Source organism: Talpa occidentalis, unplaced genomic scaffold, assembly GCF_014898055.3.
Source record: "Talpa occidentalis isolate TD23 unplaced genomic scaffold, MPIMG_talOcc4v2.1 talOcc4.17, whole genome shotgun sequence".
Taxonomy (NCBI): domain Eukaryota; kingdom Metazoa; phylum Chordata; class Mammalia; order Eulipotyphla; family Talpidae; genus Talpa; species Talpa occidentalis.
In genome coordinates, this window is record NW_023601754.1 from 37,653,611 (window position 1) to 37,795,101 (window position 141,491).

General features: G+C 52.9%; 2 protein-coding genes across 4 annotated transcripts in view; both read left to right on the forward strand.

Annotated features, from left to right (window-relative positions):
* Nucleotides 1-7,863: 7,863 nt before the first annotated feature.
* Nucleotides 7,864-115,391, forward strand: CHST8 (carbohydrate sulfotransferase 8). 2 transcript variants are annotated; one of them, XM_037518144.2, is made up of 4 exons: nt 7,864-7,879; nt 60,063-60,278; nt 113,323-113,360; nt 113,886-115,391. In XM_037518144.2, the coding sequence occupies exons 2-4, from the start codon at nt 60,149-60,151 to the stop codon at nt 114,987-114,989; spliced, it is 1,272 nt and encodes a 423-aa protein (XP_037374041.1). In that variant the 5' UTR covers nt 7,864-7,879; nt 60,063-60,148; the 3' UTR covers nt 114,990-115,391. The 2 variants fall into 2 exon arrangements, with proteins under 2 accessions (XP_037374041.1, XP_054553577.1); XM_054697602.1 differs by lacking the exon at nt 7,864-7,879 and adding an exon at nt 56,359-56,392.
* A 21,814-nt stretch (nt 115,392-137,205) lies between these two features.
* KCTD15 (potassium channel tetramerization domain containing 15) overlaps nt 137,206-141,491 on the forward strand; it is a 15,698-nt gene continuing 11,412 nt past the window's right edge. The window contains exons 1-4 of one of the 2 annotated variants that reach the window (XM_037516495.2): nt 137,206-137,264; nt 139,007-139,091; nt 140,639-140,731; nt 141,346-141,491. The exon at nt 141,346-141,491 is cut by the window's right edge and continues 30 nt beyond it. In XM_037516495.2, the coding sequence (XP_037372392.1) occupies nt 140,666-140,731; nt 141,346-141,491 (212 nt within the window). In that variant the 5' untranslated portion in view covers nt 137,206-137,264; nt 139,007-139,091; nt 140,639-140,665. Of the gene's footprint in view, nt 137,265-138,529; nt 138,711-139,006; nt 139,092-140,638; nt 140,732-141,345 lie in introns of those variants that run through there. The other variant, XM_037516496.2, reaches the window with a different exon arrangement.

Here is a 141,491-nt window from a genome sequence, read left to right on the forward strand (position 1 = left end):
ATACTCTCCTTACTCACTCAGAAGGCCCTGGTTGATTAACTGCCTTCCCAAGACTTTTCCTTTTTAAATGTGTTTTCCAGAATGTAGTAATCCTACTTTCTAATTGTAGAGTCTATTCTTTTTCTGGGCAAGGAAGTGAGGGTCCTTTGTCTGTAGCTGCCAGGGCATCCTTTGTGCTTAACAAAATATATGTTGAATTATTATCCCGTGGTTCTTTGTGGCTGTGAGTCTTATGAATGAGGACAGACCAGGTGAGATTAGCTCAGGTCAAGTGCCACTTCCTCCATTAAGCCTTCCTTATCCCCCCAGAAGATGGCTTAGTCACTGTCCTCATGACTCCATCATAACCGACCTTATATTCTAATCTATCTATTCTTCTGTCTTCCCCCATCCTGTCCCTCAACAAAGACTTGGCTGGATAGTCCATGTCCAGATACTTGCAAAAGGAGCTTGCCCTCACTTTTGAGTCTGCCTCCAGCCCTGCTCAGGTTGGGGAGTCATCTCAGCACACCACTACTAGGCTGAGCTGAGCCCATGCCCTGCCCCCCGAATCATGGTGGAACAGGCACAAAGGGTGACTCATCTGAGCCCCAACATCAGTGTAAGAATAAGCAGACAGGAAGGTCTGAGGACAGGCATGGGGGACTGAGTGTGACAGACTTCACACTGGGAGCCGCAGGCTGTCTCCTCGCCCCAGGCCCTTCGTGCGGTGTCAAAGAGGGGATTTGGGTTGTCTTGTCCTTTTAAAGCAAACTTTAAACACTACTGACAGCAAGATGTCTCCAGTACGAAAGCAGACAGGGAAGCAATGGCTCGCTGTTTCCATGGTTACCGACAGGACGCCACTGGGCAACGCTCTGAACTCTCTAGCATCCCCGACTCTCCCTGCAAGATGAAGTTTCCTGGGCTCCGGGAACACTGAGCCACAGAGTGGCAGTTGATTATCTCAGTTTCTGCTCTAACTGCCTTCTATTTTCAGTGACAGGGTTTAATTTCTCCAGGGGTCTGAAGGTTACCCTTCAGAACACTTCACCCCGGAATCCTGGCAAGCTGGAACGGCCCCTCCCCCATCTCCTTCTGCAGGCTGTGTCATCTGCTTCCCAAGCCTGGTGACCTTGGCACCTTCTGGGCCTTGGGAGATGACTGAGCAAGGCCTGAGGGGAGTTTCTGGCTGATTGGCTTGCTGACAGCAGCCTGCTGGGGCTGGCATAGGAGGGGCTGACTGCAGACTTTAACATTACTTGCTCCCAACTCAGAAAAAATCCGGCCTGTCTGAGGACTCAAACCCTCTCCAGCTTTTCCAGTTTCTCCTACTCAGGGATCCTGTAGGACACGGGTTGGGCAACTTCCTCCAAAGCTAACTCGGGCGTTTCCTGTTGGGGTTGGCACAGGCTGTGGCTGTGTCAACCTGGAAACGGATTGGGGACGGGCATCGGGGGACGCCCCTCTGAGGGTCATGCTGCCTCCTGATCTCCTCTCCCTGGCATCCAACCACCAGGCTTTTGTCTTCAGGATTTGTCTTCAGTGATGCATCCCGCCAGGCTCGGGTGGGCTCCTGGAGTGGTGTGAGCACATCCCCTGCTCAGGACACCCCCCTGCTCAGCAACCCAAGAAGGGCAGTGCCTGCTGCTATTCTTCCCACCCCTGCTATGACTGCTCACGTGTTGGCGGTGCAACTTGCTCACACTAACTGGGTCTGACAAAACCTCGAGACTCACCAACCGCATCGGGGACATCTGGTGTGTGTCCAGGACAAGCAACCAAGCAACGGTCCTGTGCTTGCTGTACGGAGACCTCTTTGCCTTCCAGCTCGGAGGGCGCAGGCCTGAGACCCCTCCAGAATGAGGTCCTTCCAGCCTGGAGAGGAAATTGCCCACTTGTCCTTTATCTTTGCATCCCATTTCTAAGCCCATCTGTTTATAAACCTCCCGAGACAGAAGAGGCTCAGGGACCCCATCCTCACCCCACAGCATCTGATAAGGCTTCTAGAGTATTCCTGTGGAAATATTTTGTTCACGTCAAAGCAATTCTTCTTTTTTTTTTTCAAAATCTCCAAACCTGCTTCTTAACACTAAGCATTAAATTTAGAATACCATTCAAGTTGCATTAAAAAAATGCTCTTAGCTATCTCAGGAACTCAGAAGATACTTAAGCTCCACTCTCCCGCTGCATGACGGAAAGCACCAAACTGATTATAACCCTCAGTGATGGTGGAGGAGTTTTGAAAATGCGCTCTGGTCTGATGATGCTGGAGAGGGGATCTTGTCCTGAGGAACGCCCCCTTCTTGGCCTCCTCAGACCCCACAGGGCTCTGAATGAAACCAGGTAACCCACAGCTGTTCTGCTCTGGGCAGTGACAGGCAGATGCATTCAAGGAGGCTGCGTCTTGCCAAGCTGGGCTAAGCCAGAGGGAGTCCGAGAGAAGCAGAAAGCTCTCCAAATTACGGAACATTTAAAAAGAAGTTCCAGGGGCCTCCCTGGTGGAGCAAGGGGTTAAGCATCAGCACTGTGAAGCAATCTGCAGCCACTGCAGCAGAGTTCAATCCCCGGCCAGGGGGCTACCCACATGGTGCAGCAGACCTCTCCCGTTTCGCCTGCTGCTCCCCTCAGCAATGTTTTTCAGTCAGTCTGCCTGTTCTGCTCCCCACTCTGTCTCTGGTGAATCCTCTCACCCCCTGCACCTCTGGCCTATACCCCAGCTCTTGTATGCATAAATAAATAAATCTTTTTAAAAAATTTAAAAAGAAGTGCCATCTGTATGTGTCATACAGTGATTTCTTTATTTTAATAGTTACCTTAGCTAACGACTACCAGAAGATATCCAAAAAAAGAGTCAGCCAAGCCAACCTGATTGAATAGAAGACACTGTTTATAACAAGTCCATGCATACTGGATGCAGATAAATAAATGCACAGTAACACTACAGGGCATGAGAAGTCAAAGCCCATTTACCGCACAAGGCGGGGGACACCTTCCCTCTGCCAGCAGATTCCTCCTCTCTGTGACTGACAGTGGAAAAGTAAACTTTAGCCTGGTCCTGCATGATATGAATGCGGAATTAGTTTGGTGCAAATTGAAGAGCATGTACTCCATTGTAACATAAATATTTTAAGAATTTTAAACTCTACCCCAAAGTAAAAAGAAAATTCTTACTGTTTATGCTTAGGAGCTACGGTACACCCTCCTGCACTTAATCCCCCTTTAGACAGTGCCCTCTCTCCCCATCTTCGGGCTGAGAGGGACCAGTCTCAAGGATTCGTGTGAACTGAAGAAGTTACCAGCAGGAGACCAGTTCGATTGTTGATTTTTTTTTTTTTTTAATTAAGAAGCACCAAAATGAACTTGAGCTTGGCAAGCCCTCAACAGAGAAACCAGACTGGCTCTGAGCCTAGTTTGCATGGACTTGGAATTGGGCCTGTCTTCTTTTTGGTCTCTGGGGTCAACAAAGGCCTGTTGACAGACCTGCTCATCTCAGATTGAGGGGGACGGGGTCCCTCCCTGGAGGCCCCACTTCAAGGCCCCTCTGCCTTGGGTCCAGCCCTCTTCCCTCCTGGATGCTTAGCTGCCCTCTGTTTTGTGAGATTTCCCAGTATCTTTTCAAGAGATCTCTCCCTTTTTGCTCAAGATAGCCAGAGGCACTTTCTCCCACAAAACTGTGTCTGTTCCCCAGTTCTAGTCCATGTTAAGGACAGAGACTTGGTATCACCTTAACCAGCACTGAAATGTGCTCTTTAAAGAGGAACTGATCCTATGCCTCAAGGAAAAATGATGGAATTTCAGTAATTATAACAGGCAAGTGAGATGTGGGGGTACTTGGAGCCCCAGATGCACTGCTAATGTAGGAGACTCTCACACAGCCATGCCAACATCAAATAATATCCGGGACTCAACGCAGAAGGAAACGAAGCCACCCACCCCCTCCACATCTTGGAAACTCAAGGGGTGACAGAAAAGGAGACGTTTCCTGGGGAGTGCAGGGAAGGGATGTAGGCTAGAGGTACGGGAGGTGACAGGATTCACCAGAGACAGAGTGGGGAGCAGAACAGGCAGATTGACTGAAATATACTGCTGAGGACAGCAGCAGGGAGACAGGAGAGGTCTGCTGTGCCATGTGGGTAGCTCCCTGGCTGGGGATTGAACTTGTGCTGCAGTGGCTGCCGACAGCTTCATAGTGCTGAGACTTAACCCCTTGCACCACCAGGGAGGCCCAAATTTGTAACAATCTTGGCATCACAACACAGGCCCTGAAGGGACCTCTAGAACCTGGACTGCCCTTCCCTACTGTTCACATGGGGCAGGGAGGCCACCATCCCACATGAACGCAGAGGCAGCTGGCTAGGCAGCTGGGTTCTGAGGCAGGAGGAAGTGTCCAATCCGGAGGGGCCCTCCCTGGCCAGCAGGTCATGGGCCATCTGTGTGGAGCTGACATTGGGAAACTTTGCATCATCCTACTTCAGGGGTGACACACGTGAGATGCTTGACCCCCAAGCTCTGAGGTGGCTGATGTGGATGGGGACTTCATTTTCCAAAATACTTCCCCCCTCCTTCAACTCAGCAGTGCAGTCCATTTTGCAAAGAAGGAAATGGGATGGGAAGGGCTAGGAGACACGCTCAAGGCCACCCAGCTGGCACTTTGGAGAGGGGAACAGACCCCCGGCCCACCCCTATTTTTCTCTTCTTTTTACTGTGGGATAAGGGAGACAGGTGTTTCAGATCTGCCACTCCAGACATCACCCTTCCCTACTGGAAGCCAGAAAGGAAGCTTCAGGTCTCAAGACCCAGTCTAGCTGCCCGATTTGCATGCCCTTCATCAAACTGTGTTCCCCACTGTGCTGCCTGCAGCCTCTGCTCAAAGGCTGGCAGGAATCTTCACTCTGAGGGGATGTGCTGGGGTGCAGAGCCAGGGAAGGAGGTCTGGCTGCCACCCTCTGTACATCCGGTCAGGTCCCCCACCCACCCTTTCCGCAGCTAAAAGAGTGACCTCTCTTAACGTCCTCTGGGGCTGGGTTGTGTGCTCATGGGGCCATCCAGTGAAATTGGCTTTTTACCTTAGTTGGGATGCAAAAGGATAGGTTTGCCACTAATCTTTCAGTGGAGACACACATATCAAAAACTGCAAGTGTGCACACAAGCTCCATGCGGGGGATTTGCAGGGTTTCTCCGCCTCCCTCGCTGCAGAGGCCGAGTCTGACTTTCAAAAAAGGGCACACAGCCCATGGCAAATCCCGGGGAGGAAAACCCATGGCATGTTGGTGTCAGAGACCTCAGGTGCCCTTCAGGGATTCCCTCTAGGGCTGCCCAAAACAAGAAGGAAGTCTGAGCGAAAATGAAAAATGTAGCATCTGTCAAAGAAATGCGGCATTGTTGATTCCTGGTGGAGCCTGCCTGATTCTTAGATGCAAATAAGTGCTAATAAGTACAGTTGGAAAAGCTAATGGAAAAACCATCCTTCCCAGGAGGATCGCTGCACACAGTTGCATGGGGCAGCTGAGGGGCCACTCACTGCTGACCTGGTCCTGGTAAAGCCTGTGCAGACGCATCCTGTGGAAGCAGAGCCTGTGTAGACTTGTCCATGGAAGGACTTATGGTCCAGAGCCCCCTCCTGGCTATAGGGCTGGGCTCAGGGAATGAGCTCTCCAGTGTGTGTGTGTGTGTGTGTGTGTGTGTGTGTGTGTCCACAGGACTGTGTAGGGTACTGAAGAGGTTCCCTTGACGACCAATCCTCTTCAGCTGCTGCCCAGCCAACCAGTGGCCAGGAGGTGAGGGAGGCTAGAGGTGTGATGGCAAGGGGTGGGGGAGGGAGAGTCTCTGCCCTCTGGGCTTGCTGGGCAAGTTGCTTTCTGCTCTCTGCACTCCCTGACCTTTGGCTCCTGGTCTCTTCTCCTGCCCTGCTCTGACAGTTTTGGGGTTTATGTTGCACACAGATCCCACTACCTGGCTCTTGCTGACACTTGAATCCTTGTCCCTTACTTGCCACGTGTCCCTCTGCTCTTGACGAACATTTCAGCCACCTGTATACCCCTGCACACATACACTCACACACGTAACTGCCAGCCAGAGGAACAAGACTGGGTCTAGCACCTGGGTCTGTAACAGTCTCTGAGCTCAGAGTCTGGACAGGGAAACAGCTCTAAACTACCCCACTTTGGAACCAGTACCCTCCAGATGTGTGGACTTGGTGGCTTTCTTGTACCTCAGTTCCCTCATCTGTAAAGTGAAATGATAAGGCCTATTTTGTGGTTGCAAGAATTGATGGAAGATCCAGAGAGCGTTGGGAGACTGCATGGGTCTCCCCATCTCTCCTGGTCTGTCTGAGCTTGCCTGGGGCATGGAGGCCTGGAGCTGCCCCTGGGCAGAGTCAGGAACCCCCCAGGCCTACCAGAGCCTTAGTACTGCAGCTTTCAAGACCTGCTCAGGAGGGCAGCCCTTGCGCACCCCTCTCTGCTCATTCAAGGGCCATGCGTGCCCCCCACTCAACTCCATCTTACACTTTGGGTCAGTTCAGTGGGAGTCAGGCCAACAGATCAGCAGCCACGAGAGAGGAAGGCCAGCATCCTTGGCTTCCTTCAGTAAAAGATTTTCCTGCAGGGTTTTTGTTTTTTAATACTAGGTGTCTTTTCAAGACTAAGAGGTGACAGAGACAGTTTCTTACAGTTCCCGTGGGAAAGTGCCCTCCCTTTCTGGCACCTGCTTGCCCTGCAGGTGGGGCTGTCTCTTCTCAGGGAGAAGGACCAGAATCACAGCCCCCTCACCTCCCTGCTCCGCCCTGGCGCAGCGTGGCTGTAGACCTGTCAGTGCCCACTCCGTGTGGGGGTGCAAGTGGGTAGGGGCTGACCTCCAGCTCCACCCCTCCCAGCCCTCAGGCCGGTGACCCAATTGAGACTTCAAGAGGTAGCCCTCAAGGGAGAGCCTGGGTCACAGGGCACTTTCAGCAAAATTCATACCCACAGGAATGTGGAGCTCCATGCAGGAATTGGGGGTGTCCAAGACTGCCCCTAGACCGCCACTGAAAGACACCGAGGCTGTAGCCCAGGGACCTCCCCGAATCTTCCTCCGGATCAGTCCCCTGCGTCTCCCGGGCGCCGCACTCCCGCAGCAGCAGGTCCAGGGAGCGCGCCCTGCCGGGCTGTGGTCAAGGCCCGCTCCAGCGACGCCTCGTCCTCCGCCCGGCCCGCCCGTGCGACCCGCCGGGGCCCCGGCAGCGCCCGACCGGGGTCTGGAGCCGGGTGGCCGCCGGGAGTTGGGGCGCTCAGCGGCCGGGAGAGCGGCGCGGCGCCCGCCACCAGCACCCCACCCCCGCGGCGGCCGGACCGCGCCCAGCGGCGCCACCTGGCAGCGCGCGGCCCGCGGGGCGGCGGGGGCCGCAGAGCGCGCGTGGGCAGGCGCGGGGAGCGCCCGGGGGACGCGCGGGTCCGAGGAGCGAGCCCTCCCGGCCGGGCCCCCGCGTCGGCGCCGCCACCGCTGGGCGGGGCCCGGGCCGGGGGCGGGGCGCCGAGCGGGCGCGGCGCTATTTCCAGCCTCGCCGTAGGCTTCGCTCGCACTTCGCTGGGAGCCTTCCCGGCGCGCGAGCCGGCTCCGGCGGCGCCGCGGGGAGGGAGAGGAGCGCGCGGCGGCGGGAGGTGGGGGTCGGGCCGGTGTCGGCGGCTGAGGCGGGGCCCGCCGCGGGGCGCTTCCCTCGCCCTCTCCCGCGCGCTCGGGGCGCCGGCCCGCGCCGCTCGCCTCGCGCACCGCACCCGCGCCGGGCGCCGCTCGGAACGGCAGGCGGCCCCGGGCTCAGCCGGGGCGGAGGTCCTCCCGGCGCCCCGAGCGGAGGACGCGCCGTGGAGCGCCGCGCCCGGGCTGGAGGCGCCCGCGGCCCCGGGAGCGCGGGCTGCGCCAGGTAAGTACCCCGGCTCCACCCCTGGCCCCGCCTCTGCAGGCTCCCGGTCGGGAGGGGCGCCCCCAGGGTCCCGGGAGAGCCGGGGACTGCACTGCGCCCCAACCCCGAGAGCCAGCGGGGACTGGAGTCTGAAGCCGCGGGCGGAGGACGAGCGCGCGGGGTTCCGGTCTGGTCGCGCTTTGGGGACCTGCTCCAGTAGCGGGAACTTTAATTAGACTTTTGCTCCCTGGATTTTACTCGCTGCCGCGCGTCCGTGAGCTGCTTGCTCTCGGGCTCCCGGGGTCCCCGCGGATCCTCCACTCCTCTTCGTGGCCGTGGGTGCTGGGCGCCGGGAGCCAGCGGCGCGCGCCCAGAGGGCGGGGCCGGAGCGCCCTGGGCGCCCCGGGTTTCCCCGCGCGCCGGGCGCTGGGGCGGCGCTGGCGGGCAGGGGCGAGGGAGGACCCGGAGACCGTCTTGGCCTCCGACCGAGCGGAAGGCGGTGCCCCGCGCTCCACCGCGCGCATCCCCGCGGGGAGGCTCTCCAGGGCACCGGCCTGTTTGGTACTCGAGGCGAGTGTGTGTGCGTCAGCGCTGCCGTGGAGGTGTGCGGAGCGCGCGTCCGGGAGAGCTGGAGTCGGAGCCCCGGGCGACTCGGGTGGGTGGTGAAAGAATACGTTTTGCGGCGGGACTCGGCTCAGCCCAGGCGGCCGCTGCAACTCCAGCTCCGGGCTTCCAGTTCTGCACACCAGCTCTGTGCTCGCCGGAGGCCCACCGGACCCGGCGAAGGAGCGTTTGCGGGATCTGGCTGTGACTGTGCAGGCGCTGGGGTCTGAGGCAAACCCTCTGCCTTACCCGGCACGGAACTCCCATCGCCCTAACTTTCGGGATACAATTGGTCTCCAGGCCTGGGGACCCTGACCTGGCCACGGCTTAGCGCCCTCACTGATGCCACTCGCTGTCGGTTCTTTTCCAGCTGGGTAGTAGGGGCCAATCCTGGGACTCGGAACCCACGCTGTTTTCCTTATCTTGGGGGGCCCAATTCCTTGGGGCCTAATTCCTTGGACCATCTCCCAACCCTGAGTCATGATTGATTCTGCTAAGGGGATTGGCATCAGCACCCCCCCCCCTGCTTGGCAGGGATCTGGCTGGGCAGCAGAGCTGGAGGTGGGTAAGTGAAATACTATGGCAACATCACAGTGGGCTGTGGCAGGGCTGTTGCAGACAAGCCCCTTCCCCAAGGTTTTCTAAGTCTTGTCCTATAACAGCACAGCTCTGGGGCAGGAGTAACAGGGCCCTTTTCCAAGTTTCCCAACTGTCACAGCCTCTCTTGCCCACCTCTGTCCCTGTCCCAAAGGCAAAGCAGACAGGCCTTGGAAAGGGGTGACTTTCTGGCCCCAGCAGGGTGTTCTCTTACTCCAGACAGTCCACTTCTATGGGAAAACAGAGTCTGGGGAGCCTTGGAGGGGGGGAGTGGAGACCATTCAGAAATCTTCATCAGAACTGCTTCTATGAAGTGACCCTCAGGAGGAATAAAATTCAGACCTAAATAGAGCCACCCAGAATGATCAATAATCCAATAACAACGACCACAGAAAACCTCGACCCATCATGTGGCCCATTCGCTCTGGGACACTCCCATTGATGGCACAACTTATTTATTTATTTACCTGGAATCAGACTCCACAAGAGTGAATTATCTTCGTCGGTATTGATTTTTAAAAAGACCCCAAATTAAAAAGTCAAGGCTTTCTTAAAGCAAGGTCAAAGATTAATTATTTATAGAGAGACATCAGTCAGCCAACATGGGGACTCATTTGAAAATTGCCTAAGTGCGCAAAAGGAGCATCTTCTGATTTTTGCTGGCTCTGACCAGGACAGGAGCAGGCTCGTCTGACCTCCTGGCACTGGCACAGCTTTCCTGGGCTGTGACCGGAGGAGGATCCTTTGAAACTCAGCCTGCTGTTGAGATGCCTTTTTAATCTTGTAGCCAGAATACCACTTGGGAGATTTCATGCATATTTGCTGTGTTTCCATAATGAACATTTACTGATTACACAGTATCAAGGGAATTTCATTTTTTAAACATTTATTCAAATCTCTGTTTATGTAAGCTAATAAGTCTAGAAAAGTTCAGTAACTACTTTTTTTTTTTTCCTTTGCCATATAGTTGTTGGCAAAGTACGCCTGGTGGGTTCATCTCAGAATTTGCTTAGCATTCACTTGAAAGGAGGAAGGTCAGACTCTCCTCGCTGGAAATGCATTCTAGCTGTTTCCCTGTTCTTCATTCCCAGTTAGTGCCAGCCTGATGGGCTTTTTGTGGTTTTGCTGATCGAAGAGATGGGTGCTTAGAGCTTTTATTGTTGTTCGTGGATGCTTCTGGTTGGAGGCACCTGTGGTAGATGCTGAAGTCTTATGGGGGAAGGTGGGGCACCCTGTGTCTTGCCTGCTGCCAGGCCTCGAGTCTGGAATACCTGTCTTAGCTGCACCTGCCCACCTCCCTGATTTTCCTGTGTGTGGAGTCACAATGATGGGGGAGAGGGTAGCACCTCTGGGTAGGAAAGTGGACCGAGGGTTATAGCCGCTCCATAATGAACAACTGTAGCAATTAGAGTCAGTAAACACTGTGTGAAACAAGTGTCCAGCTCTCAGCTCATCAGAAGGTAATGAGTTATAAACAGGAGATTGATGCAGTGCCGGCCCGAGGAGATCAATGTGGCCCTGCTGTGGGACAGCAAGATATAAAGCAAACTTAAGCCTGGTTGTCTGGACGGGTAGACGCGACTCTTCAGAGTCTCGGGAAGTTCGCCGTGAACAGGCTTTCTGGGAGGCATCCTGATCAGGGCCTGTCTGACTCTTGGGCAGCTGTGTTCCCTCCTCTTAGAAAAGAGGTTACCCCCAAGCAGAGGAAATGCCTGGGCTTGGAAACCAGGAGGCAGAGCTGCGTTAGCTGAGGTGACAGGGGACACGGGAGACACCGTCTCATTTCTTCCAGGTTGGAAGATACACGACCCTTGGTTGGTAAATCACTGTGGCAGAAGATGAGACTTACAAATTGGTGGTGGGAAAAAGTTGTGACTTTTACCCTCTACGAAACAACCTGTCACTTGTGATCTGGAGCGCAAGCCTGACTGAACCTGCTGGCCTCAAGGGCAGCCTCGGCCTGTGTCCAGGAGGGACAGCACCAAGAAGCAACCCTAAATCCTTCCTGAAAACCAACTTATGGGAAGTCTGGCAGGGTCGGTACGTAGGCAGGGCTTGCCACCCAGGTGGGCAATGTGGTCTTGGCATTCCTGCTCCCCACTTTAAAGACCAACCATTCTGTTGCTGGTGACAGAGGTCAAGACGCACATCCATCCGTGCCAGCCCATGGCCAGAGCTGGTCCCGGTGAGTGACATTTATATGAATTAAATTAGAATCGTCAACATGGACACCTGGAGCCAAGTGACTGTTCATCCCACATTCCTGATGTCAGGCCATAGCTACTCTTCCATTCTGCCACCAGTGAGCTCGTATTGAGCCCGTGGTAGGTGTCTATTGCTCTACCAGGTTCCGGGGATATGAGATGATCAAAGTGAAGATGATCAAAATGTCCTTGTGGGGCTTGTTGTCTGGTGGGACAGACAACAAGCCTCTTCCCTCACTGATTCACCATTACTAAGCAAATAACCCATGTGTGTGTGATTCCAGGCTGCCGTCTGGGTGGTTATGAGACCTGCGCTGGCGTGATGTGCCCTAGACTGAGGGATCAGGAACCCTTGAGCTGAGACTAGCAAGGAGGGATAGGAGTTTGAGGGGAGAGGACTCCCCAGGCACAGGGAGGAGCACCTGGCACAGGGGGAGCACCTGGCACAGGGAGGAGCACCTGGCACAGGGGGAGCACCTGGCACAGGGAGGAGCACCTGGCACAGGGGGAGCACCTGGCACAGGGAGGAGCATGCATGCGGGTGCTCTGGTGAACCTGGATGAGTGAGGCAGAGATGGGAAGGCCCATGTGACCTGCAGAATAGGGGTGGAGGTGGGATGTGGAGGAGACACATGTGGAGATCTGACTATAGTGGATCTTCAAGGTCAAGGAGAACTTGACCTTGAAGCTGGGATTTGATCCTACAAATTGTGGCAGAATAGGGAGCCTGGTAAGGGGGAGCTGCAGTAATCTTGGAGGAAGATGACCAAGGTCCTAAAGAGGAGTGAAAGGGCATGAATCTGCCAGCTTGGCATTGGATCAGGGTGGGAGGGGAAAGGATGGTTGTGACCATGACTTCTGGATCACCACTGGGAGCTGGTAGAACCTCCCCGTCCTGGACCAAGGATTCCCAAGCTTCAGTCTACCTGATTGGGTTACACCCTCCAGGGCTGAGGGTCAGGCAGCTGCCTGTGTGGCCCGCCTACGTTCCCCTGCCCACCTGCCCTTTCCCCCTGTGCTCACCATGGAACCCTAATGTGCTCACCATGGAACCCTAACATGCAGTCGGCACTCAGGAAGTGACAGCCCAGTGCCCAGTGCTCTCTCATGAGGACAAGCTGCTCCGATGCCCACCTTCCTCTGGAGTTGATTGCTGGAGGCTTGCTGGACAGAGGATGCCTCAACCTGTGCTCCATCCACTTAGCTTCCTGGTCCCCAGTGGGTCCTTTACCTGCCACCCACTTTGGCCTGGCAGCCGACTGGCTTCTGCCCCAGGAAGAATTCTTCTCTGGGGCCCTTCTCTCATTCCCAGCCCTCTCTCCCTCCTCCCTCCTCCCTGCCAGTCCATGCCTGCTGGCATCCTCAATGAGGGGCTCTGCCCGAGGCTCAGAGCTTCCAAATTCCCCCAAGGGTGAGGTCGATGAGTTCCCTGGAGCTGAATGCAGTGCAGCTCAGCCCCAGCTCCCCCCAGAAGTATCCAGGTCCACTCAGCTCTGTCTTCCTTCCAGAGCTGGGGTGGGGGAGCAGATCTGTGAGTCACCCCGCTTCCACGTTGTGCCCACACTGCTGGCTGTGGGCCCTGAGCCGAGCGGCCGCTGAGCTGCAGGCAACAGCCCAGGTCGCTGTCACCTTGTCCTCACTCTGCCTGGGCCTGAGCCAGCTCCTCCTCGCTGGGCCAGACTTGGGGACAGGAGGCACAAGATCCAAGGAGAGAACGCTGAGAGGTACAGGTGTACTCCTAAGACCCCGAGTCTTTCCGGCTGATTCCTCCAGCTCCTGGGCTCCTTGCCTGAAGGGCAGCCCCACCAGACCACTCTCCTTTCCACTCTGACTTCTGTTCTCACTGCCATGGACCACTGGGCGGCCCAGGGGCTCCTCAGTGTGAAGGTGTCACAGGAGCCCCAGCCCAACGAGTCCCATATGTCGGAGCCCGTGAGCACTGAGACCCTCTTCCTGCCTCGAGATATGGGGCCTTTGTTTCCTGTGCTCCTAAGCGGGGCACCCAGGCACCCAGCAAATCCTGATCACAGCCCTTCCAGGTGCAGAGCCTGCGCCAGACCCCACAGCAGACTTGGTGCTGGTCCATGCTGTTCTCGCTGCCAGGGCCCAACACAGAGACGGCACTCAGTGACTGCCACTGGCAGGCTGTGTGAGCTGGACTGTGAGTCTTTCTGTGCTGCCCGGGGCCAATATGTGGTGCAGGCGCTCTGTCTACACTGGCTGAGTCTATGGTGTGAGCGCTGGAAGCTTCCGTTTACCCTGTGTCTGCACTCTCTGGAACCTTGGCACAGACTTTCCCTGGCCGGCTGTCTCCCAGAGGTGGGCTCCCAAGTCGCACGGTCTGTCTGCGCTGGTTGAGTGCTGGTCTGTCGGCTGGTTGAGTGCGGGTCATGATGTAAGCCGTGTGTTTGCACTGGTTGAGCTCGGCACACAATTCAGGCAGTCTGTCTACACTGGTTGAGCCTGTGACTGGCTGAGGCCGACGTCCTGGGCTCATTCTGACAACCTCACCGAGAATCCTCTTTTCTACCCCTTTCTCTCTAAACATCTAGGGCCAACTTGTTCTCTCTGCTTCCCCACATTTGAATCTCTTTGGCAGAGGCTTGCTCGGCACTGGGAATGGTGTGTGTGTGGTGACAGGTGACCCTGGTCATCTCTCCTGGATGGCGCCTCCACCATCGTTGTGCTTGGAGTCATCTCGCTACCCCTCACAGCAGCGACTCACACAGTCTTTTCTCATGAAAGCCATTTGGTCGCGCATTACTGCCTCGGTGTGCACAGTAAATCATATTTGTCCAGATTCAGTCCACCTTGCCGCCTCCTGCGTAGATTTTGGGCCTCCACCTCCTCTATTTCACCTATTTCACCTCCTGAGGGTTGGCCTCATCTGCAAATTTAATTTCGTGACCATTCATCCCTGTGAAAGTCTATGCCTGCTTTTTAACCTTCTCAATTCCCTCTGCCATGGATTGAAGTGACGACGGCCCATTCCACCCCATCCAGCCTCCTCCGGCTTGTGACTGAAGCCAGCTCCTCCAGTCAGGCTGCATGGGTTCAAGTCCCACCTTCCTCACTCGGTGACTGTGTGGGCCTGGGCCTCAGTGCCCTCATCTGTAAAATGGAGCTAGCAGTACGACCCGCCACATGGAGCCATTGTGTCTATTTGGGAACCAGCCGGTCCCACAAATGGCATCTGCCATCATTGTCAGTATCTCCTGTGTTTGGTCTCTCGGCTGAGGCTCAGGTGCAAGGAAACATGTTAACCAGGTGCCTTCCCTGATGGTGTGACAAAGGTGTAGAGGGCACATGTCCCCCAAGATGGTGTCCCCCGAAATCCCATTCTTTTTAAGCAATTCCCCATCAATTCCTTTTCCCTGCCCTGCATTCACTACAGCACATTTTAAAACTTTACATTCCAAGTACAGCACGCAGACCAAAAAGCACACAGATCGTGGGTGCCGTGCAGTGAATTTTCCCCAACATCGTCGGCCAGTGTGCCAGCGCCGCAGCAGGAACCACGTGTGGCCAGCACCCCAGGGCCCCTCTCCCTTCCAGGCACCACCTCCTCCAGACAGCTGCTCTCCTTACTTTAATGGGCATGGATTAGATTTCTTGGGTTTTAAGTTGATGTAGGGGCCTTCGTAAACCTGTACACGTCTTTGTCTGGCTTACTTACTGTCATGCCTAGGAGATTCATTCTTGCTACTCTAAGGAGTTGTCGTTTGCTGGCTCTTGTTTTTGGAATTCCCTTTGTGTGCTCCTGTTATATAGATTGACACTAGATTATGCAGGACTGGGCCATTGCGAACAGAGCAGCGAGGGTGTTCTGGTGCAAGTGTCTTGGGCCTACACACATTTTAATAAATCTGTACCTGGGGCTCACAGGAGAGGCACATATTCAGCTTTTGTAGCTGCCATCAGCAGTTGTAGTAATTAACCTCCCTACTCCCGCCAGTCAGGTCTGAGCATTCCAGTTCCTTCACATCCTTTCTCATGCTTTATGTTGTTGGTCTTGTTCATTTCAGCCATTCTGAGTATGTAGAGGTCTCTCACCTTGGTTTTAACTTTATGTTCACGTGACCAATATGGTATATTTTTTTGCCAAGGATATTTTGAACTTGAAAACATTATTCAAAAAATTCAAAAAGTCACTTCCATCTCCATAAGACCTCCATTGTGGATGTCTTAAATGTTGGATAGGGGTCTGCCGGGTGGGTTTGAATCTTCTGTGTGGGAGATAGTGGGTAGAATGGGCAGAAGTTTCTCTGATGAGGCTGGGGACCTGGTCACCTACCCCAGAATCACCTGGGGAGCTCATCAGAGATGCCCCTGAATCCCCACATGGCTCTCAGGACCCATCAGCCTCTTGGGGGCTTGTCTTTCTTTCTTTTTTATTTCCAAAGAGGACCAGAGGGTGAGATGCTTCCCCTTGGACTCTGTTCTCTCCCACACCAGCTCGCTAGGCAGGAATTTGTTGGTGTCCTGGGCTGCTATGGGGAAGGCTCTGGAAATTGGGTCCTTGGTCTCTGAAGGGTGTCACATTCTGGTGCTGTTTCTCTACGTGACCTCTCCCATTGCCAAAGCCAGCTGCCCACTGAGGCCTGAGGGCTAGGGCCCCCGGTAGCCATGCTCACCCCCAGTGCTCCAGGCACTGGTCACTTGGGAGCATCCCCTGGTGTCTTCACCCCCAATGTGCTTATCTGACATCGGGCTCTTGCTGAGAAGTTGAAAGCTTCCCGGAAAGCAGCACCCAATTCTTGCTCCATGCAGCTGCTCCATCTCTGTCAACTCCACCTTTTCAGAGCTGACATGCCCACCAGTTGAGTGAAGGTAGTGGTGGTGTCTGCTGCCCCCTGACTCCCTCACTTCTACCCATCACATATTGATGGGTCCATGATAAAGACTCTTTTCTCCTCAGTTCTGACTTAGTTATTTGGAAAGCAGCATGGCTAAGGACATGAGACCTCTGGGTCAGACCCCTCAAGTTCAAATCAAGGTGCTCTTCTTGTTTAGTTTTGAGACTCAGACGTTGCCCCCAGAGAGAGAGGCAGATACACACACAGCTATGGTGCAGCCGGTGGGGGTGACTGGGGTGGCTGACATCTTTAAGGTTGGGGAGTGATGGTAAGGAATTCTGCCTGGGGCATGTGCTAGGGACTCCACAGAGGAGGGAGGCCTGGACTGGGCCTCAAAGATAGGGAGGGAGCCTCACGAACTGCTCAGTGTTAGGCCACATGTGAATTCTTTGGGGAAGGAAGTGTGCTGAGCCACAGGAGACCCTGTCTAGTTAACCCAACACACAAGGGCATAGAGCAGTGAGCAGAGTTCATTGTCAAGTCATGGAAGACTTCCTGGAGGAGGTGAGCTTGGGACTGCACATCAGAGGCCAGCGGTGAGAACTTTTCTCGGTGCCAGTAAAATTTCTCTCCAAGTTTCGGGACCCAGGGGTATGGATAGTGTGAGCCAAGTACCAGTCGATTTAAAATAGGGCAACAAAGACTCCATGACACACACATTGTTTATGCAATGTGGAGGCGGGTGTGCAAAGATGGAAGAGCTAAAAGCAGTTTGGGAAAAACAACACCTTTTTTTTCTTTTTTTTTTTTCGGTGGAAAGACAGATTAGAAAGGTTTATGCTCTTCTGTGATAACTAATATGAAAGGTTTATCAAAGTTAAAAAAAAACCCTAGACACTTTCTCCAAAATTGATTTGAAGACTTGGCAGATTTGAGGAATCATTCAGTAACGTTTTATGGGTCGATGCTAATTTGATGCAGCAGAGCCGTGCATCGCGCCAATTTACTGCCAAACCAACATTAAGCACGGACCTTTCGAGCAAGGTTTATAGGCGGACAGCTCATAAAGATGCATGCTTGACAAGTATTCTGCGCCTTTTAGGATGTGCAATATGAAGTGTTTATCAAAAACCACCTAAATCTCCCTTGCCTTTTACTTGTAAACAATCTCTGGGGACTTCAGGCCTGGATCACATGCAGTATTTCATGTCTCACCATGCGGAGTCCCAGTAGGTGGGGAAACTTTGTCTCCAGAAGTCAGGAGTTGAGGCAGGAGAGGGGCTCTTGGGGGTGAAGGATTCTATCAGGGACCACTATAGAAAGAATCTGCAAGCCAGGCTGCTGGGACTCCTCCCAGCAGAGTCTCCTTCCCCAAGGACCCTAAGATGCATCCAAAAAATGGAGTGTGTGGTCCCGAGGAGACACATTTCTTTTTGTGTCCTGACAGATTATGTGCGATGGATTGCTCCCTGTCTCTCATCGTCCAAATACGCTGTCAGAACCCTGTCAGTAGGGAGATCACTCAGCTTTGTTTTGCATGTTGGAAAGTGTTTAACAATAAAAACGATCAAATCTTCCATCACCCCCGAAAACCACTGCCCATATTTTGCATAAAGGAGAAGTGGACTTCTGTGGAATGAGTCTCCTCTGCAGTGCTCCAGTCCCTCTGTTTTCCCACCCCAGTGTTAATTACCGGGGCATCAATGAGGAAGGTTGCTGGGGGCTGGGGGGAGAAGCACAGAGGGCTGTCAGCACAAAGCCCCGGGGTTTTCACTAGGGGAAATTTGATCTTGGGCAAATGTCAAGGCGTTTTTGAAATCTGTGTTATGATATCAGTTCATTGCCAGTGTAGGGCTTCATAAATATTGTATAGGGCTCTCTTAGCGCCACCTTGGCCAGCTGGAGAACACAACAGCCACTCCCAACACACGCACACGCACATGCACATGCACACGCACACACACACACACACCCTATCGCAATTGCAATCTATTGCAGAGTTGTCACGACAAGCCAATTGGTGATATTTCAATCACGATGTTCTTGTAACAAATTCCATTCAAATTCTGTGGGAAAGGGAGTTAAGGCTTCCTCCTGCTGCTGGGAGAGTGATATGCTAAATGTAGCTTCCTGGGGCCCTGGCAGCCATCCAGAGCTTTGTAATTTATAGTTCTCCTTTGTGGTTCTCCAGGTGACCTTGGGACCTCCATGTCGGTGGATTCCGTAGGCTCAAACTTGGTCCACCATCCTCTGCGGTGAGCAGTGTCCCCAAGTGGGCACACGCGCACCCACCAGGCTACAACTTAAAGAAAGGACGCGCGAGCAGGGACACAGGACCGCCCGCGGCAGGTGACTGCAGCGTGGCTTGTAGCTGATCTTGCCTCTAACATTTATGTCAGCCACAAAGCATTCAAACATTGTGTTTAAAGGTGGCCTGCAGGTAATAGGAGCTTCTCTCCAGCCTCTGCACTCAGCAGGTGATCCTGGAAAGAAGGGAAGGAACAATCTGCAATTACATTCATCAGCTATTTTTGGTTGAGGAATAAACAAAATAGCCCAAATGGCTGCTGTTACAGATTCTAGCAGAGGAGTGGCGTGTAGGAAAGATTAATGTACAATTAAAATCCATGTACGGGTAAATTACAGGGTGACAGCTATCTAATGCAAACACCGCAGACGTGTAATTAAGAGGAGTTACAGGCTCTCGTGGTGGATTTGTTGAGGAAAGTGCTAGGGAGCTGTCTGCGGAGCCAGAGAGGCGCTGCAAGGCTGCTGCGACTTGGGCTGGGTCTGGCATAGGGGCTGGGGAGGTGGCGGAGGGAGCCTCTCACAGCGTTGAGGGCGGCATCCTGGAGTGTGAGGCTAGCCAGGGCTCCTTCAGGTGGCCCTCCCTGCTCTCCAGCGCCTGCAGGGTCTTGTACCAAGCTTCCACCCCTTTCTGGAGCTCCCCTGCTTATCCACTCCTCACCTTTGGCTCTGACACAATGGGAACCCATGAGTGTCTGTTTTTTTTACATTTTTAATTTCTCCTGCTTTGTCAGCTTTTTAAGGAATATGTTACATTATGTGGAAATTGGATGCTAACAAGATTTGTATGAATAAATTAGACCCTTAACTTTTTATGTTATTACAAAATTGAAATGGACTCTAATGACAGTCAGAATTAATGTTCTGTTTCAAATAAATGCCGGGGATGTGACTGAATTTTCAGTGCTCGCTCTTCATCTTGCATCTCCAGCCCCTTCTATGAGACCCTCTCTGAGGAGAGGTCTCTCTCAGAGAGATCCCTTCCCCTCCTGTCAGGCGGCCCTCTTGGGCTAAGACAAGGCCCATGGGGGCTCTTGGGGAAATCTGCTGAGGCGCCTGGCGGCAACCCCAACAAGAATGCCCAAGGTTACACCCCACCTCCAGCCAGCCCCAGAGCCTGCTGTGGGACGAGGAGGACTTCCTGCTAGGCCACCCATAACCTCAGAGGCCCCAGCACACTCAGCTCAGCACATGGGCTCTTAGGGATTCTGTTTTCTGCCAGGCAAGTCTGTCCTGTTGGGACTGGAGTCCCTGAGAACCAGGGCGGTTCTTTATGCTCTGCGTCCCTGCTTGAACCCAGGGCTGGGGCTGAGGGCATGGGCCTCAGTTGAGGTCCCCTTGGGCAGGTTTGAGCAGCAGAAGGCCAAAGAGTCACCTGGGATCTGAGTGGCTACACTAGCCTGCTATGGGTCTGATTCCTGCCTCTGGATGGGGGGCAGAGATGGAGGGTTTTGTTTCAAAGGGGCAGAGCAGAACAGGGGCGGAGGGCTCTGGGGTGTGGGCATGGGTTCCCACATATGATGGCTGGAAGAAGAGGGGACCTGGTAAGATGGGGAGAAAACATGAGGCAGTCCAGCAGTGGGGGTCCTGGTATGCTGTGGCCGAATCTCACCGCGAGAGAGTGGTGCTGGCTGGGACACCCGCCCTTGGGAAGGGGACAGTGGAACTTGCCTCCAGCTGACAGGGCAAGAAGGGGTGGGTGCCCTGGAGGCCAGGTATTTATTCCAGAACAGGTAGATTTGTATATGAAATCTCTTCCCTTCTAAATTCTAGAGACTAATTCGAACTTTAAAATCTAATTCCCAGTGACCAAATTTTATGTCTGTGAACTGCATTGGGCTTCTGGGCTGGAGGGATTTAGTGCCCAGAACTTCGCTGTCAAGGTGGGCAACTCCCCGGGAAAAGGACAGTAACAGCCAAGACCACAGGCCAAGGCTGCAGGGCTGTTGGCTTCAGGCAATTGTGTTCTGCCCAATGGGGTCCTCTGCCTGAGGATCCCCCATCTGATAGGAAAGGAATCCTTGCCACTGGAGCTGCAGGCTTCCCTACTGCTGGCTGGATGGGCCCCCACTTGATGTCTGGCAAGCCCAGCCCTGCTCAGTAGGACCGCTCAGTTTGGGCCTCTATAAGTAAGTGGGTGACAGAGGGACCTGTGTGGACCCCCACCCCTGCGTGGGCCACACCCCAGCATTCCTACTTGCTCCTTGTCATGTCTTAGCAATTCCCTGCAGAAATACCTTAAGGAGAACAAGAAAATAAAGGTTCATCCTCTAGATGTAGGGTTCCCATACATTGTTACAGAGAGGGCATAGCTTAGACTTCTATCATTTTGTATATGCAAACTCATAAGTCATATTCATTTTATAGAAATGCAATAATTTTTATGCCTACTGCACATAACCTGTTTAATCACTGTATATCTCATGAATATCTTTCCACGGAGATGGATCTGTTTCCATCTTGCTTCTGACACCACACGGTGTTATTTCCTAGGAATTTATCATAATTTATGTAAGTGGTTCCTTGTTGGACATTTTGGTGGTTTTCATTCTTGTTTTCCAGAATGTTTCAGTGAACGTTTTTGCTCTATTCCTTTGTGTCACTTCAGGATAGATTCCTAGATGTGGAATTATTGGCTCAGAAGGTATGCGTAGTTTTAAGACTTTTTAATATGTCCTGACAAATCACCTTTCAGAAAGACCCAGCGGTGCTGGTGTGTGTCTTCTCTCTCATAGTTGCACCAGCAAATCTTCATTTTTAAAAATTTTTGTCAATTGGATAAGTTAAATAGAGGCCTGCTTACTGCTTTTTATTTTATTTTATTTTCAAAGATTTATCTATTTTTATACAAGAACTGGGGTACAGGCCAGAGATGAGGGAGGTGAGAAGATTCACCAGAGACAGAATGGGGAACAGAACAGGCAGATCGACTGAAGCACACTGCTGAGGGGAGCAGCGGGCGAGACAGGAGAGGTCTGTCCTGCCATGTGGGTTTCTCCCTGGCCGGCCAGTAATCGAACCTGTGCTACAGTGGCTGTGGATTGCTTCATAGGCTGCGCCCCAACCCCTGTGCCACCAGGGAGGCCCTGCTTACTGCTTTTTAAAAATAACTTTCATTTTCATGAAAGGAATATATATGTATAGTTAAAAAAAAACACAGGCAATAAGAGGCTTGTGATAAACCCGCAGTCCTCTGCTCATCCCACACCACCTCTTGCAGTCCTGTTCCCTAGAGGTGACCTCCCGGGACTCTAAGCTACATGTGGGGCCAGTGTTCCTGCCTCTCTGTGTCTACGTAACAGGCGTCTACACTGCAGGTGGTCCATGACCCACCTCATCCAAGTGCCATTTATTGAGTGCTCACTCTTTGCTTGCTGATTTTTAAATGCCAGGGTTATCATTTGCTTAATTCTCGTATTTACTGAGGCTGCTTTTGGACTCCTCTGTTTTAACCTGGAGATGCTAGCCCCAGAACCTACTACATTAGTCATTGTAGCTCATGAATGCATTTTTGATATCTTATAATATTTCATTTTTATTCTTTTAGGTATACTTTAAGCATATTAGGTCAGGTTTTAAATACCATACCATAGAGAATTAATTGGGATTGTGCTTCGTTTATAGATAAATTTTGGATACATTTGCAGATGCATTGACCTTTCGGTGTATTGATTATGTTTTATCACATTGAATCTTCTCATCCATTTAGTCAACAAATATTTATGGAGAACCAACTGTGTGTCTGGAACTGTTCTAGGCACTGGAGACACAGCAAGAAACAAACCCTAGTCCTCATGAAGCCAAAGTGACAGTTGATTTGAAAAACCAAGCAGGGAAGAGATCTGACGAGTGGGGAGGAGGGAGTGAGTTGAAGAGCTAATAGGTGGGGGGCGGTGGGTCAGGGTGAGCCTTGCTGTGAATGTAAAACTTGAGCAAAGTGGAGGTAAATGAGGGCCTGGACCATGCAGGGGGTCTAGGTTGATGCTTCTTCAGCTGGACCGTTGTGACCCTGAGGGTATTTAGCGCGCTGAGAGGTGCTAAGACATCTCATGAGTGGGTAGAGGTCAGGGATTGCTGCTAAACATCACCCCACAACAGCCCAAGCATTGTCTGCCCCAAATGCCAATAGTGCCCAGGCTGAGAAATCCTGATAGAGATTTTCCAGGCAGCGGTAGGAGTGGTGTGGGGCGGGACACTTGAAGACCGTAAGGCAGGAGTGAGCAACAGCAAACGGGGAAGCACCTGGGAATGAGGCCCCAGAGGTCAGGGCTGCCTGTGGGAAGAGGGAAGATGATTTGGGCCTTGTGGGGCAGGATAAGAAATTTGGCTTTACTCTAAATCAGGTGGGGAGCAACCACAGGGTCTTGAACTGAGGACTACCATGAAATATCTTATTCCCATGATAGGAGCCAAGAGAGCTGGTAGGGTCTCACAGTGAGAGATGACAGTCCCAGCAAGGTGGTGGCAGTGATGTGGAAAGAATGGGCTCAATTCCAAGTGCATTTTGAAGGCTGAGCCAACAGGGTTTCTCATGGTTTAGATGTAGCATGAGGAAAAGAAAGCTTTTGATCTCAGCACCTGTAAGGGTGGAGTTAGCTATACTGAGATGGGAAAGACAGTGGGCAGAACAGGTGTGATTGGGGGTCTAGATTCCAAGTTCAGTTAGGGACATACTGTGCTTGAGATGTCCAGCACATGTCCAACTGCAGATGTTGGAGGTTTGGTTGCATATACGAGTCAGCAGTTATGGAGAGAGGTTAGAGCTGAGATACAGATTGGAGAATTATCTAACATGGTTATTGAAGTCAGAAGAATGAGTCCAAAGAGAGAAGAGAGACCCATATATGAGTCGTAGAATATTCCAGCAAGAAGAAGTCAGGTTGATGAGGAAGAATCCACAGAACAGACTCAAAACTGACCAGTGAGGTTGGAAGGAAATGGGAGAGCAGAAGTCAAGTGAACAAAGTGCCTCATGGGGGTGTGTGGGGTCACCTGTGTCAAACGCTGGTGGCGGGTCAGAAAAGACAAGGACCAGGGATTGACCATGGTTTCAGCAATGCACCTAGGCAGAAGCAGTGCTGGTGGAGTTGCAGAAATGGAGTTCTGATTTAGGGAGAAATGGGAAGAGGTGAGATAACAAATTTGGGTAACTCAGGATGTTTTTTGCAAAGGAGAACAAAAAAATGGAATGGTAGCTGCAGGAAGAAGAGGAATTGAGAGGGCTTTTATTTTTATTTGGGGGATGGGAGAAATGACAGCTTGTGTTTATGTTATAGGAATGACCCAGTAGAATGTGGAAAATTCTATAGGTAGTAGAGGAGAGAGCTGGTGAATTAGTGCCTGAGAAAAGACGAGAAACTGGAGCTGGCAGAGGGATTGGTTCTAGGATTGTGGACCCTTAAACTCAGAGAAAACTGGAAGGCAGGAGTGGATGGTGATTAGAATCTGAAAGTGTTCTCTCTCAGTATCTCAGAGTCAGGCAGTCTGTCTGTTTCTCTCAGCTTTATTGAGATATTATCATATACCATTTACCCACTTAAGTGTACTGTTCAATTGCACACTGTATAAGCGTTAACTTTCCAGTATATTCACAGTTGTGCAACCATCAACAGTCAATACCAGAGCCTTCTTCACTCCCAAAGCAAGCCTGTACTTAATTAATAGTTACTCTTCACTCATACCTCCCTAGTCCTAAACAACTACTAATCTACATTCCATCTCTATTAATTTGTATTCTGGACACTTCTTATAAATTGAATCATATAATATGTGATCTTATTTTTTCATATAGCATAATGGTTTCAAGGTTCATCTATATTGTGGTACTGCGTTCCTTCTTATGGCTGAATAATATTCCACTTTATGGATATATAGCACATTTATTACTTTATCCTTTCATCAGTTAAGGGACATTTAAGTTGTTTCTATCTTTCGGGTGGTTATCAATAAAGCTGCTTTATGCACATTTGTGTGCAAGTTTTTTTTTTTTTTTGTGAATATACTTTCATTTCCCTTAGGTATAAACAGAAGGGCAGAATACCTGGATCATTTCGTAATTCTATGCTTAACCTTTTGAGGAATTGCCAGCCTGTTTTCCAGAATGGCATTTCTACCAGCATTGTATTGGTGTTCTATTTCTCACCTCCTTGCCAACATTTGTTATTGCCTGTCCTTTTGATTATAGCCATCCTAATGGGTGTGAAGTAGTATTTGATTTCATTGTAGTTTTGATTTCATTTCCCTAATGACTAATGACATTAAGCATATTTTCATGTGCTTACTAGTCATTTGTACATCTTTGGAAAATGTCCATTCAGATCTTTTACCCATAACTTGTTTTATTTTCTTATTATAGAGTTATAATAGTTCTTTATCAAATATGTGATTTGCAAATATTTTATCCCATTGTATGAATCTTCTTATCATTTTTATGATCGTATTATTTGTAGCACAAACATTTTTAATCTTGATGAAGTGCAATTTCTCTATTTTTGTTTGTTTGTTTATGCCTTTGGTATTGTGCCTAAAAAGGTATTGTGCCTAACACAGGTCATGAAGTTTAATTCTTTCTGCTCTTTATTTATTTGTGGCATTTATTTAATTTTTCTTTGTAGCTGAATTGGTAAGTTGTTCATAGGACACTATTAAATAGTAGCAGACTTTCTTTGTTATATTCCTGACTTTAATGTTTCCCTGGTAATCATGATGTTGACCAGTGAGTAAGGATTTTAGAATCTGAAAAAGAAGTATCCTATATTAGTACTTATAAATAACGAAGGACTCCCCCCCTCCAATGTATTTATTCTATTAATGTAAACATGTTTTTCCCTTTGACCTATTGATGCAATAAATTATATTAATAGATATTCTAATATTGAGCCTTTCTGTAATGCATTTCTAGATTAATTTTAATTTGTTGAGGTCCATAATTATTTCATTACACTACTCGTTCAGTAGCCAGAATTTTTTTATAATTTCCTTTGTGATTCTTTGACTCATGAATTATTTAAATTCTTAAACATTTCAAGGGCATTTTTTCTTTTCTGCTTTCCAATTTTATTGCAATGTAGTGAGAGATTATGGTTTGCATGCTATTGATGCTCTCATTTTAGTTGAGAATGGCTGTGTGTCCTAGTTAGTATATGATCATTTTTGTTGTTGTTCCATTATGTTTGAAATTATTCATACCTTCTAATTGTTGGGTGCACAATTTTATATAAATCTATATTTATATATATTTTTCAGTCTTATTAATTATATTGTTGTATCTTCTATATACTTAATTTTTTGACTATTTAATATATTGATTTCATAGTGAGAGATGCTAAAATCTCACATACAGTTATTCTTTGTACTCTTATCAACTTCTTATCCTATTTTTTTTATAGCTGTGTTATTAGGTGCATATATGTTCAAGATTGCTGTATCTTACCAGTGAATCATTTCTTTTTTCCTTTGTGTGATGATGCTTTTAATCCCCATTGATACCTTTTTGTCTGAAGTTCTATTTTGCCTTATATTGTTATTGTAAAAACAACTTTTTTTTTTAAGATTTATTTATTTATTTATACAAGCACTGGGTACAGTCAGAAGCGCAGGAGGGTGAGAGAATTCACCAGAGCCAGAGCAGGGAGCAGAACAGGCAGACTGATGAAATACACTGTTGAGGGGTGCAGCGGGCACAACAGGAGAGGTCTGTTGCGCCATGTGGGATCCTCGCCGGCGGCCGGGGATCAAACCTGCGCTGCAGAGGCTGCGGGCAGCTTTGCAGCCCAGTGCTCAGCCACCAGGGGAGGCCCTGTAAAAACAACTTTCTTTGGCTATTTATCTTATATGGCTTTTAGTATCATTTTACTTTCAACATTTCTGCATTATCATGTTTTGAAAATATCTCTTCTATCAATTTTAATCTTTTTTCATAGTTATTGGTGCATTTGCACTCTTCTATTTCATTTTGTATTTTTTCTACTTTCCTTGCTTTTCAATTGTTTCCTTTTTTCACCTTTTCAGTTTTCTGATGGATTGATTGTACTTTATTCCTTTTTGTGCCCTTTTCTGGTTTAGAAGTTATATATTCCATTTTTTATTCTTTCAGTGATTACCTTTACATTTTTAATATGCATACTGGTCTTAACACAGTTTGAATAAAAAAAAATTCTACCTTCCACCAAAACATCACAGAATTCTGATTATAACTCCATCTCATATATTTTGTTTAGTTGTAGTTCCATATTGTTAATGAAACCCACAGCTTTAATCAGTATTGCTGTTTTATTATTTACAATTAATGATTATTTAGATTTACAGCTGCTTGCCAACATTTTTGCTCATTCTTCTTGTATCCTACAATTCTCTCTGGATCCATTTTCAACTTTCTCACATAACCCTTTGGTAGTTCTTTCAGGGAAGACCTATGTAAACATTCTTGGACTTTGTTCATTTAAATAAACAAATTATTTAAATATTATTTTACCCTTTATTTTGCTGAGCTGGATATAGAACTCTGGGGTGATAGTTATTTTCCATTAGCCCTTGGACAATTTATTCTGCTGTCTTCTGGTCCTCACAGTTCCTCAGAGAACTCTGGCTTTTGTCTGTTAGCCCTTTATGGATAATCTCTTTCTCTCTAACGTGTTTGTGATTTTCCTCTTTGTTTTGATATTCCCCAGCTTCATGCAGGTATATAATTTTATTTCTCCTGCTTGGAAGTTGAAGCATTTATTTACTCAATCGTAAGACTAATGGTTTTCTTAAGTTCTGAAAAATGTTCAGCCATCATCCCTTCAAATAGTTCTTTTCCTTTTTTCTCAATATTAGCCTTTGAAATACCAGCCACACTTACGGAGCATATTTAAAACATGGACTCAGCAGTCGGATACATGTTTTGACTCTAATGCTTAATAGCTGGGGAAAATTATTGAAACACTGTTTCTCAGTTTTCTTATCTACAAATTGAGGGAAATTATATTACAAAACTCTTAGGTTGCTGTGATCATTAAATGGGTTAATACATTTAAAGTGCTTAAAATAGCGCCTGGTACATGGGTAGCCAGAGGTAAGTCTTAGTAATCTTAGACTACCCTGTAATGCTCCAGAGACCCTACACTGACATTAACATGTGTCTCAAGATCATTATTTTAAGTTTTCTGGGAAGCATTTGACTTTGTTTGAGACTCTGGGGATGCATTTCTGCCGGCATCTCCCGGATTATTCATATATTTTGAATCTTCTCATTCTATTCTCTTCCTGTGACTTCAGTCTCATATTTTCCATGCATGAATTCTGGGTGCCTATGTCAGATTTATCTCCTGGATGACTCCATCTCCTGGTTTACTGATTAATCTGTTACTAAACCTTTGTACTGTGTTTATAATTTCAATCACTATTTTTTTTGATTTTTATAAATTCTATGAAGATCTTTCAAACCTACATGCTTGATTTTCCTGTTCTTTGGTTATTTTTATACTTGGTCTTAGTCAAGAGGCCAAGAAACAATTCTTTCATTATTTTTGTTCTTTCTTTTATTCATTTAGCAATTTAAAACATAATCACATTATATTTTCAGCTTTTTCCATTTTCTCAGATCCTTCTGTTTGTTTATCAGCTGATTTCCCCTCATGGTGAATCATTTCCTTGAACAGATTATAATTTCTATATAATATTCTTAGGAAGCAAAAATTATCCAAACTAATTTAAGATTGGTGATTTTTTTTTTTTAAATGGCAGCCCTGTGCTTCTTGGATTGTAAAAGTGTTGCTTCAGAACATTTCAAAAATTGTTTCTGCTGGGAGCTCCCATGGATGCATCAGTGGGGACCCATTTTTTTTCCCCATAATTTCTATATATGAGGATTCTAGCACCACATAGGTAGTGTAAATTTGGACTCCACAACCACAGTACAGGCTTGGGATTTCCTTTCTTTCTGGAAGATTTCCTACCTAGGAAAGACTTTTTAAAAAAAATTTCTCCAGACAAAGGTTAAGCTTTGCAACCTCCATTTCACTGAGGTGGGATCCTTTCTAGGACCGGAGCTTTGTCCAGCTCCTTTGTCTTTTTTCTTTTTTTTTTAAGATTTATTTATTTATGCATACAAGAGCTGGGGTGCAGGCCAGAGCTTTGGGGAGGGGGGGTGAGAGGATGAGAAGCCAGGCCATAGCTCCTGCCCCTGTGCATGCTGCTGCCCCAGCTCTGGCCTCTGGGGCCTGCCGTCTGTCGCACAGTCCCTTGGGGCACCAGCTGACAGTTTATTGCTCCAGCTCTCACATTGTTTCATTTTTTGCACCTGAGGATTTCCTTTTCTTTCTTTCAAGCTCAATTATGTATTTAATTGTTTCATATTATATTTTATCGAGCACTCATGCATTCTGAGCTTGGAGGGGTGGTGGAGGGGGGCATGTGGGTCTGCCATGATCTTTTATTTAAAATTTTTACATCTAGAGCGACAAGCAAGATTAGTCTGTGATTTTATTTTCGTTTCATCTTTGGCAGGTTTTGGTACCAGGGTTATGCGTTATTCATAAAATTAATTAGGAAGGTTTTCTCCTTTCTTTATCATCTGGAACATTTTAAATAGCATAGAAAATTTCTGTTCCTTGGAGGTTTGAAATTTGCCACTGAAATCTGTCTGAGGACAACGCCCCGGGGGGTGGGGATGATTGTTTTCCACACTTACTTTTTATTCAGCTTTTCGACTTCTTCAACTGGTTTGTATAACTTTCGCCTCCCTGGACTATCAGACATTTAATCAAGATTTTAAAACTTATTAGCATAGAATTCTACATGGTATTCTTATAGTTTAAGAATTTTTGCATCTGTATCTTTCTTTTATTATCAATACTATTTTCCTCCTTTTCATTACACTTTGCCAGAGATTTGTATATTTTATTGACCATTTCTAAGAAACTGTTGCTGATTTTATTTATTCATCCAGCTGTTGAACTCTTAAAAGTCAGTACTTCCTCCTTTCACAAGCTATTTTACTATCTTGTTCTTTTCTTGATTTGTAAATTTTTTTCCTTAAGAATAAAGCTCTTAAAGCAGTAAAATTTCCTCGAAGTACAGTGTAGTCACACTCCATAAGTTTTGGTGTAAGTTGTCATCATCATAATTTTTCATAGTCCAAAATTGCTATGTTTATTTCCTTGATACAAGAGAAAGATTTGGGAGGACATTTTAAAGTTTTTTTTTCTGTTGTTATTAACTTTTACTTAGATATCATTGTGTCTTATACCTTATTTAAGCTACCATGTTCTCATGAAATCTAAAATTGATGCTTATTGTAATGTACATCATTATTTTATGTACCAGCTTCAAAAAGTAACTCTAACATCCCATCGATTGTAACATGTATTCTAACTTCAGAGGTGATGTGAAAAATAAAATGTATGAAATAGGGAGTTTATCATTCATTTTAAATTTAGATACATGTGTCTAGAGGATGTGATCTGTATTTTGTCATTTCCTTACAATAGATTATAACCTAGCATGTTGTATGTACTCAGTTTTTATAAGTGCTTTATAGGTACTTGAAAATAATGTATCTTCCTCTTTGCTGACTATTTCTGTACATTCTGCTACACACACTTACACAAAATCAATCTTGAAACTGCTTTTCAAATTTTCTATATCTTGCTAATCTATTTTTTACATCAGTTTGTTCTTACCATTTCTGAGTGAGATCTGTTAAAATCTTCCACTCTGCCGATAGATTTATAAACTTGTCACTTTTTGCTTTATATTTTTGGAGGTTCTGTTGTTAGATGCCTACACGTTCCTAATTGTTATACCTACTTTCGAAAATGGTCCTTTTTCTCATAATGTTGTGCCACTCCTCCCCACTATTAATTCCTTCTCGCCTTGAATACAGTTTTCTCAGATAATAATAGAACAATATCAGCTTTCCCTTGCTTAGTACTTCCTGGCATTCCATTTTCCATCCACTTATTTCCAGTTTTCCTGTGTGGCTTTTTATAGAGTTTTTTTCCATCAAGATTGATAGTCTTCATCTGGTGAGCAGTAGGCTCTCTGTGTGTGGAAGCACCTGTTTCTGAAAGCACAGAGGATGTCAGCAAGTGCACAGGCAGGGCAGCTGCGTACTTGGGTCTGCATCCTGGCTCCCCACTCCACCTGCCGTGGGCAATTACAACACGTTCCGTAACCTCTTGGGGCCTCAGTTACCTCATCTATAAATGTGATCATAACTGCCTCGCTGTGGACTTGTTCTGAGGTTTAAGTAAGCCAGTGCATGTACCTCTTAGGGGGATAGGATGTCCTGAGTGAATTCCATACAGGCTTTGTGGATGCCACCCCCATTCCATCAAGATACTGAGAACTACAAATCCCATGATCACCGAAGGGAGGGTTGTGAGGACCTGAGGGCCGAGTTAAGCAGCCATGTTTCTTGTTTGGGTATATAACCAGCTACGTGAGCTGGGGTTGGCCTCTTGGCCCCACGGCACCTGGCTTTTTGCCAGCGTCGTGGGTCATTGGGATTCCAGGTCAGCGGAACGGGTAGGATGCATTTATGAATTTATCTCCCTCTTTTCCTCCCTGAGTTATTCATTTCATTTCCCCTTCCCTAGTAAATAAACCTTTTATTAACCTTTTGTGTGTGCCTGCAGTTTAGCATTAATAAGTCCCTTTTAAGCACACAGGTGAGGACCCACAGTCACGCAACCCGTTTCATATCGGGGTTGCTCTGTAACATATCCTGCATGCTCAGCTACACTTGGCATGCAGTGAGTATCATTAAATGTGAGCTGAGTTTTACCCCCGAATATTCATTGTCATCAGTCATATTCTGGATTTATTTCGATCAGGTTATTTGTGACTTCTGCTTACCATTCTCCTTTCTTACGTTCAATCAGTACCATTTTCTTTCTTTCCTCCCCCTGTCGAAAACTATAGATTTTTTTTCTGTCATTGGAGTACTCTTAAAATGTTAACCTACATATTTATCTATACATTTTTTTAGCAAGCCTAAAGTTATTATCTCTGTCATCCACCAAAGCAAGCCATGGCCTTCACATGCTGAGAACTCTCTTCCTTCTCGTTACAGTTAAAGGGTTTTTTTTCTAACTTAATACAAAAGCAGTATTATTAATATTTAGAGTCGACAGTTAATTAAGTTTGCTCACAAATTTTACCAACATTGCTGTTTTTAAATCCTGCTCATTCTCTCTGGACTCATTTTTCTTGCAGAAACGTATCCTTAAGTGATTCTTTCATTTTAGGTGGCAAATCCTCAGCTTTGGATGGCTGAAAAGGTCTTTATTTTGCCCTCATTCTTGAATAATTGAATACAATGACCTTTATTTTCCTATAGAACTTACCAAAAAATGGTGTTCCTCCACATCTTTTATGCATTTCTTGATGCTAAGCTGTCTGCTGTTGCTGTAACTGTCTTGGGATACTCTTTCTTTTCATGTTTGTAAACTAAGATTTTTGTTTTTGGTATTCTGGAGTTTTACCAAGATGGGTGGATTTATTTATTTTGCCTTGCTTAACACTGTGTGTACATTTTCAGTATATGGGATGGCATGTTTCTTCAATTCTGGAACATTCTTAGCCATATCCCCACAATGTACTGCTTTTTCTACCAGTAACCCATTCTGTTATTCTGGAACTCTGTACAAGAAAGGGGTGATTCTTTTCAACTGTTGCACATCAGATAGGCCAAAATTTACTTTTTCCTATTAAAAACAATGCAATAGCCAACATTTTAATCTCTCTTTTTATTACCTCATGGTTAGAGAATGGCTTCTATTGAGATTTTTCCCCCCAGTAATCTAATATAAGCCCATTTTTCTAAATATTCTGAGCAATTTGAGAAATCTGTGTTCTGTTTGTGGAGCACAAAAGGTGGAGGAGGGAGTGCCAGGTTTTTATTACTCAAATCTTTACTATTCTCACTTAATTATTTTTTTTTGCATAATTCACTTATTTAATTTCCCATCTCCTTCTGCCCTAATCCTTTGCTTTGTAAACACTGAAGTGACAGTGACACATGCTGGTGCCTGCTTCTGGAGGTCCCTCCATGGGACCTCATGTTCCCCCAACACCTTCAAGGCCCTCCCTGGGAGCTCTGCAGGGTGAGATTGTCCATCTCCATCCAGGTTTCCTGCCTCAGCCGGCAGGAATTCCTGCAGTGGTGGTTTGCTGCTACTGAGTAGTTTTCCATACAGGCTCCACCCCACCCTGTCTTTCTATTTATTTGATCCTTTAGATGGAAATAGGGTGGAAAGGGTTTAGACAAATGGTGCTTGTTGCCATGCTGCATTCCGAGTCTGCAAGTTCTCCTTGCTCAGTGGGGCTTCCCTGCATGCTCCAGGTAAACGCTATCCACATACATAGGAGTTCATGGCAGGAAAGAATGTTCCCCACACCCCTGACCCCTGAGTGGGGACACAGATGCCGTGTGAGGCTAACAGGCTGGGCTGGATTCCAGGACAGAAGCTCCTCTGCTTCTCTGCTTGTCTGCAAGGAACAACTTGCTTTCCTGCAGGACACTGACTGACAGTGGCTGTCTGACTACCTCCACTGTGCCCGGCGCTGGGTGGTCTCATTAAGTGGCCCCAACAAAGCCCTGCCTGAACTGCTAATAAGGCTGACCCCAGGGTGAAGTGCCAGTTGTGGTCACCCGGTCGGTCATTAGTTCCCTGGGATTTTCACCCACCCAAGTCTTCTCTTCCTGGCCACCTCAAGAATTTCAGCTGGAGCTCATACCCTCGGGACACCCTCTCTCCCCGAGGGAGGGTATGTGGAGCCCTCCCTTTGTATGAGATCCATTCTGCAGTCTGCACAACCCCAGCCCAGTCCCACAGGCGATCCCTGCACTCAGGCCAGAAACTCAGCCAGAGCCACTCAGGCTGCTCCTGGGGGCAGAGCACCGCTCCCACAAATCGATTCTCCCACCAGCTCCCAGAGAGGGCCTTTCTAAACAGAAAATTGGACATTCGCTCCCCCAACGGCCCTCCCAACAGCTCTCTGCCTGGGAGTGACCTCCCTCAACCCTTACCTGCCCCACCCACCTTCATCAGCACTTGCCCATCCCAGGCACGGGGCCCAGGCCAGGACCGCGTGCCACGGTCCCCTGCGTGGGGACTGTCTGCGGTGCTGGCGACTCTGCGGTGGTCTAGCAGGCAGGCACAGAGTAGGCGCAGTTCTCTTCCCGAGGGCTCCAGGAACAAAGGGGTGAGGTGAAGGTGGAGAGGTGGGGTGAGGGGTAGGGGAAAGTCGGGGGGAGGAGGGGGGAGGTGAGAAAAGGAGATAAAAAAGGTGGGGTGGTTGCACTTGAGCCAAGCTCCAGGCTCTGTCTGTTCCCAACGCCCGCCTTTGCCGCACTGTTCCCAGCGGGTGCCAGCTCTGAATGCCTGTTTAAGTCACTCCACGAAGCTCAGCTTCTCAATCTGTTTTTTATTTGCAAGGGCCAGATTCATCTTCCTTTTTTAAAAGTCAAGCTTCTGAGAAAGTCATTTAAATTCACAGTGATTCTCCTTTCAAATAGCTTCTTTGAATGGGTATTTGGAGTCATGGATCTTAGAGACTCCGCCAGGAGAGGTTGGGGGTCATGCAAAGACTCCTTGGAACCAGGGCCACCCGGCGGGGGGGTCTTCAAGTAGATGGGCTGCGTGCCAGGAGCCTGCAGCCCGTCCACTGAAAAGTCGCCTTCTGCGGTGACCTGTGGACATTGGGTCCTCTTGCCTGGGAAGAAGGAGGGCCGCTTATGCTAAGCTGAGCAACCACTCCAGAAGTTTCTATGCACTGAGTTTATAGACTTTACAACACCCACATCTTAGAATATCCTGGACAGTTAAAAAGCATGAGGGGGCCTCCCCGGTGGCGCAGCGGTTGAGCGCTGGGTTGCGAAGCTGCCTGCAGCTTCTGCAGTGCCGGTGCGATCCCCGGCTGCTCCCCGGCCACCGGAGGAGGGTCCCACATGGCGCGCAGACCTCTCCTGCCGCCCGCTGCTCCCCTCAGCAGTGTACTTCGGTCCTTCTGCCTGCTCTGCTCCCTGCTCTGGCTCTGGTGAATTCTCTCACCCTCCTGTGCTTCTGACTGTACCCAGTGCTTGTGTAAATAAATAAATAATAATAATAAATTTAAAAAAAAAAAAAGCATGAGGTAGATGTGTATGTATTACCTGGGAAACATGTCCAAAAAGTGTTGTTAAGGGAAAAAGCAGTCTATGAATAATATGGACATACATACCATTTATGGCTTAAAGAAATACATGCAAAAAAGCCACTAGATATTCTCTATTTGCATATTTGTGAGTACATAGCTAGAAAAAAGTCTGGAGGAAATTATGCCAAAATACCCCAGAGTGGGGTGGACTAGATTGGGGTCCTTTTCAACCAGTACCTTAATTGTGTTATTTGAGGTTTTTTTCCCTTAAAAATGTATTCCTATGCACGTGTGTGGTTAATTTAAAGAGACGTATGGATTTAGAATTGGAAATCTACATGGTTTACCCTGAGCTGCTAGGATTTTTATTTTCATTTTATTTTCCTCTCTCCTCTTTCTCTTTCTTTGTTTGTTTTTGAGTGATGATGTTGAATGACTTACTCAAAATTTGTTGGACACCCCAAGAGGTTAGTGACTGATGATTGATAGCCAATTAAATTTGTTTTTTTAAAGATTTATTTTATTTATTTATGCCTACAAGAACTGGGGTACAGGCCAGAGGTGCTAGGGGTGAGAGGATTCACCTGAGACAGAGTGGGGAGCAGAACAGTTGGATCTACTGAAATACACTGCTGAGGGGAGCAACCGGCGAGTCAGGAGAGGTCTGCTGCACCATGTGGGTAGCTCCTTGGCTGGGGTTCAAACTTGTGTTGCAGAGGCTATGGATAGCTTCACAATGCTGAGACTTAACCCCTTGCGCCATCAGGGAGGCCCAGTCAATTATATTTGTAACTTAGGTCAGAGATCAGCAAACTTTTTCTTAAAAGACCAAATAACGTGGGCCTCCCCCGTGGCGCAGTGGTGGAGCGCTGGGTTGCGAGGCAGCCCACAGCCTCTGCAGCACCGGTTCGATCCCCAGCCACCGGCGAGGGTCCCACATGGCGCGTAGACCTCTCCTGCCACCCGCTGCTCCCCTCAGCAGTGTGCTTCTGTCCTTCTGCCTGCTCTGCTCCCTGCTCTTGCTCTGGTGAATTCTCTCACCCTCCCGTGCTTCTGACTGTACCCAATGCTTGTATAAATAAATAAATAAATCTTTAAAAAAAAATAAAAAAGACCAGATAACGTTGTGAACCAAAAACCTTTGGTTTCTCTGCGGAAAGGACACAGCTCTGCTAGTTGTGATCACATCATTGGAACACAAAGGATGTGGCTACATCCCAGTAAACTTATTTCACCCTGTGGACTGTAGTTGGCTCATCTGTTTTAATTGCTCCTTAAGATACAGTTGGGTATGAAAATAGACAAAATGGAAAATGGGTAATTTTTTTAAACTTTTTTATTTTCTTACACTGTTGTGCATTTTTGTACAATATTTTAATTTCATCCCTCTGGTGTAGTCTCCACAAATTTCCTACCGCCACATCACCCGGGAACCCTCACCATAGTCCCTGTGTGCTTCTCTCCCCTGTTTCTACCCCCTCCCATGCTGTATGCCACAGATCTAAAGTTTGTCTACAAGTTTTATCTTTTTTTTTTTTTTTTTGCTCCTTTGTTTGGTTTCCCCTATCGTCCTCCTGTAAGTGAAACCTCCCATATTTTTCTTTTTCCTTCTGATTTATTTCATTGAGCATAATTCCTTCTAGCTCCATCCATGTTGCTGTGAGTTTATCTTTTTTTGATTGCTGAGTAGTATTCCATTGTGTATATAGAGCACATCTTGTTGATTCAGTCGTCTGCTTTGGGGCATTTAGGTTGGTTCATATCTTGGCTATTGTAAATAGTGCTGCAGGGAACATAAGGGGTGCAGGTTTCCTTTTGAATTAATGTTTTTGTGTCCTTTGTGTAGATTCCTAGGAATGGAATCACTGGGTCATATAGTAGCTCCATTTTTTTTTTTAGATTTATTTATTTATTTATACAAGCACTGGGTACAGTCAGAAGCACGGGAGGGTGAGAGAATTCACCAGAGCCAGAGCGGGGAGCAGAGCAGGCAGAAGGACCGAAGTACACTGCTGAGGGGAGCAGCGGGCACGGCAGGAGAGGTCTGCATGCCATGGGGATTGAACCGGCGCTGCAGAGACTGTGGGCAGCTTCGCAGCCCAGCACTCAACCGCTGCGCCACCGGGGAGTCCCCGTAGCTCCATTTTTAATAAATTGAGGAACCTCTACACAGCATTCCACATTGCTTGGGCCAGTTTGCATTCCCACCGGCAGTGTAAGAGGGCTCCTTTTTCTCTACACCCTCACCAGCATTTGTTGTCAGTTTTTTTAACACGGGCCATTCTCATGGGTGTGAGGTGGTATCTCATTGTGGCTTTGATTTGCATTTCCCTGATTATAAGTGATATTGAGCATTTTTACATATACCTGTTGATCATTTGCAGAAAAGAGATAAATTGTAGGCATTTCACTAGGACTGTCATGTTGAAAAGATTGAAGATCTGCAGAACTGAAACCAAGTGTCACTTTTCTCAAGCCCTGTCCTGCAGCTGCTCTCAGCCGCATGAAGGTGGGCTGCCCAAGCCCAGGAGGGAGCATGGAGAGCTTCCTCAGGGCTGAGTTGTCCATGCCTCTGGAACTGTGGGCTTTCTCGAAGAGGCTCCAGCTGTTTCCTGATCCTGTGCAAACCTGGAAGGGGCTGAGCTAGCACATGGTTCACCCTCAGTAAGCTTCAATACCATGAAGGTCTGTGAGCAGCCTGCCCACCTGCCGAGGTGGTGGGGGTGAGGTGTGGGGCAGCTAAGCCACATCCTGAGGTTCAGGAAGAGACCGGTGGGGTCCCAGAGGTGCATGTTGAAAGTCAATCTCTCTCCACGGCCAGCCTGGGCCTCACTCAGCTTGCTCCAGATTCAGGCTGAGGGTCATTGCGGTGGGCTACAGGGCAGGAAGGGCCCAATAGCTCCCGGCTATGTAGGCCACTGTGATTGTTCCCGTGCCTGGAGATGGAACACTGTGTCTGGACTGAGCGCCTCATGGCCCACATGACCCAGAGAGTCAGAGAACCCCCGGGGAGGTGTCCTCTCCTCCATGCAGATGGATGAGAGTGAGTGTGCGTGCTAGTGTGCATGTGTGCACTCGTAGCATGCCCATGCTTGTGGGCCCCTGCAGATGGGCTTGGCCAGGAAACAATCTGATAGAGATTAGGGCTGCCCAGGCCAGAGCAGTTATCCCAGAGGAGAAAAGGCAGGGGCCGTGAGAGGGCCCCAGTGGAGCCCAGGAGTTGTTTGTGCAGGGAGAAGGGGAACCTGTACAGAGGCAGACAGGTGCACGCAGACAGAGAGGGGCAGGGGGGCTCCGAAAGGCAACTGGTCACTACCGGGGGGGGGGTCCCTTTTATTATCTTAGAAAGCTTTGGGGGTAGGCCTGATGAGAGGTTGGTGGTTACGTGGGTATGTTTCTGGCAGAAACCTCAGGGATGCCAAACCAGCCAGGTGGGCCAGACCCTATTTGGCCACAGGTGGGCAGGGCGAGGTGTGTGCTGGTGCGCCTAGCTGTGGGTGTACAGAGTTGCAGGGATCAGGATCACTTCTCCTTGAACTGTGGGGTTCTAGGAGGACGAAGGGTGTGTCCACTTTGCGTCCTGGCAGAAGGTGGTCAGCCCGGTGTGATTGTCACCCGGAGACCTGTTTGCTGGAGCTGCAGTGTCCCTCCCCACTGGCCAAACCACAGTCCTCCCATTTTGGACACCTTGACTGGGACCGCGCCCCCCACATCCAACAAGGTGGAGGGTGGGGCTCCCACAAGCTGTGCCCTCCCCACCCGGGTGGCCAGCCTGCAGGGAGGGCCACGGGAGACCCCCACGGAGGAGAAAACCTTCTGCCGAGTCTGCTCGGAACATCCTCGCCTGCTTGTCAGATGCATTTCACACCCTGGCGCAGCCTGAAGGCTGGCGCTGGCTCTGTTTGGTAACTTCACCTCGTCTCTATTTTGGTTCCTGCCACCGCGTTTCTTTCTGCACCTTTGGAGAAGTGTTCCTTCCTTCTGGAAGGCCAGGGTGCCAAGCTCCCCCAGCTCCTTCCCATTTGGGTAAATTAAGAACCAAATGGTGCCAAATTGTTCTCATTTCTTTCACAAGATTATTCGTAACCAGCTTATTTTCTTTTCCTCCATTGAGTGAACGCATTAAAACTAAAATTAAATCATTACCCGAAGCACAGAAGACACTCCCATTCATAATTACATCCTCTTAATTGGCATCCGAGGGCCCGGCTCATTTTAATGCTTGCTGGAAAATGTCTCAGACACATTTAATGTTTTTAGGTTTAAAGGTCAACAAGACTATCTTACCTTAATTTGACAAGTGTGCAAGAAATAAGGCAAGACTGGTTTATGTTCAGGTAATGCACAAAGAAATCTATAAATCAAGCCAGGGGAATATTAGATGATGCCATATCGGAACCATCTGCCTTCATTCTCAGAAGAATCGATACCTCTGAGAACGCTCGGGAGATGAGAGATCTATGCCCCCGGGTTGGGGAGAAACACCGGCCATTTTTAGAGTCATTCCATATCATCCTTACACAACAGGGCCTGCGGGAAAGAATAAGCGTGCGGCAGCCCTGCGCGTGTCAGGGAGCACCTCGGAGCTTGGGTTTTCTGTTGTCTCGGCTGGAAAAAGGAGGATGCCGACAGCCCCTCGTGCCAGGGCGTTGGCCCCTCTGCTATTGTGCAGGGAAGGCCGCCGTGAATGCTGAGGTGGTGTGGAAGGGAATTAACTAAATTGCATCTGAGTGATTGTCGCCAGGGGATGGAGGCTTAGAGCTCGGGAACCCAGGTTTTCCATGCTATGCACGTGCCTTAAAACCCTGCCTGCCTTTGGAGAGCTTTCACTGACTGCCTTCTTGGCCACCCTGCTGGAGAGGGCACAGCTGGCAGGAGCCCCGCCCTCCACCTTGTTGGATGTTGGGGGGCGTGGTCCCAGCCAAGGTGTCTGAAATGGGAAGACTGTGGTTTTATTTTTTTAATTTATTGATTTAGATATAGTTTACATCATTGTTCATTTTTGTACAATGTTTGCTTGTGTGCTTTCTCCTCCCAGGTGTAGTCCCTGTAAAATTTGCACCACCAATTCACCCGTGCACCATCCCTGGAAGGGCTTATGCCCAGTGAAATAAACCAGAGGCAAAAGAAAAATATCAGATGGTTTCGCTTATAGAAGGGGTACAGGAGAGCCAAATAAGGGAAGACTGGTTTTGCCAGCGGGGAGGGGCAAGCTGCTGAGCATTTAGGGTTTGGAAAAACAAGTGACATCTTCTTACCACCTTCCCGGAGGTGGTCCTCGAGACTGCGGCAATTCTCCAGGGAAATGGAGGAGGAGGGACAGATCAGGTGACCTCAGGCAGGTGTATCGTTCCCCGGGGAGGGACAGGGGGATTTCTAAGGCTTGGAAAAGATTATTTCATTAGTAGAGAGGTTGGGGGGAGGCGTGTGGAAGGTTCAAAGCATAAAGTTGTATTTTTATAATTATAGAGAGGAAAGCCTTCCACAATTTTCCCAGCATGGGGGGCCCCACCGGATTTTGAGTTTGAGAGATTTTGAGATTTTCCTCCATGACACTTGGGTTAGTGCCTTGTGGACTGTCATCATGTGTTTACGTTGCCATGGATACCACTGTTCCCATTACACATCACAAATATAAATGTTTTCTGTTGTAAAGTGAAGATGTGTTTTGAGGGAAAGTTTGATTTTTGTATTTACTATAGATTAGCACCCCCCCCCAAAAAAAAAGGAAATGTGAGCCTATTGCAGCTCCAGTGTTGTCCTTTCCAAGAGTTGAAGTTGGTGCTCACACCCACAGGTGCCAGGACACTGTGCACAGGGTTTGGCTCTAGACAAACCCACACACAGTGATCCTGCTTCTTGGAGCCCAGCCTCAATGGGGGCCTGGCCTGCCCACCTCTGGCTGCTGGCCATGAAGGTGGCTTTGTCTTCTGAAAAACCTTAGGACTCTTGCTTCTGGCTTCCTTGTCCCCCTCAGGTTGGCTGATGTATGAGACTCATATTAAGGAGGGGTTTACATCTCTGGCAGAGGTGGTATGCCTTCCCTGAGGTGTTGGCAAATTCTGGACAAAGAGGCTAAATTACCCTCATACCTCAAATCATAATGGACCCAAGATCATATAAAATTTATTCTGAAACTGTGGTTTTTCTTCCCCCACCCCCTATTTCTTGTGAAAGAAAGCAGCAGTGGAACACATCATTAGGATCTGGAACACTTGTTATCTCTCTGCACACAACCCCTGCAATCTGAGCAATATCAAACCTTACCTGTGGGAGACCCTCGAAGCCCACACAATGGTGGATAGGCCCCACCCTGGCCGAGAAGCTGAGGAGGTGGCTGGACGAATTTACTATAAAGTGTCAAACTAGCAACTTAGTGAGGTGGCAGGCTAAGGTTTTGCAAAAGGTCAAATCTATTACTTGACTATTAGTTGTGATGAATAGAACACAAAGAAACCAAGCATTGCTAGCAGCTAGGTGAGCATGGCATGGCTAGAGGCAGCCAGAGAGGAAATGCTGTTTTCCTGAGTCTGGGAGACTCCAAACAGAATTGGTTATGTTTCTGAACTGGAGTCAAATTTCTTCGAAGTAAATGAGCTAAATTGGAAAACAATATTAGACTTCCATTATGGGAACCAGCAATGCCAAAGTCAAGACAAGAAATGTGTGTGTGTGTGTGTGTGAGTGTACGCACGCGCGCACACAAGAGGAAAACTCACAAATAATTTCAGAATACATTCCATCATCCCCTGCCACATTTCAATTTCTAACACTTCCCCAATTTTTAAAGACATCAGCCTTGCTAGCAAGGTAATTAAAAAAGCAAACAAAAAACCCAAACCCAACGCCTTGGACGCCTGCTGTTTTTCTGATTCTGTGAAGATTTGAATGCCAGTGAATTCAAATCACAAACTGGTTCTGATGGTCCGAATAGAAACAGTCAAAGGTGTGTTGTGAGTGTAAGGGTTGAAGCTATCATATTTTTAATCCCCGGATGGAAGTCCCGACTGCATCAAACTTTCAGAACTGATCATCTGATGGTGCCTGGCATATGCAGCAGACACGATGGAAATAGTTTTGCAACATGGAACTTCAAATAAATCCCAATGCTCGTCAAGACAGCAGCTGGTAGTGGTAGCCCAAGGCCAGCGCTGGGGCACAGTGGGGGCGCGGTGGGGCCACTCATTTCCCTCCTTGCTGAAGTGTCCCCTGGAGCACATTTTTCTGTCTATAGCCGGAGCTGCTGAGACATCTCCAGGAGACTGCCATTGGAAGCTTCCGCTGTTTCCATTTCTCCCTGGCCCTTGGGCTTTGCTAACTGATATCCAAGGGCAGTTTGTTCCCCCAGCTCCAGGTGGATGGACTGGCCCAAGAAAGAAGCACTTTGGGGAACTCTGTTCATCGCCCCCAAGGCAGCAGTTAACACCAGGGACCACTCCCTGTGCACCAGGCCTGCTCCAAGAGTGTCATCCCAATTGTCCATTTTTTTCCTTTTAACTGCCTTATGAGGTAGCCATTATTTTTTTTTTTAAAGATTTATTTATTTATGCACACAAGAAGTGGGGTACAAGCCAGAGGTGCAGGGGGTGAGAGGATTCACCAGAGACAGAGTGGGGAGCAGAACAGGTGAATCTACTGAAATACACTGCTGAGGTGACCAGCGGGTGAGACAGGAGAGGTCTGCTGCGCCATGTGGGTCACCTCCCTGGCCGGCCAGGATAGAACTCATGCTGCAGAGGCTGCCTCCCACCACCAGGGAGGCCCGAGGTAGCCATTATTACCACCACTTTGCAGATGAGAAAACCGAGGCACAGAGAGCTGAAGTCATGTGCCCAAACCCAATGGGTTAGTGATGGAGTCACCTCCAGTCCACCTGGTGACTCCAGAGCCTTCTTCTTTCCCTGTTCCCATCTCACTCACACGCACCACGCAGCTGCATTTCCTGCAGTTCTGGATATGAGAACAAGCGGGGAGAGCCAGGCTTGAGGAGGGGGGTGGCTGACTGTTTTTCCAGACCCAGGCTACTCACATCAGAAAAGCACGTGGCCAGCAAGTGGACCTAAAACACACATTGATATCAGAGCATCAAAGTAGAAGACATGTCATTTTCAACATCAAAATAAAACCCTCTTCTAAAAGCACCAATTCTCAGGAGAATGACAGACTCCGATTCTTGTTTGGCAGCTGAGCTGCTTCACCCATTATGGCTGTGACGGTGGCCTCTTCTCCGGCCTCCCTCGCTGCCTGTCTGGCTAGAGGGGTCAGGCTGAAATCCAAATCAGATGATGCCCTTCCTCTGCTCCCACCCACGCAGAGTAACAACCAGCATCCGTCCACTGGCCCACCTGACTGGCCCCATTACTTCTCTCCCCTTAGCTCCTTTCTCCTTTTTTTTAAATTTTAAAAAATTTTTTAAATTTTAAATTTATTTTATTTTATATATTTTTACATCATTTTTCATTTTGCACAATGTATGCATTTTCATCTTGGTTATAATCCCCATACAATTCCCACCCCCCTATCCAGACCCTAATCCTTCCTCCCAGACGTGCTGTGTGTCAGGAAAGTGCCCACCCCAGGGCCTTTGCACAGGCTGTTCCCTAGATGTCATGTGGTTCGAATGTCACCTTTTCAGGTAGGTCTTCTCCCACATACCTGCCTCTCACCTCTAATCACCCCCCATTCTCTTCACTCTGCGCTATTTGTCTTTTCTCCATAGCATTTACCACCGCTAATTGTTATAATTTACTAATTTATTATGTTTTAGTACCGTCTCTCCTCTGGTTGGAATATAACTCTATGAGGTCAGGGTATTTGTCTGTTGTGCTTGGCATTGGGTCCCTCGCCTAGAACAGTGCCAGGCATGTCCTAGGTGCTCATTAAATATTTACCAGGCTCGTCTTTACCCCAAAGGGGTAGGGAGAGAAAGGAGTAATGAGGGGTACAAAGGTCACCCCAAATATTGGTAATTGTTTTAATCTCTACCCTGAGGCTGAGTGCACTGGCTGTTCTTTATATTATTTTTTGAATGTTTGTTCATCTGAAATGTTCCATGGTGAGTTTTTTTTTTTAAGATTTATTTATTTATGCATACAAGAGCTGGGGTGGAGGCCAGAGATGCAGGGGGTGAGAGATTCACCAGAGACAGAGTAGGGAGCAGAACAGGCAGGCTGACTGAAATACACTGCTGAGGGGAGCAGTGGGCGAGACAGGAGAGGTCTGCTGTGCCATGTGGGTTGCTCTCTGGCCGGCTGGGGATCGAACTAGTGCTGCAGAGGCTGTGGACTGCTTCATAGCGCAGTGCTTAACCTCTTGCGCCACCAGGGAGGCCTTCCACGGTGAGTTTTTAAGCATCAAACAGGATCAAAAAGTAAAACTTGTGGGGCCTCCCTGGTGGCGCAGCGGTTGAGCGCTGGGTTGCGAAGCTTCCTGCAGTCTCTGCAGCGCCAGTTCGATCCCCGGCTGCTCCCCGGCCACCGGAGGAGGGTCCCACATGGCGCGCAGACCTCTCCTGCCGCCCGCTGCTCCCCTCAGCAGTGTGCTTCGGTCCTTCTGCCTGCTGTGCTCCCCGCTCTGGCTCTGGTGAATTCTCTCACCCTCCCACGCTTCTGACTGTACCCAGTGCTTATATAAATAAATAAATAATTTTTAAAAAAATTAAAAAAAAAAAAAGTAAAACTTGTGTATGGTTTTGTCTAAGTGGGATAGTCTTCTTTCACATTTGAATATACTGCTTCGTGTCTGTGTCCCATCGGGTGTTGGCCTGGTCTGGGGCAGAGGTGTGTGTGCCCAGGGTGGGGTGGAGGGACTGGAGAAGAAGGCTAGGTGGGCACAAAGGACAGTGACACGCAGGAAACCCAGAGCTGACTTTCAGAGCTGACCGTCAAAGCACAGTGGGGATCGATGAGAACAAGTCCTAGAGTGAGGCAGGCCCGGCACCGGCCCGGCCCAGCTCCTAGGGGCAGGACGTAGTGTGGGCTCTGACAGTCCTTGCAGAGGGCGTGTGTCTCCTGTTTGCAAGAAGAGAGACAGAGAAATGATGTTTCCTGAGCCTCCAGGTCTAACCTGGGAAGGACTGAGTTTGGGGGCCTGGTTGAAGATGCCAGAGAATTTCTCTGGGTCCGGACTGCCCTGAGCAAGACACAGCTCAGAATGCACCTCTGAGGTCCCCCGCTCCTCAAATGGAGAGTCAGTGTCTACATTTGTTGTTCTTCACATTCCGTTAATGTCCCTAACGCTGAGCAGACATGGCCCCTGGGGTGTGGACACTGCCCGGCGCTGCGAGCTGTCCAGGCTCCACACTCATCTCTGTCGCCCACAGGCCAGGCCGTCTCTTCGACGTCGATCCATGCCTCGGGTGAGCACCATTCCTTCAGCGGTGCGCCATTGATCAGGCCAGACAGAAAACAAGTGACTGCGATCGGGATGAGTGAATATTCATTTGGAAATGTCAATGAGCAAGTGGAAATGATGTCTGTGGTGACTTGCCTGGCGGGATCGATTCTGGACAGGAGGTGAACCAGATGTCTCCAGGGATGAACCAGTCCTCCAGGGAGGACTCGGGTCAGGAACCCTGGCCGGGAGAGCCGCCAGAGATGTCTGGAACTGGGAGCCAGACACCTCCATGCCACCCAGCCCCGTCAGGGCTGGCCTGATGCTGAATGGGGCCCTTGCTGACTGTGATGGGGACGGGTACAGGTGTCCCATCCCCACCTATGTCTCCAGTTGAGTCCCCAAACTGTGACCACCAGACCTGGGGACAGCTGTGTGTACAGAAGGGGTTGAAAGGCCTCAGGACATGCAGCTGCTGGAAAAGAGGCGGGGTCTGCTGAGCCTGCCTCAGTCCAAGTGTCGCACCCCCTTTCTGGGCACACTGGGGCCAAGGATGTCCAGCTGTTGCATTCTCCCCACTTGCCTCAGTGCACCTCAGCTCTGCACAATGGAGGCTGGGGCCCGGGGAGGCTGTGAGATTGGGACCAGGGCCTGCTCTCCCTGCGACAGTGGATAGATTAACGGACGGATGGTTGGTTCCACCCACTTCCCTCGGGGGGCCCCTCATGCCCAGCCAGAAACTTCCTAGACAGAAGTGGGGGTCATCTCTGTGGCCTGGGAGTCCAGGAGCCCTGGCTGCTCACTGGCAGGTGCACTGTCACTTAGGTGCAGCCCCCCACCCTCCCCCCCGGCCCCAATTAACCATCTGCAGGAGCTCCCGTCGGTGTGGGGGAGGGCCTCAGTCCTGTTTCTCTGTGCAGACTGCTCACTAATGAGGGGGTTTGTGAAATTTTTAATTATGGCTTCCATGCCTCGCTTAATTATTTGCATATGGCTTTTACAAGTGGGACGAGGACGTCTGCATGTAGCGCTTCTCCTCAGCCCCACGTTTGACTTTAATTAAAGGCAGAACCTGAGGTCTTTCCATCACTAATGATCGTGGAAAATTAGCTTCCAATTCCCAGGGGTTGCCCGAGTGATGCACCCCGAGGCAGAGAGGGGACAGAGGGGGATGTGGAGCGGGAGGCACAGATGGCAGATGGCCCTGCTGGGCTGCCCGAGGTGCCCCCTCCAGCCCACCCTCTCTCCAGGCCTGGGTGGGGAAGCTGGGGCGAAGGCTGCTCCGTCATGCTCCTGGTGCAGGCGCTGAGAATGGCTTGGGGGTTGCTGGACCCCTCGGTGGTGGGAGGGTGGGTGGTTCTGCGAGGCCCGCAGGTGCACAGGCACCACCCACACGCACACCTGCAGGTGTTTGTCGTGCACCCAGATACATGGTCCCCCTGCTCCTTCATGTGTGGCGTCCCCGACACACTGCTCTCACATGCTCGTTGTACACGCAGTCACATATGGCCTGAGGGCCCTCTCAAGGGCCTCTGAGCTCCTGTCCCTGAAGCTCTGCCCCCGGCCATTGTCGGCCTGGACTCAGTGCTCCCAGCAGGGTGTGGTTCAGGGGCTGACCGTGTGGGCTGAAGAGGGCTTCTGAGAGCGGCAGAGTGGCTGGCACCACCTCCCCACCCACAGACACAGGTCTATACTGACCTACGTCCTGGATGTGGCTTCCTCTGTCACAAGGTTAGTGCTGGACACAACATGGACAGTGGAGAGCACTTTCTTTGGACTCAAGCCTGAGTTCAAACCTGACTGCACCACTTCCCAGCAGTGTGACCCTGGGTAAGTTAGGAAGCCTCTCTGGGTCTGAAGCTTATAGTTCCAGTGGCTTTTATGTGGAGCAAAGGAGAATGCACAGTGGACTTGGGGGCTAACTCCATGCCACCCCTCCTGCTTGTCTCCTGTGAGTTTGGGAGGGACGAGTCACACCACCAACCCCTGGGAAGGCAGTTCCACCCCACTGGGTCCTAACCCAGGTCAATGTCCACCAGCTCAAGGTGTTTTCACGGCCTCAGGCATTGCGTCAGGAAGGTGCCATTGGCTCAGGACCCAGGTGTTTTGTTCCACAGCTGGGGACGAGGCTCCCGCTCTCCTGCTGGACAGGCATGTAGGCTGCACTGTGGCTGAAGGCATCGCGCAACCGTAAAGGAGCCACCTGAGGATAAAACCTGCCCAAAGGACAAAGGCGTGGATGGTGGGAAGCATCTGGGTGCCAGTGACACCCCAGAGCTGAGGGATTCCCACTGAGCTGGGTTTTCTGTTCCTCACCTCCAGACACATCCTGTGTGTCCCTGGGTCCATGTTAAATGTGTGGCCTGTCACCGTCTGCACACAGCTGATGACAACCACTGGGCCAGCCAGAACTGACCCCCCCACCCCCTGTTGTCAGAGCTGGGACTCCCTGCTACAGGGGCCATAATGGGACTGCCCTAAGAGATACCACGGATTGGGGGGCTTCTTGGCTCAGAACTAAAGGCTGGAAGTCTGAGATCAGGGCTGGTTCCTTCTAGGGTGGTGAAGGGGAGTCTGTTCCTCCTTCTAGAGGTTTGGGGTGATCTTTGGCATTCCTGGGCTTACAGATCTCTGTCCTCACCTGGCGTTCTCCCTGGGTGCATGTCTGTGTCCAGATTTCCCCTTTATCGAAGAACACAGTCATACTGCAGTGCGACCTCATCTTACTAATTGCATCTGCAATGACTTTCTCCAAATAAGGTCACATTCTGAGGTTCTGGGGGTTAGGACGTCAACATATGAATTGGGGCAGAGTATACAATTCAACCTGTCCAGTTGCGTATGCGTGTGTGTTTGTGCATGTGTGTGTGCATGTATGTGGGTGCATGTGTGTGAGTCCACATGTGTATGTGTGTGCACATGCATGTGTGCGTGCACCTGTTTCTGTGTGTTGTGTGTGTGCATGTGTGCATGTGTGAGCAAGCAGGCGTGTGTGTGCATGTGTATGTGCACTGCTGGGTGGGGATCCTGTGCTATTACTCCCGTCTTCTGCCTCAGGAACCATCCTCCAGGCAGAGGCAGGTGCCCTGTGCTGGAAACACATGTTTCTGCCAAGTGCTGTCTGTTAGAGAGCCCGAGGACCCCGTGCCTGACCAGCGAGGCTGCAGCAGGCTCTGTCCATACCAGCTGATTCACGGGCTTCTCCTCCCCTCAGCTGATTTAGCATAACATTCCTTGAGCTGTTAGCCATCATATTTATCCAGAGGTCAGGATTTCCCCAATCTGGGCTATGCTTTTCACAGCACGGGTGGCAGCAGGGAACCCCAGGCCGAATCCAGTCTGGACATGCACTTCCATTGGCTCGGATTGGTTTTTAAAATGTGCATTTCTTGCCAATTTTGAGTATCAGGAAATTTCAAGTTAGAATTCTGGGTTTCTAAATTGGAAACTCCAAAGGTCTGGACCTGCTACCAAGAGTCATTGGATGTGTCATTTTAAAAATAATTTTCATTATAAAAGTGCCATATTGTTGTTATAGGAAATTGGCTGCTTTAAACAAGTGCTCGCTGAAATCCAAGACTGGGCACTCTGGGTCTCATCATAAAAATGTATTTCCATCATTTTGCTATATGTACAAATATTGAATCAGTGTATTGCACACCAGAAGCAGCATAATGTTATGTGTCAATAACACCGCCATTTAAAAACGGGCCTTTCAACCTGCATCTGCCTCATTTCAGCAACCGTATAAGAAGTCAAGGCTTAAGTGGTCCTTCACAGTGGGGGCCCAGGGCACAGGCCTGTGTAGATGCTCCCAGTTATTTGAGTGCTCCCCAAGCCCTCATACTGCCCCTCCAGTCTGGCAAGCGTGGCATCGAAGGCCAAATACAGGGGCCATATAGGCCTAGCACCTCTGCTGCCTGCGGCCTTGAGACTGAGGGTTGAGAGCATCTGGGACTTGGGACAGTGGAAAAGAGGTACAGCCTCAGGGAGAGGAAAATGAAATCCCCCGTGTTGTTCAAGATAAGCAAGGAGGCAGCAAGGTCATTTGGAGAAGAGGTAAGACCAGCCATGGAGGCACATGCACCCTGCAGGGAGAGGACAGGCCTTGAGCCTCTTCCCCCTACCCCAGGAGCATCCCATGAGCCTCTGCCCCCACTCCAGGAGCATCCCATTGTCCCTGTGGTATCACTCTACAGGGGACCTACTTACTGATTGGGGAAAACTGCAGCTTAGAGATGCAAAAACGATCATGTCCGAAGTCTCCCAGTGATATGTTTTCATGCTGTGTAGCAGACACTCTGTGCACTAGCTTCTCACTTACCTATGTAGGGGAAAACCCAGGGCTTTCGGGAATATATAGGAGGGTCTCTCACCTGGTCTGAGAGCTCTCAGAGAATGGTGAGACTGGAGTTGGGGGAACCTTGTGGGACATGCCGCAACATTTAGAGCATTAGACAACTGGGGACCCTCAACGTTTCCACCAGGGAAGTGAGAGCAAAAATACTGTGGGGGGCGAGGGCCCTCCCTAGTGGTGCAGGAGTTAAAGTCTCAGCGCTATCAAGCTATCACCAGCCACTGCAACATGAATTCCATACCCACCCTCCCACCTCCCCTCACCCCCCCACGGGGCACTAACCCACACAGGGCAGACCTCTCCTGTCTCTCCTGCTGCTCCCCTCAGCAGTGTATTTCAGTAGCTCCGCCTGTTCTGCTCCCCACTTTGTCTCTGGTGAATCCTTTCACCCCATCCCCCACACATCTGGCCTACACCCCAGTTCTTGTATGCGTAAGTAAATAAAAATAAATCTTTAAAAAAAAAAAAAAAACTACTGCAGGGCCTGGAGCTGAGCTGGGGAACTGTCCAGGCACCTGGTGCTGAAACAACAGCACTGAGGGACGGAAAGGCTGTGTTAAGCAGGAGCCCAAATCTGTAGTGAATATGGGGGGGGGGGGAAGAAGGGAATGGCTTAGGATGGGCCTCAGTGTCTGGCTTTCCAGCACCATGTGGTGAAAGTGGGGGAAGCAGGGAAGTGGAGAAGACTTGAAGCACAGAAAGTCAGCTGGAAAGACACAAGGCAGACTCATGGCGAAGGGAGGCCCTTGCCTCATGCATAGACACTCACTAGAACTTCCAGGTCACTGAAAACCCTGGCCCCTCCTGGTAGCCCAGGATGCCTGGTTGTCCACAGAGCTACCAGGACAGGGCCATCGGACTTGCTTGTTCTGCCACGTTCATAGTCTTTGAGTCCTCAGACTGAAAGAAACCAGCCGGTTCTGAGAAGAACTCTAGAGAAAATTGCACAGGACTAGTTGGGGTCAAGAATGTTGTGGTCTGCCCTGGAGTTCGCCCTTCTGTTCCCAAAAAACAGAGCACACATTCTGGACTCCCCATGACCTCAGTCCAAAAGACCCATCTGACTCTCCTATACCAGTGCCCTTCCCCCTCCTGGCTCTCTCTTTGCTCACCACACATTGCCTGAGTACCTACTCTGTGCCAGGCACTGCCCAGGCACTGCTGGTAACATGGAACACAAAGGAAAGTTCTCTGGGGCCTCCTTGTGCCAGCCACAGGGAGAGGGATTCCCTGGAAGGAAGCCAGACCTCCTTGCCATTCTCTCCTTCTCTGGAGTCTATGGATCGTTGCTTACAGCTCAGAAGCAACTGCACCCTGCCAGGGGCCAGGGCATTCCGGGTTTACTCATACACTCCTTTCTGTCCATATTATACCCCAACTTTCAATTTTGAGAAGTAAATATGCAATTTTTTCCTCCCTGTAATTTTCCCTGCTGTGGCTGAGGATGTCAGAGCAGCTGGAAAATGTGAATAGCTCAGTGCTTTCTAAAAGTAAAAGGAGGCCCACAGCATCATACATTGTCTGCTGCTCTTGGCAAGATCTGGCAGCTCTGCTGGGGGGAGATGCTCTCCAGGCTGTACTGCCAGGGGAACTTTTAACCCAAATAATCCACATCTCCGCCTTCCATTAGCAATGAGATAATTGCCAAGAAGTAATGTGTGTGCGTGTGTGTGCACACGCATGCGTGCATGTGGCCAGGATATTAGTAGAGGTGAAGTGAGGGTATCTGCTTATGCAGTCAAACTTTCTGCTGTTCCTCTGGAGGCTTTCAAACCTTTGTGTCTCAGTAACTGAAGGTCAGCACAGCCTGATCTATGCTTTTGTTTGAGAGAAGCAGTAGATGGGGTGGGAAGAGACTAAAGATTTGAGTCAGGCCAATCTGAAATGGCTAACTTACTGTGTAACCTTGGCCACATTGAGTCTTAATTTCATCATCTGCAATGCAGAATGATGGACTTGGAGATGTGGTGCCCAGGTCCCCTTCCAGGAAGCACTTGCTGACCACCCACAGTTCAGTAACCAACCCCCAGCTGTCAGCTCCTTCAAGGTCATCCTCCACTGCAACCTGATCCAAGGTCATGCCCTACCCTGAGCAACCCACATGCAGCTATCAGGTAAGGGGAGGCATGAAGGAGCAGCCATTTCTGCCTGCCGAGGATGCTATGACAGCCTGCATCCCCTCCAGCATCCCCTGCCGGGTTTGGTTGGACCTGCACTGCTGTTCAACTTACGCACACTCCAGCTTCTTCCTTTTTAAAAAAAGATTTATTAATTTATGCATACAAGAACTGGGGTACAGGCCAGAGAGAAGTTTGAGGGGTGAGAGGATTCACCAGAGACAGAGTGGTGAACAGAACAGGAGGAATGACTGAAATACACTGCTGAGGGGAGCAGCGGGCGAGACAGGAGACGTTTGCTGCGCCATGTGGGTAGATCCCTGGCCGGGGATGGAACTCGTGCTGCAGTGGCTGTGGAGAGCTATTCATTGGTTGTGTCTTAACCCCTTGCACCACCAGGGAAGCCCCATCAGCTTCCTTCTTTTCCTTTCAGAGGTTCTGATCCTTAATCAACATCTTGCACCCCAAGCTCCAAGTCAGCATCTCCTTACAGAGAACCAATCCTGTGATAAATAGGGAGAGTGATTTTCACTTCAAGAGGTCATTGTGCAAGAGCTAAACGGAATGCATATACAGGATCAAGCGTAGTGCCAGGATGACTCACAAACATGATAAATGTCTGTTCCTTCTCCTTTCCTTATCCTAAAACCTGTGACACTAAGTCCCACGCCAGGCCTTTAGCAATGAGTTGTTCATCACCTGTGCTATTTATCAGTTTGGATAAAGCCCAGAGAGGAAAGTGTTCCTTAAAGTCAGTGCTAGCTGCTAAGTTCAGGAGCCTGGCTGAGGACTCTAGAGACTGTCTTGTCCCTGTGAAGTTCATTATCCATGGATCACATCAGTCCCCTTCAAGGTTCCTCACTGAAAAGAAATTGAGCATGCAAATACTCTTTCATCATAATCACCACGTATCCATAGGATAATTCATAAAAGAGCTGGAAATATATTGAAATTCAATATTGTTTTAGTCCAAATCAATATTAATAATTGTTTGCATTTTTAAAGTGCAATTTGCAATTGAAAAATGCACAAAGATCAACCAGTAGTTGCTAACACATCAGATTTTCCTATTAAAGGCATAGTCCCTTAACTTTAAAAATGTTTCTTATACAACAGAGGATGGCACTGATCCATGAAAATGGTTATCTATTATTTACGTGCACAACATTAGAATTTGTTTCCATTATGCATGAATTGAAGGGCCAGTAACTTTTATTTTTTAAGTTCTAGATTTTTTTAATTATTTTTTGAGATCATTATAGATTCACAGACAGTTGTAGAAATAATAGAGAAATCCCATGTATACTCCAGTAACTTCCCCTGAGTAATAGCTTCTAAAACTACAGTACAATAGCTCAGTGAGGGGGCTGACACTGATACAGCTAAGACAGGAGACATTTCTATCTCCACAAGGACCCCTCATGTTGCCCTTTAAAATGAAAGATTTTTGCCTGACAAAGGTGATTATACATACCTTGGGGTCCCCATCATTAGCCCGATGTAGATTTCTATCATGAAATGAGATCTGTCCCAGCTGGCCTCAGTGTAGCCATTCAAACACAGAGCTCTGGTCTCCAGTTAGGGAGCAAAGCCTTAGGGGGGATTTGTCTCGGCCAGGCAGGCCTCAGCGGGGCATGACTTTGTGGGTCAGAAAGAACCGGAGGCCACAACTGACAGTTTGACACTTGCATCAAGGACCTTTGCTTCCTCAAACAGGGGAAAGGACTGGCAGCTTTGGCACATGGGGACCCACAGTTACCCAAACTCATGGCCAGGGACAACAGGTGTGGGCCAAGAACGCCAAGCCAGGGGGCCACCTGAAAGTGGCTTCATGCTAATGAAATTCTCGAGGTTTCTTTCTGTTCTCCAAGACATTTGTTTGACACTAGAGCTGCAAGAAACTTGGGGCTCATCTACAGTGGGTATTTTGTTTATATTGGTCTTGTTTTAAAGATTTATTTATGCATGCAAGAACTGGGGTGTAGGCCAGAGGTGTGGGGGAGGGGAGGGGAGAGGATTCACCAGAGACAGAGTGGGGAGCAGAGCAGGCAGATCTACTGAAATACACTGCTCAGGGGAGCAACGGGTGAAACAGGAGGGGTCTGCTGCACCATGTGGGTCAGCTCCCTGGCTGGGAATAGAACTCCTGTTGGAGTGGCTGGCGATAGCTTGATAGTGCTGTCTTTAACCCCTGCACCACCAGGGAAGCCCTATAGTTTCTATTTTGAATGGGCCCTGCTTCTGAGATGAGAAAACTCAAATCCTGAGGTCAACAGCTAATTGGAGGGGAAGCCAGTTCTGGAACTTGGGCTCCCTGCTCTGAGCCTGGCTTTGTTAAAGCTGCTGGGGCTTACAACCCAGCTCCCCCGTGTTCTGTCATGTATATCAGATGGACTTGAACTTGACTTCTCAGGTCTTCCTGGTCTTCCTGACTCCTAGACCCACACAGCCTATCACCTGGGGCATGAGAGAAACTAACAGAGAGTGACTTCTGCTCAGTACCGACCTAAAGTCAATTAAAAATCTTCTTGCAGAGATCTTTTTAGTGTGATAAAATATACATAGTATAAAATTTACCATTTTAACATTATCCGGTCCCAGAATCTTTTTCATCTTCCCAGGCTGATATTCTACACCCATTAAGTAATAATTCCCCGTACCCCCCTTCCTGGTATCCCTGGAAGCAACTCTTCCACTTTCGGACACTTAACTTGACTACTCTGGATACCTCATATGAGTGGAATCTGCAACATATATCCTTAGTGACTGGTTTATTTCACTTAGCTGAGTGCCTCAAGGTTCAGCCAGGTCTGTGGCATGTGCTGCCTTCATTGGTTCTTGATCAACACATTTAAACCAATTTTGTTGGGGAGCTTCCTAAGCATCATACTGTATTCTTTTTAAAGATTTTATTTATGCATACAAGAGCTGGGGTACAGGCCAGAGAAGTGGGGGGTGACAGGATTCACCAGAGACAGAGTGGGGAACAGAACAGGCAGATTGACCAAAGTACACTGCTGAGGGGAGCAGTGGGTGAGTCAGGAAAGGTCTGCTGCACCATGTGGGTTGCTCCCTGGCCAGCCAGCAATCAAACTCATGCTGCAGAGGCCGTGGATTCCTTCATAGTGCAGTGCTTAACCCCTTGCACCACCAGGGAGGCCCCATACTGTATTCTAAAGATTCGGTGTTAATCAATTGTGTGAAATCTGAACAATTTGTATACGTTTGTGTAGATATGCCATGTGTTAATATACATGGGCGTTTAGACATAGAATCCACATTTCACCACAATTTTGCAATCTGTCCCGTCCACCGGAGCACCCTGGGTGTGAGTGTGTGCTGGATATCTGGGAGCTGTGACTCTGGACTCCCTGGTGGATATCACTTCCTCACCTCTTCTCTCATAGGCAGTCCTCTTCAGACTAGTTCTAACCCAAACCTGATTAAAACAAACCCACAGCTCCCTGAAACAGAAGTGACCTTTTTAAAATTCCAGGTTCATGGAACGCCTCCCTCCCGATAACCCAAACACCTCCATCTATTAACTCGTGCTCATTCAACAGGCAGCATAAGTTATTGATCACCCTCCCTGTGCCAGGAACTGTGCTAAGTGCTGGGAATACAAAGATGAGAGGCTCCGCGCTGCTCTCGCAGCTCCAAGAGTCTGAGATGGGTATGGGAATGCATGCCACGCAGTGGGGGAAGGGCTGTAAGCAAGACACCCGCATTCACAAGATGGAGGGTTCTGCGTCCTCGTTCCAGGCTCGGCCAGGGTGGGGCTGGGGAGGGACTCAGTTTCTCTGCCTGCAGAATGCAGAATCACTACCCCCTCCCTGTCCCATGAGATGTCCTGAAAATTAAGAAGTCCCGGGCAGAGATGTCACCCCTGATGTGGTTCTGATGCTAATAGCAATTGAGAACTTGCGGTCTGCGTGCCTTGCTCAAGCTTTAGGGCCCCTGGCTGCAGATGTGTGCTTTCAGGCTTTCCTCCAGTCTCTTTGTGTGAGCAACAGTGGGAAGCAAGGCTGAGGTGCTCCTAGCGAGCGGGTCGTTGGCATGGGCTTGCAGGCTGCTTGGGCCTGATTTATGCGTGGGTCTCTGTTTCAGGACTCCCTTCAGTCCACCCCCTGCAGAGAGTGTGGGCGAGGGTGGGGATTGGAGGGAATCCCTGCCTTGTAACAGGGGAATGCATGGCCGGTCTCCTCCCCAGCCCCTTAGGGATTGAAGTGCAGCCCCAGGCTGGGTGTGCCCAGGCTGGGCACTGGGCATTTCAGGACCCAGGCCAGCGCCCCAAGTCGGGCAGGGCTAGAGCGATTCTGAGCCTGCAGCTTTGCCTCTGTCTGAGTCCTTGCAACCATTCGTCATCCTAGCAGAGCTTGCAACTTTATGCCTACGCATAAAAACTGGAGGGACTCGTCCTGGAGTTTGCCGCTGCTGTTAGAGCAGTTTTAATTAGCTGCAGGATTCTAATGAGCTGGAATCAAGAAGAGCCCCATCTCAGAAGTAAGCAGGAGCCGCACACACGGAAGAACTGTCTGACAAAACAGATGGAGGTTGTGTTCTCGGGGGACCAGGCTGTGTGCTCTGTTTCGGCGAGGAGCAAATGAGTTACTGGGGCCAGGAGGCTGAGGAGGGGAGCCAGGAGGTCAGCCCCAGCGCGCCGACCTGGAGGGGGCAGAGCAGAGGCACGGCCCCCTCTGCCACCACGGCAGAACGCTCGCTCGCTCGGTGCCGGATTCAAGGTGACGGCTGTGGCTGGCTCCATTCTCCTCAAGTTGCCATAGCAGCCTCTCTCCGATGAACAGCTTCTCCTAGAGCCCTCAGCCGGGAGGGACGTCATTGTTCACTCCTGCCCGTGCGAGGAGACTGACTGGACAGAGAACTTTCGGGACCTGGGGTCTGCACACCACGTGGGTGCACCCATGGGCATCGGCCTGACACCTCCTACTGCCTCCCGTGGGGCGTGGGCGCAGGTCCCCAAGGCCAGAGGGAGCCCCTGGCTGATTGGGTGGCGTGTCCAGGTGTTGGAGCAGCTGCAGCCAAGCGTGTCCTTGGAGGCGTCCGTCCGTCTGCCTGCCGGCCCTTCGCCACTGGAGGTGCGTGTGTTTTGGCTGAATTCCCAAGTCCCTGCTTGTGCCCTGAAATGAATTTTCCAAAGAGACAAAATTTTACATCAGATAAATAAGGAAATGGGAGGAATCCTTGGCCCTGCCCTGTGTCCCAGGAGGTGTTTACAAAATTAATTGGATTTTTTTTTCCCCTTACAGTAAAAATTGGTGACGCTATTCAGGCCTTGGGGAGAGAAACCTCCGGGACAACTAGGAATTGGGAGGAGGGCAGGACCTTCTGGAAACTCACTGGGCTGTTTATTTTTCTTGCCTTACCCCTCCCCCATCATTACTTGAATTTTCTTATTGTCTGTTGGCCTTGGAAGGGAGTAGGAGAGGGCTTTCTGCTTGTCGTTGGAGCTGAGTGGGATGCAGTGTGTGGAGAGGTGTGTTGTCCCAAGTGGCCTGGAGGCCTGTGGAGGTGTGTGTGGGGCCCCAACCGGTGACAGATGGTAACATCCACCCCCAGGAGAGGGAAACACGCAGCTTAGACCAGCATCTCCCCATTGCCTTGAAAATAATGTGTGACTTTAAAGACAAGGATCCTCAGGGGAACAATAGGGGATCAGCTGTGCACACCCCAGGGGGAGGGGGTTGCCTATTGGAGGCCTCTCATGTACTGCCACTTTTAATGGAGAAGCTTCCTGCAGATTGTGTGATGCCGGACCCTCGTCAGTGCCCCCTGGGACTTTGAACACCCAGTCGGACTGCAGACCAGTCCCCCAGGAAGGGAGCTGTGCTGACCTTCTGATTCCCCCTCACACAGGGCAGGGCAGCTGGGCAGCTGGTCTCCCGTGAGAGCACGCCCTGGGGGCGTCCAGAGGGAAGGCCGGGGCTGCGCTGGGGTCTGCACGGGGAAAGCAGGTGTGGTCGGTCCCGGCCGCTGCTCCTGGGGAGGGTGCTGGTCTTCTCCCGGGGTGGGGGCAGCAAAGGGGAGGGTCTCTGAAATGAAGGTACAAGTCCTGGGGCTGTGTGCTGTCCCCACTAGATTCGGGGTGAGGATGTTTCTCACCTGGCCCGCAGCACTGGGGTGCCGGTGCCTGGCTCCATGCGGTGGGTCTAGTTGCAGCAGGTTAGAAACGCGTGAGAACGGGTCGTGGCTGCAGAACAAGGCACGTCTGTGCTGGCTGAACTGGGACAGTGTGACAGACTGGGGAGAAGCGGGCTCTGCCCAGCTCCTCCGTAGTCATTTTTGCAGCGCCAGCTACTGCACAAACAACACCATGATGACCCCACTTGCATTTGAGTCCCCCTTTTCATCAGACAGAGTCTTTGGGCCGAGATCGGGTGGCCCTTTACTAGCCGTGTTGAAGGCATTAAACCCGGCAGCTCTAAACTTACCCTTTCTTCCCTCTCTCCCTCCCTGGAGATGTCCCGAGGCCAGGCCAGAGGCCACCCTAGATCAGACTGGCCTTCTGGCCTGGAGCCGGACCCAGGAGGCCAGAGTGGCAGCAAGACGTGTCCACAGGATGCCCAGCACCAGCAGGGATTCTTGGCTGTCTCCGAAAGCTAGGGCCCTGCGGGGACTGGCAGTGGTGCCCCACCAGTGTACAGAGGGCACATGCGTGTGAGCATGCGTGCACAAACACGTGTGCAAGATAGGCTTTGCACTGCCTCCCTGCTTCCCAGTAGAGTCCTATCCCCACTGCCTTGTTGGGTATAATGAATGTCCTTCACTCTCTTTCTGTGACTCCTGGGTATCCCAAGGGATTAAATGAACTGATTGGCAGAGGGGGGTTTGGAGGGGGCCCAGAGCCAGGGCAAGAGTCTAGTAGCTCTGGCTGCGCCTTCTCTCCTTCCCCCACACCCCACCATCTGTCAGTCACTCACACTCCCCTGCCGGGTGCACTGGGCCCTGCGTGATCGCCTGTCACAGTGGACAGACGGGCTTGGGAGGCCGCAGGCATCAGGCTTGCTGTGGGCAGCCTGGCCTCGTCCTTCACTGGGGCCTGCGCTGCTGCCCCTGCGTCCTTGTGGTCAACGAACTTGTCTCCCATTCCTGTTCCAGAGGGCCAGGCCTCGAGCCATGAAGAGCTCCAGGGGCCGAGTCTTTGGGGACATGTCCCCACTCTTACCCACTGCCAGCTCAGGGCAGGGTGTCTGCGACGGCAGGAAGCCAGCAGCCCTTCTCTGGGAGAGGGGTCGTTGCGGTGAGGTACCCCCAGAGGCAGCTCCAGAGACAAAACTGAGCCCAACTCAGTGCAGCCTCCCCAACGCGAAAGCTGGGAGGTCCTGGAAACCACCTGCTCAGCGCCCAGGAGCCGTGCAGGCACATTCCCCATGCGTGGAGGCCTGGGGCAGGTTAATTAAAGTTAACTGAGTGAAAAAATAATTACAGAGACTGCAGAGGGGAGAAATCCAAACCTGCAATTTAACACTCCTCAGCCCCAGAGCTTTGCGGAGAACAGTCTGGTTCTTGGGAATTTTTGTCTGGACGGGGAGGCGAGAGGCTTCTCACCGCTTTAGGCTCTGTGCCATATAAGCAGAGGGCCACAGCTGTGCCTGCCTCCCCCGGGCCTGGGTGCCAGGTCAAGGAGGGGCTCTCGGTCGCTGTGCCCGAGGACATCCCAGCTGGGAAAACGGTCTGGCCACCCGGCTGTGGTCTCGGAGGCTGCCGGGAGCCACCCACCTGCCTCAGCCTCCTGGGGTGCTGCGCTGGGCTGCAGTAGTGAACGCGCCCCTTCAGGCTCCTCAGGAGGAATGAGGGTGGTGTCTCTGGGCCAGGCCAGCAGGGCTGGTGAAGGTAAGGGGGCCAAGTGACGTGCCTCCAAAGGGAGGGCCCCGGGATGGCGCCGCCGATCCCCGTGTGGGTCTGCACCCACCCCACTCCCCCGCGCCCTGCCTCTCCATGGAACTCCCATCTTTCCTTTGCGCAAATGGCCTGGGCTGCCCCCATCTTGATCTACCATCTGTTTCAACTGGGGTTACTCACTGGTGTTTGGGGTGTTTAGAATTTCTGTCCCTTCAGTGAGGGACAGGTCACGTGGTCTGCAGTGACCAGAGCAGCAAGTGTCCGTCTGCAGAAGCACGAGGAAGGGACCTTGGCGCTAGCTTCTGGGCCCCTGGGCCTGGGATCTGTTGGACACTGGTATGGCCACCCTGCCTGCGCTCCAGGCCTTAGAGCCTCAAGAGCAGAGACAGCCATCTTGGCCCAGCACTTCAGTTTCTGCCCGTGCCACTGTCCAGCAGGGCCTGACCCCTCCAGCCCACCCATCCGTCTGTCAGGAGGGGCAGCTCTGGCTGGTCCAGGGCTGGGGGATGGGGAAGCAGTCTGTCCCTGATACCCTCTGGGCCTGGGAGTGACCTTCTCAAAGTCACCTACTCCATGGAGACCCTTGTTCCCCAAATCTCATAGAGAGGGACCAAGTGGAGGGAGATGGAGGCTTCTATGCCTGCTGGGCCAGTTGCAAGGAATGAGGGCCTGTATTCCTGCCTGTACCTGGACTTCCCTTGGGGAGTCCACATGCATCGTTTTGGGGCTCCTAGAACCTGGGCAGCGTGTAGGGGGATGGCTGCTGTCACCAGCTGTGGTCTCAGGGCTCCACCGTGGCCTTGCACGGGGAGAAGGGCTGCAGGCAGCACACTTGTTCAGTGACGGGGCCTCAGGCTTCCCAGCTGGCCTCAGTGACAGACCTTCTTTCTCCCGTCTGCCCTGTAGACCCTGGCCTGATGGACACCTGGTGTGGACGATGAGGGAAGGAAGCGTCTCCCACACCCACGCGGTGACCCCGGAGCGAGCCCTGGATGACCCTTCGAACTGGCATGATGCGGCTGGCCTGCATGTTCTCGTCCATCCTGCTGTTCGGAGTGGCAGGCCTTCTGCTCTTCATCAGCCTGCAGGACCCCACGGAGCTCGCCCCCCAGCAGGTGCCAGGTGAGCCTTCATGCTGCCGGCTGCCTGCTTGCCCCCAGTTTCCCACTCAGGGCGCAGGGCCCATGGCTGCTCTGGTGTGCTGGGCCTGACCACAGGCCTTGGGCTGGAATTGGGGTCACGTCTGTACTGAGCACCCAGCAGGCAGGGGAGGGGTCCTGGCCTCCTCCTGGTGTTATCAGCCTCATGTGGGAACACTGTGTTTGATATCAGATCACCAGCCTCAGGGGCCTGGCCTCTAACCTCTGACCTCTGGCCTCTTGGGATTGATGGCCAGGCTGCTCACTGCTCAGCAGGTTGTTGCCTTTGGTGAAACCCACATTTAAGGAGGATTCTGCCACCTCTTAGGGCCTCCTCATCTACATGGTCTAGGACATCAGAGAGTAACTCTCCCCAAGTGGCACTGTTTCTCTCCCCAGCTCTGGGGACCCCTCTGGTCCTTGCAAGGGGAGTTGGGGTGCCTCCCAGCTTTGTGAGGCTAAGACTGCTCCTGATGACCCCCCCACTGCTGCCTCCCATGCCACCTGTCCCTCATGACGCACTGGCAGGAGCCACCTGCCTGGCAGAGGTCTTCCGGGACAGGTGAGAGGGAGTAAGAAAGGCGGGGGGGTCTGGAGAGGGGAGCTGGGTGAGGTCCCTGCCACTGACACGCAGCCCGGTTGAAGGTCACACCTGCCCCAGGACAGGGTGGGAGGAAAGAGCATGGAGCCCTGCGCTTTAGGCAGAGAGGTCCCTGCACCACCCTTGCTGCTGCCCACAGGACAGGAGGATGAGACCCTGGCCTTCAGGGAGGGCACAGGGGGACTCAGACCTGCAGCCTCCTCTCCCAGCTCCCCCTCGCCCTGGCCGGCTCACACTCCAGGGTCGCTGTGCACCCACCCTGAGCATTCTGTGGGAAGGCAGAGAGAGCACGAGGCAGCCAGAACTGGGGCTCAGGGCCGGTCCGCTGCTCCCCGAAGCCCTGGTAGTGAGAGGCAGTGGCCCCAGGGGACAGCCGGTGAGTCAACGCTGCTGATTCACGTCTGGACCAGACCTCACAGGTGGTGACTGTCAAAAGTGGGTTGGCTGCTTCCCAGCTTCAGAAGAAGCAAGGATGAGTGACAGAGCTGGCTCCCCTGTGGGGACTTTGCTGCCTTTCCTGGGACGGCTGATGATGCCGCATCAGCAGGACCAGACTCCTGGGGCAGCGGCATCAGGGTGGACGGAGAGCCGGTCCCACTGCTGTTTCTATCTGTGCTAGAGCAAGCTCCTGGGAAGGGCGCTCAAACAGAGCTGGGGCACAGGGCACCCGTGTATCCTGCATATGTGTGACCATCTGCTGTGGGCGGCAGCAAGGTGGGGTACAGGGAGCTTTCTGCCAAAGCCCTGGTCTCCTCTGCTCTTTCATGTCCTCGAGCACATGTGCCCTCCCTTAGGGAGGCCCCCAGGACCACATGAGCAGAGGGTCCGCGTGCCCACTGCCTGTGGGACCTGCCGGGAAGAGAAGCCAGGAGTGTGTCACCGGTGTCCACCCAGGCCAGCGGCCATGCGTCCATCTGTGGGTTAGTTCTGGTGGCCGAGACATGTGTCCTGCAGCGGCTGGCACAGCAGAGCTTGCTCCTGCATCTTCCGTGGGCAGTGGATTCCTGCCCCTCCCACCAGCCAACACTGCCCCGCAGCTGCCCAGTGCACACAAGTACAATTTCCCAGTGATCGGGGGCCCACGGGCTAACTGGGTTACCAGTGATCGGGGGCCCACGGGCTAACTGGGTTAGAGTGGTGAGCGGGCAGGGCGTGTAGGGTGGCAAGAAGCAGAGCGAGCCTCCCCTGCACCCAGGCACAGGGTGGGCATATCCAGGTCAGGAGCGTAGTTGGGTCTTGAGGTGTGTTCTTGGGCTATAAATAGAGCTGGCCCACCCTTGCCACGCACCAGGTGATGGGCACCCTTGACAGTCTAGGTAAATCACATCAAACACAGTCATAAAACTTTAAGTAATGCTTACGTTACTTTCCCTAAGCAAAGTGTTCCTGACACAGGCTGTTTGTGTTGATTTGTTACTATTCATTTATTCTTTCCCTGTACTTCTCACAGCAGCCTAATTGTGATTCGGTACCAAGAAAGCAATATCAAAGTAATTTTCCACAACATTAGTTACAATTTTCTTCTGATCTTTCAAGTGAAACAATCCCATCCTGTTGGCTTCTCTGAGCATATAAACCTTGATTACATTTATCTGTTGGAAACCAGTGCTTACAAAGTGTATGTATCCAGTTGCATGGGTGGGTGGTCCCAAGGGCCCCGGACAAGCCTTCCCTCTGTGGTTTTTGCAGGTGGGAGGTGCAGAATCTGGAGGTGCCCTGCCATCTGGATCAGGCAAGGCTGCTAAGTGGGGGGCGCAGTGCCCATCTCCAAAGGAAATTCCACGAGGGCTGTGATGGCTTTCCCAGAGACGGAAACTTTGATGGGATCCAAGTGTCTGGAGTCTGCTGTTAGTGGCACTGACAGAGGTGGAGGGACAGTGAGCAGCGAGAGATGGGAGCTTTTGGGCTTGCTGTCTCTCCAGGGCATCAGGTGTTGTTCAGATTTCTCCCATGCAGCCACCAGGTGTTAGTGACACCTGAACTTCCTAGGAAACAGTCAGCAAATCTCCCCTGGCTCATGCATTAACTGGAATCTTACAGGGTTGCCAACTTTTGGAAATCAAGCCACATTTTAAATCAAATCTTTTGAAATGTGAATGGCTACTGGTTAAACTACCTGCACTCTAAGAGCAGATTTTCTGGTGTTTCACAAAATCCATGTATACAACTATTTTTAGTGTCCAAAATGGCAGGTCCTGAGGCCTCAGCAAACTCACTGGTCAAGCATCCAGGACAAAAAATCACAGACCTTCCCAGGTGGGAGACAGAAACCAGACCAGAAGCAGAATAACAAACTCCTTGTGCTGGCAGTGAGGGAGACAGAGGCAGACTCCATGGGTGTGTCTGGGCAAACTGGAGTCTGATGAACTGCCTTTCTTTATGAACTTTTTTTTCAAGATTTATTTTCATAAATAAATGAAAATCCTCTCTCCTGCCACAGCTCCTTCCTGGTGAATCCTCTCACCACACACCCCCCCCCTACACCTCTGGCCTACACCCCAGTTCTTCTATGCAAAAATAATCAATATTTTTTTAAAAAGTGAGGTCACCCCATGTTTCATGGAGTAGTGGGTGGTTCTGAGGTGCAGAGAGTTGACGGCAGCCTCAGTGACAGCAGGGCCTGCTGGGGGGCCCTAGTATAGACAAAGGAAAGGCAGGGACAGCCCCTCATGGCTTCCTGGTCTGTAGTCCACCCCAGGGCATTCCCTCCAGGGCATAAGGGTACCCAAGGATAATAGTAATGAGCGCCCACCAGGCAGTCACTGGGATCCCCGACCTGCGCCAAGCACTCCCGTCTCCAGTGTATATGGCTCCTCACTACGGGGGCTCCTACGTACAGACGAGGTGCTGCACGCTCACTCGGGCGGGCACAAGCTCCGCTCCAGGCGTTGGCTAAGGCTCGCAGGCTCTCCCTGGTGCTGGGCACTGCCACAGGCACTTACGTGTGCTTAGCCTCACATAATACTACCAGAACCCCACGAGCTACGGACCATTGCACCACCTGACAGGCGGGACTGCGGAGGTGAGAGGCCTTAGGAGCCTAGGGTTTGTCCTGGGGCACCTGGCTGTGCCCACCGCATCTTCCACTGTCCCGACAGTTGTGTGCTGCCTGCCGCGGGCCAGCACGGGCTGGATTGAGAAGGAGCAAGGGCCAGGGGTGCGAGAAGGCGGCAGGGGAAGAACTCCCAGTGGATTAGGGATGGGAGCGCGACCGGCAGGTCTAGGATTACCCTGGAGCTGGCGTCCCTGTGAGCCGTGGAGCTCCACAGAGAAGCAAGCCTCTGCTGCAGGCCTTGGGGGGCACTGGGGACTTGGGTGGGGGGTGGCTTTAGAAGCCCACTCTGGAGTCTGTCAAGGAGCTGTGGCAGGAGAGGGGAGGCCAGCTGGGGGTTACCGAGTGTTTCAGAAGAGGTGGCAGGGTCTAGGCGGGCAGCAACAGGGAAGGGTAGATTCTGGGGCTTCAGAGGGGCTTGAGGACCACGTGGGTGGGTGGGTGAGCCATCTAGGTTGGGGATGACTCAGGATTTCTGGCAGATGGAGTTCGGGGTGCCACTCACTGAGGCAGGGGACAGCCAGGGGCAGTGGGCAGCAGACCATGAATTCTGTGTTGCCCTAAAATCCCTCTATTGAGGCCTCAGGCCCCACAGACCTTGGGACCAGGCAAGAGACAGGAAGCCCCGACTCTGCCCCATCCCTCCTCCACCTTCATCTCTACTGACAGGTCAGGCACTCCTCCGCTCTCCTGCACCTGATGCCAGAGTCCTGGCTGGAGAAGTCAGGAAGACTTCCTGGAGGAGGTTGCTTGTTTACCTTCTCAGGTACACCAGAGACCAGGTGCTGACCTCCAGCGGAGGCAGTGAGGTGAGCTTGGGTGAGACTCTGGGGTCTTTTTCCAGGGCACACTCTGCCGAGCAGCTTGCCTGAAATCTCACCAGAAATAGAGCCAAATCCTATGCCCATGGGTCTGGCCCACTCAGGGCTCCTGCGTTGGTCCCCTGGAGGCAGGGCCATGTTGGTCGGAGAAAGTGGCCCTCACTCTCAGTCCCAAGGTGCCCCACAATACCAGCCCTATCTGTGCCAGCGCAGCACCAAGGCCTGCACTGCAGTGTCAAGTTCATCTTATTCCAATAGCAGCAGCCTTTGTCCAGGTGTGTCCCTTGGATCTCTGAAACCACACCTCCAGACCCAAATCCCTTGCTGGACCACGGCCACAGGAGTATATGCTCAGTCCCTCAACAGTTCACCGTGCGAGGGAGATAACGAGCAGATGTGTGGTGGCCACCTCCTTCCCGCCTCTGCACGCGGGGGCAGGCCAGCCTTCCGGAGCTGGGCTGTCTGAGCCCACAGCACTTCCCGGGCCCACGGCTGCAGCCGCTCCACTTTCCGTGGAGCCTTCGGCTTTCCCCAGCCAGGTGGGTTTTATTGGAATCCTCTCGAGTCTGTTTCCGGAAACCATTTTCTAAAGGCATTGCGGAACATCATATATATTTCCCACAAACCTTGCAAGGCTGACACCTCCTTGTTGTGACTGTGAATATCAGAAGTGACATGTAATTGCAGTGATCCATCCTGTTAAGTAGCTGGCAATATATCATTGCCAAATCGGCAGGGCTGGGACTCTCAGAACCCAGCGTTTCTAAACAATGCACCTGCGGTGTGTTCAAACTCTTCCCAGGCGCCACTGAAGGCTCATGGAGGCCGCCTTGTCTTCTCTTGCCTCGCCCTCCGGGCCACCATGAAGAACACTTTCCCCTGGTGAACCCCACACGCAGTGTTCACTCCTCTTGGGGTGTCTTCTCCGAGTCGCAGGACACGGTGGGCCCTCCAGGTCATGGCTGTGGCCCGGGGTACCCGTGACAGCTACTTGGTTTGCTGTCCCCCCTTTTCCTTGTAAACTCCAGAGCAGTTTTTGTGGCAGTTCTTTGTGGCCCAGCTGGCTCAGCCCAGTCTCACTGTGGGGGCAGAGGGAGGAGGTCAGTGGCTCAGTGTGGAGGGTGAGAGGTAAGAGGGGACCACGAGTGGCACAGTGGGAAACCTCAATGTGAGGGAACTCACTCTGCGTGTTATGCTCATTATGGTGCGGTATTGGCTTTGACTTCAGGGTGAAGGGTGCCCCGGAGTTGTGCAAAGGGCAGTGCTGATGGAGGGGCAGACATGCCCCCCCCATGACAATCAGCCAATGAGTGTCGGAAAGGGAGGTAGCGCCAGGACACCATGGGCAGCCCCGGTGGGTTCGGTGGGCCTGGGTGGTGCTGACATTGGGTCGGTTTCTAGAATCTGCTTTGGGGGAAGGGACTTTATGAAGGACCCTCAGTACTGTCCTCCCTGAGAGGCCCTGACCTTGGAGTGGCCATTGTGGTCTGTCTCTGCAGTGGGATTTTATCCAAGCGGCAGCTTGATCCTGCAGCTCCCCAGCCTCTGCTTCTCACATGTGGCCCCAACTTTCCCGACCCCTCCATCTTCTTGCAGGTGGAGGGAACATTTCCCTCCCCTCAGCAGCGGCTGCCCTGGGGGTCTCCAGCTGGAGCCTCGCTTGCCTTTGGTGCATTAAGATATGCTAAATGAAAAATAACGAGCATGTAGGAACTAACAGGAATCACCTAATTAAATTAGGAAACAGACATCATATCGCTATAATCTGAAAATTGATATTAATAGAAAATGGTCCCAGAATTGTTATGCTAAAGGTTCCTAGGGGTGGAGAAATTAAAAAGGAGAGCAGAACAGAAATTAGGACAATCATCTCCAATAAGAGCAAGACTTATGTGTTCAAGGAACTAAAGTAAAATGTTAAACGTAGACGACAGGATCCTCGTGTGGATCTAATGAACTGGTGGACAGGAGTGGCCTTGGAAACCACAGACGTGCCCCCAGGTGCTCCATCAGGCCCTGCACAGCAAGCAGGGGTGTGCCTGAGGCCAGTGTGCATGGATCATAGTGATAGTCACTGTCGCTGTGTTGTCCCTAGTGCCTTCATTTCCTCTGCCTTCACCCCGGGAGGCAGGATCCCTGTCCTGATTCGACTCCGAGAGCTCAGTCCTTTGCCCCAAATCCTGCACAGGGAGTAGCTGAGTCAGGATTCAAACCCAGATCGGGCTGATTGCAAGCCCCTTGCTGGGCTCCTCTGCCCTCCAGGCCTGCTGCTGCCGGTTAACGTCACAGTCTGCATTTCTTGTGTTTTCCTGCATTGTTCAGCTAATTCCTCCAAGGGTGTTTCTTGCTGCCATCCAGCCATTCCGGCCACAACCCAGCTCCCTGACCCCAAGCCCAAAGCTCCCCTGGTTAATAAAGCCCTCAAAAAGGCCGCTTCTGAAATTACAGCCCAGCTGGGAAACTGGGTCTCCCTTTGTGTCTGGGCCTGGGCTGGGGCGCCGAGCGGGGCAGACAGTTCCAGTGTCCCGGGAAGCCCCGGTGGTTTCAAGTTATGCCGATTGTTCCCCCAGCCCGTCCTGGGGAGAGCGGGGGTGGGAGGAGCAGTGAATCAGGCTCTGTTCACCTGTGACATGAGTCAGAGCTCTGCAGGCCCAGAGTGGGGCTCAAGTGTGCGGTGACCCCTTTTCTGCTCTGCCCTGCCCGGAGTGCACTGGAGAGACTTGGGGAGGAGGCCAGGAGGGGTCAAGATCCATGTATGAGATGCCACAGAATCACTTTGGGTCTGGAAGGCTGCAGCTGCCTGAGCTCAGGGAGGGCCCGGGGAGGGGCTCCTCACTGTGCTTAAATCCCTCTGGCTCCGCCTGTGCTCCATACCTCCCCCACCACCGCCCCCATTCACTGAGCTGCAGCAGAGCCAAGCCCCCCACTCAGGCCAGGGCACCTGCCGGGGAGAGCTGGAGGCAGGGCGAGACTCCAGTCCCAAAGAGGCACAGGGTCCCAGGGAGCGGCCCCTTCTGCCTGGCTTGCCCGTTAGCCTCACTGGGTCTGCGGTCAAGGCTGTGGGAGGGGATAGAAGGGCTCGGACACGTGGTGAACCAGAACACACCAGTGTGGGCTCCAGCGGGGTCGTGACAGGTGCCTGCCAGCCTTCCCGAAGTCCTAAGCTGATGACGTGGGCAGTGGAGAATCGACTGTACTGAAACTGGGCCCAAGGACAAGGCCGTGGTCATGCTCGCCGTCCTCCACGGCCTCCAGGTGATTCTCGGTTTTTTAAACCCTGGAAAGGTCATGGTGTCGTTATGACAACGGAAAGCACTGGAAGACTGGTTTTGGAGCCAGTGCAGATCCCCGGGCCCATGGGGACGCCTTGGCGTGGGCTGAGCCCCAGTGTTTGTTGGGGCTCTCAGCGGCCCCCTCCCGTTTGTGGTGATGTGACTGCTTCCTGGAGGTTTAGGGTCAGTAAGGTCTTCTGGAAATAATTGCAGGAAGTTGGGAGCTGCAGGCAGATCCCATCTAAGCCCAAAGCTCACTGCTACGGAAGTGCTGATGTTTTCATTATAAAGCTGATCTCCTGGGATTTGTGGCGCGGCCGTCTTAACCTGAATCATGGTGAAGCTCAGTGGACCATTCTCTCCTTTGAAAATTTTTATTTATGTGGGGGAACAGCTGAGCTTAAATAGGTTCCATGGCTCCTACCCTCCCCCGCCCCGAATACACACAGCTGCCGCTTGGGATCCTCACACAGCTGGCTGGCTCCCAATAGGGGGATGGAGGGACCCCCTAGACTTCTTGTCATTTTCACTGTCAGGAAATTGGGGGCTGCCACTCACTGAACCCTGGGACCTGGCCAAGGCTTTTCCAGCCCTCCCCAGGGGCCTGAAGCCACCTATAATGTAGGATAGGCACCACCCAGGTACCCCACTCACCCCAGTTTAGTTATCCCTAAAGCAGCCTTAGCAGGTCCCATCCCTGGCCAATGGTTCTCAGCCCTGGTGGTTCCCAGCCTGGGTTGGACTGGGGGTGTTCTGTCTAACCCTAGCCACGTGTGGTTATGTATCAAATGTGCTTCTTTCTGAGGAGTCCTGGACCCCCCACTTCATCCACCCAAAGGGCTTTGACCATTTGGGGTGCATTTGACCTTTGCCTTGGGGTCTGCGCCACCCTGAGGAAGGACGGAGGGATGGAGGGAACCCGTGAGAACCATTTTCCATCTCCAGGTCCATCAGAAACATATCCTTGAAAAGCTTCCAGGGAGGAGAAGATCTGGGGGATGGAGAGAGATTGGGGGGTCTCTCATTGGGAGGGAACTGGTTAACTTTTTTAAAATTTATTTATTATTATTTTTTAATTTTATATTTTTTTACATCATTTTTCATTTTTGCACAATGTATGCACTTTCATCTTGGTTAGAGTCCCCAGACAATTCCCACCCCCCTTGTTTTGATCCTAGTCCCTCCCCACCGCCCCCAGTGTGTCTCTGGTTTAGAGTTGCTTGTTGGTTAACTTTTTCCAGCCCTGGCAGGACGCTTGTCTCGCAGGACCCCAGGGAGCCTCTGGAGAGCTGCTCCAGGGGCCTGCTGTCCAGCGTGGCGTTGGGAGCCTGAGGGGTCCCCTCTGGGGCAAAGGGGCCTGGAGCCTGGCAGAGATCTGTCACTGTTCAGGCATGGGACCTGCACCCCCAGATTCACAGGTCAGCAGAATCTTGGGGGAGGTACAGGCCTCCCTTTCCTTCATTTACACTGCCACTCATATGCAATTATTTGCACCCACCAACAAGCTTTTGTTGCTGTGAATAAAGAAAGTATCCTTTCTGGGCAAAACTTCCTGCAAGAGGGGACCTTCACCAAAGGGCTGGAGAGAGGGGCTGCAAGTGTCCTGGGGGTGGGAGTGGGTCTAAGTGAAGAGGGTTTCCTGTTCCCCGCAGTGGTGGACTGGCTGGGGCTCCCCGCTGGCCTGCTTCTCCCCACCTGGGACACTGCGCAGGCACACCTGCCAGGGTCTCCTGGGAGAAGGGCCAGGTTTGCCAGCAAGGGGCAATTTGCAGATTCCTCCTTCTTTGCTGCCTCCACGCCAGGGGGTGATGCCAGTGGGGCTGTGGGTATGTCCAGAGTCCCAGGACATTCAGGGAGGTGGCACCTTGGAGTGTGGTATGAGCAGTGGTGGTGAAATGAGTGCTGAGTGCCTACTATATACCAGACCCCACCCCGTGCTTTACAGACATCCTCTCACGGAAGCCTCACCACACCTGTGTCCATCTTACAGCAGAGACACAGACAGGTGAGGTCACTTGCTGGAGGTTACACAGTCAGAAAGTGGCAGAAAGTAGTCCTAGTGTCTAGACTAGGACCTGGTCTCTGCAGCCCAAAGATGCAGGTTCTCATTGGTGAGAGTGACAGCCACTCAGCCCTGGGGGCCTGAGGGCCACCCCCACAGCCTTGAGTGCACTCTGTTTGTGTGTATTGCAGACACTTGCTGGTCTGCATACACGGGTGTGCTGGCAAAGAGAAGGGATGTGTGTGTGTGTGCGTCTTAGTGTCTTAACCAGGCTCCTGTGTGCGACTGTTGTCATGCACGCCCTCCACATCCCACTGAAATCAGGGCTAGCTCTTCCGAATGCATCCTGAATTTTGCACCTGCCACTAGCAAGTTCAGGACACATGACTGAGTCCCAGGAGGCGCGGAGTTGTCTGTGGGTTGTCAGCCACAGAAGTGGGTGAGGGATGGCCATTACAGCAGAAATTCAGCAAAATCAGTTATTGTAACCCCTTCGCCCGCACCCAGGCTGACCAAATAATGAAATTACACTCATAATATTTCAGGTTGAGTGATCGCCGGTCAAATTAGTTCCTCCCCAGAACCCAGCCAGAAGTAGTGTCAGTAATTAAAGGATTTTCTGGGCTTAAACCAAGACTGCTCATCAAGCATGTGCAATCCACAGGGCTTGCAAAGTGTGTGTGGCCACATCCCTGCTGTTGGGAGTGGGTAGGACAGTTTGCAGGAGCAGGGCAGGCGGGAAGGAGGTGGGTTCTTACTGCGGGGATGGAGGGCGGGCACTTTCCCACTTTCATTCACTTATTTTGGAAATATCTACTGAGCCCCACCCTCACCAGTCACTGGGGTTCTTCAGAGAAGGGACTAGGGGGTTCCTGCTGTGATGGAACTCACAGAGGTGCTGCCCTGGCTCCTTCCAAGAAGGTGTTGCAGCAGAGTTCCCAGTCAGAGCTCTGGGACTGCCTCCTGCTTCCTTTTGGGGGCATGTAAATTCAGGTCCTGCTGGGACTTCCTGCAAAGAAAAAAAGCAAAGAGCCATTAGTGAGGCTTGACTCCCTTCTGGGAGTCCTGGAGAGGGTGGGGGAGCCAGGCTAAAGGCCTGAGCGGAGGTGAAGCTCACACCCAGCCAGCCAGGACTTCCCTCCATCAAGCCCGATTTTATTTATTCCATTTGCTTCATGGAAGGGAAGACACGGCCCTCCTCAGGGACCTCGCTCAGCCTCAAAAGGAGAAAATGCCAGAACCCCATGAAAGCATGCACAGACAGTGTCACAGACTGCATTGATGTGCCAGCTGGGCCTGGGTAAAATAGAACCTGAAACTCCTTTAAAACTCAAGAAGTAACATGAAATCCCAAGAGCCAAAAAATGAGAGGGATTAGAGGCGAAGCTATGAACTCCTGGATGCCTGCTTCAAGAGCTGGGACTAGGGCCTTTAAAAAACAGCATTAGGAAATGTACAACATGAATAAGCTGTAGAATGCTTTCCAGGAAGACAAAGCATTGTTTTGTGTTGTTGCGTGCATCAGTGGTTTGTTTATTCTTTTAAATTGCTAATTGTATTCCATTCTTTATCCATTCACCTGTTGCTGGACATTCCATTTGTTTGCAGTTTTTGGACATTACAAATAAAATTTTTGTGAACATTCAAAAAAAAACAAAAAAAAAAACAGCATTAGGTAATAATTCATCTGCCATAAAATTCACTTATCTTAAGCATACACTTCAACAATCTTAAATAAATTTACAGTGCAACCATCTCCACAATCCAGTTTCAGGATACTTGCATTGTCTCCCCCTGAAAATAACAAATGTCTCAGGGCCACTTGTAATAATGCCCTGTTGCCCCAGGCAACCACTAATCTACTTTCTGACTTTATAGCATTATCTTTTCTGAACATTTTGCATAAATATGCAATAGAGTCTTACATCTGACTTTTTTCACTTAGCATAATGTGTTCAAGAGTCATCAGTAGTTCACTCCTGTTTACGGCTGAGTAGTATTCCACTGCATGGAATTTTGGTTTATCCATTCACCAGTGGATAAACATTTGGATTGTTTATAATTTGTGGCTATTTTGGCTAATGCTGCTGTGAACATTCATGTGCAAGTCTTTGTGTGAAGTTACCTTTTCATTTCTCTTGGGTAAATACTCAGGAGTGGACTTGCTACATTGTCTAGTAAATGTATGCTGAATTGGTAAAGAAACTGACAAATTGTTGTCTAAATCGCTACCCTATTTACATTCCCACCTGCAATGGATGAGGGTTCCAATTTTGCCACATTCTCATCAGCGCTTGTTAATACCTGTCTTTTTAATTGCAACCGTTCTAGTGGGTGTGAAGTGGTTATCTCGTTGTGGTTTTAATTTGAGTTTCTCTGATGACAAATGACATTGAGCATATTTTCATGTGTTTATTAACCGTTCAAATATCTTCTGGAGTGAAATATCTATTCAAATCTTTTGCTCATCTTTTAAATTGAGTTAGTCCTTTTATTGAGTTGTTACTCTTTATTTTCTTGATACAAGTTCTTATTAGATTTGCAAGTAATTTCTTCCATCTGGGGTTTGTCTTCATTTTCTTAACGGTGTCTTTTGAAGTGCAAAAGTACAATTTTGAATTTGAATTTGAAGAAGTACAATTCATCTTTTTTTTTTTCTTTTATGGGCCATGCTTTTGGTGTTGTAGCTAAATCTTTGCCAAACCTAAGGTCATTTTTTTTATATTTTCCTCTAAAAGCTTTACAGTTTTAGCTCTTATATCTATGTCTATGATCCATTTTGGATTAATGTTTGTGTTTTTGTGGGATAATGGTCTAATTTCATCTTTTCATATGGATATCTAAAATCTCATCACCTCTTGTTAAAGGCTATCTTTTCTCCATTTGTCACAAATAAATTGGCCATAAATGGAAGGGATTATTTCTGGTGTCTCAATGTGCTAATAGGACAATGTCTTGATTACTACACATTTCTAATAAGTTGTGAAATCAGGTAGTTTAAGTCCTTCGGCTTTGTTTTTCTTTTTCAAGATTTGGGGGGGAGGGACAGAGAGCTATTTTGGGTGGCTTCCATGTGAATTTTAGGATTGACTTGTCAGTGTCTGCTGAGATTTTGATAGACGTTCGATTGACTCCAACAAACCAGCTTGGAAAGAATTGCCCTTTTCACAACATCATATCTCCTAGTTTTCAAACTTTTATTTAGATCTTCTTTGTTCTTCTTAGCAATATTTTGTAACATTTAGTATACAGGTCTCATCCTTCTTTTGTTAAATTTATTCTTCAGTATTTTATACTTTTTGATGCTACAGCAAATTGAATTATTGTCTTAACTTCATTTCTGGATTGTTCATTGCTAATATAAAGAAACACAGCTGATTTTCTTATATCAAACTTGTACTCCAATATTTGTTGATTAAGTCCAGTAGTTCTTCTTGTGAGTTCCCTAGGAGTTTCTAAATACAAAGTAATGTTGTCTGCAACAGAATTTTATTTCATTTCCAATCTGAATGCCTTTCATTCTTTTTTCTTGCCTGATTGCACTGGCTAGAACCTCTACTACAATATGAAACAGAAATTGTGAGAGTGGATATCTCTGCCTTGCTCCTGACCATAGGGTAAAAGCATTATCTCTCAGTTATTACAGTAGGATTTTGTAGATGATCTTCACCTGTTTGAGAAAGTGTCCCTCTGCTGCTAGTTTGTTGGGGGAAATTTTTTTTTTTTTTACCATGAAGGCATATTGGATTTTGTCAAATGTTGAGATGTTTATGTATATGGTTTTATTTTTTATTATGATTTATTACATTAATATATCAACCTTGCATTCTTGAGATAAATCCCACTTGGTCATGGTGTATAATCCTTTTTATATGTTGCTGGATATATTGCTACAATTGGCTGTGAATTTTTTTTTTTTTTTTAGAGCTAGTGTCCTTGTCTGTAGTCTTCTTGTGACATCTTTGTCTGGCTTAGTAAAATAGGTTAATATCTTAAAATAAGTTCATGAATGTTTCTTCTACCTATTCCTCTGTTTCTCTGGGAGAGTTCCTGAAAGATTGGCATTGTTTTTAAATATTTGGTAGAATTTGTTAATGAAACCATTTAGGACTGAACTTGGTGGGAAGATTCTAAAAATTACTAATTCAGTTTCTTTACTATAGGTCCGTTCGGATTTTCTATTTCTTCTTGAATCAGCTTCAGCTGCCTCCCCTCTCTCCTGCCCTGCCAGGGGTCTCTTTTCCTGGAGACATGCAGCTATCTGAGTTGTCACTGGAAAGGCTGGGAGTGGGGATTTGAACCTGCCATCAAATGAAGCCATAGTGTCCCTGACAGAGCTGGGCTGGGCAAGAGCCTCCCAGATGCCGCATGCCAAGGCTCCCTCCCCAGCACCAGCAGGGGCAGGAACTTGTTCAGATAATACTCCTCAACCCCAGGGTCTCCCTGATGGCACAAGGGGTTATGATGCAACCTATGAAGCTATCGGCAGCCACTGCAGCATGAGTTTGATCCCTGGCCAGGGAGATACCCACATGGCACAGCAGACCTCTCCTGTCTTGCCCGCTGCTCCCCTCAGCAGTGTGTTTCAGTCAATCTGCCTGTTCTGCTCCCCACTCTGTCTCTGGTGGATCCTCTCACCCCCCACACCTCTGGCCTGTACCCCAGTTCTTGTATGCATAAATAAATAAATCTTAAAAAAAATACTCCTCAACCCCAGCTGCTTCTTAGGATCAGCTGCAGAGGTTTTGAAAACCTGATGTCCAAGCTGCCCCAGACTGATCAAATATGAATCTCCAGGGAAGCAGAATTTTCAGAATTCCCAGAGGACCCCACTGTGCAAGCTCCCAGAGGACCCCACTGTCAAAAGCCTGGGGTTCAATAGAATGATCTCAGATGTCAACAACACCAGTTAAAAAGCAGCCTCTGATCCAGAAGGGATGGGGCCCAAGATTCCACATTTCTAAGAGTAAGGGTTTATATTTAGAATCATGCTACTTATAGTGTGGCTGTGGACATTCCTAAAAATGCAGACTCTCAGGCCTGACCCCCTATCTACTAAGTTACGATTTGCATTTTAACGAGATGCTCTGGCTTAGATGTGCTTGAGAGTCAAGTGAAACTGGTTTGGGAGACAACAGTGGCCTAGCCAGCCTGAGGGAGGGAGGGTGCTTGGTGGCCTCATTAGGGGTCACAGGCAAATATCTCTCATTGCCAGGGACAAACCCAGGCTGGAGTCCTTTCAGCTCCCACCAGCTCTCCCACCCAGCTGGATGTGGCAGTCGCTTTGCTCTTCCCGGAGCCTCTGAACTTTGGCTCTGGTGAGCCCAGCCCATGGTGAGGACAGCAGCCTCCTCACCACACACTTCCTCCGACACCGCATCCCCACTCCCCTCCATCCTGACAAGCCCAACCAGCACCTCCCTCCACAGACCCTGGGGCCCAGAACGAAGGCTGAGGTCACCTTCTCCCACACGTTTGCTTCTGTCTAGATGACTCATCCAGGATGCCAGTCCTGCTCTGGTTTCATACGTGCCCACCTGCCTGATCTGTGCCCCCTCTTTCTGCCAGTGCAAAGCTCCAGCCCTGCCCTGGCACAAGTCGCTCTCCTAACCTGCACCCCTGCTTCTCCCTGGGGTTCAAGGCCATGGGTGACCCCCACAAATGACCTGGAATTTCCAATCCTCTGTCTGCTGTGCCATCCCCTGCCCCAGTGTGATCTGAACCCCTAGGAGAGTTCGCTTCAGACCCCCATTCTCAGGGATGGGTAACATGAGCCTCTTGACCAGCCTGTGCAGCTTCTCCTGGAAGCTGACACTAGGGATGGAAGGCAGGCCCAGAGTGCAGTTTCTGAGCTGAGGACAGGCCTTAAGGAAGAGCTGAGAGAACTGCGATGTAGGAAAGGGAAGACAGGAGTCCCTGGGACTGTCAGCTCTGCATCCCAGCATGCTTCTCGTTGCCTTGGCAACTCAACAGGTTAAACTTCTTTTCTGGGCATCAGTGTCTGCTCACACAGGAGGTGATAGGACCCCTGGAGGTGTGCGGATCTTCAACAGGATCATATGATCATGTCCAACCGCCACCCATCCTCCCATCCGTCCACCCATCTGTTTATGCAGTAAGCCGTCACGGAGTGCCTGCTGTGCACCTGGCCTCTCGCTGGTGTGTTCAGACGGGTGTACGAGTTCCTGGTCTTCCGGGGCAAACAGGAATGCTTCTGTGGGTGCAGGGGTACCTCGACTAGCGCAGAAGTTGAGAAAAAAATCTCCAGAGTTTTTTTTTTTTACCTGGCACACATATGAACCCATTTTGGAGGTACTCAACACACGTGCATCACAAGTCTGTCCACGCCATCTGCCAGGCTCTTCTTATATGCATGTCATTTGCATAAACATAATCACACTCTTCATACTTAAACCTGTTTTCTTTCACCTAATTCTACATGGTGGACCTCTTTCCACATGGGTACATAAAGGTGATTCTCACCCACTTAGCAGCTTTGCAGTATTCATTGTGAAGAGGTACCATGGATTTGCGAACCAGCTCCCTACCGACGTATGTCTAACTAAGCGCATGGTTGCTGTAGGATGCTGCTAGCTGTTTTAGGCTATTTCATGAATTATTTCTGTTTCCTCTGGGGTCATCTCTTTTGGCTTGCTCCTTTTGGCCTTTGTGAGGTTGGAGGCTGTCCTCCGATGCCTGGTGACCTTTAGTGAGCCATTCACAGCTGAGAGTGGGACACTGAATGCTTGATTGTAAAGTGGGGGCAGGGCTTACGTCATAGTGTTTGATGAAGGTCCAGCCATTGTCCTGGAGAGCTCCAGGGAGAGCGTGTTGGTGTGCTAGGGCTGCCATGAACGGGGTGGGGAGAGACCATAATTCCCTTATGGTTGTACTGGAAGGTAGAAATCGAAGCTCAAGATTTCTTCTGAGACTCTCCTCCTCGGTTGATAGGTATCACGTGGTCTTCCCCTGTCATCTTCCCTCTGTCCCGATTTCGATCTGAATTTCCATTTCTTATTGGGAAACCAGATATATTGGATGAGGACCCACTCTAATGACCTAATTTTTTAAAATTGACTCATAACATTATATTGATTACTTTTTTTTTTTTTTGCACATAGAACTGGGGTGTAGGCCAGAGGTGCAGGGGGTGAGAGGATTCACCAGAGACAGAGGTGGGGGTGCAGAACAAGCAGACTGACTGAAATACACTGCCGACAGGAGCAGCGGGTGAGACAGGAAAGGTCTGCTGCACCATGTGTGGGTTAGCTCCTTGGGCGGGCATCGAACTCAGGCCGTAGTGGTGATAGAGCCACCAAAGAGGTCCTAACATTACATTGATTTCACATACACAGCATAATGTTTCAATATTTATATCTGTAGACAAAGTGTTCATCACAATAAGTCTAGTTAACATCTGTCCCCATACATATTACAGAAGTTGTTTTTTTCTTGTGATGAAGACTTTTAACATTTACTCTCCTAGCAACTTTCAAATCTGTAAGACAGTATAATTAACTCTAGTCCCCATGCAGCACATTACAGCTCAGGATTTAGGATTTTGCTGTTTTATAATTGGAAGTTTGTGTCTTCTGAATCCCTTCGCCCATTTTGCCCTCCTCACCTGCTGCCTCTGGCAACCAGTGGTTTGTTCTCTGTGTCTATGTTTGATTTTCTTTTTTTGGATTCCACATAAAAGAGAGATCGCATGATGTGTCTTTCTGGGTTTGACTCATTTCGCTTAGCATAATGCCCTCAAGTTCCAACCATGTTGTCACAAATGGCAGGATGTCACTTTTTATGGCCAAATAATATTCCATTCTCCACTTATGCATCATTTAATGACAGGGACACATCTGAGAAATGCTTAGGCGAAACTGTTAGTTGATTTCGTTGTTGTGTGAACCCAGATGGGGTAGCCCACTGCACCCCTCGGCTACCCGGTCCAGCCTATTGGGGGCCACCATAGGAGCAGTTCATAGGTCCCATCCACCCTTTGATAGACACGGGTTGTTTACACATGTCAGCGCTGTAAATAATGCTGTGGTGAACATGCAGGTGCGGTGAACATGCAACTTTGAGTTAGTAACTTCGTTTTCTTTCACTATCTACTCAAAAGTGAAAGTACCAGATCAGATGGTAGTTCTATTTTTAGTTTTTTGGGGAACCTCCTTTGTGTCTTCCATAATGGCTGCACCAGTTTAACTTCATCACCTTTCTAAAGGTCCCATCATCGGTCATTCTGGAGTCATAGGGCGTGGGACTGCAACCCCTGAATTTAGGGAGGGTGCCCTCAGTCCATGAGAGACTTGCAGTCTCCCTCCTGGGATGAGGGGAGTATGTGCAGGGTGGCTTGGGAGCTCCGTGCTCTGACAGGCCCATCCGAAGCCTTCAGTTCATCCTTTTATTTATGTGCTGACCTGCCCTCCCAGGCTGGGGTCCCCCAGGCCTTTGTAGTTTCCCTAAAGGGCAGATTCCCCACCTCCCGCAGGGCAGGTGGGGGCGGTGAAGCCCACTACTCAGCCCTGCCAGCTGTGGTGTTGAGTGAGGCCCACCCCCTGCGTCTGAGCCTCGGCTACCACGTCCTTCACCTGGGCAACCCCCCGCCACCCTCCAACTTCCACAAGTTTGTGGGACTCTGTCGTCTGTTGTCCCCAGGGTGTCTGTTCCCGTGGGCTTCTTTCTGCTTTATCCCTTTGCTCTTGCTGTCCACTGTGTCTACCCAGAAGCCTCCTGGCTTCTCCCCAAGAAGGAAGAGAGGCTGCAGCCTGGGGGCTGGTGTGCAGGGTGGGGGCTCAAGCAGCTCCAGCTCAGCCCACTGCTCTTCTGAGGGGGGTCCACCTAGGGAGAGGTGAGGAGCTGCAGCACTGGGGCTGGGTGCCCGAGGCTGGGCAGGGCCTGCAGAGCTGCCTTTGAATCTCCAGGCCCTGTGGCTTCTCAGGGAGGGAGGAAGGGAGGCTCCCAGGTCTGGCTCTGCTGGACCTCGACCCTGAACCCCAAGCTCAGCACCCCGGGACCTGGAGCCTGGCTCATTCCCCTCCCCTTGGCCATGCCATAGGTGTGACACTCCAGAGCCAGAGACTCTAGAGCCAGAGGGCGGGTGTCTGACACCTTCAAAATAATATGTGTTTTCCAAACTGTTGCTGAAGCTGCTAAAATGTTTTTTTAAAACCGTTTACACCTCCCTTGATATAAGGCAAATACCTTCTGTCAGCCAGCGTGGGTCGGTGGGGGCCCTGAGGATGGAGAAGCAGCAGCAGAGCAGCTTCGGTTCCCCCCACCTCCAGGGATAAGGGGAGGCCTTGGGGGTGACCCAGGCCTGGGAGGAGCGTGTCTGCAGGTGGGGGCTGCAGGTCAGGCAGAGGGAGCTGTGGTGTGGCAACCCCTATTGAGCATAAGCCGTGCTTAGTTCTGGTTGAATTTTTCCTCCCAAGGCCTCTCTGTGTCCTTGTGAGGGAGTGGGGTTTCTTCTGAGGTCACCCCTCTCCGGCTCATGTTTTGGAAAACCTGCGCTCACTGCAGAACTATTCCAGGAAAAGGAGAGCGAGGGCAGGTCTTTGAAAGGGCGCGGCAGATACAGCATGCCAGCTAAGGAGGGGGTTGCCCAAGGTTAGGAAGAGATAGGTTTTGGGGTTCCCTGAGTAGTCAGTGAGTGGCAGGCTGAGGGAGCTAGCAGCCCATGGGGGATACCTGGGGTGGCCTTAGTGAGGGACCATCCACCTGCTTGAAATGATTAAGGAGGACAGAAGACAGAGGGCCCTCCCTGACACCCCGACTGTGTAGGGGAGCTACGTAGGTGACTGGAAAGGGCTTGGAGCCCAGCAGGGCAGAACCTGACTATCCCCTCAGCTGGGGCAATTGACTCCAAGTTATAAGAAATAAAGGGGTTTTGAGGAGGACCCGAGCCACTCTCACTGAAGGCCTGGGCTTTGCGTGCTGCATGGGGGTCTCCTGCCAGAGCTCTCCATCCAGCCTGCGGGGCTGCGTGGCCTGTGACAGTGCCACACACCCCGTGTGCAAGCTGCTGAGTGGAGGTAGGAAGGCTTGGGGCCACCAAGGACACCCCTGGGCTCCCTCCCACTTCCCATCATGAGAGCTTTAGCATTGTTCCTGTTCTCCGTGAACAGAGGAGTTATGCCCACTCCTGCAGAGGCTGGGGGCTTACCCCTCTGAGCCCCAGAACCCCCCCATCAGATCCTTCCCACTGGAAAAGTCCCCTCAGGGGAGGGACAGGGAAGGACTCCCTGGGCCCTGTGGTTCACACAACCTCACATGTGCATACATACGCACGCTCACCATACACAAACACCATGAAAACCACACAACGCGCCACCATGCACACAGCCACATGCACCTGCCACGCTCCCGTCCGTCGCCCAGCCACGGTCATGCCCAGCGCTGAAGCAGCAGCCCACACAGATAGATGAGAGCCGGGTCACCTCACAGCTCCACAGACACAAGAAGGCCGGGGACAGGGGCTGGGCAGACAAAGGTGTGCTGTGCAGGAGCACCCAGGGTCAGGGCCTTGCTCACCTGTCCTAGAGGGTGACAACCTCACCTGGAGAGCTGGATTCGGCAGCGCAGGTGCCCCGTTACTGCGGCCACGCTGACCGTTGCTGGGAGCAGAGGCAGCCAGCACTGTGCTCTGGCCCCGCCTGGATGCAGGGAGAACTGGCACCCCGTCCCAGCCCAAGTCAGGGTGGCTGAGGCTCTGTCTATCCTCAGCCTGTGCCTGTGGCCATCCCCAGGCTCAAGACCATTTGTCCCAGATGTGCCTGGTCTGTAGCAACAGGAAACATATACACAAATGAAAGCTTTCCGGAAGGTGGCAGGGCCTGAAAAGAAGGCTGGTGATCTCTAGGGACTCTTCTGGCAGCGCCATGGCCACGCAGGCAGCCAGGTCCTAGAGCCAGTGTTGGCTTTTGAGGTGTGCATTTGCCTTGCCACCAGCAGAGGGCGCCCTGAGCCAGCGCTCAAAGCCCTAAGGGCCCTCACTCCTGTCCTCTGATACTGGGCACCCCCAGGGCGGAGCCCAGGTCTGTTCCTGCCTCTGTCCACCTTCAGCCACCATGCCTCCTCCCATCGCTATAATGAGTGTAGGACCTAGCACAAACAGTAGTAAATGTTGAGTGGATGGAAGAATGGTTTGGAAAGAAAGAATGGATGGAAGATGGATAGATGGGAGAGTGGATGGATGGATGGATGGATGGATGGATGGATGGATGGATGGATGGATGGATGGATGGATGGATGGGTGGATGGATGGATGGATGGATGGATGGATGGATGGATGGATGGATGGGTGGGTAGATGAATGGATGGATGGATGGATGGATGGATGGATGGATGGATGGATGGATGGATGGATGGGTGGATGGATGGATGGATGGATGGATGGATGGATGGATGGATGGATGGATGGATGGATGGATGGATGGATGGATGGGTAGATGAATGGATGGATGGATGGATGGATGGATGGATGGATGGATGGATGGATGGATGGGTGAGTAGGTAAGTGTGCTATAAGAAAGAAGTGAGGTTGATTCAGTAAAGGTAGACTGAGGTCATAGCCCCTGCTATGGACTAAATTCAGAGAACAGAGAAAGATTAACAATGTCTCCAGGAAAAGGGCCCAAATGCTGACATTTCCTCGCATCTCATGCCCAGCACTGTTGTCATCTGTCCTCGCTGTTCCCTGGTGACAGCCTTCCCTTCCAGCCTGGGCTGGGCACTCATGCTAGGAACAGACACCCAGAGGGGGAGGACCCCAGAGATGAGGTTTCTGAGAAGACAACTGTTTCCCATGCGAATTTAATTGCTGGCCCAGCTAGGGCTTGTGGGCCCGGGGCAGCCTGGCAGCAGCACCCACATTAATGCCAACACAGCCCTTCCCGCCCCTGCTTCTTATGTGCTCAGATAGTCCTGGCTGTGCCTGTGGGCTGCTGCTATGAGTATACTAAGTGGATCAATAACACGTCCGCCCATGGCCAAGAGCAAATCGCATCAATCACGCGCTGAGTGACAGCTAATCATTTCTCACCTGGTGTTCACCTTTCCGAGATCTGCAGGCTCTGCTCCAAGGCCTGCGGTGTCAGACCCTGCCCCGCTCCCCTGCTGGCCAGGGCGCTCACCCAGCCCACCTTCCTACTCCCAATATGTGATCCCTCACAAGTAGGTGGCTTGGTAGGAATGAGTGTGCCCTAGACTGTTGAGCACGCAAGTGCCTCTGAGTGTGAGATTTTGCATGTGTGCGCCCCTGGAGGGTGAGTGCATCTGTGTTTGACTGAGAAAGCATGTCTGTGTGTGTGCTCACCCATGTGTGTGCACACTGTATTACACGCCCATGCATATCTCTGAGCATCCATGCGTGTGCACAGTGGAGTATGCATCAGTATGTGTGCATCTCTGTGTGTCTACACTGAGCTAGGTGCCAGGTTCATCACAGGGTGCTGTTGTCCACGCCAGAGGCTGCAGCCCCCTTGGGTCCTCCTGCATTCTCTCTCCCAGGGACAGGTCCTGCACTGGACAGCCCCAACCACAGGGTCAAGTACAGTGTAGGCAAGTTGCCTCCTCCACCAAGGTCCTCCCATCCTGGATGAGGACACCCCCGGGGGCACAGCCAGGGGAGCAGAAAGCAGCCCTTCTGCCAAGTGTGACTGCAGGCTGCTGATGGCAGGCAGGCGCTCTCCCAAGTCTCCATGAATAATTGAAGACACCTTAAAATGTGTGCCTGCAGCCTGGAGGATGCCCCTCCCCCACGTTATGCCAGAGCCAGCCCTGGAAATGCTGCTGGGTAGGCCCCATCTGCCAGGGATGGTCCTGGAGGGGGTGGAGGCCAGGCTCAGGCTGGCCCTTCCTGGGCCTGCTCCCTGCCCCTCATTTCTTCCCTCCTCCCCTCTGCCCAAGCCCCCCAGGCAGGGGAGATGGGCTTTGAAGACAGGCTGCAGATGGTGGGCATGGCCTCCCTCCATGCAGGGGCTGAACAGAGAGGCCCAGGGCTAACCCAGCAGCCCCTCCTCTGGACAGTTGTTCCAAGGGACCCAGAAGGAGGGGCCCCACCTGGGATGACCCCAGCTAGGGGCCAGCTGGGAGCATGGGAGCAGAACCAGTCCTCAGGTGCTCAGAGGCAGGTCCCTGGAGAGGGGACCCAGCAGGTGACAGAGAAAGGAAGCAGGCAGCGGGTGCCCCAGGCTCCAGGGAGCCCTTCATCTGAGCTGTGCCTTAATGGGGGCGGAGGGTGGGGGCAGACATCCAGAGGGCCACGAGTGAGGGTGTGGGGCAAGGTGGTGTCGGGAGATGTGTGGCTGTGGGTGACTAAGGAAGTGTCCATGGTCTCGATCAGAGTTGGGGGGCTCAGGGACCAGACTATAGTCTGAATCCTCCTGCCCACATGGCCTCAGGACACCCCCCAGGGCATCCTGGACCTGAGCTGTCTGCAGCTGCTGTCACCAGGCCCACACTCCAAGAGCCAAGCCTCAAGTCCTAATCCTTCAAACCTGAAATTCCTGGTAATGAAGTTTGCAAGAGGTGAAAATTAAAAACCAACAGCCACATGCTTTTGGTCACTACTAGGGCCTGGACTCCCCACTGGGCCCTGCGCAGGTTCTCGGAGGCAGCTCAGGGGCTCCTCTCTCCACTCCCTCCCAACTCATGCCTGAAGCAGCCCGCGCTTCCTCATTAGTGGAAAGGTGACTTCCTGTCTGCCCTCCCTCATCTGCTCCACACCATAGGGGTTCTCCTCGGCACCCCCTCCCACCACTGCTGTCCTCACCAGCTGGGACTCGGGGTCTCAGCAGAGATGGTAGGGAGAGAAGAGGGTGGAGTGTGAGGGGAGTCAGGATGACCAGGCTGGGGCCCTCAGCTCTGGCGACCCCTCACCTCTGGCCCCACGTCCCTGTCCCCTTGAAATGCTTTGGGGAGACTCAGGTCAGGCCCCTGCCCGGGAGGTGGTGCTGCCTCCAGGATGGAACATGAAGGGGACTGTGGTGGGGGCTTCCTGCTGTCTCCTTCTTCCCTCCCTGGACGGAGAGAAGGGTGGTCATCTGGGAGCTGGAGCTGACCCAGCTCTGCCCTGAAGCTTTGTGGAGCTGGGCAGAGGGCTCAGGGCCACTGGCCCCTTGAGATAACTGGGGAGTGGACGGCGGGCAGGAGGTGGGGCAGGGGACAGAGCCAGCTATGCAACAGTCACTGGCCGTGCCACACTGGACACTGGCATTGGGCCATTTAAATGTAAGGTTTCGACTTGAGGGGAGGGAGGCTGCGGACCCTCAGAGTTCCCTTCTGGGTGGGTCCGGTTCCCTGGAATAGAAAGAGTCCCCACATATGCGCCTCTGGACAGCAGTGTCATCCGAGCCCCAGACTCGGGAAGGGCTGGCCTGGCTTTGCTTCTTGGTCCCAACTCCCACGAAGGAGGGAATTCCCCTGCCTCGGGGCGATGAGACATGGGCGGAGGGGAGTGAGAGGAAAATGTGACAGCCGGGCTGGCATCGGGGGCCTCCATCTGTTCAGCACACCACACTGGCACCCCAGCTGGCCTTGCTCCCCGATCACTCCTAACCCACAGGTCCCCTCCCAGTGTGAGCATGCTGGGCTGATACCCTACATCCTGCAGCACATGAGCATCACCCATGTGTGTGACTCCCCATAGGCTTCCCTCAAGTCTGGAGCTGCTCACCATCTCCTGGAACCCCTCCATTTGTAGAGTTTTGGGGTGGACAGGCAGCGTCGACCACAGCCTCTACCGGTCCCAGGAGTTGGCAGCTCTGGGGGCATGGGGAGCTGCATATATGGGCCAGCCCCTACAATCACATGCACCCATGTGCACAGAGCACCTGCAGACGTGCACCCCGGGATTCCTCGTCGGCTTCTGGGGAGTGGAGGGTCTGTGGCTCTTGCTCCCAGACCTGCGGTGCTTGGGGCTGGGGGTGCTGCTTGCTGGGGGTGGCGCGTCTCCTGGGGGCTGACTTCTTTATTCCTCTGTTTTGTGCATGGACTTGGGAGCTCGTGTTGTGAATCTGACCATTTGCTCCTGTTTGCTGCACCAGCACTCCCCCACCCCCGGGAACAGGAGCACATGTTAAATATTTGCGGTTTTGCTGCGTTAGGTTTTAAAGTTCAGCGGTAATTACCGTGACCAGGTGCCAAGTGAATCTGCTCCCCGGGGAAGCTCTGCAGGGTTGGGCTGTGGCTGCTTTCCAGGCCGGCTCTGCGCTGTTTGCACAACCCATGGGCTCCTCTTCCTGACACCCTCTGTCCTGGGCCTCGCTGCCCTACTGGGTCCTGGGCCCCTCTGGCTCATCCGCCTGTGGGTGGGGCATGAAGGAGGCGCCCTGGTGGGTGCTGGCCGCTGAGGGCCAACACCAGGCTGTGGCAGCCAAGCACCAATGTGCCGTGATCCAGCGCTGGGCCCCTGGCAGGTTCACAGCCATAGCTGGGGCAGTCCACACAGACCCCGGCATAGCAACAGAACCGTCCTTATTTCCAGAATAGACTTCGGTTGCTTGGTTCCAGACCCCCAGCCTGTCGTGTCTGACTACTTAGCTACTCTGACAAGTACAGTCCAACCCCAGATTTCTTGGACAAATTCAGAACCGGGAAGCCAGTCCCATCCGGGTCAGAATCCTCCTGGCTCTCCAGGGGCTTCCCCATCCTCGCTTGGTTGTGGGCAGATGCGGCTCTAGGGTGGCTCCAGCGGCCAGGCGGGTGCCCGGCAGCTTTCTGGGTAGCAGCTGCATTTCTCCCCAGCTTTCCCAGGACCACACACCACACCCTCCATGATGGCTGACCTTTGGGGTGGCTGCCGGATCGAAAGAACAGGTGGGAAGTGTGGTGCCAACTATTGACACATAAAGTTGTAGGGATGCATTTGGGCCAAACTTCAGTCTCTTTTAAAGATTGATTTATTTATGCATGCAAGAGCTGGGGTGCAGGCCAGAGATGCCAGGGGTGAGAGGATTCACCAGAGACAGAGTGGGGAGCAGAACAGGCAGATCCACTGAATTACGCTGCTGAGGGGAGCAGCCAGCGAGTCAGGAGAGGTCTGCTGCGCCCTGTGGGTAGCTCCTTGGCCATCTGGGGCTCAAACTTGTGCGCAGTGGCTGGTGATAGCTTCATAGTGCTGCGACTTAACCCCTTGCGCCACCAGGCAGGCCCCAAAATTACCTTCCTTTAAGGGCTGGCCGGAGTCCATCAGGCAGAGGACCTTGGGAGTGCCCACCAGGTGATTCCCAAAAACTGTAATTAAGTCTCAGTTTGGTGACATGGTGTTCAGCGTCAGTATTCCATCTGGGTCCTGTCTTATTTTTAACACCAGGAAATCACATCTGCAATGATACATCCGTACAAGGGCTGGGAGGGTTCTGGACTCGGGATTCCTGTCCTGACTCCATTGAGACAGGCACGCACCCTCCCTGAGCACACTGCCTGCACCCCGATGTCAGTTTTTGTTGAGGTTTCACTGCTCAGGCCTGACTGATTTCTCATGGACGATGGAACTCAGTCCAGCCTCCTCCGCTCCTGGGTCAGGTGCTGACCGTTCAGCCCCCTATTGGGTGAACAGCCCCCAACGTGAAGCTTTCAGGGGCCCCTGTGAGTCATCTTGTTAGCATAACCAAGAGGCCTACCACTTGGGAGATCCCAAGGTTATGTGCAGCTCTGTGCCAGGAACCTGGGGACAAAGGCCGGTTGCGTGCCTTGCACCCAAGCCCATTGCAGCGAACAGTCTTTGTGAAACACAACTTTCAGCCCTTACTTCTGGGTCCACTGCAGTCCCTTGCCTTGCCTTTCCCCCTCCCAGCCCCACGTTTAATTTACCCCATGCGTCCTCTAAGTCACCCTAAACCCTCGCTGCAAAAATAAAGTAACAGGGCCTCCCCTGGTGGCGCAGCGGTTGAGCCCTGGGCTGCGAAGCTGCCCGCAGCCTCTGCAGCACCGGTTCGATCCCCGGCCACTGGCGAGGGTCCCACATGGTGCGACAGACCTCTCCTGCCGCGCCCCCCACTCCCCTCAGCAGTGTACTTCATCAGTCTGCCTGCTCTGTTCCCCGCTCTGGCTCTGGTGAATTCTCTTACCCTCCCGCACTTCTGACTGTACCCAGTGCTTGTATAAATAATAAAATAAATAAATAAATAAATAAAATAACAGATACGTGGGCTATTTCCAGCTTGTCTCCAAAGGAACAGGTCAGGGAAGAGGGTCACTTCCTCTGTGTGTCCACCTGCCGCACCCTCTTGTGGCATCTCCAGATCACGGCCCCTTCCTCTGCGAGTTGACAGTGGCACCCACACAGCTCAACACAGGGGTGCTCCCCTGGGTCAGGTAGAGATGAAGGGATTGGGGTGATGGCTACTGAGGCCAGACCCTGGCCCCTCTCCGCCAGGAGAATGCCCTTCTGTTTGTCCCCCAACTGCAGGAGCTTGGTGCAGGGAGAAGAAGGAGGGAGACGCCTAGTGCCCAGGCCTGGAGGGGCACCAGCAGCCTTGGGAGTGGGGACACCCCCCCTCACCCCCACCTGCTCCCAAGCTGTCCCAGCTCTAACCCTGGCAGTTTCCAGTCACCTCTTGAGGACTTTCTCTGCCTGGGGGCAGGGAAGTGGGGGAGACCCAGCCTGGTGATTTGGGGGTGAGACCCCACTGACCACCATGACTCCTGCCCAGTCAGCCGCCTAAACAATGTGCATCCAGCCTGCAGGGGAGGAGGGGGTTCCGAGCCAGGCCAGAGGCTGCAGCACATGTGAGGCAGGGAAGTCCCCAGCCCAGGGGAGAAGGAAGCAGCCTTCAAAGGCACGAGCTGGCTGGCAGGCAACAGTGCCAGGCTGGCATGTGATCAGAAATCCCAGCTGTTGGCAGCGACAAAGGCAACCCCTGGAAGCAGCCTGGAAAGCGAGGGGCGGGGACAGCTCCAGGCCCCTTGGCCGGCTGGCACCGGGCTCCCACCACCCAGGCTGGCGTCGCTGCTCAGCGGGAACGAGGGCCACAGCCAGAGGCTTGAAAGGCCCCAGAGGAAGCGTTGGGCGGGAAGGGACTGGCGGCTTGGTGAGGGAAGGCGCCACGGGGCCGCTGGCAGCGTCAGAATGAGGACAGGAGGGGATGTGCCTGCCTCCTGCCCATGGCAGCCAGAGTCTGCCACAGTAGCACTCGTGTCAGAGTGCTCTCTCTCTTTTTTAAAAAAAAGATTTATTTATTTACTTATTTATACAAGCACTGGGTACAGTCAGAAGTGCGGGAGGGTGAGAGAATTCACCAGAGCCAGAGCGGGGAGCAGAACAGGCAGACTGACGAAGTACACTGCTGAGGGGAGCAGCGGGTGGCAGGAGAGGTCTGCGCGCCATGTGGGACCCTCGCCAGTGGCCGGGGATCGAACCGGCTCTGCAGAGGCTGCGGGCAGCTTCGCAACCCAGTGCTCAACGGCTGCGCCACCCGGGAGGCCATGTTTGTCTCTTAACCTCTCTCTGCTCTTCCATCTCCTCCTCCTCTATTTTTTCCTTTTCTTCCTCTCTTTCCTCCCTCCGAGCCCCTCCCCTGCACCCCTCCTCGCAATTTGCTCTCTACCACATAGAAAATCTCGCCATCTTCCTCCAGAAGGTTCGCTAACACCTGTGAATGGAATAGAGTCCCCTCCACCTGTTGCTAATTACAGATGAGCGCTTTCAAGGTGCCAGGCCACCACCCACCAGTGGGACTGCTCCCCCTGAGGGCCCATGTGGCCTCAGCCCCGAGCCAGGAGCTGGGGGGCGGGGGGGCCTCTCACCTCCCTCCCCTGTCATGGAAGCTCGAACTCGGGGACAGTCTTGAAGGCCATGTGGGAGAGACAGCCTCTGGGATCCCGCCTGAACCTCTACTCCACTGAGTGTGGGGAGCCTAGCAGCACCCCGAGTCTGCTCTCGGGCTGCCTTATGTACTTTCATTCCTGTCCCATGAATTGTGCTTGTGAGAATTTTTCCGCTGAAGGGCAGCAGAGTTTTCTGGAGAGACTGGAGAGTAGGGTTTTGAGGCAGGCAGTGAACTAGCCCCTGGACCTTCCCTGTGCCTTGGGGAACTTCAATCCCTGTCTTCCCCACTCACACCCCAACTCCTGAAGGCCTGTCAACTCTGGGTGTGGATGCGGTGGGGCGAGGAGGTCTTAGCCTCATGGGGGGCTCTCCCTCTGACCACACAGTCTGACCCCTAGAACTCCCAGACCCTGCTCATCAGAATGCAGGGTGGGTGGGCTGGGGTGACATTGAGAAAGTCTCCCCACTGGTCCTGGTCTAACCAGCCTGCTTCCCCTCCCTGTCCCGGGCTTACAGCTGCTTTCTCTAGCTAGCTGCTGCCCTCCCCAGAGAGTGGGGCCTCAGACTTTTACAGAGAAGGGAGTTCTCTGGAGCTCTTCTGAGGTGCTCTGGGGTGTCTGCTTGAGCCCAGACTAGCTGCGGAGCCCAGTGCTTGCTGGGGCCAACTGAAGTGACTGCTTAGTGGGTAGTTGAGCTTGTAGGGCAGTTTGGGACCTGGGCCATTGGGGGAGGGGTGTCCCATGTCCTTGGAGTTGTGTTAAATGCCCTGTCCAGATCTTCTTGCCCTTGCAGAGATTATCTAGCTCCAGCAGGCAACACCAGCCGCCACCACCTGCCACCCCACCCTGTACTGCAGAAACTGAGGGTCCATGGACACTGCCCATTCCCTGTCCCTAATGCACATGAAAGAAAGAATGTGTGGCTTGTCACTGTCCCTCCTCACCCAAGTGCAGGACCAGTGGGACACACATTCAGAGCTGTCCCCAGCAGTGGAACTTTGTTGCCATGGGGACCAAGGACAAGAGTTTGTTGAGGTCATGATTATCCCTGAGGCAAGTGGGAGGGCCCAGTGCACTTCCCCTGCTATTAGGTCCTAACAGTCAGCTTTTTAAAATTCAGAGAATTCCTAGCAGGATAGGGAATCCAGGGAGGGCCTGAGCTTGGCACACTCTGCTGTGAAGGAAAGCCGTCCTCCAAGGTGGGTCCTCCTTGGGCTCCCCTGTGCCTTGTCCAGTTTGTTCTCTGTCCAGCCGAACCCCCTGGCCCAAGCCCAACTTCTCATTCTTCTCCTGGCAGCTTGTTGTGTTGCTTGTACATTTGATAGCCTCCCACTGGCCCCCAAGGCTGTGACTCAGTGTTTGTCTCCGAGTCCTGGAGAATTTTCTCCTGACATCTTAAGCAACAAGTGGTCACAGTTTTCATTATCATAAGACCAAAAGAAAAAAAAAAACTGTAGCTGAGAAAATAGATACATGCCTTCCCCTACAGTGGGAACATCTTGACATTTAAATCCAATTACCCTTTTCCCATTCTTGATGAGGATATGACATGCAGCCAGCGAACATTCTAGTAGATAAATATATCATATTCTCTGACTGCTCAAAACTTCCCACGGCTGATTGAGGAACTCTGTGTCCCCATGTCACCATCGGTCGGAATGAGAGGAGGGACGCATGCATGGACTAGAGAATCGTAAAGGCCCTAAAAATATACATTCAGGACATTTTTGTAGTGTTTGATCTCTGCCCTTCCCCGAGGCATTAACTGGGGATATAGGAAAGGACCCTGGTCAACCTTTCTAGAGTCTGGGTCATTCCCTGCCCCTGACTCTGGGCTTTCTGCAAAATGCCAGGTAGGACTTGGCCATGGTGAGCAGGATTAATTAAACACATTCCCAGGTTACTTCGGTGCTCGCAGAAGCAAAGAGTCTAATTGACTCCAAGTGAATCAGAAAGCCAGCAAGGCGCCCCTCTGCTCTTATGCTGATGCAAATATTAGTTCTCTTGGACTTCTGGAGAAATGGAGAGCAAGTTCTCCAGCAAGTGCATGGACCAGGCCTTTTCCTGGCTGGGGAGGAAGACAGTGGGAGGAGAGGAAATTGCCAGGATTAATTAAGGCTGCAAGAACCCTGCTTCCTCTGCCTTCCAGAAAGGCTCCCTGGTGTGGGCTGTGTCCAAGGAGATCAGGCAAAGTGCTTTGCTCCAGCCCCGCCCCCTTCAGAAATCCATTTACCACTTAAAGTTACAGGGTTTGCCTCCCTCTCTTCCCTCCATTTCCATCTGCAGAGACAGTAAGAGAGCAAGGGAAATGTTAGTTCACGGAGATTTAGAGTCTCATTCTTGGTTCCAACTGCCTCCTCTCCTCCCCAGCCCACTCCCAGCCTAGGTAGTTCTCAGCCCCAGCTGACTGTCTCCCCACTCCTGCTAGACAGAATGCTGGCAGCCAGAGAGAGGCTGGCCCCACCCGACTTCACTGATCCCCCAGAAGTCTTGCAGGCAGAAAGTTTTCCCTCCCTCCTGACCTCTCACCACCCTCTTTCCCTCCCTCTCCATCAAGTTGTCCAGGGACCAACTCTTCCTCCCCTAAGGATCTGCCCTCCGCAGACACCCCACACAGTGTTTGCAGTTGTTCATCCCAAATCACACTATCTCATGTTGCCCTGTGCGCTCAGAGCTGCTTAATAAATATAAATTAAGTCGTTCATTTATTTTTTGCTGCAAATCACAGCGTGAGACTCCAGTGGTACTTCCATTTGTGCCTGCATTGGTATGAATGTGTGCGCTGATTGTTCGGTAAATGGAATTTGGGGCTCAGTCCATCAACCCCCAAACATCATCCCCGAGAAGCCACGTGTATTTATGTATTTTTGTAAAAAAAGAAATGCATTTTGGTTTCTCCTAAGATTTATGCAATGCTTAGGTAGGAGTGGAAAATGAGCTATCTCTTCTCTGACATCCAGGCTCGGGGCGTCTCTCAGAAAGAGGCCAAGGGATCTGATGAGGTCTTGACTGACAAATGAGCCATAGAGCAGAGGCAAGCCCACCTCCTGGCAAGGGGAGCCTCACTCCAGCAGTCTGGTGAGAGGCCAGCTCCCAGAAGCAGGGGTGAGATGGGGCCCATAACTTTCTTTTTAAGTCCTTTCATACTACTTTTTTTGTTTAGTGTTAAAATGTCCTTTGAAATATTTCTAAATCACTTTGTAACAGACTCTGTAACTTGTCCTGGAATTGCACGTAAATATTCAGCTGAACCATCTAACAAGCCACAGGAGTCTTGATGGAGAAATCAACCTGGGTCATGGGAGCAAACTTGGAGCTCCCTCCAGAAGGGCCTCAAATGGCATGTGGGATTTCTTGGTGGAAATTCCTACCCCCCGAGAGTTAGGGGACCTCTTTCTATTGACCCCCTGAAACCAAAGACCTTTCTCAAGGCTGTGGGTATGTTTTCAGCACTGTATCATGAAAACCATGTACCGTACTGAGTGGAAAGACTGGGCACCGGCCAGGCTGAGAGACTCGGGGGTTGTCTGTGGCCTTTTGGCTTATGTGGCTGCGTCATGGCAAGTTGGGTCTGGGACAAGGACACCCTGCGGGGGTCACAGCAGGCCATCTCAGAGAATCATGGAAATGACCTTCCAGGGAAAAGGTAATCCCTCTGAAACAGACTCAGGTTGGCAATTTGAGACATTCTTAGATTCCTGTGATTAAACCACAGAATAGAGTTTCATCCAAAAGCCTAGAGAAGTGAGTCTTAATATCTGGGGTCCTCTCTCTTGCCCTCTCCTCCCCCTGCCCCCACAACTCACCATTTCAGGTGAGGAATCCTTACACATTAAAAATGTTTATCTGTCTGTCCCCACTGGACCATGAATATCTCTAGAGATGAATTAGTTATTTCTGTATCAGTCCTCCAAACCGGTATCATGTGCATGTGCAAATCTTGGCTTCCGCGTCTGTAGAATCTGGAGGAACTGCCAGTGGCCGTTTCCTTTCATCGTGGCCAGGAATTCACATGGGTTTTCCATGGTGTTGACAGACTTCACACCTTGCACTCCTGGGGCCTCCCAGAACAGGAGGACAGGACCTGGGCCAAACCCTGGAGGGGGGGGCCACGGGAACACTGCTGTCCGTGGTCCTGAAAACAGCTCCCCTTCTTCCTGCGGGCTGAGCAGCCACCACAGTGCAGCCCTCAGAGATGTTTGTGGTGTCAGTGCTCAGCCCGGTTTGGTTCACCTAGTTGCTAATTGCTCTGCTTCTTGGGCCAGCTTAGCCCCCAACCAGGACCTTGCGCTTTTGCTGCAATAGTGTTCCTTATCCCTGACAGGGTCCTGCCTGATCAGCTCTGCTCGTAACCTCAGTCCTGCCCCCACCTCCTGAACCAAGCTTGTTCTCTGACTGCAAAGCATGTTTTCATTTCAGCCTGTTGCATGGTTCCTTGAGAAAGCAGGCTCTGAGGCAGAGATTTGTGTGTGGGAACTTTATTGGGACTGCAATATGACAGGACAGTTAAAGTCGCTTTAGAGCAAACTATAAACATCAAATGTCCATTCCAAGTCAACGTGACCTGTTTCTGATACTCCTTTTTGACAGAGATGGAAAAGAATGTATTTTTCAGACCAGTGGTCATATTCCTTGTGCCTGTGGCCTTGTAAATTTCTAGCACAGATACCACACCTGACACAGTGTTCACAATTGGGGCTACAGTGTGATAGAGTTTGTGGTAATCTCCTGTCATCCTCCAGGGCCCATCTGACTTTTTTTATAGGAACAAGACTCATGAATTGCATGAGATTTGATGGTCGGACTCCTGCATCTTGTAGGCCTGTGAGGGTGATGCTAATCTCTACCATTCTCCCAGGAAGTAGTACTACCTTTGATTTGCTATCTTGGTTCAGGTGATAGGACAACTTCCAGAGACTTCCAATGGACATTCCCTACTATGGTAGCTCATCCTTATTGAGAACTTGGGGGTTCTTCCAACCAAAAAGTCCCTTCTTTCTATATGGAGAGACTGGGGGAAATGACTGCTGGGGTTGGGGCGGGTCTGTGACCCCAGCATAAGCCAGTTTGGGGCCCTTTGTTACTGGCCTTCACTCTACCAGGGAGACACTTCAGGCTCCCAAAGGTGAACTCAGATATCAACTTGGACAAAAATCTAGACATATTAGAGTATCCCCCTCCCCGCGCCACAGTGTCTGCTTATTCAAGTAAATGGCTTCAGATCACTTTGGGTAGGAACTGGGGGATATCACTATACACACACTTGCCATGATGTTATGGGGTTTCTCCTCTTGGGGACCCGACCTCCCTTCAGTCACTGAGTTTTGGATCTGAAGACTGGCCAAGGGATTGTGCCTTCTTATTGGCACAGCCTTCTCACCCTCCATCCTTGATTTGTTTTGGGGGTGGGTATCGGTCAGTGCCCTCGTTAGCTGCCTGCCTTTCTTGCCCCGATGGATACCAAGTTCTCTTTACCACCACCATGGCTCGCTCTCTCTCTCTTTTAAAGATTTATTTATTCATGCATACACAGTGGGGTGCGGAACAGGCAGACTGGCGAAATACACTGCTGAGGGGAGCAGCGGGCGAGGCAGGAGAGGTCTGCTGCGCCCTGTGGGTCGGCTCCCTGGCCAGAGATTAAATTCATGCTGCAGTGGCTGTGGATAGCTTCAGAGTGCTGACGCTTAACCCCTTGCGCCACCAATGAGGCCCTGATGTCCATTTTTTTAAAAAGATTTATTTATTTATTTTATACAAGAGCTGGGGTACAGGCCAGATGCGCGGGAGGGTGCGAGCATTCACCAAAGACAGAGTGGGGAACAGAACAGGCAGACGGATGAAATACACTGCTGAGGGGAGCAACGGGCAAGGCAGGAGAGGTCTGCTGTACCATGTGGGTAGTGTTCTGGCCAGCCGGGGATCGAACTCGTGCTGCAGAGGCTGCGGACAGCTTCACAGTGCTGTGTTTAACTCCTTGTGCCACCAGGGAGGCCCCACCATGGCTCCCTTAAGGTCAGCTCCTCCTGGCTGCCACACTGAGATGCTGCTTTGTAGGCTGTGTTTTGCCTCTTGGTCTCCATCACTTCAGGATCCTCTTATCCGCCGTTGATCTCCCCCATCCAGGTCTGTAACAGCATCTTCCACATCCGTCCGCGTGGCCTCCCTCCTGGGCTGCCACTGAGCTGCTCATGGACGCCTGCGACTCCAGTGTTGCTTTACATATGAGCACATCCTCCCACAGGCCACAGTCACTGGGCTCCTAGCCTCTCGTAGCTCACTCCAGCACGGTCACCTTTGTGGACCTCTTCATTGCTCCTCCTGTAACTACCACTCTGGAGCATTTCTGCTTCATCTAGGGCAGGCCAGAGCCTCCTCTGTGCTTCCAAGAGCCTTTCTAGTGCCATGTCTGCACTATTCTTCAGAGTCCTTGCCGCATTGTTAAATCCTTTACCCAAGAGAATGCCTCCCCATCAATTATCCCTCCTTATCCAACTTTGCATTCTGCTCTCTTGTCCAGCATCCAAGACAAACTCTATATGTACATGCTCCTGCTTTCTGCCAGTGCCAGTATCCGGGGCCTTCACCTCATCACATGCATCAGTCCTGATGTCCCTGTCCCATCTCTCAGGGCCCCATTTATTCTCAATCTGGGACTGGACATTACAGAGAATTAACCTCTGCAGCTCTGCTGTCTTTAGGGTGAAATCTGGGGACCGGTCCTCTCACTGCAGGAGATGAGTCTCTTTAGAGGCTACCAAAGAGGCAAAAGCCAACCAGTTTCATTGCCCCTGAGTTGCCATTTGCCCCATATTTCTGCCCTCCTGATTTTTTTGCACATCGGCACATTTCCTTCCACTGGTGTGCCCCCCAGGCTCCCCAGCAGCAAACGTTTTAACAATTGCATCACCCCCTCTTGCCAGGGGCTGTCTGTGCTCCTCCCGCCACCACTTCTGGGGTCCCCGCTGCTGACTGGTCTCTGAGTGGTTCAACTCAAACATTTATCTTAGCATCTGCTTTCTCAGACCAATGGCACTGACAGTCAGATTTCTGGGGAGCAGACTCTGAAAGTGTATGGGGTGGGCATCTCTTAGAGCAACTCCTGTTGGGGGAGGGAGCAAACATGAGCCAGAGACAAGTCGGCCTGTGATTTGGTCAGCCAACCCCATGTCAGGCTTCAGAGCTGGGATGGCCCTGCAGAGTTGTAGAACTGACACAAGGGGCCTGAACCCTAATACCCCACACCAAGCAGTCACTGGGTCTAGGCAGCCCTCCGGGAAGGGGTGACATCTTGGTTGAGGCGACTTTCTGAACCTAACAGTGATCTCTGGATGAAAATTTGGCTGTGAGGTGTGTCCTGAGCACTCACTGCACCCCCTCACCCCCATAATCTTAGCTGATTCCTCTCCCATAGCCATCCCTTCTGAATCTAAGCCCCCACTCAGCCTGGTCCCTGTGACAAACACTGCCTGAGGCTTACTCTGTGAAGGGGGTGCAGACAGTTTGTCCAAATTTCTTTACTGACTCAAGGATCATCGAAAATTAACTGTAGGCTTCTGTTACTGAATTCACATCTTTTTTCAGTTTGATAAAAGCTTTTTCCTTCCAGGTAGAGCCATTTGGTTTCTGAGATAGAAGCAGATCTCAGTGAAACGGAAAGCATTTTTTTTTTAACGTGGCACTTTAGCGTTCTAAAATATGTTCACACAATTTTTTTTTTATCCACTTAATTGAGGGATAATTTATAGACAGGAAAACACATTCATGGAAGTGAGTTTAGACAAATACATACCTTTACCCCAATTGAAATATAGAACTTTCCCTCACCCCAGAATACTCCCACATGCCCCTGCTCACTCAACCCCCGGCCCCCAGGCAATCACAGGTCTTACTCGGTGACTGGAAATTAGTTGTGCCTGTTGTAGGATTTCAGATCAGGGAAGTCCTGCAGCCTGTCAGAATGGCCTGTTTGTTCGGCATAATGTTTGTGAGCTTATGGGCGCCAGCCTTGTTGTCCCGTACATTGATGGCTCCTTCCACTGTCTGGTTTCGCCATAGTTTCTTGAGCCACTCACCTGTGGGTGGCCGTGTTCTTTGAGTTTACCTGGACACAGGCAATGCTGTTCTTAGTAAGGGTCAGGCAGGAGGTGTGCCCTGTCCTCAGCCATGCAGCCAGGAGTAGCAAGGAGGAGGCTGGACTTCACTCCACCATCATTCAGCAAAAGAACCCTGAAAGGACCTCCCTGGTGGCCTAGGGGTTAAGTCTCAGCACTATCTCCTCTACAGCCTGAGTTCGATCCCCAGCCAGGTTGCTGACCCACATGGCGCAGCAGACCTCTCCTGTCTCACCCACTGCTCCTCTTAAAAGTGTATTTCAGGAAATCCGCCTGTTCTGCTCCCCATTATCTCTGATGAATCCTCTTCCCCTCCCCCCATACCACTGGCCTACACCCCAGTTCTTCTATGCATAAATAAATCTTATATTAAAATAAAAAATAAATAAAAACAAATCTTTAAAAAAAGAACCCTAGAAAACAATCCTCTGGCCAAATACCTGGTACATGTTGTCATTTTTTTTTTCTAAGAGTTTATTTTTTCCAGGAGATGTTCTGAGTATATTTTTGGACGCCACTTGAGTGAGGATCCTGCCAAACAATATTAATTCTCTTTTTTAATTCAGGATAATCGTAATGGAGGGGCCAGCCTGCAGAGCAATCGGTTTTGGCACATGCATGTCAAATGGACTATATATCATGACATCAGACATTTTGAGAAAATTGCTTTTCCTCCCTGAATGCCAAGTCATAAATAATTTCGGGTTGGGAAGAGCTCTGTGAACATGTGCTTGACTCCAGGGAGTGGCCTGTAAATAACGTGAGTCATAGAATAAAAGCTGAGCGGGCAAATATGCAGGGTCGTTCTAGTCTGGACTTTCTTGTAACTCAGGGTAGCAGATGCTTTAGAGCCCCCCCACCACCTGCTGTCCCAGTGGGTGCACCCCCACCCCTCCTGCCTGCCGTGAGTATGGGCTGGTAAGGGCCCACAGCTGCACCCTTCATCAGTGCATCATAGAGAGGACCTCAGCTGACAGGAGTCTCTCTCCTGGAAGGTGATGTCTTCCCCTGGGAGGCAACCTGCAACCAGTCTCAGGCTGGGAGACGTGCTTGGGGGACAAGGGACAAACAAACAAACAAAGCCCTGATTTGTAGCATCTGCCAATGTCTGTGGTGTAAATACTCCCACTGTGGCCAATTCCACGTTACCTGGCAAAAATAAATGATAAGTTGCTTAGGGGTAGAAGCACATACAACAGCAAAACAGAATATTCCAAGGGACAAGGGAATGATCCACCCAGAGTTCAGCGTCGTGGCTACCCCAGCTGTGGAGACAGGGCTGTCTAGACAGGCAAAGGAGCCTCAGTGATATTGACAAAGTCTGTTTCTTAATCTGGCTGGTGAATGTCTAGATGTTTATGTGTTTATTTATACCGTATATATTATAGGTTCTGTATTTTCTTTTTTTTTTAAGATTTATTTTTTATTTATACAAGAGCTGGGGTACAGGCCAGAGCTGCAAGAGGGCGAGAGACAGAGTGGGGGGCAGAACAGGCAGATGGACTGAAAGCGCTGCTGAGGGGAGCCACAGGCGAGGCAGGAGAGGTCTGCCGTGCCATGTAGGTATCTCCCTGGCTGGCCAGAAATCGAATCCACACTGCAGAGGCTGTGGACAACTTCATAGCGCTGTGCTCAACCTGCTGCGCCACCGGGGAGACCCGGTTCTGTATTTTCTTTTGCATGAATGAAATGTTCCACGACAAAAATAATTCCAAAAATGCTTTTTAAGCTTTGAACTTATTTTCACCTACACACATTCTCACCCACACATGTGGGGCATGGCAACTGCAGAGGCAGCTTGAAGGCTGAGCTCAGCTCCCCAGCATCTGCCTGTGAAGTTCACACTCGTACAGTTCTGGTGGAGGAAAAATGTGGTTCTGTGCGTGGAGATTGCCACTTCCCTCGGAGTGAGCTGCAAGGGGAGGTGAATGAAGGGACAGGACTACCTCGTCCGGCACCCCCTCCCCCTCCCACTGAGGACAGCGGAGAGTCTCTGAGGCCTGAGGCTGAGGACCAGCTTGCCCCACTCACCAGAGCACTTGACCTGGAGGGGCTGTTTGAGCCAGTCCACCCAGTGTCTGACATTCAGCTTCCAGACATGGAAAAGATGCCATTGAGTCTCCCCGGGGCACTTACAGGCCTGCACTCTGCTTCCACCATCTATGGGTGCACAGAACCCTCCATGGGAGGAAGTGCAGCCCCACAGCACCTCTGAACCAGCCAGGGCCCAGGCTCCTAAGATGGAGTCTACCCCTGGCCTTCTAGGCCAAGGGTAGACTCCAAGGCACTGTGTCGGCTCTCATGTGTGCTGGGACCCCTCATGCATCAGGCGGGGGGCTGCGGCAGCCCCTCTGGATCTCTGGGTGTTCCTGCTCACCATCTGTCCAGGGCCTGAGCAGAGGGCAGCCTGAGGGGAGGGGGGCACGGCAGCGTGGGGTCACTTAGGAGACCCTGATGGGGTCAGTGAGGGCCCATCGGGAGGATGCATTCCTGGGCAGGAATGGACACAGCTAATTCTGCTTTTCCAGCTGCGCTCGAAATGAGATACCCTCAGCAGGGCTCTGTGCCTAGCAAAGGCTGTCCAGGGACAGATCCTTTCTCCTCAGTCTCCTGTTCATTTCTCTCTGATGTTACCCACCCACCCCCCCAGGAACCCGGAGCCTCAGGGCCTTTCCCTGAAGAGAACCCACCAGAAGGGGCCAGAGACGGGGGCCACGGAGGAGTACCTCACTGTGTCCTGGGCCACCTCTCTCCGAGCCTCCACTCCCCCAGCCTCAGGCCAGGCCGTCCTGCAGGGCTGAGAGGGAGAGCCACACTCCACTAGCAGCCAGCCTCCTGGACAACCCCCCACCTTTTCAGTCTCCCTAGAACTATCGATTGGCTCTTAATTGGTTGCCCGTAGGCAAAGCAAAATAGAACATCCCTTTAAACATTCCATAAATGTGAGCCCCAGAGCCTCCTGGTGCTCCCATGAGACGCAGGGTGCCCATCCCCCAGGGAGGGGAGAGGCAGCAGTGGGCATTGACCCTGACCCATCCGTCTAAACCTAGGCTCTAGGGCAGCACCCACACCCAGGCCAGCCCCTCAGCCCTCCCAGCCGTGCCTGGGAAAGCTCCTTTCATTATGAGTGCAGATTATTATCAAGCACAAGGAGAGTGAAGGGGTTGTTATAAGCACTGCTTTTAATAATGAATCCCATTTCCGCTTGCAGTTGGTTTTCTTGCAACAGATGCTGTTGCAGAAAATGGAAAAGATAAAAAGGCAAGTAATTAACTCGGCCCCAAAGTCTTCCCAACAGATGTCAGGGATGGCGGGGCAGGGTGCCCACGGCCCGCCCACCGCGCCCTCGCCTGGCACGGCTGCCCGGGCTGCAGAAGGGCCCCCGTGTGTTTGGATGATTCGAGGCTGGGCTGGATATTGGGGAAGTGTGGTGCCTCCCTCCTGCTGTTCAATAACTGATGACCATTTTTCTCCAATTAAACTGAAATTGAAGGATCCTCAGACTTAGACACCGAGTAAAATAATTAGTGCTTAAAATGTTAATTGTGCTCAGATGTGCCTTTGCCTGTGGAGGCGCCTGCAAGTGAGCACAGGAGGTAACTTCTGCGGCCCCGCCACCACCCAGCAGGCTGGCCTCTCCGGGGACCTCACGGGGAGACGTGGACGCAGTGGCTGTGTGAGACCTGCTGCAGCTCCCGCCCAGGCAGCCCAGTGCTCCCTGGCACCGAGGGACAGTGTAGCATAATGGTTAGCGCGAGGGCGTGAAGTCAGCCAGGTCTGTCTAGACCCCAGCTCTCGCACCCACCGGGTCAGCAGCGTGGCCCAGGGCCGGACATTGAACTCTGAGCTCCACTGCCTTCCTGCAAACCAGGACGGGAAACCCTACCCTGTGAAGCACCAGAGCAAGAACATTCCCTTAACCCCGCGTCCTCAGCACAGAGCCTCGCACCAGCAGGGCCAGATGAGTAAGTGCAGGGCCCTGCGGGGCCAGGTCAGAGCAGAGTGCTCCCCTCCACTCCCGGTGGGCAGTGAGGGGCCCATGGACCCTGTGGCCAGCTCGCCCCTGACTGGGGTGGGGGGCTCGGTGGTGGCCCCTGAGCCCTGAGAGGAAGGGGTGTGGGGGCGCCCACCCCCACCATCACCCCACCAACCTGCTCACCGACAGAGAGAAACATCTCCCTGCCCCGGGGAGGAATTCACTCCCCTGAGGCTTTTCCCGCTCGCTTGAGACTAAGCCCACGGCTGAGCCCGGCTTGCTTCTCGGTGGAGACAACACGCCTAAGAGGCTTTGTGCTGCGCGTCCCGAGGAAATCTACTCGGCTCGCCCGTGTTCCCTGATCCGCCACATAATAAGATTCCTTTATCTCTTGTTGTCATGGGAAGTATATATTAACCGATTAATATTAATGTGTTGGCCGATTAATATTAATATCTGCACCGATTCCTACTTCACAAGGCGACGGTGCTGATGAGCACCATGGCCAGACAGCTGTCGCGCTTGGCAGTTCCCGGAGAGACGCAGGGGAGACTCGGGGGTCGGGCTGACCCTGCACGGACACCGTGTCATTAGCGGTGCCCGTCAGAGCCGCCGCGGAAGTGTGTTTGGACTCTGATTGTGGCAATTAAAGTCCCTGCCGTCCCAGACAGCATATTTTATCATTTAAATAGCATTTTACATTCCCCTAACATATTTTCCCAGGAACGTTGGTAAATTAGGTGATAAAAGGTTATTTCTTGCTTCTGAAGTTGAAATACATTACCATTATTCCTTATCTGCCCGGAAAGAGAAACGCTGCAGTAGCACACGTCCGAAAGGTTTCATTATCAAAATTTGCCAGACTTTAAAAACAAACAACATATTTTTTTTTTCCCTTGTTTTAATCAAAGATGGACAGAAGCTTTGTCTTCCCGACATGGGAGATTGCTTTCAGCACTTGGGAGAAAGGGAGGAGCCATCTTTCAAAGCAGCCCGGGCAGAGAGAGGGGTCGTGCTCTGCTGGGAGAGCTGCGACCCTGGGGACCTGCCTGAAGCCTGGCGGGTCCATGTTCTTTCCAGGAGGTCAGCCCGGCAGAGTGATCACCCTGGTCCATCCAGGTCACCTCCTGACCAAGAACGGGCTGCCGCCTGGAAAATGGCCTGGCGTGTTCCAGAAACTTCCCTGACCCCAGAAGAAAGGTGTAACACTTCGGGGTGGGGGGCACTCGTGGACCCCAACCTCAGCCGGCTCGTGCTCTCTACTGCCCACTGGGGATGCTATAGGGCAGACAGTGGCCGCAGGCTGGAAATTCCCTTCTCAGATGGCTGCGCCCCATGTGCCACCCGCAGTGCCCCAAATGGGGCTTGCCTGTGAATTTCCGGTTCTTCCAAAATCCCTGCAGCCCCACCACTGACTCTCACCATGTAGAGGTTTCCAAAGCCTCTCATACACCCTGACCGGGCTCCCTGACACCACGCGTGTCCTGTGCTCTCCCGGCCCTGCGTGGGCTGTTCCGCTGCAGCCCCTCGCTCTGTAATCACCTCCCTAACAAACAGAAAACATGCTAGTCACTGTTGTAAACATCCCCGGCGTGATTTATTGCCATCATCACAATATTTTGTTTGGAGCTGTAAACCTGCAGACATAAATCAAGTCATTAGAAGGAGTGACGTTTAATCCTGCACAAGAAGCCTCAGTGGGCTGAGCGGCGCTCACCCAGCTAGCGCATTATTAATTCTCGAGTAGACCTCCCCTGCACACCGCACCTCACCCCCCATGGGCGGGAAGGCCAGAAGGCGCGAGCCAGGCTGCTTTTGTTTCTTGCACAGAGATAGCCAAACAGGCCCGCGATCCAGACGGGAGTCTTGGTTCCGCAGGAAATGCTCACGGCCTGTGATTGGCTCTCTTCGTCCTCAGAACAGCTGCTGGTTGGACTTCAAAGAAGCAGGGAAACAGCTCCGAGCGTCTTCTTAGCTCGCCTCTCACCATGACCCAGCCGCCCTCCGAGCGGTCACTGCAGCACGAGGATGGGGGGTCTGTGCACCCGCATGGGCTGGGGCTGCAGTGTTCAGCCCACAGCCAGCCCAGGGGTTTTCGCTGCTGGCCAGACTCCAGGGTGCTGGGGTGGGCCAGCCTGCGGGGAGCAGAAGTGGGTCTTGGCCAGATATTCTAGGAAGGTGGTATCTCCACAGCCATATTCTGAGAAGCTGGTGGGGCTGATTTCTAGTGCTTGGCTGCGGTGTGCAAGCCCAGGCTGCCAACAGAGCTGCTGAGCCTCAAAGGAGCCTTCAGGGCCCTCAGACAGTGCCTTCCAGGAACCCCAAACCCCCATCCCACCCAGGCAAACCCCAACATCCAGTTTCCTCCCTGCAAGTGGCGCCTCTCATAGTTTGACCTCCCCAGTGTGCTGGGGAGGAGCAGATGGGCGAGGGGGTGTTGACTGAGGAATTGCCTAAAAGACTTAGGCAAATTCTAAGCAGACCTGACAACTGTAAGAAATCTGGAGGCCATTCCCAGGGTTTGGTTCTACTTATTATTCTTGTGGTACAGTGTCGTGTTGGCTATGAGCTTCAACCAGGCTGAAGTCACAGGGCTGGGGGGCACGGTTTGTGTCTGAGCTGCCTCTAACACTAAGGCGTGTGGGCCCGGAGGCGACTGGGGGACAGGCTTTGACCCCACTCCCCCTGGTGGTGAAAGCGTCCCCCCTCGAGCTCCTACCCCTCCACCTTCCTCTCGTCTTGCGATTCCAGTTCACCATGGCCTACCCCAAGTTCAGGTCTCCCCCATTAGTTCCCCTGGACCTCCTCTGACAGCCTGTATCAGGGGTCCCCAGATATTTCCCTTCCCACACCTCCCCTTGACCCAACAAGTCCTCCAGCGCTTCATGTGGTTGCTCTCAAAATCTACTCCCTTTCTCATCTCCCTGCCCTGCCCGGGTGCATCAGGGTGAACAATGCTGGTCCTCCTGAATATTCCACGCCCCTCCCCAGTTGCTCCACAAAGACCTTCGAGTGTGCAGTCCTCAGGGCCCCTCTGCCTGCCCCTTCTGTTGTCCTAGCCATGCTGTCCATGCTCCAGCTCCGTGGGGGGACCCGGCTGTGGTGTTCAGGGTCTGCAGGTCTCTGCATGGGTGCAAGGCAGAGTGTCCAGCCCCAGAGTGCCAGGTGAGGCAGCAGGAGGATGGGGGGTCTGTGCACCCGCATGGGCTGGGGCTGCAGTGTTCAGCCCACAGCCAGCCCAGGGGGGTTCGCTGCTGGCCAGACTCCAGGGAGCTGGGGTGGGCCAGCCAGGGGGAGCAGAAGTGGGTCTTGGCCAGATATCCTGGGAAGGTGGTATCTCCACAGCCAGCCACTGCCAACGTAGGGATTAATATCTGCATTTAGGGACCCCTTATGACTCAGAGAAACTGTCCAAATGCTCAGACCAGAGGCTTCCTGAGCTGCTGGTGGCCAGTCCTTGTGGACTCCAGCAGTCCAGACCATGGCAGAGCACAGCTGGATTATCCGCCAGGCACACCACCCTGGGTGTTCCAGGCACTGGCCTTGCCCTTGCGATCTGTGACTCTCCGGAGGCTCCACTGTGCTGGGAGCACACGGGACGACGCTTAAAATGCAGCAGTGCTGGGGAAGACGCTGAGGCCACAGGGGCCTGGAGTTGTGTGAGGGCTGGGAAGAAGTAGTAGCTGTCCAGACTGGGGAGCCCCCTGGGTACCATCAACGGGCAGTGGTGACCACAGGTACCTGACCATTCAGGGATCCCCAAGTCCTGGGCAGCCCTTTGCAATCTCCTGGGCCAGGATCCAGGTCCCTGGCGGCCTGGAAGGCCTCCCTCAGGACAGAGTGGCCCCTGCAGTGGCTTCACAGAAGCATCAGCCAGGGTGGATTTACCTCAGTGGCTCTTCAGAGTATCACAGGCAACAGCTGTGACAGGTCTGACAGCCACAGGCCACTTAGTCATTGACGCCACCGCCGGGATGACACATCCTGAGGCTGGCTGGAGCTGGACCGATCATTATCTCACGGCCCGGCCACCTCAGTAATGAGGCTGCCCCACTGGCGGCCTCCGAGGGCCTGACTCCTTCCGGTGTGGGAGAGTCTGTCACAGGGTGTCCAGTCAGTGTTGCTGGCACTCTCCCCACAAACAGACAAGCCCTCCCTGGGGCCACCCGCAGCCTTGGGCTGCAGCCCGACTCATTCATTTTTATTTGCTGGTACCCCCTGGAGGGAATTCACCAATGTTTAGGTCAAATGAAGCCCCTTCCCGCAGAGCCAGCTGGAGGGCGGTCACTAGGTGCCCTGACAGTCAAACAGCAGACAGCACCACCCGTGTGACCGCCAACCAGGCCCTCAGAGCCCGTGGTGTGGTCCCCCGCCAGCTCTGGACAAAGGCAGCACGCAGGCCAGGCCGGCCGCAGGGCTTCGGCTGACTGACTGCCTCGCCCGCTTTCTCGCAGACTCCAGGAGGATTAGCCCCTTCTCAGGAAATGGCACTGCTGTCCATCAGCTCCCCGAGCCAGAAACCAGGGTCTCTCGTCCCGTTCAGTCAAACCCCGAGTCCTGCTGAGGCTGGCTTGTCCCAGGCTCGGGGATCCTGTTTCTCCTGCACATCAGTAGCTTGAAATCTGCAGTGGTGGGAATATTGGCGCTCCGGAATCAGCAAACACTACAAATTAGGGTCTTCCCCAGCACCATCCATGGAGCCCGTCGTCAGACATTTACCAGCACATGTCCCGATAGACTCTTTCATCTTTCTCCACTTTTTGCCGTCGGCACCTGGGTCCAGGACTCAGGCACCTCCTGCCTGGACAGTGACACACCCCCAGCCAGACTTTCTGCTGCTGTCTCTGGCGCTTCATCTCAGAACGGCCATTAAATTCAACATTACTGCCAGCTGAATGCCCCACCAGGCTCCCCCTGGGCCTGAGATAGGTTCTCGTGCTTTGGCCAAGATATAAGGCCCCTGGCTTGCTAACTCTGGCCAAGCATCAGTGCCATCCTTCTGCCTCTGCTTCCCTCCATCCCCTGAGCCCTGCTCCCATGGCGCAGGGTCACCAAGCTCTGCCAGGAAAGCCCTCATTACCCTCAGGTGCCAATTAGTTGTCACAGATGCCCTGAGTTTGCCCTGAGCTCCCCAAGGGCAGGGGCCGCAGGCGTCCCATTCATGGCTGAGACACTGTCCCTGGTGCCTAAGCCGCTGCCTGGCACATCGGGGTGCTCAGCTGCTGTGGGGTAAATGAACATGTGGGGTTGAAGCGTGACTGCTGTGCCACATGAACATGCTGCCAACACTCAGGGGTGGCAGAGACAGAAGCCTCGAGGGGCACCATGGCCTTGTGGTGTCACGAGGTTAGTTCTCATCCATGGCAGGATCCTCTCGCTCCTGCTTCTCCCTTCCAAGCCCATGTTTGTTGAAAGAATACGTGAAGGGAAGACAAGGCATGTCTTCCTTGTGCCGTGTGCTGTCCAAAACCACACACATGTGAACACACTACACACCCAGTGCACGCCCCATCACACGGCAGGAAGGATGCATGGTTGTGGCAGAGACACACCCCTCGGCATGCATGGTGTAAGAGAACATAAGACATAGCAAGTCTGATCTCATGCAGTATGCAATATGGGATCCCATGCAACACACAACATGCAATCACATGCAATGTGCAGTCCCGTGCAACATACAGTCCTGTGCAATGTGCAGTCCCAGGCAAGCTGCAGTCCCAGGCAACCTGCAGTCCCATGCAAAACACAGTCCCATGCAACATGTAGTCCCGGGCAACATGCAGTCCCATGCAACACGCAGTCCCATGCAACATGCAGTCCTGGGCAACACGCAGTCCTGTGCAATGTGCAGTCCCATGCAAGCTGCAGTCCCATGCAACCTGCAGTCCCGGGCAACCTGCAGTCCCATGCAACATACAGTCCCATGCAACATGCAGTCCCGTGCAACATACAGTCCCATGCAACATGCAGTCCCGGGCAACACGCAGTCCCGTGCAATGTGCAGTCCCATGCAAGCTGCAGTCCCGGGCAACCTGCAGTCCCGGGCAACCTGCAGTCCTGTGCAACATACAGTCCCATGCAACATGCAGTCCCGTGCAACATACAGTCCCATGCAACATGCAGTCCCGGGCAACACGCAGTCCTGTGCAACACACAGTCCCATGCAACACACAGTCCCATGCAACATGTTCCCACCTAATTTGGTAGGAGTCACCCCCAGGCTCTGACACAGCAAGTCTGGAAGCTGAGGACGCCTCGCGTGTGGATGGATAGGTGGGCGCACAGGGAGGATGCTCAGGCTCCCCCCCACACCAAGTGATGGGCAGATGGATGGGTGTGGAGTGGCAGGACAGCTGCTAGGTTCGCAGGCCAGCTAACCAGCTGACTGCTTGACAGGCAGCTCCGATGCTCCGCTCTGACAGCTCTGAGGGAATTCACAGCCAAGGCTGAGCTGGCGGGAACTACCCAGTGGAATGGTGAAGCCTAATATGGAGGCACGGGAACGGAATCACTAAACAAAACAAGAAGCCGTCAGAGCCGTCAGGGGCCCATCAGACCGAGACAGGAAGATTCCCGCTTCCCTCCCATGCAAAAGGGCCCAGGGTCCCTGCGCTGGGGCAGGGCAGGGCTCAGGGAAAGCCGCCAGCTCCAGAGGCCAGGAACCGAGGCATCCATTCCACGGGCTCTCTGCCTAGCGTGCTGCAGCATTTCATTTGCACATTTCATGATGTGCAAGATGGATATTTTTATTCCATTTTACAGAAAATTAAGGTTCCACGAGGCCAAGGGATTTGTGGAGGATCACACAGCAGTGCTGTCCTCACGCTTACTCTTTTTTTCCTTTCTTCTTTTTAAATACACTAACCCCTTGTCAAAACCTGTGACTCAGAGTGGATGTCCAGGCTAAGGGAGCAGAAACCCTTCCTCTGTCTGGGCCAAAGGTTGAAGGTCACTGTGTGACCCCATTAGGAGTTCAGTTGTCTCAGAGCACTGGAAGGAACTCACCGCTGGACAGAGGCCCCTGCAGGGCCACTGCCCCGACTCTCACCTCTCCTTGAGGTCCACACTCTGACCACAGAGCCCCCTCTGGGTCCAGGAGCAGCAAGCCTGGCTCCCAGCCCTGGCCTCGGGCATCAGCGATGGCTGTGGGGGCAGCAGCTGGTCTCCGGGCTGTGCGCTGAGACCCGAGCAGAGAATTTAATGAGTTGCATTTTCCTGTGAACACAAGTGAGAATTTAAGGCCCTTCGGTGAGGCTTCTTCCATCTGAATTCTGTGCCTCGAGTCCAGACTGCCCTCTAATTGCTGAGTGTGTTTAAACTTCAGTTTTGCATCTAATCTACATGAATTAACAATCTGCCCAGATGAAGGTAGCAGCTCACAATGAAGCAATGGGAGGCCAAGGTGGGGAGTTCACTGCCCCCCCACACTCCATTCCCCTCCTCCACCCCAGCAAGGAGCAGAGCCCGAAATGGTGGGAGAAAGCCAGAGGAGGCGTGGCCACCACTAGGGGCCCACACAGCCGGGGCTCTGTCTGCATCTAGACACTGAGCTGGCAGATGGTCCCCAGATGTGCAGACCCTTTCCTGGCTGCCAAGCTGAGCCAGGGCAGCCCCTGCAGGGGTGGGTGGACACCACCCAGAACCCCGGACCCAGTGCCCACCCCCACCTCCAGGGCCAGCTCTCAGTCCAGGCAGCACCAGCATTTCTACAATCACTTATTAAGCTCCTGCTATGTGCCAGGCATTTTGCCAGAATAGGACATAGATGGACAATACTGGGTACCGACCCCCAAAACACAATCCTTCCCTATTGATTGTACAACCCAGCCCAGCAGGAGAAATGCCTTCTCACCTCTCCAGGCAGCTCCTACCCACCTTCAGAGTGTTCTTAAAGCTCTCTGAAGTGGAGGAACCCAGTTATGGGTAGAATTGTGTCCCCCACAAAACATATTGAAGCCCCCGATCCTGGCACCTGTCAGTATGAATGTATAGAGTCTTTGCAGGTGTAAACAAGTTAAGATGAGGTTGTTGGGCCTCCCCTGGTGGCACAGGCGGTTGAGCGCCATGCTGTGAAGCTGTCCACAGCCTCTGCAGTGCCAGCTAGATCCCAGCTCCCGGCGAGGGTCCCACATGGCGCGGCAGACCTCTCCTGTCTCGCCCGCTGCTCCCCTCGGCAGTGTACTTTGACAGTCTGCCTGTTTTGTTCCCCGCTCTGTCTCTGTTGAATCCTCTCATCCTTCCGTCCATCTGGCCTATACCCCGGTTCTGGTATTAAATAAATAAATAAATATTTTTAAAAAGAGAGATGAGGTCGTTACGATGGGCCCTGAGTCTAAATGTCTGCTGTCCTTAAACAGGCCCAGGGAAGGTGGCCTTGAAGAGCAAGTGGAGGCTGGTTGTGAGTTGTCACAAATCAAGGACATTTTGGGCCACTGGAAGCTAGAAGACACAAGGAAGGACCCCCCCCACACACAAGGCTTCAGAAGGAGCATGGCCTTGCCATGCAGGCTCAGCCACCAGAGGACCAGGACGTAGAAAAGGAGCTGAGGAAATGCATCTTGGAACAGGAAACTCAAGGGGTCCAGGGTTGCCAGCCTCAGATCCATGCCCACTTCCCTCTCCTAGCCTCTGCGGCTCTCCCCATATGTGTCCCATATGTGTCCCTCCTGAGGACAGCTCTGCCTTCCACCAGGTCCAGTGTTCTGAGTGGCAGGACCCTCCCCCTACTGCCCATCAGGGCCTGGGGCTGGGATTTGAGGGGCCAGAATAACCTCACTGCCCTCAAACAATCTTCCGAGGGCAGGGACAGAGGGGAAACAAGGGCTCGTAAGCTACTTCCAGTCCTTTGCAAGCATGTGGATCCTCTTTGATCCATGACAGTGTCCCCTGTCTGCACAGCAGGCTCACACGTCCTCATCAGTCTTTGCCTCCCCTTGGCGCGTAGCCAAGCAGCTTTTCAGTCAAGCCCTTCAGCCAATGAGGAGTTCGCGGCGTGGCACGCACTTGGCAGTCCCAATCACTCACGCCTTGTTTATTCTCACCGATGCTCGCGCTTATCATATTGTGTGTTTCAACCACTCTGCGAATGTCATCTGTCCAGAAAGAGGAAGCGGTTGTTTATTTCTTACTGTGCCGGGAGAGAGAGCTCAGTTACAGATTGTTAACGATATGTTGAAAGGAGAGGACAGGTAACTCAGACACAGAGAGTGGAGCGTGTGCGTGACTGACCTTGGGCCCCACCTGTCACGGACAGCGGGAGGACATGGCAGCCTTGGCACTGGGTGGAAGTGGAGGCTGGGGGGAGAGAGGGGGAGGGGAATGGCTTTGTTGATCTGCAAGCCCATTGTTTCACCTAGATTATACGTTTTTGGGGGTGCTTGGGAGCGGCTGGTGGGGGTTATGCTAGGCAAGTCCCTGTCCCCTGGTCTCCTAAGGCACCATTTCTGATGGTGCCTGGTAGCCGCAGAGACCGGGCCCTCTGCTGCCTGGCGCTGGGTTCTCTGTCCAGGGTCCTGAAGTGCAGCCCACTGGGGGTTACGCAGACCCCACACTCCGGGGGTTACACAGACACCCAAGGCTTTCAGTTACCTGGAGCTGGGGGGGTCTTTGCTTCAGGTTTCATCTGAGCAGTGTGTGGAAGAGCAGCTTCTTCCATGGAAAAATTAGGGACACTCGGGAAGAGTCTTTTCTTCATTAAGTTTGTCTTTGTTCCAAAGAGTGAATAGCGTCAGTCTTTGCTCAAAGAACTGCCTTAATTTTTTTTTAAAAAGATTTATTTATTTATGCATACAAGAATTGGGGTACAGGCCAGAGGTGTGGGGGGTGAGAGGATTCATCAGATAGAGTGGGGAGCAGAACAGGCAGATTGCTGAAATACACTGCTGAGGGGAGCAGCGGGCGAGACAGACGAGGTCTGCTGCGCCATGTGGGTAGCTCCCTGGTCAGGGATCGAACTCGTGCTGCAGAGGCTGCAGACAGCTTCATAGTGCTGAGCTCAACCCCTTGCACCACCAGGGAGGCCCTGAACTGCCTTAAATTTAATTGTCAGGAACACAGGACTTTAGCAAGCTCAGGCTTCACATGTGATCTCTTGTTTGGTTCCCACAAAGCATGTGTTTCCAAAGAGGGCAACTGCAGTCAGATTGGCTTTGCAGACAAGAGTGGCCAAGAGGTCAGGAGACTCCCGTCCCAGGCTCTGCCCAGCAGGGCTTTCTCTCCAGCCGGCCAGCCTTCACGTGGGCCAGCTTTGGCAACAGCTTGTACTCCACTCCTCTCTGGTCTGCAGGACTGCTCCGAGGACAGACCCCAGGCTGTGGGGACAGTGCCGGTGGCCGGTCACAGCCACAGGGACCGTGAACTGGATGAGCACGTCCTTGTCCGACTCCATCAGGGGGGCAGGGAGCCTCTAGGAAGTGTCTCCTCCGCCCCACTCCTGGCCAAATCTGGTGTGACTCATTTGCTCTAGAAAAGGAATATAAATAAGCACCATTGCACCTTGACAAGTTGACAGGATTGACAAGCAGAGTAAATTCCCGTATCTGAGACTCTGAGGAGGAGAGGTGATTTAGCAGAACCAGCTGCCATCACCAGAAGAAAATAATTAAGGAAGCCCGGCAGTGTGGAGGGAAATTGAGGGTGCAGCGGGCCCCTTCCGCTGAAGGGACCTGTGATCACTGACTGCAGGGAAAACCCACCTGAGCCAGGGAGAAATGAGCTCTGGATGCTCATGCCAGGGGCGGGCGCCGTAAGGATGGTGTGGGGAAGAGCAGAGGGTGGCTGGCAGGAGGGAAGTTGGCTCTGGGGCTGAGAGGGGTACCCAGACGAGGGCTCAGGGCCCCCACTGCTCACAGCCATGCAATATGTTCTACGCAAAATCTCCCTTCAGCCTCCATGGGAGGCCTGTTTCAAAGCTTCCCCCCAGCATGGCCTCACATGTGGACACAGGCTTGGGAGTGACTGGAATGGTGTGGACACGCTGCTTTTTTGTCCAAGCAGGCCACACTCTGTCCCCAGCCCAAAGGGGTCAAATAACAGTATCGCTCAGAAGAAAGACACCGTGATCCGCCTTCATTTCCACTTCTCATTGGACTCAAGGGAGAACTGAGAAGGGTCAAGGAATTGAAATTTCCCAGGCCAGGGGTGACCTCACGCCCCCTAATGCTTGCAGATGAATGAAGGAGATATGTGAGCCCGTCTCAGGGGGATCCTGAAGCCAGAGTCATAGCAGTGGCTGAAGTTGTAAAATGACTTCAAGGGGAAGCTGGAGGAGCCCCTGGGTTGGGGACAGAGGACCCGGATGTCCTCTCACGGGCTGGGCTCCAGCCACTTGATCTGCCTAGTCCACAGAGCTAAGGGCTGGGATTCCAGAACCCCCACCCCGGTCAATGCAGGTGGCACTCTTTCAGGCGTGGTCAGACAGGTGCACCACTGTGCCAGCTGCAAATTCCAGCTCCCTGCTTATTGAAGGGGTGGCTGGTCCTGATTGTGGCTTTGGCTTCTGGCAAAGCCTTAGAGAGGAAATGTCCACTCACATGCCAGAGGAGCAGGCAGGCCCCAACTGCCTCAGCAACCAGCAGGGTTGGGGTAAGGAGGCCCAAACTCCTAAATAGGTTCCCCCAAAGGAAAGCCCACGTGTCCTCCCAGGATGTTCTGCCAAAGCAGACCAAATAGGGTAGAAAACAGAATCGTCTCCTCTGGCGTTTGTTACCCCAGCCCAGGGAAAGAGCAGGGGTGGGGGGGGGACATTTCGTGTGTGCCCATGATCCCTGATCTCGTGCCATCTTCCCCCGTAAATCTCCTTGGACACACGCTCTGTGCCCGGCTCCTGCTTGGCCCTTGGAAGGAGAACAGGATGAGCCGGTTGTGGGCAGCTCACCCCCAAATCCCCAGGACCATCTCAGAAGGCCAAAACCCAGAGGAAGATGCTCAGGTTAGGGTACTTCCTGGCGCAAGTCAGGAGACCCTTGCTGGAGGGTAAGGAGTATGTCCCACTCGCAGGCCTGGTGAGCAAGGTGTGGGCAGGAGTGTTTCCTGTTTCGAGCACAGAATGTCCACATGGACTTGACCAGGGCAGGGCCCATGGGGGCACAGGGGGAGGGCAGAGCCTTTGGAAGGATTCTTTCCTCCTAAGGACTGTGAATGGGTAGGTGGGCACACCTTCCATTGGCTCTCCTGGTGAGCACAGAGAAGTAGGCACCGAATGGGAGCCAGCGGGACCTCGTCTTCAACTGTACTTCCCATGTGGGTGAGGGCAGAGGTCGTTTTTCAGCACGGGCCCTCTCCTGCCTGCTCCCTGAACTGCCTCCTCACAGAGCCCACCCAGGCACCCTCCAGCTGCGCACCCACAGTCGGGAGCCCATAAGCAGGTTCTGGAGGGGGTGTGGTCCGTTCACTGTTAACACTGTTCTCTCTTGCTTTTCAGGGATAAAGTTCAACCTCAGGCCACAAGAGCCGCACAATGTGAGTTCTGAGAATCAGATAAATCACAGCAGGGCAGCCAGGGGAAAGCTGGGGAGGGCAGGGGAGAAAATCCCCAGCTCACCGCCAAGTCATTCTTGGAAAGAGAAATGTGTCCAGTCCTTCTCAGGCGCCTTGGGAACAAGGCCCAGCCTGCAGCCCCATGAATTTCCCTATCCCAAAGGATGTTGGCTTTGGAGGGTGCGAACAGAGGCGGTGTCTGTGAGGCCAACTCCTCAGGCCCCAGCTCAGGCCGAGTTCCTGGGAGGCCGGCGCCATCTTGTGGCGGACATGCCACGTGGGCCTCGGGCGCTGCCCTCCTGGCAAAGCCCTGGCAGGTGGCTGCAGCGCTGACGCCTAGGCCAGAGGAGTCACCTCCTTCCGGGTCTACCTGTCTCCCTCCTCCTGAATCCCAGAATCCCTGGATCCCAGAGAGTGCAGGGGACCGACCGTGGGAGGGCCTGGCCCGTGGGACCCTCAGTGCCCAACTTCTGTCCACCCTGGTAACCATTTCTCATTTCCCCCCAGCGCCTCCCAGCAGGCAGCTCCCAGCATGGCGACTTGAAGGCACCCACGGAGAGGATCACTCCAGACTTGTCCAGCCGGTCCCCCCGGGGCCTCGACCTGCGGGTGCCTGACCGGCCACCAGCCCACGTCCCCAAAGGGGCGCCCCTGCGATCCCGGCAGCGCCGCCGGCGGCTGCTTATCAAGAAAATGCCCGCAGCAGCCATCGCAGTCAACGGCTCGGCGCGCACCTTTGTGCGCCCGGGCCCCTGGGCCCTGGACGGCCGCTGGGCCGGGCTGCACCAGAGCCAGCAGGAGCGCAAGCGGCTGATGCGGGAGGCCTGTGCCAAGTACCGCGCGAGCAGCAGCCGCAGGGCCGTCACGCCCCGCCACGTGTCGCGCATCTTCGTGGAGGACCGGCACCGCGTGCTCTACTGCGAGGTGCCCAAGGCGGGCTGCTCCAACTGGAAGCGGGTGCTCATGGTGCTGGCCGGGCTGGCCTCGTCCACCGCCGACATCCAGCACAACACCGTGCACTACGGCAGCGCGCTCAAGCGGCTGGACACCTTCGACCGCCAGGGCATCCTGCACCGGCTCAGCACCTACACCAAGATGCTGTTCGTGCGCGAGCCCTTCGAGAGGCTGGTGTCCGCCTTCCGCGACAAGTTCGAGCACCCCAATAGCTACTACCACCCGGTGTTCGGCAAGGCCATCCTGGCCCGGTACCGGGCCAACGCCTCTCGGGAGGCGCTGCGGACGGGCTCGGGCGTGCGGTTCCCCGAGTTCGTCCAGTACCTGCTGGACGTGCACCGGCCCGTGGGCATGGACATCCACTGGGACCACGTCAGTCGGCTCTGCAGCCCCTGCCTCATCGACTATGACTTTGTGGGCAAGTTTGAGAGCATGGAGGACGATGCCAACTTCTTCCTGAGCCTCATCCACGCGCCGCGGAACCTGACCTTCCCGCGCTTCAAGGACCGGCACTCGCAGGAGGCGCGCACCACGGCGCGCATCACGCACCAGTACTTCGCCCAGCTCTCCGCCCTGCAGCGGCAGCGCGCCTACGACTTCTACTACATGGACTACTTGATGTTCAACTACTCCAAGCCCTTTGCAGATCTGTACTGAGGGGGCAGGGGTCAGCTGGGGGGCGTCGCGCTCTCCCCGGCTTCTCACCCGGAGCAGCGCGCACTGAGAGCGGGAGGAACCATGGCTGCTGGTGGCGCACAGCCAGGTGGGGGACAGAGGCCCGGGCCCCGGATGGGGATGCTTGTCCCTGGTCCCCGACGCCGCTCCTGGCTCTTTGACTGAGGAAGACGCTGGGGGTGAGGCCGATACCCCAGGAGCCCCAGCTGCCCACACCCAGCTCAGCCAAAAGTCAGGGTGACCAGGGACAGCTGAGGCCCAGTGGGCAGGGATTGCCTGCAGTCCCGCAGCCATTGCCTTGGACCAAACCACATGGTTTGCAGCTTTTCTACGACCCCTGGGGGAGGCACCCTGGGAACGGGTTCCAAATAAAGCACATGGTTTCCAGAGCAGCAGTGTCTACGCCATGCTGGTGCGGGAACACTTTCCGGGATATGTGGGGCTCCTCCCTGCTCTCCTAAGCCACGCAGGCCCCATTGCTGGAGGCCTGGGTGGGACTGGCCTGGGTATGAGGGAGCAGAAGACCTGGCAGCTCCCATGGGGAGCCAGCTGCAGCCCCCAGAACTCGGGCAGCAGAAGCCGGGTCTCCATCAACTGGTGCATTCCAAGGAAAGGTGGACTTACCTACCCATTGGGGTCCCTTCTTGTCAGGATACTTTGTGGGGCTCCTAGAGAATGCTAGAACAGTGATAGCTCTCTGGGCAAGCTGCCCAGGGGTCCCTGAGGCACTGTACCTGGGTCTTGGTGGGGGCGATGTTTCTGGGCTGGAGTGACACCAACTTTTGCTTTCTGAGCCTCTGGGCTAGGCAAGGCTTTGGCCTGAAGGGCTTATTTGCAGATCCTGACCCTGGCTTGACCCTGACCTTGACTCCTGGCTCCATTTGCATAAGACCACTCAACTGTCAGCATTGCCCAGCCCCTCCAAACTGGGGTGGGGGAACTGGAGAGGAAACTTCTCCCAAGGGCAGACATTTTCACACACACACACACACACACACACACACACACAAAATGGTTCTGAAATGGCAAAATCAAGGCAGGGCGATTCTTGAAAAATCTGAGAACGTGTTTGTTGGAGCTGCAGGTGTGGGCGTGACTGGGCTGTTGGGGTCTTGTGTGTATTGGGACGTGCTTGCCTGTTTGTAGGGACCCATCTGCTGACGGCTTTGGGTCTGTGTCTGCTAGGAGCCCAGTGAGCCCCCTGATCCCCCTGTGGAATCTTCCAGGAGCTTGTCCTCAGTCATCCCACTTGCTAGAGACACGCTGCCAAGCCCCGAGGAGAGACCCCACTGGCCTCCAAGGTGGTCACTTGGAGGGATCCCAAGGAGGTGCTGCTGTTCCCAGCCAGGCTCGCTCCTCTCTTTCTGCCTCCACTGCAGAGTCTAGAAACTTATAAAGGTGGAACGAGACAGTGGGGCAGCCCCCTGCCTGCTTGGCCACAGGCATGCACCTCACCTGAGCAGGTGAGGCCTTCCCTGGGGTTCCAGCTGAGAGGCCTGGACAGTCTGACAGAAGGAACCGGAGGGGTGGGGGGAGGCAGTGGTCAGGCGGGCCCGCGGGTGTGGAAGGCGAGAAGGCAGATGCAAGCCCACCCACACCTGGCGAGTGTTGGGGGTGGGGCTGGCTAATGATGCTGAAAACAGCTGCCCCTGGGTCTCATGGGTGAGGGCGTGCCCAGCAGGAAGTGTCTGTGCGGAGGCATCTGGTGAAGCCACAGGCCGCGTCCCCACCGTCTGCTCAGCAAGGGGGAGACACTTGGAGGCCCAGCTGAGGCTGCTTGCAGGGTGCCTTCACCCACTGGAGGACCCAAGTAGAGGTAGGGGACCTGATACGACTCCAGGAGCCAAGCAGGCCCATCAAGTTGGGGGAATAACCACCAGACCCCCACAGCCTTCCCCTTTTCATCCCACAAATGGGGGTATTATCTCCAGGCGTCTGCAATTGCGCCTCCTCCAGGCTCTGCCCTCAGGGTGACTGAGACCTCCCAGGCAGGACCTGGCTCTCTGAGTGGTGAGGAGAGCAGACATTCCCCCAGCCCAGAGTCCTCCCTGCGGCTGTGAGCATGAGGCCTGGAGGCCCTGGGGCGCGGAGGCGTGCAACCAGCCAGGTGCTGGGTGTGCGATTCACACACCGGTGGCCTCTGAGAGCTGGCAAATGCCCCTCAGGCCTGGCCACTGTCCCCACAGCCTGGCCACCCACCCAGGGACCCAGGAAAGAGGTGGGCAGCCAGTGGAGGGAGGGGCAGCTCCCCAGCAACCCCCTCCCCACCTGCCTGTGCCCCTCGAGTGACCCCAGGAGAGCCCTGAGCTCCGGGGTGTTCTCGCCACCCTCCCAACCTCCTCATCGCCCTTTCCTCTCTGGGGTGCACCCAAGACAAAGAAAGGAATTTCCTCCCAGCCTCTCCCCTCACATCACCCAAATTTGGTGGGACCCAGAGCTGGGCACAAGGGCCTCAGTGCTGACCCAGGGGCCCAGGGATGGACAGGGCGGTGGCCAGTTGCAGGAAGCTGTGTTCTGGGGCTGAGCAGGGCTAATGGCCCCGTGCTGGTGGGGCAGTGGCCCTGTGTGAGGAATAAGCAGGTGTCCTGGGGTGGGGGTACAGCACCCTCAGGGGGAGGCTGGGGAGGGCAAAAGGAGCCCTGAGTTCTGGCCCCTCCCTGGCAGGCCTGACGGTGAAGCCTGTACCCCTTCCCTGCACCTTCTCCCCAATTCTTCCCGCTGCCCAGAAAGGCTGCTTGTAGGAGTCCCAGAGGTGCGATGGCACGCAAAGCGGCCAGGGGTCTGGGCTGGCTGAGGCCATCCGGAAACAGATGCTCTGTCACCTCTGGAGTCGGCTGGAGGGTTGCTCCCAAGAGCACTTGAAGCCAGGGGTCAGAGGCCAGTCATTCCAAACCTGGGGCTTGGGGTGTGCAAGCCACCCTAAGGTGGTGCCCTGCGGACCTCTCCCTCTACACGGTCTCCCAGCAGCCCTGATCATGCCGTTCTTACCCTGCTGTGCGGGCGAGGACACAGAGGCACAGAGGGGCTTGTCCAGAGCCACACAGCGGCAGGATCTGGAGCTGGGGTCCCACCCAGGCCATTGGGCTAAGAGCCCGCTCTTAGACCTAGCAGCCCAGGCGTCTGTGCGGGTCCACTGAGGGCGCGGAGGGTGGCCTGCGTCCCCTGGCAGAGACAGCACTTGGCCACCAGGGGGAGCTACGTCTTCGCTCCTGAGCAGAGGCCTGGGCATCCCCGGCCTGCCCACTAGGTGGCAGCAAAACCCCGACTTCAGCTCCAGGCTGGTGGATCATTTCTTCCCCCCACCCCCACCCCACCCCCAGGCCCATAAGAGACTGAGGTCACCTTCCCACTCCAGTTGGCGGGGTCTTCTGCCCTCTCTCCCTCGCAGCCATGGGGTCTGCAGGGCCGAATGCTGTCTCACAAGAAATCCCCGAGTTCACGCTTGAATCCCTGAGCTCCAGAGAACCCCCTGCTCTAACACCAAACCCCCACACAGACTGAGCAACACTCACTTCTCACCTGGGTCTCACGGAGCCCAGGAATCCTTCGGAATCCTTCACCGGCAGAGGGTTTCTGTCTGGAGTTCAGAAGGTCCAGCGTCTGCAGGAGTGTCTGGGGAACTTCCATCACCTCTGCTGGCTCCATCTACTCCCCTTTCTGGCAAGCTTAGACTTGGGGTGCATCCTGGCATGCTCTACAGCTTGGTGCATTGCTCCTTCCATCCGCTGGCAAAGCCCCTTCCAGCCTGCCCTGTGGCTGCAGGGAAAGGCCCACTCTGGTCTCCTCACCCTCATGAGCATAAACCACGCAGGGGGCACCTCACAGGAACCTGGTTCTCCCCGATGCTGACATCAGGTGTGTCTGTACCCACAAACTCGCACACACTCACCTCACAAGTGCACATGCACACACACCAGGGAACCCACACCAGTGCACATGCACACAACCCAGGCGCACTTGACCACAGACACACACACACACACACACACACACACACACAGAGCTGGTGGGTGCCTCTTGCTGCAGTGAGTCATGGGAAGGGCTAGGAAGCTTCTGGCTGACTTGAACTGCACGCTTCTCTGCATGAACCCGTGCTCCCCATCTCTCCTCCCTGTCCTTTCAGAGGTCACCCTTCCGCTCACCACTGGGTCCCCCGCTTTTTGTTACCTCTTCCCATCGATGAACTGTCTTCAAAGATTTGTTTATGTGTAAATATTTATCTATGCATACAAGAACTGGGGTACAGGCCAGATGCGCAGGAGGGTGAGAGGATCACCAGAGACAGAGTGGGGAACGGGACAGGCAGACTGACGAAATACACTGCTGAGGGGAGCAGCGGGTGAGTCAGGAGAGGTCTGCTGGGCCATGTGGGTAGCTCCCTGGCCGGGGATCTAACTCCCGCTGCAGAGGCTGCAGATAGCTTCATAGTGCTGTGCTTAACCCCTAGCGCCACCAGGGAGGCCCCTCTTCAAACATTTAAAAAAAAAAAAAAAAGCCTGAGCCCACAGCCCCTCTGGTCCTGCCCCACTTCTGTCCTCTCCTTCCCAGCAAAATGAATCCCACCACCGCTGCCTCCACCCACCTCATACTCTTGACCCCACAAGGGCTGCCTCGAAGCCCCGCCACCCACCAGCACATCTCTCTGCAGCATCCACTGACTCCACAGACGCTCCCGTCTGCGCACAGGGCTCAGTCAGTCTCATGAAGCCACAGCCCCTCGTCCAGCCCCGACCTCATCCGCCACAGCCTGGCCCCAAGCTGCGGGCCACAAGTCCCAACTGAGCCCCATGTTTCCCCTATATCTCTTCCCCCTTTCGCATGTGTGGTTCTCTCGGCTCTTGGGTGCACCGATGCCATATGCTTCTCACCCTCCTCATGCCTCCATCTTGGCCCAAGCCTCTGTCCCGTCCCACTGGGGCAGCCAGAGTGAGCGGGGGCCTTTACTGCCTTACCCGGACTCTCAGCAGCTCGTGTATATTGGCTCATGTCATCCTCACCTCCCTACTTTTTACAGAGGAGGAAACTGAGGCACAGAGAGGCTCAGCCATGTGCCCCAGCTCACAGCTGTGAAGAGGATGTGGCAGGATCCAGCCCCTGCGACGTGGCCCACTGCCTGCCAGGTACCTTCCTGCTGCTGGTGAAGCCGGGGCGGGGGTGGCCCCCGAGCCAGCTCCCCTGGGGCCTGCGTGGTTGAAGGGGGAAGGGACAGAGAAACAGTGGCCCAGGGTCCAGGGCAAGCAGGGGGACAGGAAGGTCCAAGAGGTAGAGGGGAGTTGTGGGGGGTGCTGTGGAGGAAGTGGGGGCGTGAAATCCGTGACCTGGAGATGGTGTGGTCGCCCGCGGTGACAAGGCCAGACTGGCGGCCAGGATGAGCGGAGGCAGGGTCGCTGGAAGAATGACCTCGGACCTTCCAGACAAATCGTGTCCCACAGACACACCAGCTTCCTCCTGGGCCCAAAGACGCCATCACCTGACTCCCCTGTTTGCACCCAGAGCTGTCAGGTGGCACAGCCTCCGCCCTCTCCATGACAGCAGGTGTCCCGGGCCTGGCTCAGCTCTCCGCCCACGCAGGGGGCGGCTGCCTTGGGGTGCAGAGTGCAGAAACAGCGGGTGAGGGCAGAACCCGGCTAGAGCACAGCCAGGGCAGCTCCAGGGGTGACCCGGGAACTTGGGGGGCATTTCCCGCGCCCCAGGAGGAGGAGCCAGCTGGGGAGCCCAGGACAGGGCCGCGAACTCGGGCCAGGAGGGAACGCGCCAGTCTCGCTCTCCAGCCGATGTGCTGAATTTTACTTTTCCTTTTATTTATTTCTTCTTCTTAAATCCTGTTTCTCTCCCTGAGGCAACTAATCTATTATTTAACACTGGATTGTGCGATTGAAACTCCCAGGCAAATTGAAAATTATTTGTGTTTGAGGTTTCAGGCAGGAGGCCGAGGCAACCATTTCTGGGAGATCCTGGGAACCGGGGTGAAGGAGAACCCCCAGCCCTGTCCCTTCTGGGGCTGGGCGAGCAGGGCGGGGGGCCGGGGCCAGGGCCCCGGCGGGCTCAGACCTGGCGCGCCCGGAGCCCGCAGCTCCGGGTCATCCATCTCCGCGTGGCATTTCACTCGGGAAGGGCGGTCTCCCACCAGCCCGAGTCCTCGCAGGCCGAGCAGGGCCATCCGTCACCCCAGCCCCGCACCCCCCTGGGGGGAGGCCTCGGTCACGGGAGAATTAATGACATGAGACAAGGGCTCGCCATCATTTTTCAGGGGGTCGGCGCTCTATTGAATGGCAACCAGGGGTGCAGCCTAATGGGGTCGGTGGCATGAGCTGAGGTGCTGGGAGGTAAGCCAAGCGGCGGGGCTCAGGGTGGGCCCAAGGAGCCCTGGCCTGGGGAGCTCGGCCATGGGGCCTTCTCGATGCCAGCTGGGGACCCGAGGGCCGAGTGGGCCTGTGACCTCGGGGGCTGGCTCTGAGGACCCAGATCAGGTCTGTGCTGGGACAGCGGGCACAGACTCAGGAATGACCCCTGCTCGGCCACCTCAGCACACGCACAGTCATGTGGAACCTTGCAGGCCATGAGAGAAAGGCAGGCAGGCTGTCGGCAAGCCTCCAGGTGACATTTCTGAGTGGTCCCAAGTGTCAGACACAGTGAACATGGCACAGGAGGAGCAGAGGAAGTGACCTGAAGATGGCACAGAGCCAGGCCCAGCAGCTAGGACACAGGGGAGCTAAGGGCAGGGCCCAGGATGGGGCCAAGGGGTCCTGGCCTGGGGACCACGGCCATGGAGCCTTCTGGATGCCAGCTGGGGACCCGAGGGCTGGGGTCCTAGTGGCTCTAGGACCCAGGGTTTTCGGGGGGGAGGTTGCTGGAGCTTCCACCTTCTCTAGGAACACTGGGAGAGGCCAGGGGTCTCAAATACCCTCCTGGCCCAGCCTGCTTCAGCACTGCCGCCAAGGCCAGTGGCTGCTCAGACTCTGAAGCTGCTCCCCTGTTTACTCCTAGTCCCTGCTCCCCTGTTTACTCCCAGCACTAGGGAGACTCCAGGGGGCCCAGCTGTCCCATCCGTCGACATCTGTCCTGCAGCAAGGCCAGACAGGGAACCAGAATATGCATGGGATGTGTCCATTCATGGGAACAGGCTAACTCCCCAGCAGTGGGGAAGTGGATGGACAGTGTGACCTGCCCTTGCAGCCACATCCAGCTCCGCACCTAGTTAAGAAAGTAGCTGGTCCTTTTATTCACGCAACATACGGCCAGGGCCCCACCTATCACATGCCACGCGCGAGCTCGGTGAGCAGAACACCCGAGCAAAGCCAGTCCTGTCCCTGCTCCGCAGAGCTCTGTCTGCCTGGGGGTGTGCAAAGGTAACACCCACAAGTGTTGACTTCCAGAGGGCTACAGTGGGACGACCTTGACAGAGAAGCCCTAGTTTCCCACGAGCTAGTGTTAATGGGGCCAAATCTGCTTAGGGCCAAAAAGAGATTCCATACAACTTCAAAAGGCCGCTCCTGGCTGGGAAAGAATTTGCAAGCTGACATTTCAGATGGGATGTCTGAGTTGATGCACCCCCAACATTGGAAATCCCCACATCGCTTGACCCTCTGAGCCTGCAGAAGTGCAGCATTTTCCCAATGAAAGGCTGACACTCTCCTCCTGCTCCTTGAAGGCATGCAAGGGCTCTGCCCTAAAGACGGTTTGCACCCTTCACCCCCCCAGGATCTGTTCCCCCATCTCTTGGCCACTAACCTGTAACTAGGGATCAAGCCATAACACGGGGGAGCTTCTGCTGTGAAACTGAGAGGCTCCATAAGGAAGGAGAATACCCAGAGTCCCCAGGTGCAGGCAACAGCCAGGAAAGCATAGATGGGTCTGGCTTCGGAAGGTGTTTGGTTCAAGGTCAGACATGGCGGGGCTCAAGGGGGGTCACATGGCTGGAATAGGTAGGGGCACTTCCCAATGTGAGCTTGCTCCCCAGGGATACAGCATGCAACATCTTAGCAAGACCCCCAGGGGACAGTACAGAGTGCTGCTAGGATGGCTTCTAGAAACCAGGAGAAAATGGCGGCCCTCTTTTCAGATATCTGGGAGGGAAGAGCAGTGTTAGATGGTGGGCGAGGGCTATTAAGGCCTCTGCAAAGTGGGCGTGCTAGAGCGAATGTTCTAGGTGAGGCCTGGGAAAAAAACAGTAGAGGACTATGTTCTTTGGAGGGTCTGGCAGATGTGCCACTTACCAAAGCGACGGGGAATGAGAGGAGACAGGGTCACTGAGAGGGTGGGTGCAACTAGTTTCTGCAGGCCAGGGCTACAGGAGCAGTAGTGCTTGTAGGCCCCTTACAGCAATGAGGACTAGAGAACCCCACAGAATGGGGGTCTAGGGGTGACATTAACCATCAGAAGCAAAGTGGGTGCAAATACCAGAATGAGTGGTTGACCTGCAGAGTTATGGAGGTGGTTAATAGAACGAGGTGTTCCTGGGGGGCAAAATAAGCACCAACAAATGCACTATGCAGTATGCACAATCCAAGAAATCAAGAATGGGTAATTAGGAGCCTGAGGTCAATCCGCCCCAGATGGAGCCGTCCAGGCCCCAGGATGACCTGCAGCACCCCAGCAGGGGTATTTGGTAGTCATGGCCCCAGCCCTTCTGCAGGAGCTGCTCTCAGCTAAGAGGTGACCAAACAATTCTCGGAGCTGGGACAGGGTCTGCATTGCTATTGACGCTTTCAGATCCACTGTGTCAGGAGGACGTCCACTAGATGGTGCCTGGGGTCAAGCAAGAAATGACAGCCAGGCTCGGGTCTGGCTTACAGTGGAGCCTCGGGATCCAGAGATACCCTGTGGCCTTTTCCCACCCCCTAAATGTACACCTGGAATTAGACACAGGAAGGAGCTGTCCCGGCGTTGACTGCCTGGCCGAAAGGGCAAGAGCTTTTGCAGTGGAGCAGGCAAAGAGCAAGTCTCTGAAACTGCTGTCCACCCCGTTCCAAGACCGGAAAAACAATGCAATATCACCTCCCAGGTCAGAGGTGAGGGTGGCAGATATCGGAGCTGCCTTTTCAAACCCAAAGCATCCAACAGTAGTGACCTACATCACAGCCTCGTGGAAGTGACCACTGTGGCTCCTGTCAAAACAAAACAGACCCCGGAGGATGGCAGCGGATGGCTTGCAAACCCAGCTGTGGTACAAAATGTTTCCTTAGCAGCACAAATTCTCACGACCTCAGTGCATGGCATTTGGCCACCAATCAGGCAAATGTATTACTTCCCATCCCTGGGTGCAAAAAAAAAAAAAAAAAAAAAAAAGTTTGCATGCTTTTGGAATGGACAGCGGTGTTTATTTACCATCCTGCCCCAGAAATGTTACCTCTCCAACCCTCTGTCCAAAGACCTGGACTGACTGGGCATGCTGGGATAGCATACGGGTCTACCATGTCAATAACCTCATGCTGATCAGAATGGGTGAGCAAGGGGTGATGAGCATGTAGTGGGCCTGAGCAAGCCCCACACACTCCTAAACCCAGTGACATTCCAGGACCTGTCATGTCAGTAAGACAGCAGCTGCAGTGGTCCAGGGCATGCCCAGAGAGCCAAGATCAAGGGCAAAGCATGGCTTCTTACACCTCCAAGAAGGAAGTACAGTGCTTGGTAGACTCTTTGGGTTCACATGTAGAATACTCCAAACCACATACTTGGAGACTTGAAAGCTGACAGCTCTGAGCTAGTCCAGAGAGGGAGAAGGTTTGTGCAGGTCCAGGCTGTGGGGCAAGCAGTGCTGACTTGAACTATATGGCCCAGGGGAGACTTTGGTTTCAGCAGTGTCAGTCTTGGGAAAAGACACTATGTCATTTTTAGCAAACCCTCAAAAGAGAATTATAGTATAGACTCCAGGTTCTGTCCTAAGGCCATTCCATATGGAAAGCTGTGAATCTTTTGAAAAGCAATTCCTGGTATGCTATGGGCCCTGGTGTAGACAGAGAACCTGTCCATGGACATGGGACACCAAGGGGAAATGCAACCATAACTGCCTGTCTTCATCCAGTTGAGCTGGTACAACAAAATCCCATATGCTAGGTAGTTTACAAATAGCAGATATTTATATCTCACAGTTCTGAAACTGGGGAGTCCAAGGTCATGACCCCAGCATGGTTGGGTGAGGGCCCTCTTTCTGGTTCCCAGCCACCATCTTTGTGTGTCCTCACATAATGGAAGAGTCATGGGGTCTCTGGAGACTCTTTTCCAAGACACTCTCACTCTAATTCCTTTCATGTGGGCTCTACCCTTATGCCTTAAGTACCCCCTAAAGGCTACACCTCTTAATACCATCATCTTTGGGGTTAGGATTTCAATGAATGGGGAGGCACATGTATTAGGCCCTAGCACTGTCCATTATGAGATGGACCCTTTCAGACCTACCAAGTCAGAAGGTAGGACCCAGCATCCATCAGAAACTTGAAGGAATGCATCCAAAACCAGGTGTGACCAGGCGTGAGAGCAGACAGCTGGTCCCCTCATTCCCACCATTCTTATACCCAGGTCTCTCTCTCTTGACTCACACCTCTGGCCACATGGGAGGGGTACAACTGGCTGATGAAGAAGGGAAAAGTCAGAGACTGCTTTATGGAAGAGTGGTTTTGGTATGTGGAGTACAGTGTTGTCTACATTTTACTCCCATTTGTGGGTGCCCTGGGGAAATGGAGGTAAAGCAAATCTCCCAACAGTAGAGTTTTGGGTGGCTTTGCTGATCACCCACTTTGGAGGACAGAGAGGTGGTCAGAAGGCCAGAAGAATGATTCGAAGGTAGGACGTCTCTTGAGGACTATTGTGTGGATGGGCTTGAGGCAGAGGGTGAAAGTCTGTCACACATGTTCCTACTCATTGGAGAGCATCATGGGAAGAAGCATGAACAACCAAACCAACACAACAACTTGGCAAAGTGACAGAACAAGCTCCTCTCTGCTGCTGGCACAAGGCCTGTATGAGAGCAGTAGCCTTGGTGACAGGGATGGAGGTCTATCCATGTTGTGGCAGAGGGCAGAATGCCATCCTTTTTTATGGCTGCGTAGTAGTTCATTATGTCGCTCTACCATATCTTCTTTATCCAGTCATCTGTGGGTGGGCACTTAGGTTGTTTCCAGCTCTTGTCTGTTGTAAATTATGCTGCTATAAACATGGGAAGGGTGTAGATCTTTTAACATTACTGTTTTTGTATCTTTCATATCTTTTCAAAATATCTCGCTGACTTCCATGGGGAAAATCAGTCTAAGGGTGAGATTGAAAGCAGCGAAGCCAGAGGACTGCTGTTGCAGGCATCCCAATGAGAGATGGTGGTGCTGGACCAGGATGGCAGTGATGATGGAGAAATGGGCTTGGAACCAAGGAGCAATTTATAGAACTTGGTGGCAGGGCTTGGGGAAGAGGATCAGCGAGAAGGCCGTTCCTGGATGACACCCAGTTTCTAGCTTGCACGGGTGTACAGCAGGGTGAGATGGGGACACTGGGAGGAGGCCAAGTTTGGAGGGAGCAGGATCATGAGCCTGAGTCAGAGGGAACTTTGAGACATCCCAAGGGGTGGTGTCCATTGGACAGTGGGATCTGCAGGTGGGAGGAGATGTGCATCTGTGAGTCATTCTCTGCAGAGCAGCGTGGCATTATGTAGCTAGAGAGAGTGCGTGAGAAGAGGCGTCTGGGGGTGGCGAAGTGGAATGCAGTGAGCCAACAAACAAAACCAAAAAGCCATGGGCTGAGCAGGGGGAAGATACAGGGGGAAGATGTGAGCTCTGCTCTGTAGAAGTCAAGTGCAGCAGTCAGTACCGGTGAGGTTCTGCTGCAGAACCGAAGAGCCGTAAGCTCTGGAAGCCCTCTTAGTCTGTGGAGGATCCATCTTCTCTTGCTTCCTTACCGCACCCTTCCATGGGGTCTCTTCTATTGGCCTTATACTTGTCTAAAAAGACAAGAGCTTATTTCTCCATCGCTCCATAGTTGCACTGCAGGTCGGCGGCGATTCTGATCATCACGCTCACTCAGGTTGCCAGCCGGCCTCCGGAAGCCAGCTTCCACTACCGCCTAGGCAGGCAAGAGGATGTGGGAATAATGGGAGGCTGGCTCCTCAGTTTCTGCTTCACTTTCTGCTGTTAAAGCAAGTTACTTGACCTCGCCTGACTTCGAAGGAGGCAGGAGAGCCTATGCAGCCAGGGAAGAAGTGAGCTGGGAGCTCTGGGCAACGTGAATCATCAGCACAAGGAAAGTAGAGGAGAGGCTGGTGGAGCCAAAGGCTGTTGAGGGGCAGCATGTGGGCTGAGAAATGCCCCTTGAATTAGGTGATAAGGGTCGTTGGCCCCCCTGAGAGAGGTGTTTGGGGCCACATGGGACTAAAGACCAGAAGGTAATTAGAATTGGTTGGGAAGGGTCTGGAAGGTGAGTAGGAGGCAGGAAGTGTAGACGATTGTCTCTATTATGTCAACTGGGAGGGGCTGAATGAGGTTGTATGGACCTAGCTAGAAGGTGCGCAAGGGCAGGGGAAGGCAGCCATTGACAGGGAGCGATGCCAGGCAAGAGAAAGAAGGCACCCTCAATAGGCTAAGAGGACACAGTCTACGTGAACTGGTCCATCTAGGACCTAGAATTGTCTACCCAAACAGCCCTCAGCTACTACCAGGACCCACATGGTACATTGTTCTGGGTGTATGCAGCACCCATGAGTGTGTGCACCCCAAAGTCTCAAAGGGAACAAAAGGGGCTTGGGGAGGGGTGTGGATAGAAGCTGGGTGTGCAGGTGAGGGTGCGCATGCCCAGGTATTCGAAGCCCCCTACAGTGGGGGGTGGAGCCAGGCAAAGGGACAGAAGGTTCTTCCCACATAAGGTCATGTGGGTCTTCCCACACTGTGCCTTTCCAGTAACCCCCTCCTAGGAACCCCAGAATCCTAAATGAAATCCAGCCTTCCAGGTCATTATGAAGGTAGATTTGCCAAGGTTGGAGGATATAACGTATTCGTTGGAGGATATAACGTATTCCGTTTAACAGCAGCTAGTTTGATTTCTACTTCCAAAGTATTTAGAATGGCCTCCCTGGTGGCACAAGGGGTTGAGATGCAGCCTATGAAGCTCTCCGTGGCCACTGCAGCGCAAGTTCAATCCCCAGCCAGGGCGCTGCCCACATGGCACAGCAGACCTCTCCTGGCTTGCCCGCTGCTCCCCTCAGCAGTATATTTCAGTCAGTCTGCCTGTTCTGTTCCCTGCTCTGTCTCTGGTGAATCCTCTCACCCTCCACACCTCTGGCCTGTACCCCAGTTCTTGTATGCATAATGAAATAAACCTTAATAAAGTATTTAGACTTATGATATGTGGGTCTCCATTTACCTCTTGTCCTGGACCCCAAAAATGCTAGGGTTGGACCAAGTCTATAAAAATAAACAAGCATACTGGCATGCAAGGTTATAGAATATCTATATTATATACACTATCTAAAAACATACACTGTACAGTTCTAAATCACAAAATAGAACGTAGCCGATCATCTCTATCTAATGTGTGGGAATGCCAGTGCAAAAGAACAGTTTGTATCAGCCAGCTTTTGCTGTGTGACAAAGAAACAGTTTCACAGCCTCTGATATAAGCATCATTGCTCATGCATCTCTGTGGGTGCAGCTCCACAGGGTCTCAGTCTGGGCTGGAGCTGTCAGCGGCCTTGGGCACTTTCTTCTCACTGCAATAGCAGCTCAGAGACAGGCTCAGCCACAGCAACCGCTTCAAGCCACCGCTCCCGCCACGTCTGCTACGCCCCTTTGGTGAGGCCACAGCTGCCTAGCAGGAAGCCATGGCGAGGGTAGAGACATCCAAAGTGACTGCAGGGCAGGAAAAAATTGGAATCAACACTTTAACCCATCACATTCCAAACTGAGGTTCCCCAGGAGGAGGAAAATGAGGTTGCCAGGGTGTGGGGGCTAATTTGTAATTAGTTCTAATTACTAAAAGAATAGGGCTTTAATTTTTTCCTTACGAAGAACACATTCCTTCTGAAACAAGGCACAAATAAGAAGAGCTCAGCTCTCCCTGATTCCAATCAAAATCCTCATGTAAATGTTCACTAGGTGATTGACTTGGAAGACTGGCTGGCCATCTTGAAAAGCAGATTTTCCTTTAGATCCTGACCTTAAACCACAAGCAAAGGTTAATTCTAAAAGGATAAGGGACCTAATGTAAAAATAGGACTGTAAAAGCTCGTAGGGAGATAATATTTTGAAATATATCAAGATGCCTTTTTCTTTCTGTACTTCCTTGGGTGACCTTCCAGCTTCTCAGCCAGAGGCTTGCATTGCCTGAGGTGGAGGGGGAGGGTGGAGAGAGGAGGAGGGAAGGAGCAAGGAGAGGAAGGGGCATTCCGGGAAGGAGAGGGAGGAGGGAGAGTAGGAGGGGGGCAGGAGGGGGGCAGGAGGACCAGAAAGGACTCACCATCAAACACCTGCCAGGCAGCCTGGTGGGGGATGGGCAGTGGAGATGTTCCCTCCTTCTGACACCATCGTGCCAGAATGCAGCTTTCAGCAAATGCTCCCAACACCACGTTCCCCCAGGAAGGTTTTTGGGGCCCCTTGGCATAAATTACACGGAAGAATTGGCCATGGTGGGGGGTGGGGTGCGGGGGCAGGAGGCAGAGGTGGGGAGGGAGGAGCCAAACAAAATGTGCCAAATAGGTGGTTGTTGTTTTTTGGTTTTTTTTAATTTTTTTTATAGAGGCATGTTTTATTTATTTGTTTGTTTGTTTGTTTTGTTTATACATGCACTGGGTACAGTCAGAAGCGCGGGAGGGTGAGAGAATTCACCAGAGCCAGAGCGGGGAGCAGAGCAGGCAGAAGGACCGAAGGACACTGCTGAGGGGAGCAGCGGGCGGCAGGAGAGGTCTGCGCGCCATGTGGGACCCTCCTCCGGTGGCCGGGGAGCAGCTGGGGATCGAACCGGCACCACAGAGGCCGCGGACAGCTTCGCAACCCAGCGCTTAACCACTGCGCCACCGGGGAGGCCCCAAATAGGTGGTTGTTTATGGATACATTCATATGTTGGGAAGAGTATAAAAATGTCCCCATGGCAATGTAACTTCTGGGTACCAGTTACAGGGAGCAAGAAGGAAGGGGGTCAAACTGGTTAACATCATTTCATCTCTGAAAAGGATGGGAGCTAATATTCCACATGCTACTGTTGGCCGTGTCTGGGCGGTGAGTATAAGGTTGGATGCTGCGTGATTTTCTGTGTTTTGTGGATGGCAGGGGAAAGGCAGGCTGGGGTACTATGATGCTTCGTTTCAAAGATCCTGTGTGTGCACGCTCCTTGTCAATGCTCAGGCGCATGTGCACACGCATCTTGTGCCTGTGGTGTGTCTCTGTGTCCGCACATCGTGTGAGTGTGTGTGTGTGCTGTGTCTGCCAGGTATGTGTGAGCATGTGAGCACCTGCACATCTGTGCATGTGACTGTGGCTGTGACTATGGTTGTTTGTGTCTCTGAGTGTGAGCCTGTGTGTATCCGGGTGAGTCTGCAGCTAGATGTCTATGTGTGCTTGCACACCATGGGCAGGATTAAGAAGACTGGTTAGGCCCTCCCTGGTGGTACAAGGGGTTAAGTCACAGAACTATGAAGCTATCCACAGCCACTGCAGCATAAGTTCGATCTCCAGCCAGGGAGCTACCCACATGGCGCAGCAGACCTCTCCTGTCTCGCCCACTGCTCCCCTCAGCAGTGTATTCCAGTGGATCTGCCTGCTCTGCTCCCCACTCTGTCTCTGGTGAATCCTCTCACCCTCCACACCTCCGGCCTGTACCCCAGCTCTTGTATGCATAAATAAATAAAAATAATTTTTTTTTTAAAAGAAGACTGGCTAGACACACAACAAATCTTGACACACTTCTCAGACAAAAGGAAACTGTTTTTGTTTGTCCTTCTTATATTTTACTATGTTGTTCTTTTTCAACAATGATCATGTATTCTTCATTAAAATTTTAAAATACTTTTCAAAAGACAGTCCAGAGTTTCACAGTAGGAAAATGAACGGAATTTACCAGCAGACCCTCAAGGCCCTGAGGCTCTTCTCTTTGCCTCCAGGGCCCCCACCTGTGATTCCTCCACCCCCTGAAGGCCCTGAGGACAGAGGAGCCTGGACACTTCCTAACCCCACCCCAGGGCCATGGCCCAAAGCAAGCAGGACATTTCACTGAGGTTTTGCATTTTTATCTTTAAATGTTAGGCAACTTTTCCCTTTAAAATTGTATATCTTTATCTTATTTATACAATCACGGGGTATCCTGAGGTGTTAACCCCCACGAGTGAGGTGAGGTGAATGCTTGAGGGACTCCAGCTCACTCACCTTCCCCGGCTCCTCAGTACCCCCTGTGGGTGGGCCAACAGGGCTTGGAGTTGGGGTCAGTGCCTCTGCAGCCTGACCAGAGGCTCCTGTGAGGCCCACAGTAAGAGGAGCTGACCATGGTTTCTAGAGCACTTACAGAGGCTGGGCCCAGGGGCTGGTGTCTGCTGCCATGATGAATTCTTATAGTCATGCCATCCACTCGGTACTGTCACACCAGCAGCAGCGGACCTGAGGACACCAGAGGACACCAGGACTCCAGGGATGAAGCCCCAAGTCACCCGGCTGGACTCGACGGCCAAGTTCACACCTTGCACAGCCCACGTCCCTGCAGGACAGGCGCAAGGAGAAGGGGTTGTCTGCGACACGGAAGAGGGCTGGTGTGCAGCTTTGGCCCGAGCAAGGGGCCCTGGGCAGGGTTTCCGTCTGACCAAAGGCTGCTCTCCTCACTGTCAACCTCTTGCCCCTTCCAAGGGTAGGTGTGACGGCAGGGCCACTCTCAGGCCACGGGGAGCCAGCACGGCAGCCACACAGTCGCTTAGGGACAGAACTGGGTGCTTAAGGCTCTTCTCCCAGGAATCCAGACTAAGTTTATACCGGACCTGAGAGAGAGCCACTGCCCATTTCATTTTTCTGGAAATCTTTTCTGTGCTGCTGAACCATTGAGAGCCATCCTTGGGGCTGCCTTTGCATTTCTTCCCTATGTCAGATGCCAGGTCTGCGGAGATCCCTTGTCCTGCTAAACCCCAGCTGCTGTTGATGTCACATCACAGCTGTGACGTCCCCCACTCCCTGAGAGTCTTGGGGGGGGGCATCCACAAATGCAGCTTTGGAAAGAAGAACAGCCCTGAGAGAACCCAAAGGTGAGGGGGCAGCAGGCCTGGAGCAGCTTGCTTGCTTGCCTTCAAGGCCGGCTTGCTTGCCTTCAAGTACTGTACCTGGTCACCTAGCACCTGGAGAGGCCTCGCAGGCTCCAGTCTGTGTGACAGGTGTCCCTCTTCCCTGTTGAGCTTCTACTTTCCAGTTCAGGGTTCTGGTCAACAGATCTTCACCTTTGGGGGCCCCAGCTCCCAACACACATTCTACCTGCTCCTCCTTCCCTCAGGCAGAGTCAGACTGATGCCCCCCACCCCCACCGCAGGCAAAACTCCAGCCCGGCCCAGGACACTCAGGGCTAAACCCGATTGATCCAAACCAATCCCTTTCACAGGGATTGGCTTGCCAGTTGGCACGTGACCAGGTTGTACCCAATGGGATATGACACAGAGTATGGGGTGGGGGGGGGGACGGGAAATGAATTCCTTGTTCTCCATGAGGATCCACCTAGGAGTGAAGCATTGGGCTGTATTCACCAAGAGACCAGAGAACCCAGATGAGAGACGAGAGAGGAGCTGGGGTGGGAGGGACTGGCCGACACGCTGAGGATGGCAGAGGAAAGTGGACCCAGCCTGGGTCCTTGACTCCACAGAGCTACCAAACCTACTCGAGGTCCAATCCCCCTCCCACTTGCCATTATGTGAAAGAATCCGCTTCCCTCATTCTGAAGCCATTGCTGAGGTAGGTTTTGTTACTTGCAGCAAAGTCACACGAAAACATTGAAGTTTCTCTAGGGAAAAAGTCTCAAATGCACAGGGCTGAGCAAGTTATGGGGTTCCTGCTCCCCTAGAGGTCACCTCCAGGCCACCACATTAGGTACAAAGTCTTGGTCTCATCTCCTTGCTGTCACCCGGATGCTGGCTCCGGGGGAGGGAAGTTAGTTTGGCTCTGAGCAGCACACCTGGGCTGCAGGTAAAAAGTAGGGAGGATGGAGTGGCCTCGAGCACCAGGAGACAGCCTCTGTTTTCTCTTCCAGCAGAAACCATAGGTGCCCTTCGAGCAGGGTGCCAGGAACAGGGCAGAGCGCAGTGAGTGGGCTGGCTGTCCCGGATCACCAAGGATGGGCAGGAGGTGGTCTGCCTCTCTGCCCCCCAGGCACCCTGGCATCTCTTCTCAGGGAATGGACTGGGCTGGCTGACAGATGGGAGGTGGGTTCGGGGAAGGTGGCTGCACAGCAGTGCGATGGTTCCTCGCTCCCTTTAGTCTCCAGGTATGGGGCCTTAACCAGGAGGAGGGAGGAGTGGAGGGGTGGCAGAGGTGGAGACGGAGACCGGGTGGACATCTGATTGCTATCTCCAGGCCAGGTTGCTCAATCCCGGCCCAGTCAGGGGCCACATCTGAGCCTCGAAGTGGCCACAGACCCACTTCGGGTCTGCATTTCGCCCCAGGGGGTCTGGAGTTAGGGATGGAGACAGCCCAGCCCCCTATCCCCTCCCCCCATCCCCAGAAGACACCACCTGCACCCTCAGCCTGTTCATCTGCTGGTCTGTTCACAATCTGCTTAAAAAGAAGGCTCTGGGGTCTCCTTCTGAGCTCATTTTGCTTTCCTCATGAAGGTTCTAATTTTTCAACATAGTCTGCAAAACAGCAACAACAAAATCAACAACAAAGTCACTTCAAACATCTGGAGCCCCAAGGTCTTCTCCACCACAGCTGGATGCAGGGCCTGACCGGCTTCGGGCTGCACATGAGCATGTGCAAAGGGTCCCCAAAGAGAGCACAGGTTTAGACCTGCTTTTTAAGGACGAACTGCAGTGGCTTCGGTGCCAGTCCAGTCTTGACCATAACGCGTTACGTTCCGATTAGGCTCACACCTGATGTTGGTTCAGGCCACCGTCTTGAAACACGAGCGGCTTCCATCGCTTTCAGCACTGATTCTCTCTCCATTTTTTTCAAAAAGCCCTGGCCATTACACTCTAGGCCACAGACCATTAGATGCCTGTCACAGCCCATGTCCGAGTCTCTCCACGCAAAAGCTGGTTGACATTTAGCCAGGAACTTTTAAAACACTTGAGAATAAATTATGACCCAAACTTACTCTTCTTAATGACAAGTATAAAGTTCAGCTCTTTAATAAAGGGATTCAGGAATAAGAAAACAAAGCTTCTCAGCAATATGAAGGAAATAAAGGTCCTTCAGTATTAAGGGAATGAGGTCAGTTCTTGTTTTGATTAAATTGTGCGTTTTGAATATAGTTAGTATAAAGTGAAACTCTTAAAAAACATGTAGGAATTTAAAATAAAGTAGAACATCCTATTTTCAGGGTCATGGAACCACGGCGAGATTTGTCTCTTAAACAATGACACTTAGTATCTCTGTAGTTCCATGAATACTTTTGAAGTGTCATATTAAAACCAATCTCGTGGCCTTGAGGCAAAGAGAAGCAATTAGTCTTGGAGTTGTGAATAAATAAAAATCCATTTATACACCCGTCCTTGACATGTACCTTGCAAATCTTAGAAACTTCATCTAGTGGGAAAAGAAATGTTAAATCATGAATACCAATACTAATCACATTGCCATGTGGCTTCCTAAAACAGTTTAGTTTAGACCAATCTTTTAAGTATTAATTTATATGTATATATTCATCCATATTGAACAAAAAACAAAGACACTGAAGCAGGAGCTTCAGTGGAGAGGGGGAGAGGAAAGAGAGACGCTGAGGGCCACAAGAAGTCGGGTTTTATTGGGTGGGTGCTCCCTGACACTAGCCTGATGCATTTTCCCCTCCTCCTGCCCCCCAAGCAACTCAAAGGGAAGGGGTAAGTTTTTGTCCTTGAACTTCAGGAAATCCATGTGGGACCCTCCTCGTCAGTGACCCCAGTTAGTGTTGACAGGAAGGCTCAGGAGGTCTAAGTATTTGGCTACTCGCTTCGCTTTTATTTTGAGTTCCTTTCCTTCGAGACCAGTGGGGGTGTAGCTGGGGGCTTCGCTGTTCCTAGGTCTTGCACAGCCCGGGGGAGATCTGGGTAACCACCGAGCAGAGCAGAGTGCCTGGAGCAGGCCTGGCCTGGCCGGCGTGGAGGGGTGCTGTCTGGCTGGAGCTGGGAGCCAGAAGCCCTGGGGCGGCCAGCGTGTGGGGAGCAGAGTGGGCAGTCCGTGGGCTGTGCCCAGGCCGCTGCACAGATCCCTGACCTACTTCTAGGGCCCCTTTCTGTTCTCAGAGACGCTACAATTCCATAAATTAAGGAAATTAACTGATGGGGCCTGCGGCATCTTTGTAAGCTATTTAAATCTATAAATTTACAACATCTTCTGCATATATCAAGTAATTGAACTAACTGCAGGGATGTAACTTTAATGAGAAAATTTCCCCCTTCGCCTGTAGTTCCAGCTCTAAAATAAATAAATAAATAGATAGATAGATAGATAAATAAATAAATAAATAAAACCTTCCCTTAGGACGAAAGTTTCGGCGGGTTCCCGCGTAAAGAAGTTACAGGAGCGCGGCCCACACGCAAGATCCCCCAGTCCAGGGAGGCCTCCCCGCTCCATCCAAGCTGGCACCCGCGCCTGTCACCCCGCTCGGGGTCCCCCCCCCCGGGCACCCCCAGTGAGTGGGGCCGCTAGAGGGCGCCCAGCTCGGGCAGGGACTCGGGCGAGGGCACCGCGCCCGCCCGGCCGGATCCTGGCTCCGTCCCCCACGTCCCTGGCGCCGGACGGGGGCGCAGTGCAGGCCGGGCGCGCTGGAGGACCGCGCGCTGTTTCCTAGGAGCTGCGAAATGGTCGCGCAGGAGGGACGGGCGGGGCGCAGGGGGAAGGGGAGGAGGGAGGGCAGCAGCCAGGGGCAGCCCACTCGAGGCCCACGGAGGGGCGCCCCGGGCGCTGGTGGGGGCGCCGCGACGAGCCTCGGCCGCAGACGGGTCCCCCGCGCCGCGCGCAAACGTGCAGCAAATGGCGCGGCTGCCCCCCGGGCGCCCCCCGCGCTCCCCTCCCCCGCGGGGGCCGGCCGCGCGCCCGCAGACGGCGCTGCGCCCCGGAGAGGGGCCGCCGGGGCCGGGACCCGGGGAGCCAGGCCGGGGAGGGGGGGCGCGCGCCGGCCCCCGGCCCCCGGCTCCGCTCCAGCTCCGGCTCCGGCCGAGTCGCAGCCCAGTTTCTCCCCAAGTCCCGCCCCTGCCCCGGGGCGCCGCGGCGGCGGCTGCTCTCCTCTTTGTAACCGAGGAGTCAAGAAATGTGAGAAACGTGCCCTGTGTTACTTATTTGGGAGCCGAAAATTTATGCCCAGCTGAAAGCGCCCGGGGAAATATTACATCAGATGAAATGACAATGATTAAAATCAGCTTCGCCCCCGCCCCCTCCCGAGCCCGGAGGAGGCCCGGGCGCCGCGTGGCCGGCCGCGGGGGGCGGGGGGCTGGGCGGCGCGGGGCGCGGGGGCCGGGGCGCTCGGCTCCCGGGAGGGTCCTGGCGGCGGCCGGCGGGCGGCGCGGGGCCCGGGGCGGCGGGCGGGGATCGCCGGCCGGAGCCGCGGGGACGGCGCATTTCTGTCGCCGAGCGCGGCGGGCGCGGGCGCGCGGAGCTAATTGCGACTCTAATCCTCTGCCCCGCGGCGCCGCCGAGCCCCGAGCCAGGAGTCGCCGCGCGCGCCCGCTCGCGCCCGCCGCGCCGGGGAACCCGGAGCCGGATCGCCGCGCTCCGCGTGGGGCTCGGTCGCCGCGGGCCGCGCGCGGGCTGCCGGCCGGGGCGGGGGCCCGGGCTCCTCGCCGGCGCGGGCAAGGCCGCGGGAGAGGCGGGCGCGAGGAGGTGGGAGCGGCGGGAGGCGGCCGGCGCGCGGGCGAGGGGCGGCGGTGCTGCCGCGCGAGGGGAGGAGGCGCGGGAGGGCGGGGAGGGGAGGCCCCGGCGCGCCGCGCCGCGAGGGGCCGCGCGGAGCGGGGGCCGGGGCGGGAGGGGTGGGTGGGGGGAGGGTTGGGGGCGAGAGAGAAAGTAACTCCTGGACGAGACCGGAGCGACCCGCGCGGCGAGCGCAGGCGGCGAGGCTGAGCCGGCGCCCGAGACCCGCGGCTGCGCGCGGCGGGGGCTGCGGACGAGTCGGATCCGCCGCTCGGGCTCCGAGGTAAGCCCCGCGCGGGCGGCCCCCGCTCGGCGCCGCGCGCCCCTGTCCCCAAAGTGGCTGCGAGCCCCAGAAAGTGGCCGGCCGGGGCGCGGACCCGGGCGGGGGCGGCGGCTTTGTCCCGGTGCCGGGCGGCGGGGGCCGGCGGCGCGGGGGCGCCCAGCACAAAGGCCTGGCGCGGGCGGGGGGCTCGCCCACGTGGGTTGGCCCTGGCCCGGGGGGGACCCTCCCCACGCGGGCGGGCGCGGAGCTTCCTGCCGCGCGGGGCGGAGAGTGTGTGTGTGTGTGTGTGTGCGTGTGTGTGTGTTTGTGTGTCTCTGTGTGTGTGCGTGTGTGTGTGTGTGCGCGCGCGCGTGTGTGTGTGTCGGCGGGGGCTTGCAGGTCTGGGTGCTCGGGCCTCTCGGTGCAGGGCCCAGCGCCCTGCAGGGCCGGCGAGTTTCCGGGGTCCGTCCTGGGCTCGTGCCGCTGGGGCTTCGGGGTGCACAGGCCCGGCTTGGCGCCCAAATCTGGGCGAGAGAGAAAGTCTCTAACGGGACAGATGTTCGTCCTCTGGCGCCCACCCCACGAGTAGGACACGGGACGGGAGGGGCCGGCGCCCTGGTGGTCGTCCCAGGCGCGCGGGTTTGGGGCCCCCCAGCAGGCAGCGGGGAGACCGGATCGCCGCCCCCGATCCCTGTTGCCAACCGGCACTCGCGACCTGGACGCGCGCGCGGGGCGCACACCGGCAGACACCCGCCCGCCCGCCCGCCCTCGTCGCTGGAGAGCCTCTCGGCCCTCCCGCGCCCCCCACCCCCGATGCAGAAGGACAAGCTGCAAGTTTGCGCCCCGTGTTTCAGTGTGCATGAAGGAATTTAACTGCACGAGTGAATAACAGCATTAGTTTCAATTAATTTTTTTTTTTAAATCCCGGCAACAATAAACTTTGAGAACAAAAGCGCTTTTACGTCCTTAATTAGGCGAGCTTCCCATCTGTGGTCTCTAAGTGTCTGCCTCTGGATTTAACTTTGTCCTCCGCCCCGCCCCCGCCGCACACCCCTCCCCGCCCGGCTCCGCACTTCGGGCTCCCCGGACACCCCGCCCCGCGGCGCTGCGGGCCTCCTTGGCCCGCCGGCTCCGGTCGCCCCGAAGTTCTCTTCTCGGGCCGGCGGGCTCCGCGGCGGGGCCGGCGCGCTCCAGGTGGCCCGCCCGCCGCCCTCCGGGCCCCCCTCCTGGGCAATTCTGCAGGCCCCTGGCACCCTCGCCCGGGGCTGGCGCCCAGGGCGCGGAGCTGAAGGCAGCTCGCTAGGCGCCTTCTGTTTACCTTTTATGGTTAAAATAACAGCTTAGCAAAGAAGCGACTTCACGAAGAAGCGATTTAGTGAAATCGTCTCAAGCTGCCGCAGCTCAGCCAGTTTAATCACCCCCAGAGAGCTGAACAACTGCGAGCACAATGGGACACAAAATCATTTTGTGTGTAAATGAGCGTGGCATTCTGCTGGCTTCCCTCTGCTCGGGCGGGCGGGGCTCGGCTGCGGGCGGGCGCGGGACCTGGTCTCCCGCCGCAGCTCCGAGGAGCGGGTCCATACCCAGCCAGTTTGGAGAGCTGCGGGCCCTGGAGCGGGCTCCTGCCCGGGCTCCTGCAACAGGCGGCTCGGCCGAGCCTCGGGAGGGCGGTGGCCGCCGGGACTGGGTCGTGGGTTGATGCTGGTGTCGGTGGAATGAACTTGTGTCTCTTACTGCATCCATTTTTGTGCTTCTGACCTCAGGGGAGAGGGTCGTGTGTCACCGATGCGCTGGTCGGAGCGAGCACTGGAGGTTCGAGCGAAGGCGTAAAGCCTGGGGCTTCCAATGGTGAGTTTTGGGGTTTGCCTTGGTTGTGCTTTGCGGTGAGAGGGGACAGGGTGAGAAAAGGACCTCGCGGCTTCTGTGATGGGTACTTGGTGATAAATGCCACTTTTTAGTTCCATCCTGGGGGAGAAGACCTTGTGCATTTCCGAGCTGGTCGCTTTCCACTGGAGTTCCTCCAGCCCTGTGTGTACTCTGTGCCTTCCCTTCTGACTCCTCCTCCCCGGGCAGGGTAACCCATTCCTGAGATCTGTTTTGGTTTCTCAGATAAGTGACCTGGTTTTCTTTTTTTAAGTGCGTGGGAACTCAGGGAAAGCGAAGCAGCAAGACCCCAGGAGAGGATGAATTAGAAGTCGTTGTCTGCTGCTAGCAGCCCCCTCCCCAGCTTCCTGGCAGGGAGCTGGCCGGGACACGCAGGGCACAGCATATTCTAGGAGAGGAACCTTCAATTTGCAGGATTTGCTTCTCATTGGAACTTGGCCCATGGTTTGAAATTGGATGTTGAATTTCAAGCAGGAAGTCGGTCTTTAAGGGAGGTTGCTCCCTCAAGGAGAGCTACGTCCAGGTTAACTTCTGGAAGTCAGTTGGAGGCAGGAAGGGGAGGGGGGATTGTGATAGTCATTGTGCAAACCTCCCCCCACCTCCTGAGAGCCCCAAGTCAGTGGAAGGGGCTGCAGAAACCTGCTTTTCCCCCACCCACCGGTCCAGGGCCTGCAGAGTGCCCTGGGGGAGGCTTGGAGAGACTAAGGGGCAATGTAATTTCAGGTGGTGGTGGTGCAGTCCCCAAGCCTTGGAGGGGGGCAGGACAGAGTATCCATTTGCTGAGCTGCTGCCTGTTTCCTTCTGGCCAGCTCTCTAATGCCTTGGGGGACACGATCCTAAGGGATCTGGAATACATTAGGCACAGACAAGACTCTTCCAGGGGTCTGGGGAGAGACTGCAGAGGTGCGGGCTAGGCAAACAAAGACAAGTTTCCTCTATTACGAGCCAGGGAGAGTTGGCTTCCTAAGTGACTTTCCCGCTGCCTTGTGGCCCCGCTTCTGCTTCAAGGAGGCTTCTCTGTGTCTGGCCAGTTGCAAAGTGCATCCTAACACCTGGCGACGGTGTTATGAAATAGATCCTGGGCTCCCCGGCCCATGGAGGGTGGGGGGCCCTCCCCAGACTGTGGTCCACAAGGCCCTGCTGATGCAAGAGGAGACACGCTTGGTAACATGGCTCTCGACCAAAATACCAGGAAAATCAGATTTGTTCTGAAACATTTTGGGGCAATAATGGTGAGCATATGTTTCGGTGCTGTCATTAGCCGAATTAGCAGACATGGAGCGCCATGAAAATGCTCGCAAGTGTGTGCGAGTAATCTGCTCCAGCCCGAAGGCTTGCTTTGGGACGTGGAGACAGGAGAGTAGCAGGGGGGACCTGGGGAGGCTCGTGGCGTGGGGTCCCGCAGAGCATGTGCAGAAAGCATGACTTTGAGCGCCTCAGCTCCGTGGGAGACACGGCGCCCGGGACTCTGAGGAGTGAAGCCCTGTCTGGTCTGCTCTGTGCTTCCGCAGATACTCTGGGCAGCGATGGAAGCCTAGATGCCTCACCGCAAGGAGCGGCCGAGCGGGTCCTCGCTTCACGCCCAAGGCAGCACTGGCACCGTGGTGAGAGCCAGCAGGGTGGGCAGGGCAGCGCTGGCGGGCCCCCTCTCCGCTTCTCCCCCGCCGCCCTCCCGCACGGCCGCAGCGTTCAAGAGATGGCTGTTGACTGGCTGCACGATTATGTATTTTTTGAAACGAAAATGCTCTTAATTTGATGTGAAATTTACTCCATGTATAAAACTCAACGCCTTAGGTGCTGAGGAAGTCACTAATTTAGAGGTGTCTCGTTACTGAGACAAACTTGCAAAAACCCCTGAATCCCAATTCACAAATTGGTGATTCGTTTGTCAGGGGATATTTCACATCTAACACATAAGCCCGCGACCTTTAATTAGAATTTTGCAGTTTGTTTTATGCCCCTGGAGGCTGACACCTTGAAAATTTTTTTTTTCTTGATTTCTTATTGCTAATAAGCATCTTTCTTTTCCCCTCTGGTACTTTGAAGAAAATGATGCAAAAACACTTAATTACAGTGGTGGACATAATTTGTCAGCTGAATATGTGATCAGGCGCAGGCAGAAGTGATCTGATTAGATCTGTGATCACATTGGCAATAAAGGGAGTGCACCGCTCTGTCGTGGGGAAACTCTTGTCTCTGCCTTGTTTTCCGTCTCCAGGAGGGAGGAAGCATGTCCCGGTTGTCTCTCACCCGGTCGCCCGTGTCTCCCCTGGCTGCCCAGGGGATCCCACTGCCAGCCCAGCTCACCAAGTCCAATGCTCCCGTGCACATTGATGTGGGCGGCCACATGTACACCAGCAGCCT

Excerpts from the sequence above, each read along its gene's own strand:
- CHST8 (XM_037518144.2), top strand. The coding sequence starts at position 60,149 with ATGACCCTTCGAACTGGCATGATGCGGCTGGCCTGCATGTTCTCGTCC. Across the intron at positions 60,279-113,322 it reads CGCCCCCCAGCAGGTGCCAG|GGATAAAGTTCAACCTCAGG; the intron begins GTGAGCCTTCAT and ends CTTGCTTTTCAG. Across the intron at positions 113,361-113,885 it reads GGCCACAAGAGCCGCACAAT|CGCCTCCCAGCAGGCAGCTC; the intron begins GTGAGTTCTGAG and ends ATTTCCCCCCAG.